This window comes from Notamacropus eugenii, chromosome 4 (assembly GCF_028372415.1).
Source record: "Notamacropus eugenii isolate mMacEug1 chromosome 4, mMacEug1.pri_v2, whole genome shotgun sequence".
Classification (NCBI taxonomy): Eukaryota; Metazoa; Chordata; class Mammalia; order Diprotodontia; family Macropodidae; genus Notamacropus; species Notamacropus eugenii.
Window position 1 is genome coordinate 131,659,530 of NC_092875.1, and position 144,179 is coordinate 131,803,708.

Here is a 144,179-nt window from a genome sequence, read left to right on the forward strand (position 1 = left end):
TAGAGGCACATGACAGATATTTTGGAATTCATAGGTATTAGAATCCTTTTATACAGAGCTTTTAGGGATTGACATATGCAAGAAGGTAACAATGGAATTAATATGTTAGCTTAGGCTGCAGAAGAATGAAGTGAGCAATATCCTACTGATTCTGTGTGGCCTATTGGAGATACACCCTGGCATTTGCTTAAAGATTGTATGAGAAAGTTAAAGGAAGAGTCAATGAAAACTGCCATAATGGTCAGAAATGCAGATACTTGTCATAGTATTCCCTTAATGGTTCCTTACAGAAATATAATATGAAGACGACTCCTCTCACCTATAAGAACCTAATTCTGATTCTACTAGTTGGAGAAAATAGGACATCCTCTTTTGGAGGTGCTGGTTAAGATTTTACAGTTAAGTGACTTAGGAGAATGGGGAAAAATAAATTTCTTCAAGAGAAGAGCAAATAACCAGTGGATTCAAAGTCAGTAGATTAACAAGGAAAGAATTATTCACTGCTCTATTTTTTAAATTATTTTTATTTGTTTTAAGTTTTCTACAATCACTTCCATGTATCTTAGATTTTTTTCCCCTCTCCCCTCCTTCCCCCTTCCCTCCCCATTCCTCCCAGAGACTGCATGCAATCTTATATATGTTCTACACATACATTCCTATTAAATACATTTTCACCTTAGTCACGTTGCATAGAAGAATTAAAATGAATGAGAGAAGCCATAAAACAAAACAAAACATAACATAAGAGAAAATGGTCTGCTTCATTCTGTGATCCAATTTTATAGCTATTTTTCTGGATGTGGAAGATGTTTTGCCTCAAGAGTTCACTGAGAATTTCTTTAGGTCCTTGCATTGCTGTGAAGAACTAAGTATACCAGAAAAATTCCTCACACACTGTGGTTGTTGCTGTGTACAAAGATCTCCTGGTTCTGCTCCTTTCATTCAGCATCAGTTCAAGATCAAGAGCTGCTATAAATATTTTTGTACATGTGGGTCCTATTCCCATTTGTATGATCTCTTTGGGATATAGTCTTAGAAACGGTATTGCTGGCAATATAGAGACTCACTTCAAAATGGTTGGACAATATAAGCCAAATTATTTAGGCAGTAGAAAATTATAGAGTATGTTTAAAATAGAAGGGAGGGACTAAGATATTTGACAGTATATACTGATGAAACTAGTTATCAATTTGAAGAATTTAAGAAATCACAATGCACACAGTGGGCAAGCAATAAAACCAACTAAGGTGTTACAGCAGAGAGAGACATGGATTTGGATTCAGGAAGGCCTAAGTTCAAATCCTATCACAGACAGTAGGAAAAGTAGCATAAAAGCACTATGGTCCTAGACAAGTTCCTAAATTTCTCTCAGTCTCAGGTTTCTTATAAGAGCATCTACCTCACAGAATTTTTGTGAGACTCATTGAGATAACATGTAAAGTTCTGTACAAACCTTAAGGCTTTATATGAATACTATTATTAATAGGCATTTAAAGATGTTTATGATGGTTTCAGAAAAACCTTAAAAGACTCACAGTAACTGATATAGAAATGAGCAGAACCAGGAAAACATTGTACATAGTAACAGCAACATTGCACTATGATCAACTGTGAATGACTTAGCTATTCTCAGCAAAATGATCAAAGACAATTCTGAAGAACATATGATGAAAAGTACTGTCTACCTCCAGAGAAACTGATGGAGATTGAGTGCAGATCAAACCCTGTTTTTAAAAATTTTCTTTATTTTGCTTGTTTTGTTTTTTTGGTTGATGTTTTCTTTTGCAACATGGCTAATATGGAAATGCATTTTGCACAGCTACAAATATATAATTTATATCAAATTTCTTGCCTTATAAAAATGAGAGAAGGGAGAGAGGAAAAGCATTTCAAACTCAAAATTTAAAAAAAATGTCATTTTTTTACATGTAATTGAAAAAAATCATTTAAAAAAGAAGCACATCACAAATTTAGGAGGAATATAATTGGGTTTTCTTCCTCCCCTAGGAGACACTTAAATTGTTCTCTATTTATTAAATAAGCATTGCAGTATTTCTAATGTAGCCAAGATTTATGTAAGCACTGCTCTTAAAGTCAGAACTTACATGTACTGTGGATCATAGAGCTGAAAGCTATCTCAAGAGTTCAGCTTCTCTTTCCTTGCCTCAGGGCACAACTCCATTTAAACCAACATAGGGGAATAGGTTTCTGTTCTATTCCTAAAGATCTTCAGCAAAAATGATTATATAACCTCCCTCTGCAAACCATTTTTGGCTTTTTAAGCAATGAATATTTTAAATCAGACTTCTGTATCCCTGTAGCAGGAGCAATAGAGAAACATTCACCACTTGAATATTTCCTGAGATGCTCCAAACCAAGTATATGAAAAAGTTTACAAATATGAAATGAAAAAGATAAACCACACCAAAGTTACCTATTTCATTTTTTACATTAAAGCTAATCCTATTATTTTGTTTGGTATAAATCCAGTTTTCCAAAACAAATATTCCTGCCTTAAGTTTCTAGGTAAGGAAAAAGATACATCTAGGGATACACACATACACACACACACACACACACACACACACACACACATATATATATATATATGTATATACACTTATGATACCATATTATATATATGTATTAATAGTATATAGTTAATACCAAAAAAGATTAAAGATAATCCTTCAAACTCTAAAGAAATAAAGAAAACTACATATAGACTATCAAACATTTTTATTCTCCTACAATTTTTTTTTTACTTTATGAAACAAATCACTTGCGACAAGGAAATAGAAAAATAAGAAAGTAAGAAGAAAAAGAACACAAAAAAAGAAATAACCATTAAAGGCAGAGCTTTCTAATGATTCAAAGTCCTAAACATTTGCAATAATTTGAGTTTGTATAAAGTGTCAGAATTCAATAAAGGTAATCCAATTTGTCAAATCTTTCTTAAGTGCTGACCATATAAGGGGCATTTTGTTAACTACTGGGATGTTAAATATTTCTGACCTCAAGGAACTTTCATGCTGCTTAGAATAAACGTTAGTCAGTCAATTAATATTTATTAATCACCTATTATGCCAGGCACAGAGTTAAATGCTAGGAATACAAAATGAATTTTTAAGAAGAGGAAAATATAATCCAACCTTGGAGGAGCTCATAATCTAATAGGGAAGGTTGGTAGATTTGTCATTTTAAATTCATTGTATTTGTATAAATAAGCTAAATCTAGGATAATGCTAGAAAATGTTTCATTATAATGAGTGTGGACAACACTGAATTCACTTAGAAGTGTATACTAAGTGTGAACAAGACTAAAAAAATCTGCACTAAATAAATCTATTAAAGATATTTCAACTAGATGACACAGGAAGGGTGTGAGAATTTTGGAATTGTGAAAACAAAACTTGGCCATGATATGTATATATTCTGTAAAACTAATAATTCAGTTTGGGTTCTTTTTTGTGTGTCTAGAAGCATGGAAAGATCATAAATACTCAAGGAGGAATCACTTGAGTGAACGTGAAGGGTGGGGAGATGAAGAGCACATGCTAAAAGCATGGACTTTTTCAAGAAAGATTTCATAAAGTCTCCATTTCCTCTGGGCACTTTTTGCCAATCTCTACTTTTTGGGGTCAACCACAGACCTTTGTAGAGAGATGAAATAATTTCTTTGTTCAGGAAAATACGTTTATGGCATTTATCTAGTTTGATTCCATAGCATCCATTTAGAAGTATGTAATTCCCGCTACTGTCCAAATTACAGAGATAAATGGTAGAGTTTCTCTCCTTTACTGCTGTAAAGAATCAAGTGTACTGATCTGCAAAATATGGGGCTAGTCCTGTGACACTCTGGAACCTGAAAAGAGCATTGTACCTGAAGCCATATGGTATGCATTCAAAGCTAAATATTAACTCTTGCTAGATGTATGTTATTTGGCAAATTATTTCACTGCTTTGTACTCCAGTGGAGGATACACCTCATATCACTGTGAGATATGGAGTGACATAATTGATATTTACTATGCTTGTGAAGAATGATGATACTGCTAAAGCTAACCTGTGAGCTTATCATTGGCAAGGTGCCTTCTTGGTCTGTTGCCTTATAAAGTAAGTGGGCACCGGTCAGTGGGAGGGGGAAACCACAGGGGAACCATAGGGGAATCTGCATGTGCTTTGACTGGCACCCATCAACACTTGAGGAGATTCAGGAGAGTGCACAAGCTGTGCCTGTCTTGATTGACCCCATTGAGACATAGGGGTAGTTACCTTCCCCCTTCTTCCCAACCCCTGTAAGAAGGGTGATAAGGGAATGCTGTAGGAGCTGGTTTTTCCATTATCAACAACCTTTTGCAGAAGACTAAACTAGAATAAAATAAGATTATTAACCCCTCAGAAACTGTCTTCCTGTCTAACCAGATCAAGAGTGAACCTGTTAGAGGATGGAATCCAAAACTCCAGTTCCTCCTGTGTGTTACCTGTGACACCTCTGCTTTCCTGAATATGCTATTTTTGATAGTTTTGTGAAACAATGCCTTGGTATTTTGATTAGTATAACACTGAATATATATATGAAATTGTGAGGTATTGGTACTTTTTCCTACATTGGCTCAAACTTAACCAAGTATATGGGATAACCTTCAAATTGTTTCCTTTTATTCCTGTAATAAATCATTTTTCCTTGTTATTATGCAAGTCTCAACAGGTTAAGGTCAAGAATTTGGAGCATTTTATTTCATTATTGTGGAGGATGTTCATTTTTTCACTGTTTCTCTGGAATTTTGTTCTGTTTAAAATCTTAGAAAAGGTTTTGATTACAGGTATGGTGATGGACTGTTTTCTGTGGAAATTTGTCTAGGTTTAGATGGATCCTTATCAATAGTTTGACCTGATTATGTGTATCTGTATATATGTACATTTATTTATATGTATATTTGTCTATATGAATACATGTATATATTATATATATATATATATGCACACATACATATTCCTGCATTGAAAAAATGATTATATACACATATAAACACAATTTTTTTCACTATTTTTGCTATTAACATAATTAAGATTGTGGATATAATTTTCCTAGTTCTCTTTACATCACAGCATCAGTTAATGTTTTTCTCTGATTATTTTTATTTGGTATGCTCTTTATTTTAGCACAGTAGCATTCTATTGCCTTTATGTGCCAATATTTGCATAACTATTCCTTAATTTATGGGCATCATAAATTATGGCAAATCATATTGCCACCATTTCTTCTCTTAAAAAAAGGAATAAGAGTGATACAGTTACTTCAGTTATTTATTTGTTTTTGTATAAAGAGCAATTTTTATTGTCAATAATTTCCTTGGGGTATTTCCCTAACAGTGGAATATCTGAAATGCAGTGACAGTGGATAGATGGTGAAGCCTAGAGTTATGAAGACTATAATTCAAATCTGACATCTGATACCTTCTAGTCGTGTGGCCCTGGGCAAGTCATTGAGCCCTATTTGCGTCTGGTTCTTTATATATAAAGCGAGATGGATAAGGAAATGGCAAACTTCTCTAGTTTCGTGGCCAAAATAACCCAAACGAGATCATGGAAAGTCAGACGGGACTGAAACAACTGAACAACAATAACAAGTAGCTTATCCTCTCTCTGCTGCTTTCCCTTTATGCAAAAGACCCTCCCTTCTATCCAGCCCCTATTATCCCTTAAAACAAAACAAAAATAAGAAAACTCCCATTCCATCAGAAACTTATATACCAATTCACCTACTAAGAATTGCTGTTTGGCAGCTAGGTGGCACAGTGAATAGACTGCTGGGCCTGAAGTCAGGAAGACTTACTTTTCCTGAGTTCAAATGTGACCTAAGATACTTACTAGCTGAGTGACCCTGGGGAAGTTACTTAATCTCTGCCTCAGATCCTCATCTGAACAATGAGTTGGATAAGGAAAAGACAAACTGCTCCAGTATCTTTGCCAAGAAAACCCCAGATGGGATTACAAAGTGTCAGAAATAAATGAAAATAACAGCACACACACACACACACACACACACACACACACACCACACAATCACACTAACACAGAACATCTGAGGGAAAAAGTATGGACATTTAGTAATTTTTTAAATATAGTTCAAAGTCATTTCTGGGACTCGTTCTATCAGTTCATAGCTCTACCAACATGATATTTGTGCGCCACTCTCTCTACAAAGTATCCACTACTGAATATTCATATCCTGTGTCATCTTTGCTACTTTGGTGAATATGAGGTGAAAGCTGAAGGACATTTTGACTTCTAGATCTCTTATTATTAGTGATTTGAAACATTCATTCTCATGGTCATTAATTTCCATCATCTTTCGCAAACCATGTTTTACATATCTTGACTCAGTGCTAAGGACTGAATTTTTTGTTGTATGCACTTCTGTTACCTGTCTACTTCTTTTGTTTGGCAATTCTTTTTCGAAATTTTTTCTTTTCTTTGTTTCTTTCTTTGTTTCTATTTCTTCTTCCTTCCTTCCTTCCTTCCTTCATTTCTTTCTTTCCCCCTTTCTTCCTTCCTTCCTTCCTTCCTTCCTTCCTTCCTTCCTTCCTTCCTTCCTTCCTTCCTTCCTTCCTTCCTTCCTTCCTTCCTTCCTTCCTTCCTTCCTTCCTTGTTTTCAGCATTAATTTCCACAAAATTTTGAGTTCCAGATTTTCTCCCCATCTCTCCCCTCTTCCCCAAAACACCATGCATTCTAATTGCCCCTTCCACCAATGTGCCCTCCTTTCGAATGTCTCTCCCTTTTCTTATCCCCATCTTCTCTCTTGTGCTGTAGGGCAAGATAAATTTCTATACCCCATTACCTGTATTTCTTATTTCCCAGTTGTAAGCAAAAACAATTCTCAACATTTGTTCCTAAAAGTTTGAGTTTCAACTTCCCTTCCTCCCTCTCTCCCCACTCATCCCCACTGAGAGGGCAAGCAATTTGATATGGGCTATATATGTGTAGTTTTGCAAATGATTTCTGTAATAGTAATGTTGTGTAAGACTAACTATATTTCCCTCCATCCGATCTTGCCCCCCTTTTCTTCTATTCTCTCTTTTGACCTTGTCCCTCTGCAAGTGTTTACTTCCAATTGCTCCCTCCTCTCATTTGCCTTCCCTTCTATCATCCCTCCCACCTTGCTTATCCCCTTCTCCCCTACTTTCCTGTAGTGTAAGATAGGTTGTAATACCAAACTGAGTGTGCATGTTATTCCTTCCTTGAGCCAAATGTGATGATAATAAGTTTCACTTTTTCCCTTTTACCTTCCCACTTTTACCCACCATTGCAAAAGCTTTTTCTTGACTCTTTTATGAGAGATAATTTGCCCTCTCTCACCCCTTAATTATATTTTTTGATATGATCCCTTTTTTTTCAACTTACCCTGTGCTCTCTGTCTCTCTCTGTGTGTGTGTGTGTGTGTGTGTGTGTGTGTGTAATCCCTACAGCAACCCAGATACTGAGAAAAGTTTCAATAGTTGCAAATATTATCTTTCCATGTAGGAATGTAAACAGTTCGAATTTACTAAGTCCCTTGTGATTTCTCTTTCCTGTTTACCTTTTCATGCTTCTCTTGATTCTTGTATTTGAAAGTCCAATTTTCTTTTCAGCCCTTGTCTTTTCATTAAGAATGTTTGAAAGTCCTCTATTTCATTGAATGACCATTTTTTTACTCTGAAATATTATACTCAGTTTTGCTGGGTAAATGATTCTTAGTTTTAATCCTACTTCCTTTGATTTTTGTAAAATCTTATTCCATGCCCTTCAATCCCTTAATGTAGAAGATGCTAGATCTTGTATGTATTGTATTTCCACAATACTCGAATTGTTTCTTTCTAGCTGCTTGCAATATTTTCTCCTTTACCTGGGAGCTCTGGAATTTGGCTACAATATTCCTAGGAGTTTCTCTTTTTGTATCTCTTTCAGGAGGTGATCGATGGATTCTTTCAATATTTATTTTGCCCCTTGGTTCTGGAATATCAGGGTAGGTTTCCTTGATAATTTCATGAAGGATGATGTCTAGACTCTTTTTTTAATCAAGGCATCCAGGTAGTCCCATAATTTTTAACTTGTCTCTCCTGAAATTTTTTTTCCAGGTCGGTTGTTTTTCCAATGAGATATTTCACATTATCTTTCATTTTTTTCATTTTTTGGTTTTGTTTTGTAATTTCTTGATTTCTCCTAAAATCATTAGCTTCCATCTGTTCCATACTAATTTTTAAAGAACTATCTTCTTCAGCGTGCTTTTGAACCTCCTTTTCCATTTGGCTAATTCTACTTTTTAAAACATTCTTCTTCTCATTGGCTTTTTGGACCTCTTTTGCCAATTGAGTTAATCTATTTTTAAAAATATTATTTTCTTCAGCATTTTTTTTGGATCTCATTTGAATCTCAAATCTATTGACTTGCTTTTCATGTTTTTCTTGGATCATTCTCATTTCTCTTCCCAATTTTTCCTCCACATCTCTTACTTGATTTTCAAAATCCTCTTTGATCTCTTCTATAATCTGAGACTGTTGCATATTTATTTTGGAGGTTTTAGATGCAGAAGCCTTGACTTTTATGTCTTTCCCTGATGTTAAGCATTTTTCTTCCTCATCCAAAAGGACAGAAGAAAATACCTGTTCACCAAGAAAGCAACCTTCTATAGTCTTATTATTTTTCCCTTCTTTGGTCATTTTTCCAACCAGTTACTTGACTTACTTTTGAGTCCTTTTCCAAGAGTAGGGTATACTCTGGGGACCTGTAAGATCTCAGTTCCTCCAAGGTGCCACAATCAAGGTAGAGGAGTTTGCACTTCATTGGTCTCCAGCTCTGCCCTGCCAGCACTCCTCTTTCCCCCATGATGGTGCTCAGGAATGAAATTCAAGTCTGCTGCTCAATTCCTCCAGGGGCTTTAGGGGGAGGGCAGGGCCACCATTCAGAGTGAGATTAAGATTAGTTGCTCAATTCCCCCAGGGATTTTAGGCAAGGGCAGGGCCGCCACTCAGGGCTGAGTTTTAGATCAGCTCCTCAATTCCCTCCAGGGTTTTAAGCTGAGGGCTCCAAGAATGGAAGCTGACTACTGCCTGTCACACTGCTCCCTTGTCAATGAGGTGAAAAAGCCCTCTCACTAACCTTTGAAGCTGCCTTTGTCACCTGTGGGTTCAGGGATCTGAGAACTGCTGCTACTGCTGGGAATTCCATCCCTGAGGCCTACTCTGCTCCTGCTCCTCCTGGTTTTGCACAACCAAGACTGGGCTGCCTTCTGCTCCAGGCCTGGTATGATTCCTGTCCACCTTCCAGGCTGTCTTGGGCTGAAAATCTCTTTCACTCTGTTGTTTTGTGTCTTCTGCTTCTCTAGAGTTTGTTGAGAGTCATTCTTTACAGGTATTTTATGGGCTATGGTGGAAGAATTGGAGTATGTGTGTCTTTCTACACTGCCATCTTGGCTCCACCCCCTTGTTTGTCAATTCTAATCACAATTATTGGATATTTCCTCATTCTTCCATTTTCTTTACTTCTACATGCATCAATTGTATTTTTTCAAGTTTCCAAATTTCATATTTACTATACGTTATAAGTTATCTTTTAGAATTTTCTCCATCTCTTGTTTGGTTAAGAATTCATCCTCACATAACTTTGAAAGCATATAATTTTATTCTCTTCTTATTTTTAAGCATGATCTTTAATATTTAGTTCATATATCCATTTTGATTTTGTTGTACAAATGTGGTATAGTGTATTTTAAGTTGAATTTCTGTAATTTTTCTGTTTTTGTTGAATACTGAATTTTATTTTAAAGTTTTCAATTTTGATTTATTGAGTTGTATTTCTGTTTCTTCCTTGTCTACTCCATTCTATTAATATGCTTTTATATTTTTAAACTATCAAATAGTTTGTTGATTGTTAATTTATAATATAGCTTAAGGTCTAGAGGTTCTGTTGCAAAGAACTGGGTACTTTCAAATGTGTTATGAGAGAAGCAATGGGAAAAGAAGTTGGTCAAAATCACTGACTCAGATAGAGCTGACTTCTGTTTACATGTGTTACCTCCTTTAGAGATACCAGAGAGTTCCTGGCAGATCTTATTCCCTCAATGTTTGGACTCATATATTCTTCTCTGCTTTTTTGGATCTATAAAAATATTCTTCAATAAAATCCCATTTTTTCTACTTGAGCCTCCCTCTTGACCTAGCTAGGAGTCTAGTGATTAAAGAGAGAAAAGATTTCTGTCTTTCCCTCAGTGTACCTGGCTGGCTGCAGCTTTGCTCACAGCTATATTTAATCTCCCAATGATAAATTGAAATAATGATCAATAACTTAGAAAAATAAGTTTCTTTTCCAAACACATGAAAAATGCACAAACTCTTAAAGAAGTAAACATTGGAGATGTAGTCCATTTCAGAGCCAGCGCAGTACAAGGGGTATAGAAGTATCACTTGGCAGTAAGGGAGCTATGAATATTCTACATCTATTCTATGTGATTTCCACATGGTTCAGAACTTTTGAAAAACCTTAGAAACAAACTTATATAACTTGTTTAAAAATCTCCCAGTTAAAAAGCTGCACTGTGTTTTAAATCATTTAATAAATAAACATGTATGTAGCATATTTGTTTCCTACAAAATAATATTTAGTTATATATAAAGGATGTCATCACTAAAAGTCAAAAAGGTAACTTTAAGTGGAAGGTTTTCAGTGCAATATATATTTATTTTGTAGGAGACAAATTGATATCATCCAGATCAATGTGTTGTTCCTGTCCATGTTGTTTTTTGGACAGTGAAGGGCTCTCATCTCTCAGAAGCCTGCTTCTCTTTTTCAAGTGACAGGAGTGTGAACAGATCTTGTTCAGTGTGGGCACTCAGGATACAGAGGAATGGTAGAGAAGCAAGAGTGGGAAATCTGTTGGCTTCAAGTTATATGGTTCTACTATAGTGCTGCCCTTCTGCCTGGGTTCAGTGCCCAGTTGTGATGGAGGTAATGAAATGCCTTCTGAGAGCTGAGCATAATGAAAACTTTTTCCACTACCTTCCCAGGATTGTATGTCCAAGTTTCTTAGGTTCAGCCCCATGCCTCTTGTTTAGGAATAAGTTTCCATTAATCACCTCCCTTCCTTCTCCTACATCATTATGTGTGTATTTGGTATGACGTGGTCCATGATTCATGCAATTTATGTGATTGTAGAGTACTTCCTTTTGGCTGGAAGCTCTTATGGTTGCCCATTTTTACACCTGACAGATAAGTAGCAAACTCACTAGAGAAGAGCACTGGATAGGCTCTGTCCCTGCCTTGGGGTAATTGTGAGACATGTGCTTCTCTGAACAACCCAGGACTCTTTGCTACTCTGATCTTATTTCCCCTCTGCTGAATCTTGCTGAAATATCTCCTAAGTCTTATGTGGTAGTTGTTAGATATAAGAATATACCTGAGAACCATTATTCTTCTCCTGAAGACCTATTTATCCACATTCACTGTCTGCAGAATGTGAGATGACCCATAAGATTATAGAAGCAACCTCCTTGGCTGCCTTACAAGAAATTTGTACAAAGCTCTATTCTAAGCTGCTGGCCCTGCCAAGGGATAATTGCTGCCCCATTGGTAGGATGAGAGCTCTCCTTGAACTTCATTCTTGGCAGCTGGCTTCTTCCTATAGTCCAATAGATTATTGCATGTATTTACTGGGTACACACATTCAACTTTGATGACAATTGCTCTGTAATTTCACTTTGTGTGTTAGGCATTTTCTGATGATATTATACAGCCTACAGAAATCCAAATCCAGATTTCCTTTCACCTTTTGTCTTTTATCATATCTGTTTTTCTTTAATTTGGGAATGTCATGATAAATGTCACGTAACAGCACAGAAATAATTTTGGTATAAAAGATGTTTGTAGGATATTTGTAAGATTAATCATTTGGGATTCATTATAAGCACTATATTTTGGAATACAATCCATCCAATCTTCTCTTTATTTTTTTCCAGTTAGTAATTGATCAGTAGAGATGCCTAGATGAATCTCCAAATTATTCCAGATGATAAATTTATAAAACATTTCATGTGAAAATATCCTTCTCTATGAATCATGAAATACTGAGTGTCAGACTTGAAAGTACAAAGAACAGAAATCAAGTCATATCTCAGAGAAAGAGGAATGCCCTCTGGTAGGATATTGGGAAAGTTGATCGTTAAATTTTCTTTTTTTTTCTTTTTTTTTCCTCCATAACTAAAAGTTGTTTATTTTTTTAAAATTACAATTACACATTTTATATTTTATCACACATTTGACATTATTTGAATTTAACTATGCTTTCAGACCAAAACCACTCTTCTAATACTATAAGTCCAAGAATTCTGCTAGAATGTGAATTCCTTTGGATGGTGTTTATTTTCACTTCTTTTTTTTTTTTAATTTATTTATTTAACTTTTAACACTCATTTTCACAAAATTTTGGTTTCCAAATTTTCTCCCCATTTTCCCCTCCCCCCACCCCAAAACACCCAGCATTCTAATTGCCTCTATCACCAATCTGGCCTCTCTTCTATCATCCCTCCCTTCCCTCGTCCCCATCTTCTGTTTTGTCCTGTAGGGCCAGATAACTTTCTATACTCCATTACCTATATTTCTTATTTCCTAGTAGAAGAATAGTACTTGACAGTTGTTCCTAAAACTTTGAGTTCCAACTTCTCTTCATCCCTCTTTCCCCACCCATTCCCTTTGGGTAGGCAAGCAATTCAATATAGGCCATATCTGTGTAGTTTTGCAAATGACGTCCATAATAGTCATGTTGTGTAAGACTAACTATATTTCCCTACATCCTATCCTGCTCCCCATTGCTTCTATTCTCTCTTTTGATCCTGTCCCTCCCCAAGATTGTTGACTTCAAATTGCTCCCTCCTCCCATTGCCCTCCCTTCCATCATCCCCCCCCCCTGCTTATCCCCTTCACCCCCACTTCTCTGTGCTGTAAGATAGGTTTTCATACCAAAATGAGTGTGCATTTTATTCCTTCCATTAGTCAAATGTGATGAGAGTAAACTTCATGTTTTTCTCTCACCTCTCCTCTTTTTCCCTCCACTGAAAAGTCTTTTGCTTGCCTCTTTTATGAGAGATGATTTGCCCCATTCCATTTCTCCTTTTCTCCTCCCAATATATTTCTCTCTCACTGCTTATTTTCATTTTTTGAAGATATGGTCCCATCCTATTCAATTCACTCTGTGCTCTCTGTATGTGTGTTTGTGTGTGTGTGTGCGTGTGTGTGTGTGTGTGTGTGTGTGTGTGTGTGTGTGTGTGTAATCCCACCAACTACCCAGATGCTGAAAAGTTTCAAGAGTTACACATATTGTCTTTCCATGTAGGAATGTAAATAGTTCAACTTCAGTAAGTCCCTTATGACTTCTCTTTGCTGTTTACCTTTTCATGCTTCTCTTCATTCTTGTGTTTGAAGGTCAAATTTTCTTTTCAGCTCTGGTCTTTTCATCAAGAATGCTTGAAAGTCCTCTACTTCATTGAAAGACTATTTTTCCCCTGAAGTATTAAACTCAGTTTTGCTGGGTAAGTAATTCTTGGTTTTAGTCCTAGTTCCTTTGACTTCTGGAATATCATATTCCATACCCTTCGATCCCTTAATGTAGAAGCTGCTGGATCTTGTGTTATCCTGATTGTATTTCCACAATACTTGAATTGTTTCTTTCTAGCTACTTGCAATATTTTCTCCTTGAACTGGGAACTCTGGAATTTGGCCACAATGTTCCTAGGAGTTTCTCTTTTTTGGATCTCTTTTAGGAGGGGATCAGTGGATTCTTTCAATATTTATTTTGCCCTCTGGTTCTAGAATCTCAGGGCAGTTTTCCTTGATAATTTCATGAAAGATGATGTCTAGGCTCTTTTTTTTTATCATGGCTTTCATGTAGTCCCATAATTTTTAAATTGTCTCTCCTGAATCTGTTTTCCAGGTCAGTTGTTTTTCCAATGAGATATTTCATATTATCTTCCATTTTTTTATTCTTTTGGTTTTGTTTTGTGATTTCGTGCTTTCTCATTAAGTCATTAGCCTCCATCTGTTCCATTCTAATTTTGAAAGAACTGTTTTCTTCAGTGAGCTTTTGGACATCCTTTTCCATTTGGCTAATTGTGCTTTTTAAAGCATTCTTCTCCTCATTGGCTTTTTGAACCTCTTTTACCAATGGAGTTAGCCTATTTTTCAAGGTGTTATTTTCTTCAGCATTTTTTTGGGTCTCCTTTAGCAAGGTGTTGACTTGCTTTTCATGCTTTTCTTGCATCTCTCTCATTTCTCTTCCCAGTTTTTCCTCCACCTCTCTAACTTGATTTTCAAAATCCTTTTTGAGCTCTTCCATGGCCTGAGCCCATTGGGTGGGCTGGGATACAGAAGCCTTGACTTCTGTGTCTTTGCCTGATGGTAAGCATTGTTCTTCCTCATCAGAAAGGAAGGGAGGAAATATCTGTTCACCAAGAAAGTAACCTTCTATGGTCTTATTTTTTCCCCATTTTTGGGCATTTTCTCAACCAGTTACTTAAATTTTGGGTCCTTTGCCAAGAGTAGGGTATACTCTGGGAATCTGTGAGATCTCAGTTCCTCCAAAGTGGCACAATCAAGCGTGTACTGGTCTGGATGCAGAGAGGGATTTTTGTGCCCAGAATTTTAGCAGATACCTCTCCACAGGCACTTGGCCTCCAGTTCTGATAAAGTCAGCATTACGGGCTGATTTTCAGATAAGCTGGATGTGCAGGACCGCCATTCAGTGTGAGATAAAGACCAGATCCCCTGGGGCCTCCATCCAGGCCTGAGGTAAGAATCAGCTTTTCAATGCCCTCAGGGGTTTTTTACACTCCTACTATGGAGCTTTCATAGGGCTGCTGTGCACCCTCTGTGGCTGCTGCCTGCTGCCTGAGCTATGGGAAGGCCCTTCTCCCTTCCTGGGCAGCTGATATAACCCTGCCACTGACCTTTGACACCTGTGGGCCAAGTGATCTGAGGACTTGCTACTGCAACTGGAGATTTGGCCCCCAAGTTGTCTTCCTCCCAGAGTCTCGTAGCACCTTGCTGCTTGGCCAAGGCTGGGCTTGGCTCCGTGCTCCACATCCAGTGCAACCGACGTTTCCCTGGTCCTTTCAGGTCACCGTGGGCTGGAGATCTCCTCCACTCCGTTGTTCTCCACTTCTGCTGCTCCAAAATTTGTTTAAAGTCCCTCTCTACAGGTATTTTATGGGCTGTGGGGAGGACCCTGCATAAGTGTATCTTTCTAGTCTGCCATCTTGGCTCTGTGCCTGATCATTAAATTTTTAATGTGAGTATTTCTGCTTTGGAAATTTGCAAATTCCATAAGTCAGGGCTTAGTTTATTGTGTGGTTAATTGGCTAGATTTAAGAAAGTCTAAAAAGTCTTAAAAGTATTTAATGTCTTTTCAGAGAACATGAAATTAAACATTTACCAGTACAACCTCTGCCCAGATCTATATAGACTGTATGAACTTGGACAAGTTTCTGAACCTGTCTGTGCTCTAGATAGTTTTCTCAAGATTTAGGCTACAGAGACTATGTTGGCAAGCATTGGTAGAGTGAGTTTCCTGACTTGGAGCTCCCTAAACCATGAAATCATAAGTCTAGTACCTTTCCTAATGCCTAATCCATCTATCAGCATTTTTCATCATTTTACATATACTCCAGGTGTCTTCTTATCTTGTATAAACCCAATCAATATTTTGCTAAGTAATCAACTGGACATTTGTGAGGGAGATTTCAGGAAGGAAATTTGGAATTTTAGAGCATGTTCCTGGATTTTTGCAGCAATGATGCAGCTTAGAACAGTGCTTCCTCACCCAAAAGCGAACAAAGCCCAATACTAACATAAAGTGCAAAATGAAGAAATAGACTGGAAACACGAGAAAAACAATGATAATAATAAAGAACTTGACCATAAAAGACCTAATATGGTGGGACCATAAAAGACCTAATATGGTGGCGGGAAAAACCCAGACAGAAACTCCTAAGACAATAACGTGAAAGACCTTCAAAATAATTCTCAAAGACAAATGCTAATTGAACACAAACCTGCCAAGATAAATGGGAGGTGGTACCTAAGAGTTGTTTTAATTTTCATTTCTCTAATCAATAGGGATTTAGAACATTTTTTCATGTGACTATAGATAGCTTTGATTTCTTAATTTCTTCCTATTTATGTCCTTTGACCATTTATCATCTGGCAAATGACTTGTGTTCTCATAAATTTGACTCAGTTTGCTATATGTTTGAAAAGGTCTCATTTCTCAAATATGTAGGAAATAGAGTTAAAGTTAGGGAGAAAAAAGCCATTCCCCACCTGGTAAATGGTCAAGGATATGAACAGGCTCTTTTCAAAAGAATTAACCAGAGTCAAATTTAATCACTAGTCACATGAAAAAATGCTCTAAATCATTAATTATTAGAACAATGCAAATTAAACAGCTCTGAGGTATCAATTTGTACTTATCAAATGACAAATGCTAGAGGGGATCTGGAAAGATACATATACTAATAAACTTTTGTGGAAGTTTTTAAAGTTATATTAACATGTTATGTGTTTAAAAACTGGTTATTCTCAGATTTATCCCCATCCTTTCACCTCTGGGTGAAGAACCCTATAATACAAAGATGTTATGCATACTCACAGATATACACAGATACACAGACATAAACATATATGTTTTTATATAACAATATCTATATACATACACATACATGCACATATACACACAGATATATTTCATAAATACAAAACACCTCAGTAAAACTTACCAATATGACTGAATCTGAATACAAAATGTTGTTTCTGAAGCCTACAGCCACTCTACCAATGAAGGCACATGTATTTCATTTCATTTTCCCAGGGTAGGGCTAGGATTTTTCCAAAACAGTTAATTAGAGAATGGCAATCTTTCAGTATTGTCTTCATTTCCATTTATTTTAGTTATGGCAAAGACTTTCCTTCATCAGAGTTTACTTAGGTTGCTCTGAAATCTCTGATTATGTCATTTCTGAGCAGACTAAAGTGTACTCTCCAAAATTACCAATGAGGATTTCGAGTCCAATTCATAAGATTTTCTCTCACTTCTTAGCTTTCTTCATCTCTCAACAACTTTTGACACCAGGGATCATTCTTATCTCTTGGATAGACTTTCCTTTCTAGGTTTTATGACACTGCTCCCACCTGAGGCTTTTCCACTTTGTTTTGCCAGTCCGCCTGAGTCTCCTTTTGTTGGATCTAGATTATGCTCCAGTCAACATGAATGGGTCTCCCCCCAAGGTTTTCTCTTCTTCCCTTTTAACTTCTCCCTCCATGCTATCTTTGTTGGTTATCATAATTCCCATGAGTTCAATGAGTCCTCATTCCACATAAACTATCCCTTGCCAGGCTTTCTCATTTCTACCAACACACGATATCGCATATATCCCCTTTTCTCTACCCATTCAGTCATCACATTGGTGCAGGGCCTCTTCACTTCATCTCCAATTGATTGCAAGAGCCTCTCCCTTCCCCACATCTCACTCCAACCCAATCCATTACACCCTCACCTAGTACAATGATCTTTTGAAAACATAGGTCTGAACACAGTTTTGTCTAGTCCATAAAATCTTGGGTCTACTCAATGAAGTCTTTAATACTTTCTGTGACTTTAATAGTCTTTCACCACCTGATTCCTTTTTAACCTTTTCAATTTACTGACACTTTACTCCCCTCCAAGTCCAGAGACAGAGATTTTTTGCTTTTCCTCAAGCACCACCCTCCATATCCCAACACAATGTTTTCTCAGTCTCTTTTTCATTCTGTCTGGAATATTCTGTTTCTTTACCTCCACCTCCTGGCTTTCACAGCTCACAAGACTCTACCTTCTACAAAGAGCTTTTTGACAGTGAGCCTTCCCCATCCATATCCCACCCCTGGCTAATGATTTTCTTCTGAGATTATTTCCCTTTTATGCTCTAGAGATCGACTATGTATAATTCTTAAAGTGTTGTTTTCCAATGTTATGATTGGACTAGATGAGCTCTGAGGTCCTTTGAAGCTCTAGATCTATGATCCTATCATTAATTATCTACGTGAGACCAAAGGATGAAATAAAATTATAAATTTGAAAGATCAGCAAAGACTTGATGAAGGGGTGGTTGTATCATTTGTGCTGATCTTTTAAGGGACAATGTCTGAAAGGGTCCTTCTCCTTAGCCCTAGGAATATCTACTTTCTGAAATGTGTCATGAAATGACACTCTAAATAAATCAATGCATATCAAAATTTTGATCATTCAATGGAGAGCATATAATTCTCTTAAAATAATAATAATATAAGCAATTTATAATTGAATAATAATACATAATTTATATTTGTAAAGGACTTTGAAAACCTTAAAGGGCTACATACATGCTATACAAAACTAGTCTTTTTAATTCTAACTATACACTGCTACTTTTAAGTATTGATATAAATACATGGTTATCATTACTTTAGTAATCCTCATGATTATGTAATAATAGCTATACAACCATTTATAATCATCACTAGTTATAAATAACTAGCATTGATATATCTCTTTACAGTTTATTCATTTTGCTTCACAATGACCCTAAGGAGATAGCTGCTATTATTATCCCTATTTTAGAGATGAGAAACTTGAAGTAGACAGAAATCAAGTGACTTGTCCAATGTAATACAATTACTGTCTAGGGCTGAATTTGAACTTAGAATTTTTCAATCTGGTGTTGTACCCACTGAGCCATCTAGCTAGTAGTAGCTAACATTTTTATATAGTACTCTAAGGATTTATTGCAAAGTGTCTTTCTGAGAAAAATCCTTTTAGGTAAGTGGTATATAATTGTCTCCATTTTATAGATTGGTAAACTGAAGACTGGTGAGCACCTTGTCCTTGAAACAAATGTCTGACATCAGATTTGGGCTGTAGCTGAAACTTGGAAGGTACCCAAAAGTTACTCAAATCTCCACTCTTTTCTAAAGCCACATGAGCAATTAAGTTGGATTCTCTGTGTTAGGGTATAAAAATTGTGCTTCAGTTTTTGTAAGTTGCCTCCCTCCACCAGGTGGAGAGACATCCCAGATGGTATGGTGGTCAGCGCCCCTTACATTTAGCCATGCAGATCTCTCACTTGCTTCTTTGGATTGTATGGTTAGAACAAAAATTTAAGAATAAAATCAATGCAATGAAATAAACATAAAGAGCCTACCTATAAAGAGATCAGAAAGATATATACAGAAAGGGAAAGTGGAAAATTTTCTTACTGTCACATGAAATTGCGTATACAATTAAAAACTATATAATAGAGGTTCATGCTTTCCATATACAGTCTTTTCTGTTCCTTTTACACTGAAATGTTTATGCTGAATTTTAAGTTAATAAAAAAGAAGAAAATTTGAAAAGAAAGCTATTCTATACACTTTTATGCTCAATCAAGAAAATAAAATTCTTCCCTTATCTTTCAATAATAATAAACCTTTATATGACTGTCTTAGATGCCATAAATAGAAAGATAAGAAGTTATTTCACACATTGGAAAGATCATTGATCCTAGAATTATTTAGATATAGATTTTTATCATGCTGCAGGCAGATACCATCTCTCAGTCTTAGTTTCCTCATCTTTAAAATGGGAATAATAATTGCAGCTATTTAACAGAATTGTTTGTTAAAATCAAATGCTCTATATAATATTTGATATTATATAATATACTTTAACTATGCAGTTATAAATTTAATAGTAAAATACAATAAGAAATATTTTATATAAGGCATTTTTTCTGTCTGCAGGTTGGATATTATTCATGTAAAAGCAATACCTTCCCTGAAAAAAAGCTTGCGTTACATTGAGAGGGGGATCTCGGAATGACAGGGATATATGATATTAACACAGATAATTCGAGAACAAATAGAGTACTGATAACAAGAGGAAAAAAAGACTGGAAGTAGAATGACCAGTTTCAGAACCCATTGTATTAGATCATGAATGATAGTGCCAGTGCAGTTTAGTACAAAGGTCCTAAATAATGTGTGTGCACTCTGAGAAATATAAAATCACATATTGCTCTAAGTGTGATTATTATCAACCTACTCCCTTATTCTGAGATTGTTATTCATGTTATTTTTTTTCTTCTGCAAGTTTGTGAAACAGAGAGAAAAATCAAATGGGTAGCCAATGGGGTCTGCTACATAAATTATTTATATAATCTATGATGTGACTGACAAATAAATCTGACCATGTCCACATTTGCATCTTTACAAATCTCCCTCACAGTTAGCCTGCTGTTTTATTTCATTTGTTAATTCATACAAAAGCAGCTGATCTTTGACTGTTTCAGGCTATTAGCATAAATCCTCATGCCCTGTCTCTTAACATCCAAGTTACATGATTTTCTGTCTCCCTTTTCCCCTCTCTCTCTGTCTTTGTTTCTCTTTTCCTCCGTCTCTCTCTGCCTTCTTTTACCTCCTCTCCTTCTCCCCTCTCCTATCCTCCTTTCTCTTTTCTTCCTGGTTCTTTCTCTTTTTCTCATTTGGCTGCTGCCTCATGTGGTAGTGATAATGTGTTTGTCTTAAGACTGCTGTAAAAAAACCAAAAAAACAAAAAAGGAAACAACTGATAAAATAACTCAGCAAAAATCCTTAGATTTTGTTTTAGATTGAATAAAAAATTATTTTTGTGGGATTATTTGCAAACCCACATGACCTTGGTTCTCCACTAATATAATTTGTGTCAACAATATCATCATGAGAGGGCGAGTAACTAGGATTGGAGGTCATGAAGTTAGAATGGGAGGAGGCCTTCTTGTCATCTAATCCATGTACTTAGTTTCATAGGTAAAGGATTTAAAGTCTAGAAAATTTAAAGACTAGGAATAATTGGCCGAAAATCTCAAAAGTAATAAATAATAAGCTAGAATTTGAACTCAGGTTCTCTGACCCCTAATCCAACTGCCCTAAAATAGAATGTGGCATGAATCAGATATAGTCTCAGAAGATCTCCCTTTCCCATAAACGACAATTTGGGGATACAAAATCCCTCCTTAATGTCTCTAATATAAAGATGAGGAAGAAATATAGAATTTATATTTATAGCTGAAAAATTAGGAAATAGAGTTTAGGATCTAGATATTTAGCAGTTTGGAATCTCCACCATGCTTTTCTTTTATTAGATGAGTCCCAGATACCATGCACCTTGTTCAAGGAACATTGGGGAGATACATGGAGCAATAGCTCTGAAATATGGAACTTTGCTACATGCTGCAATCTGGTTACAATATCCAGAGAATTCTGATATGTAAAATATAATTATTATAGGATTTATATCTAGAAAAAAATTTAAGGGATGTCAATTACAGTGTTCTTTTTTAGAGATAAGAAAAGGCAACATTAGCAAATTTGCCCAAAACAAAATTAGTAGAAAATATTGGATCCAGGATTTGAACCTCCATCCTTTGACTCAGATTTAGTGCTCTTTCTATTATATCCTTTATCCTCTGATATTGAGAGATATCAAGAAATAAGGGGAATTGTGGTGTCAAGATGTCAGAGTGAGGAAAGGACCCTTTGAAGCTCTCCCTAATTCCCCTCCAAACAACTAGTATACCTCCTCAGAATTGATCTAGGATCAGCGAAGAGTTTACCAGATTGGTAGGAAAGGTCTGTCTAACTGGAGTGAGAGGTAAGGGAGGTCCAAGAGGAGCAATAGCAGCAGCAGCCTCACAGCAGGGGGCCTCCAAAAGAGCACAGAGCCTGGGCACAATCTCCCAACAAAAAGCCCTCTTGCAAACCAGCAGACTCCTAGGCAAGTGAGCAGTCTGTTTAATACAGCAAGGGCCCACCACAGTGGCCCTATCCGCAGCACAAACCACTAGCAAGTACTTGACCCCATTGCTCACCAGTAGTAAAACTTCACACCATGGCTGGTCATGAACTAGACCCCACCCCTGGGTTCTACTGGCAGAAAGACCCTGTTTCCATAGCAACAAAGAAGCAGGGCCCAACCTGTTGGGAAGATCAGCAATAAAACTACTCTTCCAGGGTCTGATAGCAGATAGATGTTGTCTCCGTAGCAATCCAGCAGCAGGCTCCACCTCTAGAACAGGTCAGCAGCTAAACCCCACATTCAGGAGAGGCCAACAGAGAGAGGTCCCATCCACTTCACCCCTGCAGAGACAAGCCAGAAGGAAAACCTACCTCTCAGAGAATATAAGCAGATAATCCCTGAAGCCCAGCATAAGGCAGTAGTAAGACCCAGAGCTCCAGCACAAAGAACATAAGGTAGTAAAGAACTAGAGCCCAGTTCTCACATTAAAACACCAAGTCCCAAAGAAGGCAGAAAAAATGAGCAAAATTAAAAATAGTTTAACTATGGAAAGTTATGATTGTGATAGGGAGTAGCAAGGCAAAAACTTAGAAGAGGGACAGTAGTGTAAACATGATTACATGTGAAAGTTAAAAAAAAATGGAATTTGGTTTCAGGCCCCCCAAAAAATTCCTAAAAGAGCTTTAAAAAGATTTTTTAAAAGCAGAAGAAAACTTGGGAAAAGAAATGAGAGTAATGCAAGAGAATCATGAGAAAAAGAACCAATAGTATGGAAAAAGATATTTACTGAGGAAAATAACTTCCTAAAAAATAGAATTGGTCAAATGGTAAAGGAAATATAAAAGCTCACTAAGAAGAATAGTTTCTTGAAAATTAGAATTGAAGAACCAGAAGTGAAGGACTCTATGAAATATCAAGATATGATAAAATAAAATTTAAACCATTAAAAAAATAGAAGAAATTGTGAAATTTCTTATTGGAAAAACAAGTGACCTAGAAAATAGATCTACAAGAGATCTTCTATCCTTCCTTCCTTCCTTCCTTCCTTCCTTCCTTCCTTCCTTCCTTCCTTCCTTCCTTCCTTCCTTCCTTCCTTCCTTCCTCCCTTCCTTCCTTCCTTCTTTTCTTTCTTTCTTTTTCTTTCTTTCTTTCTTTCTTTCTTTCTTTCTTTCTTTCTTTCTTTCTTTCTTTCTTTCTTTCTTTCTTTCTTTCTTCCTTTCTTCTTTCCCTCCTTTCTTTCTTCCTTTCTTCCTTCCCTCCTTTCTTTCTTTTTTCTTTCTTTCTTTCTTTCTTTCTTTCTTTCTTTCTTTCTTTCTTTCTTTCTTTCTTTCTTTCTTTCTTTCTTTCTTTCTTTCTTTCTTTCTTCCATCCTTGCTTATTGCCTTCATTTCTATTTCTTTCCCTATCTCTCCCTCCTATTTTCCTCCCTCACTCTCGTGCTTCTTCTTTCCTCCCTCCCTTGTTCTCTTCCTTCCCTCCTTCCAGTCTTAGGTGTACATATACATATAATGTATATACAGATACATGATATATGCTTGCACTTATTAAACATGTGTGAAAATGGAGATACAGATATTCAAACATGCACACTTAATCTATATAAAGAATGTGTTTAAGTATTTGCATATATACACATACATATGCCACATGTTAGTTAAGACATTGATCTATCATTGATCTACTTGTATCTATCTACACGGAAAAAATATATATATACATATGCACACACATATATATGTATACACACACACATATATATGTATATATGTATACACACATACACACACATACATATACACATACAAAGAGAGGGAAAGACAGAGACAGAGAGCACACTGGGATGTAACAAGCAGACTTGAATTAAAATCCTCTCATATTTCCCAGTTTTATGACTCTGGACAAGTCACCTAACCTTTGTTTACTTTGGTTTCCTGACATGTAAAATGGGGATAATAATAGCACCTACCTCCCAGGCTGTTGTAAAGAACAAATGAAGTAGCAAGTTTTTAAGTGCTTCACACAGTTTCCAGCTCACAGTAGATACTATATGAATGTCTGCTATTTAATTACTATGTAAAGTCTAAATGTATGATGTTTATATCCATATCTCAAACATATATGTAAAAATCTATGTATATATGAAACATGTATAAGAATAGATTTATGTATATATGTATGCATATACATATATATATGAAATATATGTACATATATATATTTATATATGAAATTCAGATAGATTGTTAGTTCTTTTCACATTTATTTTCAAATAGAAATTCCAGGGTAAAACCATTCCCAGAATTTTGAACTTAGGTGATAGGAGATTGATATTTCCTAATGTTTATGAAAAATGTATTTTGAATAATTTAATCATTTGCATTATATTAACAGCCTCATTATTAGGCAATAGTTGCTATTAAGGTTGTAATTTTCATTCTAAGTTGAACTTGTATGACTGAATGCCACAAGTGACTGAAACAAGAGATAAAAGTATTCCAATTTGGGGAAGAAATTTACTCTGCCTAATTTCAAACTTTTTGGATATTTAAGTTGTACATTTTGTTATCAAAGATCATTTTAATGACTTCAGAAACTGAAAGATGGAAATTGATTGATTTTGATATCAATCAAGGTAGCTATAAGGTAGAGAATCATAAGCTAGGCATATTCAGGAAAAAGCTGATTCTCTTTAAAATTCTTGCCTTAAGAGCTCTGAAGTCATGTTGAATCATTCTTTTGTATATTCACATTTTCATGTTATCACTTCTTTAGTTCTGAAAACCTTGGCTATTTGTATAATGGCATACATTATTTCTTCTAAGGATATTAGTTTATTAAATTTTGCATCATTTATTGTTAAATATTTGTAGGGAATATTCTTTACCTTGCAATTATTTCCATTATAAATAATCACAAATTTAACCATATCTAAAATGAATAAAATAAAATCATTTATGAGACCAAGCACCAAGAATTACGTCTGCCTAGTTTGAGATTAAACAAACGCCTTTTTCTTCAAATTAGTTTGGGTTGTCCTGCTTCATCAGCCTTAGATGATCCATATCATGGCAAGGGAAGAAGGTTGCCTTCATTTCTGAACAGCAGTACATTGCTTTGTACACCTGTCCTTTTAATATATAACACAATTTATCTCTCTCTCGTTTCCCTTTACCAGATTTCTCTTACTCTGCTTATGTAACAAGGATTCCTTCTGAAAAAGACAAAAATCACCCAAATCATAATTTTTTGGCATACTTATGGGATATACAAGTTGTCAGTCAAGAAGACAGACAGATATACATACATACATACATACATACATACATATATATGTATATGCACATATACCTCTATAAGAGTAACATCTATTTAGATAATTTATATATACACATATACACATACACACATTATATATATGTATTATATATATATATATATATGTCTTATATAATGTGTGTATTCAGATAGAAAGAAAAGAGGAAGCTAAATGAATGAATAAATGAATGAATGATTGAAAAATAATCCTTTCCCTAAAGAATCTGTAAATATTTAACCTATAGAAGAAAATACCCACAGGTTTATTTACATCAGTTATCTGAAACAAGAGGAAGAGAATTATTCTGTTTGGGTCCAGAGAGTAGAAGTAGGAATAATGAATAGAAATAGAAAACAGGCAAATTTGGGTTTAATATGAAGAAAAATAAAACAAAAACAAAAGTTAAAATAAAAATAAAATCTTAATCAGAGATGTCCAAAGGTGGAACGAGCAGCCTTGAGAAGTGTTACATTCCCTCTTTCAATAAATATTAAAGCTGAAGCAGGTTTACAACTCAATTATATGTAACCTATTCTTGATTTTTCCTCTATGGGTTGAATTAGATGACTGTTGACGTCCCTTCCCAATCCCAAATTCTATGATTCTATGATATTATGGCATAAAAATACTGAGTTGAATTGAAGAGAATCATTTGTTCACTAATAGACATTTATAATACTTTAATTTAAAAAATAACATGAGATTTTTCAGCAGTTGTGGCGAGAGTATTGAAGAATTTTGGGGGAAGACACCTTCCATGAATTCACCAAATTATGTCACAGAGCTAGCTAATTGGACTTAATCTTATGTCCTAAAGAGAAGATACATGGGTGTCCATGAGAAAGTTAGCAAAAAGATTCCCAGGGGGTAATGCAGAGTATAGTTTGATGACTTGAAACAATTTGAAATAGTAGACCCTGGAAAGTGTTTACCAAGCAGACCAGCAGGTCAGTGAATACAAATGGAAAGAGTTAAGTTTTCAGGGCATGATTTTTAGTCTGAGTGAGTTCTAAGATATAGACATTGTGAATATATATGTATAAATATGGAGTCATTTAAGTGGGTTTTTTATATTCAGAATATTCAGATCTGCAATGGGCATGGCAAGAGCATCACAAGCGTACTTAGCATAAAGGTAAAGATTTCAAGAAGGATTTTGGGAAGACCTTTGACAAGCCTGTCACTAAGCAAATGGTCTGTTGAACAATTTCTCCTATACATGCAGACATAAATCTAGCAGGGTGCTTAGGAGAGGGTAGCTCATTTTTCATTGTGATTACGAGATACTTTGTTTATACCCCACTAGCATAAGAAATGAGTTGCTGTATTTCATTTATCTCTTTTAAACATTTTTCCTAGAAGTCTGATCAATTCATTTTTTTATTTAAAAATTTGTTATTGATACTTTTTGTTTTTGTTTTACATATATTTGACTCAGTATCTCTGCCCCCACTGAGAAAGCTATTCCTTGTAGCAAATATTTTAAAAAAAGAACAAAATGAAAAGAAACAGTGAAAATATTTACCATATAAAAACCTGATGTTTTTTGGAATGTTTCACATCAGGAGGGACAGAGTCTCTTTGCAAAATGATCGTGGTACCCCATTTCTTCTTTTAAGTCTATACTTTTTTTTTTATAATTTTGCAATGAATTCTTAATTGACGCTTTATGATTCTGAATCTACCTTAAGTGCCTGCTATCTTGTTCACACTCTAATTGCTAGATATATATATTTGTACTCATTTTCTTGGTTGTTTCAAAATCATAGTTTAGTGATTGGTTTGAATTTGTTCAAACGCAGTTGCATAAAACAGCAATTTTATGAAAACTGTAGCATGAAAGCATGAACATGGCAATAAAGTTTCCCCAAAATTGCAATTTGTGGTGGAAGAAGGTAAAAGAATTCTAGGAGCCATCCAATTCAAAAGTCCGATTTGGGTTCTCAACTCTGGAAAAAAGATTCTCTATTTTGATCGTATTTGCCAAAACATTGTCAAGTCTCCATTCCATATTATTTAGAAACAATTTGTGTGTTTATGTGCAAATAAAAATGAAAACTTGAAACAATTATCTGGACAAATCAGATAAAAACTCAGTTTTGCCAAATTTATTTGCATTTTAAATATAATACTTTAAAAATATTCCTTTACTTATTTGAATGAATTCACTTTTTGAGCAACATTATGCCTTCTGTTTTCCTCTTTAAATCAGAAATTCCTTCCAATATTTTATTTTATATATAAGTAGCATTACTAAGAGAAGTAACAAAATGACAATAACAAAAATAATAATTATGGTAATAATAATTTAACTTCTCTTTCATTTTGTTGCCAAGTTTATGTAGTTGTGAAATTATGGGTTCATTCTTTCACTTAGACCAAATGGGCAATTGATTATTCTCAAAAAAGATAATACACTCAAGAAAGTAATTGATTACCTTCTCTGTTCACTATAGACATATTTATTTAACTTTTTTAGACTTGGTATATTGCTCAATTCTTAGTTTTCAAGGATTTAAATTGCTTCTTAGAGAGGTAAGACATTATGACAGAATGTTTGCTTTCCCTTGGAAGCACTATAGACCCTGGTTCAAATTCTATTTCTGACACTGTCTCTAGAAAAGTCTCTTAAATCCAATAAGCCTCAGCTTCCTCACCTGTTAAATAGGGATGAAAATACACTTAGTGCCTCTGTCATTGGACAGCTGTGAGACTAAATATGATGTATATGGGTATGTGCAGGGAGGAATAGTACTGGGCTAGTCATCAACCTTTGTTGTTCAACTTCACTCAACTCTCACCTATGACTCTGAGAAGCTATGGCATGCACAGTAACCATACCTCAGTAAAACAACCTTGGCAGGTGGCTTAAACTAGAGTGAGGATAACCTGTAGGTCTCAAACTTGTCAGGAAGTAAAGGAGATGTCAACCTCAAGTATATGAAGACATTCTCCAGTGGAGTGGATGGATAAGAACAATTTGTTGCAACAGTGTCGCACCAACACAATATTTACAGCACCTACAGCAGTCATCAATATACTGGTGCAATTTTGAATCATAAAATACAACAGACTCTCGAAATAGAAGACAGAACCAAAACATTTGTCCAGACAACAGAGAGCCAAATACCAATACCATAAAACCAAATCCATCATAGTAACAAAGAAATCTACACATGATGACAATGCAGAAGGCAACACCAGCCTTCCCTCTCTTAGGCTTCCCACAAAGCAATTCCCTGAAACAAATCACAAGAAAGTTCTCTCACACTAGTCAGCTGCCTGTTTTCTCTCTTTCCCTCCATTCTGACTGCTTGAACCAAATTTTCTCTCAAGTCTGGTCTAGTGCTGTCTCTTCCTGTTTCATCCTTCTTGTTCCACCCATCCAGCAAGCTCCTCCCACCACATGTGACTTAGGCTTCCATGTGATTTGTACAAGTCACATGGGTCTATCAATGGATGGGAAAGATCTTCAAATTAAACAAAAATTTACATTAACAATAAATGAAAATGCATTATCAACACAAACAGCCATGAACGTGACTGAAGCAGGAGCTCTGGAGCACTCAGAGTTTGGTCAGGGATTGAAGTTACCAAGGTCATCCACTGCATCCTGGGGAAGAGAGAGTGGGGCTGATGACTTTGATTAGCTCTGCATCACTTAAATCAAATTCATGTGCAAGTCAATAAATCACCTGTGATGTCATTAGTCCTCTTTGAAAATGAAAGAGGAACAGCAACAAATATGATAAGGTACATAAAATACTCAATAAACTATCTTGCACCAAAGCAATTTGCCACCTATGACCTGGGACAAGTCACTTTTTCTCTCAGTTCCCCCAGGCCACTCTCTAAAACAGAAATTTGAATATCAGTTGCCAAGATGCTTATAAGAGGAGTTCCTTACATAGACAAAAATACTGGTTCAGGTTATTCTACATATTTCTTTCCAACCATGTAGATGTCTATTATGTAGATGTGTTTTGCTGTTGTGTTAGAGAGAGTATTACACTATTTTCTCACTACTTCGATGTGTTTTGCATTGTATAGTTTCCCAAAAAATATTCTGGAAAAGGGTCTATTTTGAAAATACTTAATATAGTCTAAGCACCACAGGTTATAACAAATTCAGAGAATTAGTGTGTGTTTACAATACTGTTGAATGAGTTTCCTTTGTCTTACAGTTGTTTTTTCAGTCATTTCTATTTCTCTATTTTTCATGTTGATTGTCATCAAATGGAAGAATATAGACTAGCTGATAACATTACTAGGTATTATGATGAGTGTATTGAGCAGTTGTTCTGAACATTGAGTAATGGATGAGTATCAGTTTGTGGGAGGTCACCACTGGTGTACTATGGATAATTATCCTTAGTTCTGATTTATTCAATAATTTTTATTAATTACATAGTCCATATTAATTGTTCGTGTCTTTGGTACAAACAGCATGAAGCTGAAAGTGAGAGTTCATACACCAGTTTACTGAATTAGTATCAAAAATTTTATTAATATACTAGAAAGATAGGGAAAATGATTGAGAAGCAATTCAGTAGGAAAAAGCAAATGTTCACTTAAGTTTAAAAAAAAATATACTACAAAAAGCAGGATATAAGACAATTGGTAACAGTAGCTGTTATTTTAAAAATTGGATACTTTTCTTCATTTTCAATATTTGCCTCAATTAATACAGAACTGTATAAAGAACAAGAGATGGAGTAGTTCCATTTTGCTCTGCACTCGTCAGACTTTTCTTTTTACTATTGTTTTCATTGTTGACTGATAAAATTGGAAGAAATCAGCATATTGAAGGGCAGTAGGGATAAAGAGACGTCTTGAAAACATGTTAAATGAGTAATAATGTTGATAACTGAACATTTTGTGTCCATGGAACAGCGGACTTGATATGAAATGACAGCTATTTTCAAGTATTTGAAAGGCTGCTTGTGTGGGAAAATGTGTAGATTTATTCTTCTCTAGATGTCAGAACTAGGAGCAATGAATGGAACTTGAAGGAAGACTTTGGTTAAATGTAAAGAAATATAGTCCAAAAGTCATAGTTCTCTAATAAACTGGATGGTCTTATGTGGAAGCAAATTCCCTATTATTATAAATCATCAAAGCAGGAACTAAATGGACTTTCATCCACGTTATTTAGGGAATGCACATTTTGGAGGTGGACATAGATGATTTCTCAACTTTCTTCCAAATAGAAGAGAATGTGATATGAATCATTTTTAATAATTATTTTGTTTGATTTCAGTTTTCTACAATCACTTTCATACATCCAAGATTTTTTTCCTTCCTTCCCCTCCTCCCCACTCCCTCCCTACTCCCAAGATGACTTGAAATCTTATATATGTTCTACACAGGCATTCTTATTAATTACAATTTCAACATAGTCATGTTGAATAGAAGAATTAAAATGAATGGGAGAAACCATAAAGCAAAACAAAACAAAACACAAAAGAAAATGATGTGCTTCATTCTGTGAACCAATTCCATAGTTCTTTCTCTGGATATGGAAGACATTTTGACCCAAAGGTCCATTGGGAATTTTTGCATTGCTGTAAAGGACTAAGTCTACCAGAAAAGTTCCTTGCACACTGTTGCTGTGTACAAAGTTCTCCTAGTTCTGCTCCTTTCACTCAGCATCAGTTCATATAAGTTTTTCTGGGCTTCTCTGAAGTCTTCCTGTTCATCATTTCTCATAGCAAAATAGAATTCCATTACATTCATATACCACGACTTGTTAGTCATTCCTCAATTAATGGGCTTCCCCTTGATTTCCAGTTTTTGGCCACCACAAAGAGAGCTGCAATATATACCTTTGTACATGTGGGACCCTTTCCCATATTTATAATCTCTTTGGGAAACAAATCAGATGAAAAAAATCTCAAAAATTGCTCATCTCCTTCCCCTTTTTCCTTCTACTGTAACATATTTTTGTGCCTCTTCCTGTGACATCATTTTCCATTTTTTTGTCTCCTCCTTTTCACATCTTCTGTTACAATACCTTTGCACTCAAATCACATTTTTATCATCAAGTCACTTATTTTATACTTGCTTCCTCTATGCATGTATATCCTTTGTGTATATCATGATAAATCTACAATTCTCAAGATTAACAATTATCATCTTCCCTTATAGGGATGTAAATCTTTGCCCTTTTGAATAACAAGTTTTTTTTTCCCATTGCTTACCTTTTTATGCCTCTCTTGACACCTCTTTTTGAAGATCAACTTTCTTTTGAGTTCTGTCCTTTTTATCAAGACAGCCTGGAAATCCTTTATTTCACTGAATGTCCACCTCCTTGCCTGAAATATTATACTCAACTTTGCTGGTAATTGATTTGTGGTTGTAGACCCAGCTCCTCTCTCTTAGAAAATATCATATTCAAATTCTTTCAGTGTTTTAATGTAGAAGCTGCAAGGTGCTGAGTGACCCAGACTGTAACTACTCAATATTTGAATGGTTTTTTTCTGGTCATCTGCAGTATTTTCTCCTTCACTTGATAGTTCTGAAATTTGGCAAAAGTATTCCTTGGTGTTTTTAGTTTGAAATCCCTGTCAGGAGGTGAACAGTGGATTCCTTTGATGACTATTTTTGTACTCTGGAACTAGGACTTCTGGGCAGTTTTCCTTGATGATTTCTTGGAAGATATTGCCCAGGCTTTTCTTTTCCTCATGGCTTTCTGGTAGACCAACAATTCTTAGATTTTTCTCTCCTGGATCTATTTTCCATGTCAGCTGGGTTTTCCGATTAGATATTTTACATTTTCTTCTATCTTTTCCCTCTTCAGATTCTGTTTGATTGATTCTTGATGTCTCATAGAGTCTTTGACTTCTACTTGCCCGATTTCTAATTTTTATCAATTTGTTTTCTACAGTTACCTTTTGCATCTCTTTTTCCATCTGTCCAATTGTTCTTTTTAAGGAGTTATTTTCTCCAGTTAGGTTTTGTACTTCCTTTTCCATCTGTCCAATTTTCCTTTTAAATTCTTCTGTGATTTCTTTTTCCTCATATTTTTAAAATCATTGGCCAGTTTTTCTCCTATTTCTATAATTTAGCTTTTAAATGCTTTTCTAAGCTCTTCCAAGAATGCTCCACCATCCTGGGCCTAAAGATCTCGTCCCAGTTTGCTAAGGTACAGCCCTTGTCCTGCACTGGTCCCCTTCAGCTACAGCCAGAGAGACTCCCCTTTGTAATTTTTCTAGCCTCTCAGGGTAAGAGACTGTTTTCCCCTTTGGTTGATCCTACTGTTCCAGGATGTTTCCTGGGGAAATATTTTATAGGTCTTTCAAGGTCAACAAGGGAAGAGGTAGAGCATTTACTGATCACTCCACCATCTTGGCTCCCAGAAGTTCAAGTAGTTTATACTAATCATTAGATGTAGATTTTGCTCATATTAATTTTTCATTTGAGAGGATGCATATAATAACACATTTGGTATTATAAAGAATTACCTTACACCTAGATATTTCAAGTATAGATATGAAGGGGTTATTCTATGAGAAATTTTGCTCTGCGTATACAGTTACCTTTCTCTGTAGGAATTTGGAAGGTGGAAAACAATGTTAGTTCTGCATTCTTGAACACACCATTATTATTCTCCAGGATATTCTTATTAACATCAAGATTACTCTGAAAATTGTAAGTGCCAAATTTGTGATCATTATGCCTCTGTTCCTTGTGTCCATGAAGCTGCCACTTAGTTCCTTCAATTTCAAAAGGGAGATGAATACTATTTCTCTCATGAAAATATATGATTACCAGTGTTGGGACATGATGGAGAGTTGAGCAACTTTCATTTTTCTCTCCTTGTTAAGGAGAGTAATTACCATAGGTTGCTTTTCTTTAGTTAATTTTTGTCTTTTTTAAATGACTACAAAACAATTTCATTAGTGTTAGTGAAATATAAATCCAACTTAAGATGAAGGGCAATTTTATTCATATTGATAGAGAGATGTGGTACCACTGTCAAATGATTAAATTACATGCCTGTCAGAGCATATTGAGTAATGTTCTACTCTTCCATTTTCACATCTCTTTTCTTGAATATTAGAATATGTTTAAAACATAAACTGAAAGGCCATGACCATACTGACATAATTGCCAGTAAGTGAAATTCAAAAGTTCACCTTCATCAAGTGGTAGCAGCAGCACATTTTCATATAATTTATAAGCAGGTGTTAGGAATTAAAATAAGCATTCTTTTATTTTAGATAGCTGTTACAAAACTGACAATTAAATTCTTATATATATATATTTGAACATATGTATGTGTATGTATATATGTATGTGTATGTATGTATGTATATGTGTATATACATATATATATATAGATATACATACATACATACATATTATATATACTCATTTGGGGCAGATTGTAGAAGTTAAGGACTCTCAATATTCTAGTTACTTCATTCTCTTAAAATAACTTATTTATTCCCTAGAGTGTTTTCTAAGTCTATCTTATAAAGTTCTTTAATTATCTGCCAAATCCTAGGAGGAAAAAATAGTCTTCTCTCAAGGCTTACATTTCATTCTAAGATCATTTATTCGATTTGACTTGAAATACAGTAATCAGAGAAATCCAAAACAGAATGACCTAATCATCCATGATGGGAAAACAAAGTTGATCAAAAATCTACATTGATCAGACTATAATATTAATTGAATGGGCAACTAACTGAATAAATGAAACATTATGTAGATCTTTGGTAGATGGATAATAAAGCAGTATTGCATTGAATTGGGTTGAATATCATTTGTGAAACTGTAATGTTCACAACAATTAAAAAAACCCTTGCTATCATAAAAGCATATGTAAATAATGATACATCCTTTGTGATATTTTGGATCATAGAACATCATAATCTCTAAAACAAAATGTCAAAATAAAACAAAAGATAATAAGAAAACTTAATGGCTATTATAAACCACAACAACTAATCTTTAGCAAGTGACTGCTATGTAGAGAGAATTATGTAATGCACTAGAAGACATATGTGGTTTACGTAAAATACCATCTTTACCCTTAATGAACTTTATCCAATAGAAAGAGCTGGCTGATAAGCACTGATTCAATACATAATCTAAATCCCTATATTCATAGAAGATTAAAAAAGAGAACAACAATGTATTGTGTAGGGTTTAAGGAGTAAACTCATTACAGTGTATGACATTATAGAAAGTTATATTGTTTTTTTTTCCCCATGTCATTTCTGTTGAGCTTTCAAGATTCAAAGAAACAGAGAATTCGAATTATAAGAAACCTCTGTAATTCTTTAGTCCAACCTATATTGAAAAAATCATGATCCAGACTCTACTTGAGTCTCTACATTCAAAATGAGGGGAAAATCACTATCTCTTGAATCATGCCATGCCATTTTTGAGAGTTTTAAGTACAAGAGTTTTTTTTTTTTAATTCTTCTTTTGTTTCTGAAACCTAGTGGAAATTAGCCTCTTTATAACTTCAATCCACTGTTTTTGGTTCTGTCCTATGGTGACAAATCCTTCATTCACATGATAGCTCTTAAAGGACTTGAACTTGACCATTAGTGTATGAAAGCAGAAATTCAAAAGGTTAAGTGTGTGTGTGTGGGGGGGGAGGGGAAGTGAGGAGTATGACACTCTAGCCCTAGAAACAACACCAACAAAGATATATCTATAGTTTGTGTTTCAAGGACAGAGAATCATTCAGTTGCAAGGCCTGTTAAATGCATAAAGGAGACCAGCGTGAGATATGAATTCGAAAGAAGGGGGTTACAAAATTGTGGGCCAAGAATTCAAGGCAAAGGAAATTGAATTTATTTCATAAGTAGTAGTTGGTCATTATCGAAAATATTTTAGCAGCGGAACAAAATGATTGCATCTTTAGGAAAGAAAAGTTGTCTTCCAGTGGGCTGAAAGATTTGGAGTTATAATGAAGAGGAAAACTACATGCAGGCTTTTTCAGTAACTCACATGATAAAGGCCTATAATGAGGTGATATCAGTGAAAATAGGGAAAAGATACAGATGTGATAGATGTTACAAAGTAGATCTGATAGGACCTAGTAGCTGTCCAGTGAGTGATGAGGGATGCCAACTCCTTGTACTTGTACCCTTTCTTTCAATACCTTCCATCTCCTCTGGATATTTCCCCCTTTGTTCAGATTCAGTCTATCCCCTTTGAGTAACTCTTTCTCTGCTGACTAAGGCTATGTCTCCATTCTTAAGAAACTTTTACTTGATCTGGATAAACACTAAAAGTAATTGACTTACAGTAAATCTCTTTTTGCTTTCAGTCAAAGTGCCATACAAGTTTTCTATAATTTGTTTCTTTGATTTCTTCACTTTCCAATCATTTCTCAATTGCTAGCTATCTGGTATCCAAATTTCTACTTTAGCTATCCTTTTTGAAGTTTCCTGTTATCCCTTAATTACTTAATCCAAAGTCTTTTCAACCCTCACCTAATCTGAAATTTTATCATTGAGATATTCTTTCCTTCTTTATCTGTCTGTCTCTCTCTCTCTCTCATTTGGTATTTCTATTGGTGTCTCTGTTGCTCTCTCTCTATCTGTCTATCTCTCTTTCTGTCTCTGTCTCTCCTAGTATCATTTGCTAAATTTGTAGAGATAGCCTTTTTAGAGATAGTGACCAGCTCCTCTGGTCAATATTCCCTTAAAACTCATCCTAAGGTATGGTTTCTTCCACCACTTCAAAAATATGTCAGAGTTCAAACATCACTGAAAAACTTTGGAACAATAACTTTATGCACTCTGTGCTCTGCAAACTGCATCTGGAATGCTGATGATTTTGACCTTGTCTTTGGATACAGACCAAGGCCCTGTCTATCTCTTACTCAGGGTCCTGCTTATTCTGGTAAAATGACTGTCTCTACCTTTGATACTGGACTTCCTGGGCTCTTGACTTAAGACTTTCCCAGTAGTGGAGCTCATCCCTATCCCCACCAACTTAGTATTTTAAATAATGTAGTGACCATGCCTTATCCTTTGTTTGGTCTAAAGAAGCTTAATCTACTCATTCTCTGGCACTCCCCTACTTTGATTCTTTTATTGTAGTCAGCTACATAGCCCTTCCTGACTCCTGGCTACTGAAGAGAGTCCGGTGGCCTCTTGCAGCCTAGAAAGACTATGACTTGCCTTTATGTATCATGGGAACAAGGTGCCTAGAACCCACATAAACATAGCCAGTTAGAGATGAGGTTACATAACACATATGTTCATAAACGATCCAGACACGCACACAAACATATGTTTACACTCATGTACATATATGTACAAATATATTAGAACATACATAGGAATATTTATATCTGCATATATACTTGGCAAAAATGGCTATATTAAAAATGAGTAGACAACTCCTAACAAACATTACTTACTCTTAAAGAGTTAGTAATTGATAAGAATAGAAACTTAGACACTGAGTTGATGACACAGCAACAGTGAAACTCGTGTAAATTGTGATAGTCATAAGGATGAAGATCTTTTTCTCTGAACTTATTATTTCATATTACATGGAGCTCACTAGTGAGGGACTCACGATAGATTTAAACTGAAGTAATCCTGAGTCCAGGAACTGTTCTCTATTACATTTTTCATGAAGATGCTATTGATAATAATGATGATGATGATGATGATGATGATGATGATGATGATGAAGAAGCATTAACCTGTGATTTCATTGATAGAAAGAACTCTTACTTGAGGATATTCTATTGAGGCCAGTTGGCATCTACTCAGATTTATGAACTTATATTATTGCTTACCAATGAGCACTTATGTACCTTCCCAGGATCACACAACTAGTATATTTAAGAGATAGGATTTTAATTCATTCTTCCTGGCTCTGAAGCTAGCTCACTAGCCACTTATAAATATCTCTGAAACCTTGAAGTCCCCCCCCCTTCACAGTATCCCCACGAAGTCAGTTTATGGATTAGGTAGCCAGTGTATGACCTGGTCAAGTTACTTGCAGGTTGTGATGTCTCAGTTGCTGCGCTAATCAATCAGTGATAATTTACTAAATGCCAAGCACGGTGAAAAGAGTAGGGGTCCTCTGCTAAGTTTGGTACTATTCAGCATTGCTTTTGGTCAAGCAAATCAGTATTTATGGTGGGCTCCTCAGTGACTACAGTTACTAGAACTGCCAACTCTGATTGCTGAAGGGATTTCTCATGGTACTTCTAATCATCCAGGCTGCACAAATTCAGGACACAGGCAATTTTATCATCTGACATTTAGCAGCTTATAGTCAGGAAAGAATAAACGTAAATGAGAAAAACAGAACAAAGGTGTCACAAATTCAAAGACACGTGACTACCAGGTGGAAGATAGAGTTTGGTGTTCCTACCCTATTGGATGGCTTACAGAAATTCTTCTCATTTATAACCTCTGTGAAGAGAGGTAAAAGCGGGCAAATGATAGCAATTATCACAATAATAATAATGAAAATAACTTCCATTTATTTAGTATTTTGGTGTTTGAAAAATATTTTATATGTATTACCTAATTTGAATGCATAATGAAGCATTTGTAGAAAGGCATGTCTTATATCATATTAAGGGTTATATTGATATCTTCATTTGCTTATGCAATAGAAATAGATCAGTATTCTAACATTTTAAATGCCCCTACGCTGTCCAATTCTTCATCCACTGCTCCAAAAGTTCAAACTCTCATTGGTATATTTACCAGAGAGTTATGGTATTAATTTGTTTCTGATTATGAAAGACAGAACAGATTTAATTCTATAATACTGTCATTTTTCCAGAAATTACACAAGACCACCCATTCAGAGGGTTCCTACAGTCTGAAATAAAGAAAAATGAATTATTATCTCTTTTGTGAACATAAAATTTAATAATTCCATTCACCAATGAACAAGACCAGTGACCAAGGACAGAAAAATTGAATAACTCATGCCACTAATGCATTTTGATCACTTTACAGGAAACTTTTTCCTCTAATGATATTCTTTGCTAACAAGGCAGTTGCTGAAAAAATTACTGTTATCTCCTTACTCTTTTTTATTTAGTATCTTATTTATTTGGTAATTTAATAAGCTATCCTTTATAACTGTCTCCTTTCTCTAGCCCTGTATATTTTCCATGAAAGCCTGAAAAGCAAAACTTTCTTCAGAGACATATTGGGTGGGGCAGTATTTGACATTTTCATCTAGAAATTTGGAGCCAAGAATATAAAATTGTCAGACAACTAGGGGGAAAAGCCATTTCTGGCCCTGTGTGCAAAGAAAGATAAATGATACTAAAGGGTAACCAAGTTAACAAGCAAGAAAACCTTGTTTTTCAAGTTGTAAATAGCTTCATTACTAAACTAATATTGCATACTAAAAACTTAAAAGACAATTAACCAAAATTTTGGTTTCCAAATTTATTTGTAAAGAGACTATTATAATGTAGCTAGTTGTAGAGTGATGACAGTGTACTTGGCAAAATGTGAGCCACTGGAGACAGCAGAGTTCCTGCACTAATGATTTACTATTGAAATTGCGCAGACACAGGAATTAAGATGTAAACTTCTCCACGTGAGAATTCAGTGGAATCTCAGAGGTGTGACATTCCTCTGCTAATTTTCCTCCTTTTCACAGGAGATGATTTATGTTCTATCAAACCCTTGGAGATGAAATGAGTAACTCTTGGGAGGAAGCCAATGTTACAGCTAAGGAAGTTGAATTTTTTAGTGGTAATAATAATACTAGAAATAATAATAGAAAATGCCAAGTGAAGGATAAATGCCTCTTTAATGAGCATCCTTCTTTGTATTTCTATCCTTTATTTCACTAAGAAATCAACCATCTTCTAGGAAAAGCCAAAGTGTCTTGGATCAAAACCCCTAAGCAAAAAACAAAACAAGAAACAAAAACCTAAAACTAAAACACTACACAAATAGTAGTACTTTATAAGCATTTGTTTAACTGAATTGATGGAGCAAAATTAACAGGACACATACCTTGGCTTTTAAGTAAGAGTTTTAGTTTTCATTATTATAACAGATATTTGTACAGTGCTTTAAGATTTAAAAAATATTTTACATGAACTATCTCATTTGATTCTCACAACAAAATGTAAGAAGTGATAAAGTTATAATAATTGTCAGTCTACTAATCAGGAAACTGAGATTGAATGTGGTTATGTGACAGGGATGATCACAGATAGTAAAAAGTCAAATGCAAAATTTGGATTTAGATAAACTCTCAGCATGATATATTGAATACAATGTGCTAAATAGTATTGAGAAAGTGTGTTATTTGATATCTTTGCATCAGGCAGCTTTCTTGAACTTCATCTATTAAATGTTATATATTCAGTTTTAAAAGCTTTTCAAGCTTTGTCTGGTTTATTTCACTTCAGCCTGGAACTTTATGAATTAAATACTATAGGTGTTATTATTCTTATTTTACAGATGTCGTCAAGTCAACAGTTCCTCTGCTTATCCAGGGACAGGATTTGAATCCAGATGTACCTGATGCAAAATTGAACACTGTATTATTACCCTTAGGAAGGACATTTACCCCACAATAAACTTCTTAGACAGATAGTACAAGTAATTAGCTCCATTTCATAAATTAGTAAAAAGAGAATCCATGTGACTTGGCCAAGGTAGCATAGTCATGAGGTCTGTGGGTCAGGATTTTAATTATGTACACAGTAGTCAGTTATTAGTAATTGATTAATACATGCTACAACAATGAATTCTTCTCATTCCAAGTTCAATATTCTTTTCATTCTACCAGCCATCTTTGAACTCACTATAAAGTGGGCTGTACTATGTATTGAGTCTAATTACAGGTGTTTAAATTACTTTTCACTGTGACTTTTTGTGTTGAAAAAAATTAAATTTTTTTTGTCTTCCTGCCTAAATAAGGGCCTAATGAATGACTTTTTATGTTTTTGTTCTTTTTCCTTTGAAAACTGGAATAAATACATTGAAAGTGATAATAAAGTTGTCTCCAATTAGCATTTTATTCTAGGCACTTGAGATAAGCTGTCTTCAGTGTTGTCACAGGGTAAACATGAATGGTTCCCAAAGCACAGCTGGGAGATACATCTAGAAAAGACAGCTTCAATAGTTTCTCCAGGATACTTGCTCCAAGAATGTTTGAATATTACTGTTCCTTGTTTACAGTTATGTTTTCAGAATTTAAGATCAGAAAACTATGTTTATTTCATAATATTTCTACCTGATTACCTGCCTTTTTTTTTCAATCATAGAGAATAGAAGGAGGATAAGAACAGAAATCTTTGAATAAAATATGCTCCATTCACTTAAGGTTAGGTCACTCTTGTGTACTATAGGCATTTCACAGTATGTCAGTCCTCCAAACCTATAGTTTCCAGGGGAGTAGGGAAAAGCCCATTTCAATGAAATAATCTATTAAATTTTATTAAAGTCATTTACAGGGGTTAATAAAAAAGAGAATTAAAAAAACAAGAAAATTTACATCACTTATGGTCAAAATGGATAAGCATTTTTCTTAATCAAAAAAAAAATGCCTGGTTTTGGTTCCAGGAGCCAAGATGGTGGAGTGATTGGTAACTGCTACCTCCCTCCCCTTGTTGACCTTGAGTAGCCCAGAGATTATTTCCCAGGAAAAAAAAATCTGGAACAATGGGAACAGCAGAAGGGGTAAACAGACTCTCAGCACAGGAGGCTAGAAAGATTGCTAAGGATGGTTCCTCTTGCTGTGGCCAAAGGTGAAAAGTGCAGGTTCAGACCTGTCTCAGCCAGTCCCACCTGAACAAACCAGGTGAAGATCCTGAACCCCAGAGGGTTGAAGCCAGTAATTGCCCACACAAGGACTGCAGATGTGCCTCAGCACCCCAGTGCAATCTGGAAGACACTAGCACAGAAAGCTGAGATTGCCTATGTTCTAACTCAGCAGAGGAGCTTCCAGTATCCAGACCAGCCCCCCTCCACACTTAATGAGCTACCTCCAGGTTAACTGTGGGGAAACCCAAGAAGACCTAACCTGCCACTGCTTTCAAACACCAGCCAGCTCAGCACCAAGTAAGCTGCATCATTTAAATTCTGGCTGAAAGAACCAGAGGTCACAACACCAAAAGCCTCAATGTTTAGGCACAAGAACTGTGGGACAGAGCTCCCTTTGCCACAGACACAGAGATCTATCTTGAAAACCAGGAAAAGGGTCATTGTCATGAGGAAAAAGCAAAGCAGGAAAGAAAAGATCAGAGAGACTTTCTATGGAGACAAGGACCAAAACAGAAATAACAAAGAGATTAGCATTGAGACTGTACTCCCATCTGAAACTTCAGAAGGGAATATGAACTGGTAAGAAGAACAAAGAGCCTTCTTGGAAGAGCTTGGAAGGATTTTAAAACCCAAATTAGAGAAATAGAAAAAAAATTGACTAATAATTTTAAAAATATGAAAAAAGAATTCACTGAAGAGGACAGCTCCTTAAAAAGGAAAACTGGACAAATGTAAAAGGAAATACAAAACCTAACTGGTGAAAATAACTCCTTAAAAGAAACAATTGGACAGATGGTAAAGGAGATGTAAAAGTTAACTGAAGAAAACAATTTGATAAAGAATAGAATCGGGCAAGTACACGCCAATGAATCTATGAGACGTCAAGAATCAATCAAACAGAATCTAAAGAATGAAAAGAAAGAAGAAAATTCAAAACATCTAATTGGAAAAACAACTGACCTAGAAAATAGATCCAGGAGAGAAAATCTAAGGATCATTGGGTTATCAGAAAACCATGATAAAAAAAGAACCTGAACAATATCATCCAAGAAATCATCAAGGAAAATTGCCCAGAAGTCCTAGATGCAGAGGGGAAAATAGTCATCAAAAGAATCTACCATTTACCTCCTGAAAGGGACTTCAAACTAAAAACACCAAAGAATATAGTTGAAAAAGTCCAGAACTATCAAGTGAAGGAGAAAACACTGCAGGCAGCCAGAAAGAAACAATTCAAATATCGAGGAGCTAGAGTCGGGATCACACACGACCTTGCAGCTTCCACATTTAAAGATCAAAACAATTGGAATACGATATTGCATAAGGCAAAAGAATTGTGACTACAACCAAGGACTAATTACCTAGCAAAGCTGAGCCTAATATTCAGGCAAGGAGATGGACATTCAATGAAATAAGGGATTCCCAGACCTTCCTGATGAAAAAGCTAGAACTCACCAGAAAATCTGATGTTCAAACACAGGTGTCAAGAGAGGCATAAAAAGGTAAACAGGGGAAAAAAAACTTGTTATACAATATGGGCAAATTGTTTACATCCCTGTAAGGGACAAAGATACTTGTTAATCTTGAGAATTGTATATATATTATCAAATGTAAAAGGGGTATACATAGATAAAGGGAGTGGGTATAAATCAAATAATGTGATGATAACAAATGTGATTGAAGGGTGTGAAGGGATTGTAATGGGAGATGGGAAGAGGAGGAGGCAGAAATAATAAATTCCATTACAGGTAGAGGCACAAAAATATATTACAGTAGAGAGAAAGAGGGGAGGGAGCTAAGTATTGTTTGAGAGGTACTCTCATCTGATTGGATTCAAAGAGGGTACAACTATGTCTGTAGGCAATAGGATGGGAAGAGAGAAAGAAAAGGGAGGGGAGGTTAAAAGAGAGGGAAGAAGTAGTAAGGGAAAAGGGGATTAAAAGGAAGGGAGGCTGAAAGAAGGGAGGGAAGACTGAGGGAGGTAGTGGTCAAAAAGTAAAATTCTATTGGGGAGGTGAAGGGAGAAGGGAGAACTAAAAGCATAAACAAGGAGAAAGGGATGGAGGGAAAGACATAGAGAGTAATCATAACTGTGAAGATGAATCGGATGAACTTTCCCATAAAATGGAGACAGATAACAGCATGGATTATAAACCATAATCCAACAATATGTTGTTTACAAGAAACACATTTGAATTGGGCAGATACACATAGGGTAAAGGTAAAAGGTAGGAGTCAAATTTGTTATGCTTCATCTGATGTAAAAAAAGCAGTGGTAGCAATCCTAATCTCAAACAAAGCAAAAACAGAAATAGATATAATCAAAAGAGATAAGGAAGGAAACTATATCCTGGCAAAAGGCACCATAGACAACGAATCAATTTCACTACTAAACATATATACTTCAAGTGGTATAGCATCCACATTCTGAGAGGAGAAGTTATGGGAGTTACAGGAAGAAATAGACAGCAAAGCTATTCCAGTACGGGATCTCAAGCTCCCGCTCTCTGAACTTGATAAACCTAACCTCAAAATAAATGAGAAAGAAGTTAAAGAGGTAAATGGAACTCTAGATAAGGTACATATATTAGATCTTTGGAGAAAATTGAATGGGGATAGAAAGGAATATAACTTCTACTCAGCGGTGCATGGCATATATACAAAAATTCACTATGTACTAGTACATACAAACCTCACAATACAACGCAGAAAGGCAGAGGTAGTCAATGCATCCTCCTCAGATCATAATACACTAAAATGTATATGTAATTAAAGGCCATGGAAACATAAACCAAAAACTAATTGCTAACTGAAAAATCTAATCCTAAAGAATGAATGGGTTAAACAACAAATTAGAGAAACAATCAACAACTTCATTCAAGAAAATAACAAGGACACAACCTACCAAATTTTTGGGGATAGTGCAAAAGCAGTTCTTAGGGGAAGTTTTATATCTTTGAGTGCCTACATGAATAAAATAGATAAAGAGGAGATCAATAAATTGGGCAAGCAGATGAAAAAATGTGAAAAAAAAAACAAGTTGAAAATCCCCAAGTAAACACCACATTAGAAATATGGAAACCCAAAGGAGAGATTAATAAAATGAAATTAAGAAAACTATTGAAGTAATAAATAAAAGGAGTTAGTTTTATTAAAAAAACAATAAAATTATTAAAAATTTGGTCAATTTGATTAAAATAAATGAAAAAAGAAAACCAAATCACCAATATCAAAAATGAAAAGAGTGAACTCACCTCCAATGAGGAGAAAATTAAAACAATAATAAGAAATTTCTTTGTCCAACTGTATGCCCATGAACTCAACAATCTAAATGAGATGGATGATTATTTTAAAAGATACAAATTGCCCAGACTAACAGAAGAGGAAGCTGAATACTTAAATGATCCCATTTCAGAAAAAGAAAATTGAACATGCCATGAATGAACTTCCTAGGAAAAAATCTCCAGGGCCAGATGGATTCACAAGTGAATTCTAGCAAATATTTAAAGAACAGTTAATTCCTATACTAGAGTATTTGGGAAAATTGGGGAAGAAGGAATCCTCTGAAATTCTTTTTATGATAAAAATATGGTTTTGATACCTAAACCAGGAAGAGTCAAAACAGAGAAAGAAAATTATGGATCAATTTCTCTAATGAATATAAATGCAAATATTTTAAATAAGATTTTAGCAAAAAAAAAATATAGCAATTAATCACGAGAATAATACATATTGATCAGGTGGGATTTATACCAGGAATGCAGGGATGGTTCAATACTAGGAAAACTATTGACATTATCAATCATATCAACAACAAACCTAACAGAAACCACATGCTTATCTCAACAGATGCAGAAAAAGATTTTGACAAAATACAACACGCATTCCTTTTGAAAACACTGGAGAACATAGGAATAAATGAAACTTTCCATAAAATAATAAGCAGTATCTATGTAAAAACCTCAGCAAGCATTATATACAATGGAGATAAGCTAGATGCATTTCCAATAAGATCAGAGGTTGAAACAAGGATGTACGTTGTCACCACTATTTTTCAATATGGCACTAGAAATGTTAACTGTAGCAATAAGAGAAGAAAAAGAAACTGAAGGAAGTAGAATAGGCAAAGAAGAAACTAAATTATCATCCTTTACAGATGATATGATGATATACTTAGAGAATCCCAGAGAATCAAGCAAAAAACTACTTGAAGCAATACATAACTTTGGCAAAGTTGCAGGTTACAAAATAAACTCACACAAATCTTCTGCATTTCTGTATTACTACTAACAAAGCACAACATCAAGAGACAGAAAGAGAAATTCCATTTAAAGCTACAGTAGACACTATAAAATATCTGATAGTATACCTGCCAAAACAAACCCAGGCACTATATGAATACAATTACAAAACACTTTTGACACAAATAAAGTCAGATCTAAGCAAGTGGAAAAATATTAGTTGCTTGTGGGGAGGCTGAGCTAATACAATAAAAATGACAATTCTACCTAAATTAATTAACTTTTTCAGTGCCATATCAATCAAACTATCAGATAATTGTTTTGTAGACCTAAAAAAAAGAATACCAAAATTCATCTGGAAAGATAAAAAGTCCAGAATATCAAGGGCACTAATGAAAAGAAATGCTAAGGCAGGTGGCTTAGCTCTATCAAATTTCAAATTTTATTTTAAAGTAGCAATTATCAAAAGCACTTGGTACTGGCTAAGAAACTGAAGAGTAGACTAGTGTAATAGGTTAGGTACCCAAGACATAGTAGTCAATGAATATAGCAATCTACTGTCTGATAAACCCATGAACCCCAGCTTCTAGGATAAGAACTCAGTGTTGGACAAAAATGCTGGGAAAACTGGATAACGATATGGCAGAAACTAGGCATAGACCAATGCCTGAGGCCGAACATAAAAATAAAGTCCGAATGGTACATGATCTAAGTATAAAGACTGATATTATAAACAAATTAGTGGAGCAAGGAATAATGTTTTTATCAGATTTATGGAGATGTGAAGAATTTTTGACTAAGCAGGAGATAGAAAACATTATGAAGTGCAAAATGAATAATTTTTATTACATGAAATTGAAAAGTTTTTGCCCAACCAAATCCAGTGCTAGCAAGATTAGGAGGGAAACAGAAAACTGAAAAGAATTTTTGGAACTAGTGTCTGTGATAAAGTCCTCATTTCTAAAATATATAGAGAACTGAGTCAAATGTGCAAGAATACAAGTTATTCCCCAACTGATAAATGGCAAAGGATATGAACAGGCAGTTTTCAGAGAAAGAAATCAAAACTACCCATAGTCATGTGAAAAATTGCCCTAAATTACTATTGATTAGAGAGATGGAAATCAAAACAACTCCGAGATGCCACATCACATCTATCAGATTGGCTAACATGACAAAGCAGGAAGATGATAAATGCTGGAGAAGATGTGGGAGAATTGGAATACTAATTCATTGTTGGTGGAGTTGTAAGCTGATCCAATCATTCTGGAGAGCAATTTGGAACTATGCCCAAAGGGCTACAAAAGTGTCCATACTCTGTGACCCAGCAATACCACTTCTAGGACTGTATCCCCAAGAAATCATAAAAATTGTACCCCCCATATGTACAGAACTATTTATAGCAGCACTCTTTGTGGTGACCAAAAAGTGAAAATCAAGGGGATGCCCATTTATTAGGGAATGGCTGAATAAAGAATGGTATGTGAATATAATGGAATACTATTGTGCTTTAAGAAATGATGAACAGGAAGACTTCGCAGAGGCCTGGAAGGACTTATATGAACTGATGCTGAGTGAAAGGAGCAGAACCAGGAGATCTTTATAAACAGCAACAACCACAGTGTGCAAGGATTTTTTCTGGTAGATTTAGAACTTCATTGCAATGGAAGGACTTAAAATATTCCCAATGGTTTCTTAAGGCAAAATGCCTTCTACATTCAGAGAAAGAACTATGGAATTTGATCTCAGAGTATAGCAGATCATTTTCTTTTGTATTACGTTTTATCTTGATTTGTGATTTCTTCCATTCATTTTAATTCTTCTATGCAACATGACCAAGGTGAAAATGGAATTAATAGGAATGTATATGTAGAAACTATATAAAACTGAATGATCTCTCAAGGAGGGAGGGGGAGGAAAGGGGAAAGGAGGGAGAAAAAATCTAAATTATATGGAAGTAGCAGAACTCTGAAAACAAATAAAATAATAATATAAAAAGAAGGGAAAATATTTCTAGTTTTAACACTGTTTTATTATTTTATGTTTGAAGAGAATCAGAAAAGAAGGTTTAGAAAAATATTGTGTTTTTTTCTTTAAGGATAAAAATGAATGTAAAAATGATTAGTCATTAACAACAGTGCCTTAAAATAATTCAAAAAATGATCCAGAAAAGTAAATTTTACAGAATATTAGTAATTTATGTACAAATATCCAAAATGAGATAAATCTAGGTAAAATATAAATTGTTACTTGAAAAATTGTCTTGATTTATATCCATACCTGTATCTCTATGCTTATCTCTACCTGTATTCATATCTGTTTAGATATGATATAAGTATATTTCAGTTTTTCCTTTCATTTTCATGCATTTAAAATAACACATTTGCATATATTCTTTGCAATTTTACTTTCCTGTTTGATTTTTCTCCATGAGTATATATTTCATCAGCCAGATAAAACATGGGTGTTTTTATAAATAATTTATTTATGTCATTTAATCACATCCAAGAAAAAAGAAGTAAAAAGAAGAAGAAAAGTAAGAGGAAGAGGAGAAGGAAGAGGAATAAGAACAATAAGAATGTGGTCGAGGAAGGGGAGAGAGAAGAATCACAGGAGGAGAAAGAGATGGAAGAAAGGGAAGAAAAAATGGAAGATGGAAGGGAGGAAGAGAGGGAGGAAGGATGAAATGCAACTTTCAAAAGTTGTTCCAGGGATCTCTAGACCTCCTAGAAACTTTAACTGTTCTAACTTATTTAAAAAACAAAATGACTACAATCATATCCATAAAATGAAAACAAATACAAAATACTTAAAAATGAATGCTAGGAGATTCTAAAAATAAAACAAAGATTATCCCCCAAAAAGTTATATGAGTAAACCTTTTTGTCCACATTCACGCCCAACACTACATTAGAGAGGTAGGATGTTGATGGATATCAAGCATTTCATATCCCTTCATACATTTCATATGCATGGCTCAATTTTACATGCTTTTTAAGATTTTTTTGTCATTTTACTTTCCTTTCTTTTAAAAAAAAACATTATTTGTTATACAGGACGAATTTTTGAGGGGCAGGAACAGACATGATGCAGGGGAAACTTTATGTGTTATACAAGCAAAAGAGCCTTATTAACATTTGCTTTTAAAAAGAACAGAGATTGAGATGTTGACTAACTTTAGTTACCTTTGATTCTCTCTGTATTTATCTTACATTAATTTTTACTTCAGGGCATATTAATTAATTTTCTTTGAATGAATGTTCTCAGTTTTGTTTTTGTTTCATTAATTATACTCTCCATTTGAATCACTTCAGCAATCAAGATGGCCTAATTAAAATGCATTACACATGAATTAAGAATACACAAGAGACCAACAGAATCTACAGTGGATTAAATAGACTCAAAAATAGAATTAAAATGCTAACTCTCATTTGCTGCCACTTTACAATGGACAGAACAGAGCAAATACCTTTGAGTCTAAAATGTTTTATTATCACAATTGGACTTGTGGACGTACCTTTCCAGGAAACATATAGGGAAAGAAAAAAAAATGTATTTTGTGCCTCAGCTTTTAAGATCCCTGATCTGTACCAAACATATATTTACCCTATTTTCTAACTGGCACACATTAATTGGTCTGGGGTGGTTAAATCGTTTTTCACTCTTTTTTTGCAAGCATTTTAAACTTGATTTTTAAATTTTATTTTTGTTTTAATTACAATTTCTTAACAGATTTGTACTGAAATGACTAAGTTTTGGCATGGATGTGATGCTGGGGCACTGAGGTGATGTTAATGATGTGCAAGTTTTAGCATATGTTATCATGTATACATGATTCACTTAAGGATCTAGAGAGAGCAGGTCATCCAATGACAGCATAAGTTTGGAGTGGTTCATCAGCAGGCTGGCCACGAGGTAATGAACATTTAGAGTCAGAGAAATAAATCATCTCCTAAGGTATAGAGTAGAGATGATCTCCTTCAATGGAAGGGGATATTTGTATCAAATAAATCATTAGCATTTTGAATTATTGAATTATATATAATAGTATCAAAGGCAGGATGTAGTTTAACTTATGGGTTAATGAATGCGACCTAGATAAGGCAACTTTGTAGCATGCAAAAAGTCCGGCAAAATCAAAAGCAATAATGAGAACACATCAACAAGCAAGAAAACCCCCTATTATTCTGTCTCAGTGATAATGAGTAGCATTTATATAGCTCTTAGGGTTTGCACAAAACATTATATATTTCATTTGATCTTCACAATCACCCTGTAATATAGGTGCTATTACTATTCCCAATTTAGAGACGAGAAAATTGAGACTGAGAGAAATCATCTGACTTGCTCAAGGCATTGCTAGTATGTATCTGAGGTCAAATTTGAATTTAGAATTTTCTGACTCCAAATGAATATTTCCTTTAAATAATGGAAGAAAAAAATAATGAGGAAATAAGCAGGAAAAAAAGTCTAAAGAGGAAGAGACAGATCCATAAAGTGTTAAAGATTAAACTACCTAGAGACCTGGAATGAATTACACCTGGTCAAAGACTGACTTAGGTTTGGTAAAAAAAAAAAAAAAAAAATCTTTATTTTTATCTTTGTTAAATTAATTTTAAGAGTACAGCATTCTAATAGTATTATCTCAAGAAAAATAATAATAGGAATTGAGGGATGAATCAGAGACTTGGGTCCGTGTGAGTAACACATGAAAATTTTCCTGACAAAAACAATTGGAGGAGAGATAGCATCAAGATGAATGAAGAATGTAGAATCAATGAGATAACATCAAGGTATCTAGGAGTTTAATGAAATTACCAATAAGCACAATAGAACTGTGGAAATTGAATGGAAAAGGAAGATATAGTGAACCTTGAACTTGGGTCTATTGAGTTTTCTTTCATGGAGGACAGAACCAGGATCTCAGAAAAGCAAATGGTTTCTTATATTGTATAGGGATGATGAGAATTTAGAGATGTAATCAGGAAACAGGGCATGCAATACTGCTGAAAAGACAACCCAATTATAAGTATTGGTATTTCCCTTCTAAGGGGAGATATGTAGATATTAACCTAATGTGGACAATGTCCATGCTCGTTTTCTAGACAGGGTGGTAAAAGACACCAATTTATGGCAATTCACATGGAAGAAAACGAAAGCTACTAAAAAGAAACAAAAAAGTATCTATAATGTTTAAGAAATTCTTTTCAAGAAACTGAAGATGTTCTGTGTGATATTTTCAGAATGTCAAATGAAAGCAAGTGGAAGCAAGAGATTTATAAAGCACATTTGCGAATAGGGCACCTCATTATACATATGATTTTGGAGTCATATTTGTGTTTAGGATTCATCCTTAAAGAAACAGGGGTAATAGACCCTTGGCCAAGAATTTAGTGAATAGAATGAAGGCTGTCAATAATGTTTGCTTGTTACCCCCTTTGTATCCACTCACCCAACTTTTAGGCTTAGTCCTCTCAGGGCAGCTCCTGCTTCTATTTAGAGTACAAAGGGGTAACCCTGAGAAAATGACATTCATAGGTAGCCAAAAGGGTGATGTCCATTGATAATCAGCTAAATTAAATTAGCTTTCTAAATCATGATTATTACATTCTTCCAAGGTGCATGAAAGGTCCCTAGGGAAGAATGTCTTCAAACTTAAGGTAAAATGATGTTAAAACACATGGGTAGAGAAGATATATAGACAAAAAAAGATATCTTGAAAGTTCTGACACTGGAAGTACTTTTCCCCTTTTTCAGAGTCCTTATGAAATTCCCCTTAGATGTAGCTCTCTGGGGGGATTCTAGGATTAGTGTATTTCTAGAATTCATAATAATAATTTTCTCTGTCACAGGAAAGTTACACTACCTGAAGGTGCCTCCTTTCTTGAGTAGTTATATTTCTATGTCCGTTTGTCTATATTTATCTTCTGTGTGTCATTCTCTGCTCCCAAGTTGTACATTGTCTACCACTGGTTCATTCTCTCCTATCATATGACATTGGAATGGAGGAGAGGAGCAAGGAAAGACAAACTCTTTCCTTCCCTTAAGCACAGTTCTTTCTCAGGGCATTGGCTTTAAATTGAGTCCTCAGTCTGAACTGAAATCTTCCACTCCTTGACTACTCTAGAAAACAATATAACTGAAATTCCTTCTCTATTTTCTACTCCAAGAGGTTTAATTAACCTGGGTAATTAGATAGTCATGATTTTTTCTCCTTTTGACACAATTCAATAGGTTCACAACACACAGTACTGACAATCTTGTTTATGCATCACATCCTTTGATTGATTGATTATATAATTCAATCAAAGAGCAATTCTCACTTGATAAATACTTCAGGATATAAAGCAATCTGTGTGTGGCGGTGGCAGCGGTGGTGGGTGTATATGAAGTACCAAACTTTCTATTGGCATAGAAACTTCCAAAAATGATATATAAAATTTAAATTGTAAATGGAGAAGAAGGGAGAAAATGATCTACAAATAGCCACTTAACTATATACCACAGAGAACAGCAAGAATGAATAAAAGGAAAATCATTGTCAGTGGAGAGACTCAATATTTAACAGACAATGGTATTCAAGACAATAATAGTACTCATTATCTCAGATATTCAAACAGAAAACCTCTGTGTATGGGAAATAAACTGAATGAACTGGAAATCTTAATGTACATATCTCTGTGTGTGTGCATATGATATATATGTATATGTATATACACATACATGTGTTTGATGTCATGTGTGTCATTGAAACATGATGGGATTTAATTAGTGTCTGGAATATCATACTAAAAGATGAAGAAAAAATTAAATGGGAAGCAGAACTGCACTGAATAACAGCAACATTAATTGCTATGTTGAAATCTTTGAAATGATAAGGGGAACCACACTGGAAGAAAGAAAGCAAGGACACAAGCATTTATTAAGAGCCTACTGTGTCCTAGGCATTGCAGTCCTCACAACAACCTTGCAAGATAGCTGCTGTTATTATCCTCATTTACAGTTTTTGAAACTGAGACAGAAAGAGTTCACAATTCAGTAAATGTCTGGAGCTGAATTTAAATTCATATCTCCCTGACTCCAGATCCAACAATCTATCCACCATGTGACTTAGTATATTGGAGATCGTTTGGGCAAAGAAATATTGAGTATGAAACAATTGTGATATTGTGTGGAGAGTGTACTATAGACAATTCATAAAGGAGAAACATTATTACGAGTTTTAAGCACAAATATCATGTATGATATATTAATGGTACTGTTCTTTAAATTCCCAGATATCTGTTCTATTTTTCTCAATTGTCAAGTTGAAGTATTTTATCCTAAAATCCATTTGTATTGACTATTTGTATCTTTGGAGACCTGGTTAATTACATCCAACCTGTCCAGAGGTACCCCTGAAGTAAGTACAGTGGCTTTTAAAATGATATTGCTTTGTATCTCTGTTCCAGAAAACTCTACCAAATACCAATCACTGGTTACAGTTAACAGCTCTCATATAATTTATTGACTCAGCTATTAGCAGTTTTAACAATATAGATAATTTAGCTTTTACAAAGGAATATTTGTTGAGAAAATATCTCAAGAACAGAAGTTACAAAGTTCCTCCTCACAACATTCTCTGCTATATTAGGTCAGTCCCTGTGTAAAGTGAAAATATTGAAAACATTTATCACTACGCTTTGTATGGCATGACCACTGGGTCAGTTACTCCCTTCTTTGATCAGGATAGAGACTCAAAGTTGGTCCAGTGCTGGGACTGGGAAAATCAAGTTACTCCAGAGCACTGCATTAGCACAAGATCTTGCTGAAGTGCTTGCAAAATCTGACGTGAAATTCTGAGACTCACACCAAACACACACACCAGCACCACAAACACTACACCTGAGTCTCATAGGAGATCACCTTCCTGACTCACCAATAGGAAAAGAGCTTAAATTATCGTCATGGGAATCTTTTGTAAACATCCTCAGTTTTGGCTCTTTAGCCAGTCTAAAAAAAGAAAAAAAAAGATTTTCCTCATTACATATCAAATGGACACCAAAATGTCATATAACACATACACATGCTCTAAATTAGAGAGCAAGGCCCTCTAATTCATCCATGAATTCCCAAGACCATTTCCCCTATAAAAGTTCCATTTCAATGAAAATCAGGACTAAAAAATTCTAACTTCATACTTCATCCTAATCACTGCCACCATCACCACCACCACCACCACTACCACCATAATCAGCATGAACATCACCACCATCATTATCATCATCAACAACATTCTTCAAAAATGTGAATAAAATAAGATGAAACATACCATTCTGCACCTGTTAGTAATAAATATTAGGGGACTTATTGTAGAAGATGAAATAACAAGAATCATAGGATGTGAAGGTTTGTGACAGAGAAGAGAAAGGTCGTACAAGAGTCTGACAGATGTTGATAGAGCATAATTCAAAGAGTGAAAACAAATGGACACATGAGATTCTATTATTTAAATTCTGTAGTGGGATTTAAAACAAATTGAATGAGAGGATCTTAAGAATTAAATCATCCTGAAACAAATGCAAATTATTATAAAAAGGGATAAATATTATTATTCTCTAAAAAAATCCAGATGTTCAGAAAATCCCAAGACCAATTTAGATTTTTAAAATGTTTATGCAAATGATATGTCAAAGAATGCAAATGAAAAGAGAGGGCCATTGTCATACAAGGATAATTTTAGGAATTCTATAACCTAAGATTATTGGAAGCTTTCAGTGAATGTTAGGTAAAATACAAAAAAAACCAAAACAAAACAAACTTTGAGCTAAATTGGAGAAAAAGGAAAATAAAATAGGAATGTTAATGCTACTTAAGATGAAAGTAATGATAATAATATATTATATATTGAAGGTGGAAGTACTAAATCCATACTTGTTTCTGTCCTCTCTTTAGCAAAGATAACAATAATCAAAATAATATTGTTAACCACAGGAAAAAATTGAAAGTCAAGGTTAGCAAAGAAATAAACTTAAAACACCAGCTTAGGATAAATGAATTTATATTTATTTTGGACAAAATATTGTAAATGTTTCTTAAAAGTCTTGACAGATAGGAGAATTGCCATACAAATGACAGTAAGTTAATATGTTCACAATTTTCATGATGTGGATAACCAGAGGTAAATTTCACCTTGAGCAAAAGTCCTTAAAAATTATTGAACACATCATTAATGTGATGGTTTTTGAACATATCCAAAAGAAAATAGTAATTGCTGTGTTGTAGGGGAAAAAATTCACAAAGTGGACAATGGATGCTAATAAATTATTTTTCTTGCAGTGGTCCCAGTATAGATCATTAAGATCTAGCAGACATGATAGATCTAGACATCAGGCCATGGAAAGGCCATACTTATACCTCCAAAATGGCAAGATTATGGAAGGAATGATGCATAGAATCAGAAAGAATGGAAACTGATTATTAAACAAAAAGAAGTAGTGAATGGAGGAGTATTAAACTGGCTGAGATATCTGATGGAATAACCTAGGGATAACATTAGGAATAACCTAGTGACTTTCTGCTGTTAAATATTATTTTTAGCAAATTATTTCAATAAAGTGTAACAGATTTATAGAATTCCTATATTAATTCGTAAAGGATAGATAACATGTCTGATGACACAATCCCTAATGAAGAAGTCATAAAAAGACTGAAATGATGTGCTAAATGAAATTTGAATGAAAAATGCAAAGATTTGTACTGTTCTTAAAACAGAATTTTTGTAAATATATCAAAAAATAGTGGGAAGAAAGGGGGCATTTTTTGCATTATTCATAAAATTGTTAGGAAAAATTTCTAACTTTGTCTTTCCAATTATTCTAAGTTTGGAATACATCTGTTTATATACATCTGTTTATATCTAAAGCTAGCTAACTAGATGTATATATGTCTGTGTGTATCTGTGTGTTCGTGTGTATGTGCATGTTTGCATATATATATTGTGTTTTCTCCCTGTCAATTATTTCAAATTTATTCTGGAAATAGCTTGTTTGTACACACTTGTGAACATGTTTTTCTCTTCTGCTAAATGTGAGATTATAAAGAACTGGGACTTTACATTTCTTTATATCTCCAGTGTTTTATAGTGATTGGCCATAGTAAGCATTTAATCAATTTTTATTGACTGACTGAATGACATATAACTCATCCTTGAAAGTATTATATTTTTCTTAAAGTGTGACTATTTTCCATACTTGAATATGAAATGTATAGCATATTTTTAAGAGAAAGAGAAAGCTTAAACAAAATAAATCAATACATTAAAAACACCCTTACATTATATGCAATGCATTTTACATATTTGTGTCTCCTGATGTCTGAAAAATTAAAAAAAAACATGGGAAAGATTATTAATCTCTTCTTCAGGGCAATATTGGTCATTCAAATTCTAGAATGTGAGTGTGTTTATTCTTTTCATAATCACTTTCCTTGGCTCTGTTTTTGTCAGTTTGCATCAATTTTTGTCTCTCCATATTTCTCTGTATTCATCATATTTTTTGTTTCTTATAACACAATAATACTCACCATTTGCACCACAATTTATTAACTTATCTCCCTATCATTGACCATTTATTTTTGTTTTCACTTCACTAATATCTCTGAAAAAGTGCTACTATACTTTGGTTCTCATGAAGAATATATTTTTTGTCAATAGCACTGTCATGTTATATGCCAAATAGTGGAATTTGTGAGTTTAAAGATGTGGATATTTTAATTATTATGCTTGCAAAATTCTAAATTGACTTTCACAGCTCTTCCAATAGTGTCTTAATCTGTTACTTTGGCTAACTGTTGCAATATTTATTAATCCCATCTTTTGTCATTTTTTGCCACTTTGGTGAGCCTGAAATGAGACCTCAGGATTGTTCCACTTGGCATTCTCTTACCAGTGAATTATAGCATTCTTTCAAGAAGTTTTTCAAGCTGGTATGCCTGACAAAAAGAGTAAATGACAGTCTCACGACAATGCCATTGCCACTCTCAGGAAAACACCATGCCACCATCATCAGTGCCTCTGCTCCCACCATGACAAACCCTGATGAAGTCAAAGAAAAATTTTATGAAGACCTAGTGACTCTTATCGTCAATGTGCCAAAAGAGGAGGAGCTTATAATTGTGAGAGACTTTTATGCCAGAGTAGGCTCAGACTACCAGACTGCAGAAAGTCCTAGGGAGGAATGGGGTTGGAAACAGCAACAACAATGGTCACTTACTGCTGAAGACTTGTGCATCACATGACCTTCTCATCACCAACACTGTCTTCTATGTACCTAAATGCAATAAAACTTCATGGATATTTTATATAACACACACACATGTGTATATATATATATGTGTGCATATTTATGGGTGTGTATAAAATCAATTCTACTTGTTTTTGATAATTGCTACTTGACACTATTCTTAAAAATTGATAAATGCTATTCCACTTTATTCCAACTTTTTTCGTGGTTCCTTTCATGTTCTAAATCTTTTATTTTTCCCAAATAAATCATATTTTTTGGAGATCTCTCATATGTCCCTTTAGTAATTTGATTGGTATAGCACTAAATCTGTGAATAAATTTTGGTGGTAATGTGATTTTTATTACATAGACCCAACCCATCCAGGAGAACTACAGTAAGTTATTTGCTGAATTTTGTTATTGTATCTATTAGAAGTTTTGCTTGGATTTTTATGGATTGTTTTCCCAACTATATATTCATTTTATACTTCTTTAAAATGAGACTTCCTTTCTTATTATTGCATCAAAATGTGTTTCCATAAGTATTTTTTTTTCTGACTGAGGGTTTTACATTGTAGTCTTAAACTCTACTGAAGCTAATAATTTTGATTACTGCATTGGAGAATTCTCTGTGATACCCTAAACAAATGATTTTGCATCAGCAATTATATTTTTCCTCCAGTTAGACAATTAGATGTCTTTAATTGCTTATCTTATCTTATTGTTATTATTATTCATAGAATTTTGAGTAGTATATTATTAATAGCTTTGGGTATCTTTGCTGGTCTTCTGTAATTCATTAGGAAATCTTCTAGTGTTTGAATACAGAGCTTACTTTTAAATATAATGTTTGCTTTTGGTTTTATTTTTATAGTAGGATGAATATTGTATTTTGTTAAAGACTTTTTACAAATTAATTGACAATAAAGAGGTTTGAGATTTTTAAATATGAACATGTTAGATAAATATAATTACTTTTAATCTTTTCTTAATGTTGACCTATCACTAGTAAAAATCCAAGGTGTTCATAATGACTGATATTTTCTATATATTGCTACAGATTTTTAAAAGGTTTCTATTATTTTAAATCAAAATTCACTAGTGGAATTGGTATATTGATTTATAATATTCTTTGTTTTAATCTGTTCATTGTTTAGGTATTACAGTATATTTGAAAAATATTAGTATCATAAAAATTACTTTCTATAGTTTTTATCAACTCTGATAATAAACATTCAGCAAGGTATTAATTTTTCTTTAAAGTTTTATAAAAATATCTCCCATTAATCCATTTGCAGATGGAAACCAAGTTATTTTCAGTTTGGTTTATTTTGGTTTGATTTAACTTGGTCTACCACACACCCCCAATAACTTTAAAGAGACTTTTATTTCTTTTCTGAGATTCAGTTACAGATATGATGTTATTAGTGTGGATATTTTATATTTTAAGATGATCCTTCACTTTCTTTAGTGTTTTTCATTTTGTTATATAACTTCACATAGTGTATTCTGATACTGATTTTTATTTTTTTCTAACTTTGTTTTTATTTCACCTTGTTCATACTTTATGTGATATTATCCTCACCTTTAATCATGTTAGATAAAAGTTTGTCAAGTTTGCTGAGAAAATAAGTTCTATTTTTTCCTCACTTCTATAAACCTTTTCCATTTCTAATTGACCTGATACTCCCCAAATTTTCCAGATTTCCTCTTTTGGCTATTTTTCATATTTTGTTTTATTCTGTTTAAAAGGAATATTCACTTAGTGAATCCTCTTTTAAAATTTCTTTTAAAAATATTTATTTAATATTTAATTAATATGTTAATTTTTCCATGAAATATATGTATACTATATATATATTTACCCTGCTGTATTTCCATTGACTAAGGAAAACTGACCAATACAAAAATGGAACTATATTTCAATAAATGTGGATAATAAAGAAAAAAATCCTATTTGTCCTTGCCTGTAGACCAAGTAGTGGTATTTGTAGCATACAGGGTATGCACAAATTCATAACTTTGAAGTTATTCTGAATTACTTTCCAGAATTACTGGATCATCCTACAGTTCCATGAACTGCACATCAATGTGCCTATTTTCTTCAATCTCTACCACTGTTTTTATTCTTCATTTTCGTACATTTTCCCCAAACTGATGGATTTTAGATGGAACCTCAGAGTTACTTTAATATGCATTTTACTATTATTAGTAATTTTGAACTTTTTTACGTTTATTGATAAAAAAGATTTCTTTTTCTCACTGTTATGGTCTCTAAATAATATATTTACTATATCTGCCTTTTAAAATATTGTAATAATATCTGTGGTCCCTAATAATTAGTTTTAGTGAATGTTCCATGTTGTGCTCAGAAATATGTATATTATTTAGTGGTACCATAAATATTTTAACTTTTATCAATCCATTTCATTTAGCAAATTGGCAAAAATGAGAAAAGATGAGAATAATCAGTTTTGGAGGGCCTATAGAAAGATAGGCACACTAATTCATTGTTAATGGAACTGTGAATTGTTTAACCATTATGGAAAGCAATTTAAAAGCAATTTCAGTTATGTGATTATAGTGGTTAAAAGCTCCTTAGTCTTTGACCTCTACTAGGCAAACATTACAAGTTCATTAGTAAAAAGAAATATCTCATATAAACCAAAATATTTATAGGAATAATTATTGTTTTAGAAAAGAATTGGGAACAAAGAAGATGTCCATTGATTTGTGGATGACTAAACAAGTTGTGGTACATAAATATAAAGTAATATTACTGCACTGTATGAAAAAAATGGATAAGTACCCTGAAGCATGGAAAGACTGGTATGAACTGATGCAGAGTAGAATAAGCAAGTCAAGAAAACAATATATATAATAACCACAGTAATTGAATAAGGAATAAAAATTGTAAACATACCTACAACAAAATATTTTCTACATGAATGTTGAAGAATTACAAAGAACAAGTTGGGTCCCAAATAAGAGATTTGAAAAGACACTTCTCGTTCTTTCATAGATGTGAGCAGTCCATAGAGGTAGACTGGTCGTGAGCTATGTTTGAGCTAACAAACAATTCTCTTGATTTTTGTTTCTGTTCCCTTTAAAAAACAAACCAAAAGCAACTTTTTGTTAAATCAGATGTTTTATTTTGGGAGGTAAAAGAGTGAAAAAGGAATTTTGGGTGATATAAAAACAAAACATATGAAGAAAACATTATTTGAAAAAAATTTAAAACCTTGGTATGTTTATATTTTCTTCTACTTGTCTGACTCTCAGTCTGTAGCATTTCTCTGCCTTTGTTTGCATCTGTCTTTCTCTTTTACTATTCTTATATATTTTTTTGGCAATTTTCAATCATTAATCTCTTTTTGTCACCCCTGCCCGCAGTGAAAAAATGAATAAACCTATGGTAATTAAGAATCTATTCCCACATTGTCTTAGTCCAAAAACAAAAAATATGTAACTCATTCAACACATAAGCCATCACTTCTGCCAGATTCTCAAGATAAGGGTTGCACTTTTCCTCATCATTTCTGTGAAATCATGATTGACCATTTTGTTGATCAAAGTTTTTGTCTTTCAAAATTGTTTATTATTACAGTGTACATTTAAGAGTATAATTAATTTTTTTCTCTTGTCTCTATTCACTTTATTCTTCTTTAGTATTTTCACGTTTTCCCATGATTTCTTTGATACCATCTCTTCATTTCTTATACCACTAGTGGTGAGTATTTGATGAGTAACTAGGAAAACATTTGTTTTAGAAAAGTTAGATGTGTTTTCTTGATGTGATAGTCTTTGTGAGTTGAGTCAACAACATGGTGGCCAATAAAAGCTAATATGATGAAGATTATGTTAACAGAAGCACAGTATTTAGTTTGAGTAATACATTAATTGCACTATATCTTAATCAGGACATGTAAAGCATGTAGTATATACTTTTAAGAAGTGCTCAGAAAAAAATTACCCCCCCAAAAGGAGACCCACTTGATGAGATTATATGAAACATTGCAACACAAGGGGAGATTGAAGCAATTGGGAGATTTTTTAACCTGGAGAAGCAAAAGTTTTGATGAGGGGATGAAGTACAGAGTAAAAAGTTATCTTTAAATTTTCAAAATCTATATTGGGTAATATGATTATGATATCTTTCAACATCCATGAAGGCAAAAATAGTTACGATGTGTAGAATTTGCAGAGAAGCATGTTATAATTTAAATATTACAGAATAGCTATGAAAATGTCTTGGAGGAAAATGAATCTTTTATACAGATTAAAGGTTCTAGAAAGGAAGCCTAAAACTTGGAATTAGAAGGCAGTAGTTTAGAAATAAATTTTGAGAAAGTTATTTTTTCTTTCATTTTGGTTTTTAGGATAAAAATACTTCACCATCTATAAAGAAAACAGATGCTGTGAAAACTAATGAATTGAAAAAGGCACAAAATTATGTTGTTTAATATAATCCATTAGTACTCCATTATTATTAATCTTACTCCTTTTGCATGCTTGTTATAATGAAAAAAAATTATAAAATTATACATGGAAATGAATTGCTAAGAGTTCTAAGATACATCAATCACTTCCAGAGAAATGAAGATGGTATACGATATTTTTAAAAAAGTACGTATATGTACATTGCTCGTTATCCATCAGTTCCATAGTACTTTAAGATTCTTTAGCATTTTCTGTTTTATTTTTTTCTGGAGTCAACATCTCTTTAAATCCACATTAAGTCCCAAAAATATGATTTTTTTTGGACCAGGAAAGCCAAATGAAACGTGATATAAGAGCAAAGCAATACTTCATTAAAACAAAATTACAAAGAAAAACCAAAACCAAAACCTAGGAATCATTTCATCTAGTTACTTTGTCCCTAATTATAAGATCTCTCACAGATCAATCAATAGACATTTATTGAATGGCTACTATGTGCCAGGCACTGTGCTAAGCTTTTGAGATAAATAAAAGAGGCAAAAGACAGTCTCTGCCTTCAGGAAGCTTACAATCTGTGCAAACAGTGAAGGAGCATACCATCCTACTCAGATAACTGCTGATACTAGGTCTGTGTTCTCCATCTTAGCAAGTAGTGGTTGTTCATCACTACTGCTCCACTTAATAAGTTACTTTTTTTCTGCTTTTTCACATATGTGCTGCTTTCATCAGCTCCTGGGCTATGTTTAGTTATACCCATCTGTTTTGGGGCTTCTCCACTTTGCTACTTGGATCAGCTGGAGCTGACAATAGCCTATGAAGGTTTCTCCTGTAAAATGAGAGTTACAACTCTAGTCCCAAACTGTGCTAGGGTGATCCTATCTCAAGTGAAATTTCATATTTTTTAACTATCATAAGTTCTAGACAGTCTGGGAAAACTCTTATCATGTCAAAATCTTAATTCTTGACAATTACACTGTCTCTCAACAGGAATAAACCAAGATCTGTTTGATATTTTGGTTAGAATAAATGGTTTATCTTCTATCAGGCTTCTGGCAAGGAGCTTTAAGGTGATGCAAATTACTCTGGCACTCTACTTAGGAACACTTTAAAGAAACATTTAGCTCAATACAAATATGAAAATTCACAAAATGACATTTATTGATTATATAATTTGTGACAGTCATGCTAAATGTTCGTAGAAATTCCTATAATTAGAACAAAATTAGGTTATAAATTGGCCTCTTTGTAAAACTAAGTCTCCTGATTTTTAGTTCAATTTAGCTCAGTTGACCAATCAATCACCCAGAACATCAATAGAAAGCTTAATAACGCTTTATAAAATGACAAAGAACATTGGAATAGTGCAGAATGAATTATGCTTGCTGAAGACCTACTGATCAGAGTTCTCAAATGTCCACAAAAAGGTATGATTGCAAACACAACTGTTCACACCTGCTTCTACTACTTCTGTTACAAAATAGTTAAGAAAGCACATCTAAACATCAGACAAAGCATCATATTTGCCCCCAAGAACAAGGTCCAAAAAAAAAATCACTAAAATTTGAAAGCAGAGACAGACTCTATGAAATTTATCTCCTTAGGCTCTGCTATGACCTTGAGTCTTAAGAGGATTGTTTTTATTTGCCTTGTAGAAAAACAAACAAAAATGGAAAAAAAAAACATTTTAAGAGGTTAAGTTGCAACACTAAAGATATTATTAGCAGAATAATAGAGCAATGCCAAAATGGGTATGTTTCAAATATGTGTATAAAGAAATACACAGAAACCTCAAAATCACAGATATTGATATGCAACCAATGGTATTATAGTTCTGTTTATCCACCCTTCCATTCCAGCATTCTATATACTGTCAAACTGCACAAGACCGTGAACACACTGGCTGTCAGGCAGGATTCACAAAGTTATAGCAAACTTTAGAGCATCATGTTTTGCAAGGAAAGGGAGAGAGCAATCTTCACTATATTCTGCCCTCTTTAGACCAAGACTAGAGCTTTGTATTCCATTCATTCATCCTATGTCTCAATCCTCTGCCTGAGAAAAGGATTATGCATTTTTATTTCTAAGAACAACCTGCCCATCACGTTTCTTAAACTGTGTTATTTAGTGGATTTGATATCTGATCAAGAAAATTTTTTAAGAAGTTCTTCAATTTCCTGAAATTTTTTCTATTAAGTATATTACAGTCAATAAAACAATCAATACATTCTTTAAGCACCTACTAGATGCCAGACATTACATGGAGTGCTGGAAATTAAGTGTCTAAAGTTGCTACTCTCAAGTACGTTACATTTTAATGGTGGATGTAATCTGTACTCATATGACTACACACAAGATTAGTTGGTTGTTTTCATTTTTTCTTGAAGAGAATCAAAATAACATTACTGTGTTGGAGTCAAGGTAGAGTGTGTCTGACTGTGGCTGATCAGATCAATGTGAGCTCAGAAGGCTATACCACAGGTCTAGCACAAATAGTCCACATAAACATTTGGAGTGGAGATATCTCTAAACTTGCACATCTTATGTTTCTTTTGAGCTATGGCAAGGTGGCTTAGTGTGTAGAGTACTGGACTTGAAGTCAGGAAGCTCTGAGTTGAAAATAAGCTTTGGACATTTACCAGCTGTGTGACACAAGGCGAGTCACTTAACCCTCTTTGCTTTGATTTACAAATCTGTAAAATAAACTGGAGAAGGAAATAGAATATGGTACACACTAAATGAATCCAAAAGATTTTTTGGAGGGAGGATCCTAGCAGATTGTATGAAATTATGTTGCTACTTTGGATCTTTATGTGTTTTTAATAACTACCAAATACTAGTGCCTTTTATAAGAGGTAAAATATCATGCTATATCCTTCTCCGGTAAAGAAGTAGACACAAGTTCTCATGGCAGACCATTTATTTCTGTAAAGCTCAATTTTTTGGGAAAGTTTCCTTCTTATAGTTGTTTGTTTATTCTCTCCCCTTCACCACATTGACCTTAGACTTGTCAATTCGTAATTACTCCAATAATTTTCTCTGGGGTACAAATATCTAATATCTGTTTTATCAATTTTTCATCTCCTTGTTCTCAGTCTAAGTTCTGTCTATGGAAAAAAACTTTGAAGAATGATATGAATGCTCAGAAATGAATTTTGTCACATTACAGTGCATGTGGTTTTTGTACCATTGGTTTGGCTTGGTAGTATAAAGCAGAGTTGACTAGACTGAATCATCAAGTAAGAATTCTTGATTCTAGTTCATAAGTAGATCTACTGGGTCATATCAGGTTGTCAGAAACTTAGCTAAGAAAAACACCATGCTCTGCCAAGCATTTGCTAAAGTTCTTAATCATTTGGAAATATATTTTGGTCTTCCCATGGGCTCAGGGGGCTCTTGAATTTCTGTTAAAACTTTTTAGTCCAAAGAATAGTCTGAGTTGCTTTGGGAATGAGAGGCCTATCTGATGTGTGTTAAGGTGTTATTAGAATATGACTTTAGGAAAAATACCAGTAACAAGATTATTTTATGCCATGTACATAACCCTACTAAGCCAGGAATGATTTGCAGATAAGTCTTCATTTAAAATAAAAATAAAATGGAGCTATGATAAGTTTAAGAAACTAATCTGTCAAGTTGAAGTTGGACTCAAGGAATGATAGTACTATTTGATTCAATGTAACTATACCATACTTTTGGAGCAGAACTCCCACATTACCTCAAATCATAGTCTCATTTCTAGTATCAGAAAACATTCTCTGGAAGTTTTAACCCTTTTATTATTCAGAACTTGTGTCCTGGGGTCAAATAAAAAGATGACTGCCTTAACTGGCCCAGTATATCTGGTCCACTTTAGCTATACTTCAGTTCATTCCCAATTTTCATACATTTTCTCACATTATTCCTGGAGAAATATGCCAATCTACTCCTTTAGGGACCTGTTCATAATCATTTTTTACTTTTTGGAATCAAGTGCTATTTCCTGTCCATCAAAACTATAGATAATACATAAAAACATACTGAGACAAATGAAAAACAAAAACCAAAATAAAAGAGAGAGTCTCTGAGTAATTCATAATCAATCTATTAATTAAGCTAGCTAATAAATTAATGATCAGTGGTTTCTCTCAGTAACCAAAGACACTTAATAGATACTGAATGTCTTAAATACTTTTTATAAAGAATTCCCCTGATAGGAGAAATCAACTCTGATTGGGGACATTTAAATGAAGAATTGGGCTAGAAATCTTAGCTGTTGAAAATATGGTATGGTCAATTAGAGTCAGCCACCTCCAGCAATGTAAATGAAGGAATCCATCTCTACCCAGACCTTCATGAGCTGGGTTACCCTGAATGGAGGAATATAAGGACACGAACTTAATTCTTTGAAGTTGGAATTCACCTAGACTAGATTCTGTTAATACTCTAAATAGAAGTAAGGTTTCCTATTTGAGTGGGATTGCTCCCAAGATTTAGGAGCGTGAAGGATTTGGGCAATCTGATCTATCAGCCTTGCCCTTCAGAGTCTAGCTGACTTACTTACAGGGGCTGGTCCCTGAATGAGGAAATAAAAAAGGAAAACTTGAATCCCAATTTAATAACTAGTTATTAATATTATAGAAAATAGTCTCTCAATACACGCAAGTATATGTATACATGTAAGTGTACATGTAAGTGCAACATATAACACAATACTCAGTACCTAGAAAACATTAAATAAATGTATTTCATTCATTCAATCATTCTTGCAGTAGGCCTATCATAATTTGTAAATATACTGAGAGAAGGAAGAAACAATAGGTATCATTTAGTTTAATCCCATGACTTTACAGATTAGAAAACTGAATTCCTGACATTTCAAGTAACTTGCTCAAGGTAGAAGTGAACCTGCTTCTTTTATATGAAGACCCATTGTATTGTCAAAAATCAGTGGATTTATGCTAAGTATAAATAAAGTGTAAAACAGTAATCACCCTGGGTAGTATAGCTTTCCATTCTGGTATCTGCATTTTAGTACAGTTTTCACTTTATGTAAGTGGATCAATCCTTAATCTCTATATAAAGCAATTTTCACATGATGTGAATTTGCTCCTACCTTCCACAAGTTTATAACAAGGAGGCAAACACAAAATAATATCTTCACACAAGTCATAAAATATACTGAAATGCAGACATATTAAATGCTGTACCTTGATCAAAAAAGAATTATGAAATGAAAGCTAAAAAGTTAATGATAAGGTATACACAGCAAAGTTAACATGAATACATAGTATAGTGCCCCTTCCCTATTGACTGCTCCTAGATTTTATCACTGATGTTTGGCTATACAATTTTTTTTATGAAGCTCTTGAGAGATGTTTGGACAGTGACTCTCTTTCCCTGCCACCCCTTATATATCTGATGATAGCAAATAATCCTATCCTCAACTAGTGCTTGAATTCTTAAAAAATTTAAAGTATTTTGATTTATCTTCTCATTACAAGAAAAAAAAATCACTCAAATGATGAAATGCTTCTGCCAGCTGCTTTGTTGCGAACTATTTTGATTCAGCCTCAGGTTCCAAAGCTTCCCTTTTTTTTCTGCAATCTTTACAGCTAGCAGCTCAATCAGATCCTCAGATTTCTTTAAAAATTCTTTACATAAAGCTGAATTAATTTAATACAAATTTATGCAAAGTGAGAACTATTTGTACTCTTTTTTTTAAAATTTTGCCTGGTGAATACATCTTTGACAACATGACTCAGGAGATTGTACGGTGCAGTGGAAAGAGAACTGGGTTTGAAGTTAGAATACCTTTCTGGATTAAAATTCTAGCTCTGACATTTATAATCTGTATGATTTGGATCAAGTCACTTAAACTCTTTGGGTTTCAGATTCTACATGAGTTAGATGATTTTTTTTGATTAGATAAGGTCCTTTTTAGGAGTGAGTCTAAGATCTTATTTTGACTCTTTCATTCTTGGTGCCTACCACATGCTAGGTGCTTAACAATCCTTTCAATTAATAGAATTTATATTTATAAGGCTAGAAGACACAGTGGATAGAGGAGTGGACCTGTAGTCAGAAAGACCAAGGTCAAATCCAGACCAAAACACTTACTAGCAAGGTGACCTTGAGTGTTTTATTTTTTTTACTTTACTTCTATCTACAACAGTTTTCTTATCTGTAAAACAGGCATAATAAGAGAACTTACAAGGTTGTGAAGATTAAATGATAATATTTTTAAAACATTTAGCCAAATTCCTGGCACATATTAGTGCCTAATAAATCCTCTCCCTTTCTCTTTTCTCTTTCTTTTTCTTTCTCTCTTTCTTCTTTCTTTTCTTTCTCTCTCTCTTTTTCTCTTTCTTTCATTTTTCACTAGTGTTCCTCCCTCCCTCTATCCATGTATCCTTTATTTCTTTCCTTTCTCATGCTCCTTCCTTCTTCTTTTCACTTCTTTTCTTCCTCCCTCCCTCCTTTCCTTCTTTCCTTTCTTCCTTCCTTTGTAGCTTTACCCGGGCCATGTTAGACGCTCTGTGAATGCTTACCCCCTTCCTTCTTCCTTTCATAAATAACTTCACTAGATTCTTAGAGCCAGTAAGCAAGTGCTTAAGGCAGAACTTGAACCCAGGTCTTCCTTTCTCTAGGTTTAGAGCTCTATCCAGTTGCCACCCAGCTGTCTCAGTGCCTCAGTTTCTTCATCTAAAAAAATAATAGGTTTGCCTTGATGAACTCTAAATATTATTCTCTCTTTGAGTCTTTGATCCCATATTCTGTCCAGGGACTGGTTTGGGAAGATGGTAGGAAACAGCTGGGGAGCAGTTATGTTCTTATCTCTGCCTATGAAAGGAACATACAATCTGAAGGGAAGAACAGGACAGAATAAAGAACAAAAACTCATTCACAATGGGGAAATTAAGCTATCCCATATGCTGTGGCCAAAGATCCAAATATTTACATCAATATCATTTTTATATATTTTCATGTTTACAAAGAACATTTCAAGAGATTTATCACAGGCTTCATAACCATTCTGTAAAGAGAAGAATCAGTAGGGACTTCCAAAATGTTTTTGGAACAAATTAAATTAATATTGATAAATTTGTCAGCTATCAAAATGGTAGTTGATCATTTTTTTTAAAGAATACTACAAATAGCACCCTGAAACTAGTTTATAGACAAAACCAATCCTTATTGTAGAAATGGCAGGGATATTATACGGCATTTGCCAGAAAAAGTATCTTTATCCCAAGGCATTAGGTAATTTCAATGTTCCCTTTGACTTTTACAAAAATTCATGTCTCTAAGGAAGCAGTAGACACATATCACATAACTATTCCAAAAAAGACCACAATAGAGATGTTTTTCTTTGACTTTCTAACAGTATTGCTCATGTAGTCAGTGTCAGGTACAATTAGATTTTAAAATGATGTTAATATAACTTGTAAATTACAACTGAATAAGTTATTGACCAACTATTTTCATGATGACAATGATGGATGTTCAGAAAACTTTATTGCAACACAGATCTCTTATGAGAGGCAACATGAAAGTTTTTGATAGAGTGCTGGCTTATGAGGCAGAAAACTTCAGTTCAAATTCTTCCTTTGGCACACACTGGCTGTATGAACCTGGGCAAGTCACTTAACAGAGACATTTGCAGTAACCCAGGGAGGATATTAAGTTTATAAATTGTAGAGTAATTGTTGATTTGCACTTGTGGAAAGATTTTCCTCCCTGAAACCCTCTACATCAATGAAATAATAGGACTAAAACAGTACAAATAATAACATAAAAGCTTATGATAAAACAATTAAAATTCATAGATTGTAAAGCTTAAAATATATGCTTATTTACAACAAACTCCAATGAAGCAAACTTTTTTTAAAGCACTTACTTTGCTGAAAGAAACACAGATGGATTCTGGCTATACAACCTGCCATCAGGAAGTTTAAAAATTTATTGTACCAAAAAAGATACTACCAACATTAGCTTAGATAGATACTAGGTAGGATACAGAGATAGGTAATGATGTAAATAAATGAAGAGATAAATGAGTAGATTAGTAGAATACTGAGCATATACCTGACACAAGCAGAATATTAGCCAAAATCTAAGTCAAGAAATATATTCTTTTACATATGGAATTACACTTGATCAAGATTTAGATAGATGGCTGGGGAAAGAGAAAATATTAATTCAGCTGTATGTTTAAATTCACCAAGCAATTTTTGCTAAAGTGTTTTGATAAAGCATTTTATAAAATGGTATTAGTAAAAATACCAAACCTAAATATTCTGTATAAAATGTCATGGTTGGAGGGGGTGATGTAGGCATGATATCATACATTTCATTAGGTTTTATATCATCTAAGGAACAGTACAAAAAACAACATGTAAAAGGTGTGACCTACAGTAGAGATAATCTAATTGCCAGAGTCATAGTAAGATGCTAATTGTTAAAAGTTAGAGGGAATCAAGGGGTTTGGAGTAAGGGATACATTGTCAGACATGGAGATTCTTCTGGAACCACTGAAAATAGAAGCAGAATGACTACAAATCATTCTGAAAGTTATTTGGGAGGAGGAGAGTAAATGGAATTTGAGAGATTGTTTAGGTGGGTCATGATTTTTCAAAGGAAGTACTAAATTCACTCAATGCAATTGCCTCAGACTGGAAATGAAATAAATCAATCATTATATTTGTACAGATTAATCTTATATTGTAGAAAGACAACCAATGATGATATAATCATTTGAATCAGACTTCCACACCAAATAGACTAAATTTGAAGGTATTTTTAAGTGCATGCAAAGCAGTAAACTATAATTTATTAGAGTAATAAACTGTTTTGATTAAAGATTTATGAATCATAAAATTGGTGGCAAAACTGATCTTTTTTTCTTAACAAAAAACTGATCTATCTTGTAAAGTATATGTTAATACACAGTGAGACACCATTTGGATTCTTCTATTGGGAAAACAGTCATCTTCTCCCTATAGTACAGCAGCATTTAGAAGATCTTATCATATCCCCCTGCACATGACCTTCAAGGCATGACAATATTTATAAACTCATTGCTTTATCTATTTAAAGCAATGTTTGATAATTTCTTTAATACTTTGAGCCCATATTATTCAAGGAATTCATTGTGTTTTGCTTTAATATATCAGAATATGCCAAACAATTTTGCCAAAGTGATCATTAAAATCGTAAAAACAATGAGGACTGCATTGCAAGAGAAATAATATTTATTAACTATTTATTATATTTGAATTTGATAAATTGTATATATTTCCTCTACATTAAAGCAAATATCAAAAGACTGTCTTGGCATCAATAGTGCACATTTTTAGAGCTCTTTATGGTTTACAGGTATAAGGATTCAGATTTCTCCATCCACCCTATTTAGTAAAATCTGTCAATTAATGGAGATGAATCAATATCTCAACTAGTTAAACTGGGTATAGGGGACTTTTCCTGCAGCCTCATCACACTGTATGGAGAATTGCTTAGTCAGATTAAAGAAATCATAGTTTGGAGGATATTGGTTGAAGGCATATATCATGGCATACAGGAAATATCTTGTGATTGACTTAAAATATCTTCTTTTTAACTTAGAGTATACAGTCGCATCTGATATCCTATGTAAAATAAAGTCAGTTAATATAATGGAGATTTCAATCCAGCAGCAAACTGATGGTGGAGGATTTTCAATTTTGGAATCTAAGCATTCACATTGGGAATTTTTCTTTTGTATATGAGATCATTTCAACTTTATGGGAATCCTGTGTCATTAGGTTAAGCAGATATTAATATTATTAAATTATACAATGAATGAAGAAGATAAAAGTCAGTAAGTACTATATAAGCAATTAATTACCCAAGCATAATTGTGTTACTCTTTTCAATTCTCCATAGTGTCCCAGGCTAAAATATTAACAAGAAGGCAGAAAACAGTTTACTTTGTACTTTTATAATTTCCTTCACTTTTGTTGGTTTTAAAAATACTTCCTAATTTCAAATAAATTTTGTCAAATAAAAATTTGATAGCTCTAGTGACAATATCATTGTCCAAGAATCAGATTACTAGAAAAATATATTAAATATTTGACATAAAAATTCTTTATATCTTTTATTATTAAGATCAGGATTAAAGATTTCAGTGATGACCATATAATTTGGGGCTTTAATTGATAAAATAGCAAAAAAAAGACGAATTATCTGGTAGAATCTCTGATACATTATAGATTATAAAAATAAAGTATAACAATGAATAACAACAAAGTAATCCAAGATTTTTAAAATGATTCCATGTATTCTATTATATTTCATGTGACATAGGTTCATAGATCTGTGTTTGGAAGGTTCCTAGACATTATCAATTCCACTCCTCTCAATTTACAGAGGATGATACTGAGGCTAAGGGAGAAGAAATCCTTTACCCAGGGTCACATAATAAACCAAATCTGAATAAAGATCTGAAGTCAAATCTTGGATCCAGAATCATTATAAATATTCCTTCTATCCATGTCTACAAACCTTTCTTTAAGTTAATTACATAATTTTTGAAAGTTTATTTGTTTGGAAAAAAATAAACCTCCTTGGCTAACTTGGTAATGAACCTCTATGAATTTAGTTAGAGTGATACTTAGATTTTTAGATAAATTTTTTAATAGGCCCATTGCACAAAACCTCTCCAGCTTGAGATGTATGATTTGTCAGTCATTATACTCTGACCTTACCTTTTGTGAACCTGTGGTTTTCTAAAAAGGCAGGAAATGGAATCAGAGCAGAGTGTGGTTGGGGGTTTGGGGCACAAAAATGCCTGAGGGAGAGATGAATTGAGCTATTAGAAGACATGATTGTTGTGGAGTTATTCAGGTTCCATCTGATTCTACATGGCTCCATTTGGGGTTTTCTTGGCAAAGATATTGGAGTGGTTTGCCCTTTCATCTCCAACTAATTTTACAGATGCAGAAATGAGGTAAACATGTTGAAATGACTTGCCCAGAGTCACACAGCTAGTACCTGTCTCAGGTAAGATTTTAATTCAGGTCCTCCTGATTCCAGGGTTGCTGCTCTATCTTCTGTGTCACCCATCTGCACAGAACACATAATTAGAATTAGTTATTTTGGACAGTGATCTCTGTTCTATTGAGAAAGGGTTTATATTTTATTCTAATTGTTTAAAAAAAACACCTTTGCCAATAAGCAACATTTAATTATTCATTTTACTTAAGTAAAATTTGTCGTGTCTTGTGTTTATACATATTGGTTATTTCTGAATATTTTCCTAGATTTCACTCCAATTAAGTAAAACTGATCAATATAATGACTGAATTTGATAATATATGAAACAATCTGCTCTCATCATCCTCTGTCTCTCTGAAAAGAGGAGACAGTAATTTTCACCATCTGTTTTCCAGATCCATTTAAAAGAGAGAGAGCGAGCTCAGGTTCTTTCTAGTTATCTTTTCATTTATGTCACAATTATCTTATATATTATTTACCAGTTAATTATTTTCAAGGAAAGGCAGAATAAAATAATGAAAAGAATGCTTTTATCTCCAAATGGCTAGTATAGTTACTGGTTTACAAATTAACAAAATAATAACTCAAAGTTTCTGAAACACATTTAAAAGAAACTGAAGGCCACCACTGAATAATCTTAAGAATATGAAGTTGGCTCTGCCTTCAATATTTCATCTGATTAAAAACATTTTACTCCTTTCAAAATGTGAAGAAGAAATAGCTTACACAGAGATAGCCTATCTCTGAAAGAAACCACTCACATAAGAAAAAGATTAAGTCATTGGAGTTATTAAGGTAATTCATAACTTTTAATGTTGAATGATCAAAGGAAAACTTGAAATTTAATTTTCTTCCAAGAAAAAAGAGAAAAAAAGGCAAAGGAAATTATTTTCCTTAATAGCTCTTAAATGTCTCAGATTTTTAAAATAATCTCCAGGAGAAAGTCCCTGGAGCTTTTATGGAGTTAAATACTTACACCACAAAACCTCATAATCAGAATCAAAATGGAAAGAAAAGATTAAAATATTTCCATGATTAAGGGAGAGAAAGCTAAATATTTGAAAGTCAAACTAACTGTGATTACCTTCAAATCCTTAGATAGCTTCCTTAATTGGAATTCTGTTCACTCTAAAATAGATCTACTTTAAACTAGATGGAAGGAAAAGCCATTGAGTAGAAGACAAATGTGATTCACCTACTCACAGATTCCTCCAGGTTGAAGCTGAATTTGAATATCCTCCTTCTTTCATTGGGGCAAATAAGTGATGCAGTGGATAGAGGGCTGGGGCTGGAGTCAGGAAGAGTTATCTTCCTGCGTTCAAATATAACTTCAGACACAAGCTGTGTAACCTAGGCAAGTCACTTAACCCTCTTGGACTCAGTTTACTCATCTGCAAACGTAGCTGAAGAAGGAAGTGAAAAACCCCTCTAGGACCTCTGCCTAGAAAATCCTAAATATGGTCACAGACATGACTGAAAAATAACTCTTTCATTGTGACTATGAAAGAAACTTTGATGAGATTATAGTAGAATGTAAAACCAGGAGAAGAAACACAAGAACTCTTACAGAACTATTCCATTTTGTAGCAATTGGAAACTATGTGAATATAGGAAAGTCCCACACTGATAATCCAGATGTTAATGAAGTAATGAAGTAAAATTCTATATTGTCTATGAAATAATGTTCTAATTTGTACTTAGCATTAAAGGCTGTCTAAAATCTGGCACACCTTTACTTTTTAGAATTAAATCATATTTCCCTTTTTCATTAGTTATTAAAGGGAATAGAGCCTAGAGTCAGGAAGACATCAGTTCAAATCCCTCTCATATGTTTCCTTGAGCAAATAACCTCCATTTGCCTCAGGTTCCTTATCTTCAAAATGAAAATAATGAAAACACCTACCACTCAGGGTTATTGTGAGGATGCAATGAGATGATATTTAGCAAAACTCTTAGCATAGTATCTGACACAAAGCAGGTACCATATAAGTGCTATTATACTGTATAAGTGCTGTTATTACTATTACTTGTTCACCCATAGTATTCTCCAGCTAAATCAGATTACTTTCTGATATTGTATCATGTGTTAGAGTCCCTGGCCTCCATGCTTAAGTTGCACTCTTCCCTATCTTTTCCATTTTTTTACTTTCGGGTTCCAACCTATCCTTCCTTTTGCTGTCAGTTTCCAAGCTACCTACCCTAACACAAATGCCACATAATCCATGGTCCTTAGGGTAAACACATGAAGATACAAGCATACACAACATCAAATCAACTCCTGCATTTGAATGATTTTCTTGAGCACTACTTTTAACATATTTGTTATACAATACATTCATTGCAGCTAATGGTATTTAATGGTATCTGTATCTTATCCCTCATTAGAATTAAAGTTTCATGAAGGCAGTAACTATGTTCCCCCTCCCCATCCCCCTGCCTCCTCAACATCCTGCATGTGACTTTGAATCTACTCAATAGGTACCTTAAATAGTTTAATTAAAGTTTGTTAAATCAGTGGGATTTGGACCCTGGCTAGCTACTTAAATTTGTTATTATGACCATGGGACTAGGACTGATTTAGAGACTGCCACCTTTGGTGGCAATAAGAAAGGCATTTTGTCTAGAAATACTGAGTTGTTGATATTCTTCTGTTCTCCCTTTGTCAGAACACATTTGTTGTATTATAATACGAACCAAGAACTATAATGGGAGGTCTGGCTTGGGAAGTAATTGTCTCTTTGATAATACTGATCATTGTAAAGATTAACTTCAGATGACAGACATTCCTGTCTTCTCTTAGCAGAGAGGTGATGGATTATAGTTTCAGAATGTGACATACGTTGTCAGACATGGCCAATATGTTGATTCACTTTGTTTAAATGGATTATTGACTTGATGTGTAAAACATATTATTCCTTGACTTTTACTTCATTTCTAGGCACACATATCCGTCCAGACACCTAGCTACCTACATTTGCCTATTTACAATTCTTTTAATGGCAGTCTATCACCTGTCTCTGGATTTTTACAGAATTATTTGCCATATCACATAGTCCTCTTAGTTTCCCTCCATTCTTTTAAGATTTTTCTTCAAGTCTACATTCCATAGGAGGCTCTTTCCTGTTTTGTTAATGCCTTTCCCTTTCAGATTATGGTTCATGCAATGTGTCTCTGTGTGCGTATATGTATAATATATACATGTAAAACTTTACACCCAAAACATGTATGCATGTATGTGTATATACATACATGCATACACATATGTGCATTGTGTATGCATTTTGTGTGTGTGTATATACATATATATATATATATTGGATAGAAGGTAATCTGAAGGAGGAAGATTTATACACATGTACATATGCATACATATGTATATACATATCCATATTGCATAGCAGTGTCAAACACAGCTGACTGAATCTGACCTAATCCTTATTCCCAGACCCATGAATTGCCTAAGACTTACCAGACACCATTACTCCAAGCTTCTAATTTTGTATATGTTTGAAACCCTCCCCAACAGAGATTCCCAAGCTTTTTCTAAGGACTTTTTCTTGTTATACAAAACAACTTACCTTGTGAAACTCTGAGATGCCCTTAATCCTTTCCACCTTAAGACTAACTCGTCTCACTGCCTAAACCTCTCCCACCTTCAACTTGTCCATTGACACTGCCTAACCCCTCCTTCCTGCAGCTTGGCCATTCCCCTTGCCCTTAGTTTCCCATATAAACCCTGTTCCCATTCCCCTCCTTAGATACCCCAGCGTTTGCTGCGTGGCACCTTGAACTGCAACTCATTTTAGTTCATTAAAGACCTCAGTTTTGCAATATTGGCTATTTTCTCTTGAATTCAGGTTAACAGTAGATATTTAGCTATACACATGTACAATATTTGTACATATATACATGTATGTGTTAATACAACCTCCTTGAGCACAAGATCTTTTTTTTTTTTAATCTTTCTTTGTATCTCTAGTAGCACAGTGCTTGGTCCATAATATATACTTATTAAATACTTCTCGTTTGACTGACTGACAAGATGGAGAAGACAAGGTTAGGCATTTATTGGGAGAAAAAAAAAGATTTGGAGGAGGCAGAAGTGAACTTCAAGCTTAATATGTGTTGAATGAGATTTTGGGCTACATTATCTGTCCATGATTTCTTATAATGAGGTTGTCATTATTATGTATTCTGCCCTGGTTAAAATACATCTGAAATGAGGTCTTTAGTCAAAGGTGTCACAGCACAAGAAAGGCACTGATAAGATAGCTCTTAGAGAGGAAGGCAGCCTTTAAGATGAAAGGTCCTGAGGTCATACAATAAGGGTGTTATTTGAGGGAGTGAGAGAACAGAACAGCTATCATGATCGATGTGTTCAAATACTTGAAGGTCTGTCTTGTGGAAGCATTGAATTTTATTCATATAGCTTCAGAAGGAGGCATGGGATAGATGCTGCAAAAAAGGGAATATAAAACTAAATGTAAGGAAAATGAGTTTTCTACAAACCTAGCGATAAGTTGAATATTTTGTCTTGGAGATAAATGAACACTTTTGTAATCAAAAGGAGTTTTTTTTTTTCTATTACTGATATTAAATGTATATGCATTAAGTACACAAAACATAATCTTTACTTGCTTATACACGATGTCCAAAATTCTTAGCAGTTTTAAGTTTTAATAATTTAAAATTTCACTAAGATAATTGGGAGAGATGGCATATAGTTTCTTATGAATAAAAAGTAATGTCTATCTGCTGAGAGGTAGGTTAGCAGCAAAATGATTTGAGAATTGAATCTGGACTCAGGAAAATGTGAGTTCAAGTGTGGCCTCAGACACTTAAGAACTGTGTGATTCTGGGCAAATCTGTTAATTCTGTTGGGGGAATTTCTCTACCCGGGGGTCCAAGAATCCTCCTGAAGAATAATTCCTCCTAGCTTGGTTGGTTTGACTGGAGATCATAAATTATGAGGCAAAGCTAGAAGATTAAAAAGCTTAATTAACATCAGCTGTTAGGTAGTTTCTTGGTGGTCAAGAAGTTGGTAGAACAAAAGCCTGTACTTACACACACACAACACAGACACACACACACACACCCCTACACCTCCCCCCACACACAAACACACACAGAATCTAGAAGTAGAGAAGAGGCATATTTTCCTTTTAGTCCATTTAGTCCCCACTCTTAGGCATCCATGTGACCTTAAGAGGAGGCCAATGAAAGAAAGCAAAAACAAAACAAAACAAAAACAAAAACATTCCAGGTACAGTCAAGGCCAGTGCTCCTGAAGAAAAGAATCAAATGAAAATAGTCCCATATGCATATTCCATACCTAACTAGAGGCTAAAACACATTTCCTAATTAATAGAACAGTGCATGTTAGAGAAATCTATCCAAACCCTCTGAGTAGTTGACAAGTTGTTAGGTGGCATGATAATTCATGGAAACAATTCATGGAACCAACAGAAGTGGAAAATTTTAAAAAAATACTGAAAACACACATACATACACTATACATATACATGTAGATAATATACATGTGTATATGTGTGTATCTGTATGACAGGGAAGAGAAAGTCTTTACTAAGATACTATCAAAGAACAGTTAAATAGATTTTATTTATTAGTGTTTTTTGGGGCTGTTAGAAAATCAAAGAAGGAAAAAGATTTTGTTGTACATATATATATGTGTGTGTGTGTGTGTGTGTGTGTGTGTGTGTGTGTGTGTGTGTGTGTGTGTATGTGTTTGTCCTTCGCTGCCTAAGAAGACAATGCTGTCAGAGAAATGATGACATGACTTGTACTTGACTTTGTTTTGAGTGAGGGAGGACTGTGCAGATCACCAGCCTCACTTCTCCTCCAGAGCCATCTGAATCCAGTGACCAGATATTCATCAGAATGACTGGAGGCAATTGGGGTTAAGTGACTTGCCTAAGGTCACACAGCTAGTGAGTGTCAAGTGTCTGAGGTGAAATTTGAACTCAAGTCCTCCTCCTGACTTCTGCCGTGGTGCTCTATTCACTGCACCATGTGTTTATATATATATGTATATACACACACACACATATGTATGTATATACACACACACACACACACAAATATTAGCTAACCAAGCAGTTCTCCAATTTACTTTTATATCACTAGACTGGTCAGTAGACAGTACATTAATCTATTGAAAAACACTAATGTGCAAAAATGTTATGTTTCATTAAACAACCATAACCAAGTTGATTTTGCCTACTTATAATTCTTTTCAAAGTTAATATTTTGCAAAGTATAAAAAATTAATATATTTTATATACTTTTTAGTCAGAAAGGAAAGGAGAGTAAAGCAGTTTCCACACCATTTTGGGGAGGGGGGTGGAATATAAATTGACATCTTGAAACCATGAGATAAATACTATCTCTAAAAAGAGAAAAAATAGATATTTCTACCTCAAAAGTTTTGCTAGGAATCCTTTTTCTAAAATGTAATTTTCTGACAATCTACTGGTATTGTTAACAGAATCAGATATATTCTTACAAAGTGATTTGTATTTCTTTTAAAAAATGAATGTCATGCTTATGTAATCTTCTGGAAGAACATTTTCTATTTTTTCCCTAAATGCAGCAACATCATAAAAATCTCACCAACTTTTCCCATTTTTCATCTTACTAATTTAAAAGAAAAAAAAGACAAATCTCATTTTAGTCTCATCATCTTCAGTGAAGTTTACCAAGGAGCAGACTTGCCAACTCAATTCATTGTGGTCACCATGATGCTTAGCTTAGTTCAAACTGAGAATTAAAAACAGTCAAAATTTAACTACCTTTTACATTTCATTTTGTTAAACTCCCAAAATACACTATGGCCTCTACCAAACACATCTATTATGGAGTCTGTGCCCAGGACCTATTCTTAGTACATATGCGAAATCTCTTATACAAAGTACCAGTCTTTTCTGAACCAGATAAGGATTTTCAAGGAGACTATTTACTTATCGACTGTATGAAATCCACTTGATAAGTTTAAATGTACTTGTGCCAGTATCAGTCATTGAGTGAAATCCACAGAGTGACACAGTTCATGAGAATTTATTGTACAGTTGATAATTCATGTTCATATGCTACCATTAACACTTAAGCATCAAACTTAGACATAGTAAAATGAGAACTAGAAAAGAAAAAAAAGTGAAATACAAGAAAGACAGGCAGAGGAGCAAGATGTTGTATAGGAAGGGTAAATTTAGGTAACCAGTATTGGTATGGAACCTGCAACCTTATTCACTACTCTAATTTCTGCAGATTCTGTTGTCTCCCAATAATGGCAGCAGTGAAAAAACAGTGGCAGTATACAGTTTCTGGATTATGTGGAGTTCCCATACCAAAAACAAAACCTCCAAATAAAAAAGAAAACAGGGAGGAAAAGACTTTCTATGTTTCTATGAGCAAACATAAATATTGTCCTTTATTGATGTTACATGAGTTATAGAGATCTGATATGTTCTAGGGAAGAGAGTGAGCATGATATATTGAATATCAATCAAGTCAAAAAACTAATATTCCTAGGGAAAACATTAACCAAACATAGATTTACATGAAAAGTCCCTAATTTTGAACCTATTCAATGAAAATTTAAAGTGGGCCACGGGTAGTATATAAAAACTAGTCAATGGAGTCTTGGAGAATATATGCAAAATGACCAAAAAAATAAATATGATATTTTATTTGTGATTAGGGTGAAAAGAACTTTTCCAGGTCAAGAAAAGTATAATGTGGTATGATTTCGGGGTAACCTAAAAGTCTCTGACTAACTGTATCACCATTTTGTCACAGTGCCTAAAGTTCCCGGAACACTAAAGCTTACAATAAGCTAAGGATGGTAAGGAAAATTAAGGCTAACAAGAGATGATTAAAAAAAAAATTTACTGGGAGAAAAAAATATGATCAAAGAAAGGATTATATATTTGTTTGAGGTCTATGGGTTGTTGATAATTGATGGTAGATCTGCTAAGATTTATTTTGTTTTAGTTTACTTTTCAAAGAAAAAAAAGGAAAAGAATGGAGTGCATTCTATAGGTCTGTGAACTTCATGTCAATTCCTAGGAAATTTCTGGTAAAGGATCATTAAAAAGTTGCTTAGAAAATATCTAGAAAGCAAAGTGATTATAAAGACCCATCATAATTTCTTCAGCAACATGATTCATCAGACTAATCTAATTTTCCTACTTTCCCTCTTACTATAGAAGGAAACACCATCCGCCCATTCCCTTAGTCTCCAGGACCTTGTCATGGGTGACCCTTCACTGTCTATTACTCTCCATACACAAGTTGTTGCCAAAGACTGTTGATTTCAGCTTTGCTACATCTCTCAATTACTCTCCTTTTTCACCTCTGTCACTATCACCACCAGTGAAGGCCCTTATCATCTCATGCATAGAGTACAGTGATATCTTGCTGGTGGGTCTCTCTGCCTCATGTCTCTTCTCACTACAAGCTATCCTTTTTCAGCCACTAAAGTGATTTTCCTATAGTGAAAGTCAGATCATATTATCCCTCTACTCACTGAACTCCATTGTTTTCCTATTGCCTCTAAGATTATATACAAAACATTCTTTTAAAAAAAATCAAAGTCCTTTATAACCTATCTCCCACATAATCTTTCCAGCCTTATACTTTTCCTCCTGCCACATACTCTTTGACAGAAATACATTCCTCTCCTGGCTGTTCCTTGAACAAGACACTCCTTGCCTTGGCTCTGAGAGTTGTCCTTTGCCATCTCTTTTTCCTCATCTCCAACTACTGACACCATAACTAATTAGTAATAACAATCACAACATTTATTAAGTGCTTACTGTCTGCCAGGCACTCTGCTAAACACTTTTCAAATATAATCTCATTTGATCTTCAAAACTACTATGGGAGGTAGGAGCTATTATTATTCTCATTTCACTGATGAGGAAACTGAGGCAAACAGAAGTTAAATGACTTCCCCAGGATCACACAGACAGTAAGTTTCTAAGGTTGCATTTGAATTTAGGTCTTCCTGAATCAAAGTATGTCATTCTATCCACTTTGCTATTTAGTTGCTCAGAAATCTTTCTTAAATTGGCAGAAGAGACGAATGTTGGGAAAATAGTTTACCTATACTTTAGCAGGTTTTTAAAAACAAAATTATTTATACTATTCTTGCTGAGAAGATGAAGTGATATGAACTTATATCTGAAGATAAAAGAAAGCTTGAAAGGAGAGCATGCATATTAGCTAACAGAGTCAGAATCCAAAATTACTTTGACAGGTTATAGAACTGGGATGAATCTAAAATAAAATTCAATAGGGATACATTTAAAGTCTTGCAGTTAGTTATGCAAAATCACCTTCAAAACCATAAGATGAGGGAATAATGACTAAAAAGCAGATGTTCTAGAAAGGATTTGGGAGTTTTAGTCAACTTCAAGTCCAGTATGGATCAGCAGTGTGATGTGTTATTCAAAAATATTACTGTGATCTCAGACTATAATAGAAGGAGGAGAATATTCAGGACCAGAGAGATAATAATCTTAATGTACTCTGTCTTTGTCAGACATTATCTGGAATAGTTTGTTTATTGTAGGCCACATGGTTTAAGAATGATGTTGATAATTTGGCTGAAGTGCAAATGAGAGCACCCAAGATCCAAGTGTCTTTAGAATATGACATGAAGATCATCTTCAACCTGGAGGAAAATAAAAGAAATAAGGTGGGGACTAACAAAAGATAGCTGCATCCCACTATTTAAAGGGCTGCATTGTGGAGGATCAAGGTGGCACAGTAGATAGAGCACCTGGTCTGAAGTCAGGAAGACTCGTCTTCCTCTCTTCAAATCTGGTCTCAGATGCTTACTAGCTTTGTGTCCCTGGGCAAGTCAGTTAATTCTGTTTGCCTCAATTTCCTCATCTGTAAAATGAAATGGAGAAGGAAACAGCAAACCACTCCAGTTTCTTTGCCAAGAAAACCTCAAAATGGCATCACAAAATGAAGTCATTGAACTGCAACAACATTTTGGAGGAGAAATTCGACTTGTTCTGAATAGTCTGAGAGGACAGAATTAAGAGATGTGGATGGGAGTTTTAATGTGATCAATTTAAACTTGCTGTATGAAATAGCTTCCTGATAATTAAAGTTATTCACAAAAGGAATGGGCTGCTTCAGAAAGTTGTGCACTTCTTTTCCTTTGATCTCTATTTTACGTTAGAAAATAGGAATAAAAAGGAAAAGAAAAATAGATGCAGATTGTAGATCACTGGTTCTCAGGTGTGATATAGTTGGAATTCCTCCATGTGTGGCTTGGCCTAGATTGCTGCTGAGATCCCTTCCAAATCACAAATTCTTTGATTCTGTAAGATTACCAAACCATTAACTTTGACCTCTTATAGAGTCGGGGAGAAAGAGAAAACTGAAGAAGTCATTAAGAAAGATATAGAACATAAAGATTGCAGGGAGAAAAACATAATGAAGGACCCAAAAGGCAAGAGAAAGTCCCTAGGTGCCTGTAATAAGGGGCACAGGGTAGTCTATTGGAACAGACTGGATGATGACCCCTCCCTCTACAGATTGTTTCATATTTATTTTTATATGTATATATACAGACATGATATGTATATGAGATGTAAAGTTCTTAAAGCCAGGATCTATTTTTCTTTTCCTTTTTCTTCCCATTTTCTAACACAGAGAAAGCACTTAATAAATGCCTGTCAACTTTTTGTTTCATTGACTAGAACATTTTATAAATGTTTTGATTATTGAATGACTTTATCTGCATATTAAAGTTGATATTTATATTTCTAAAATATGTCTAACTTGTGAATTTAAATGATATGGCTGCAGCAAGTTCTGTGGTAAGGGGGCTCACCACTCATATTTCTCCAAAAAGCTCAGGAGTGGAGAATAAATGCTTCTAGGGAGTGGTCTACTCATGTTTTCTCAGAATAATAGTTTGAGAATGAGAAGTTTTCTAATGAGATGAGCAATTGCAAGCATGCGGGCATACACTGATCATTAAACTCTTTATTGTTATTTTAGAATAAGGGAATTTATGAAAGTACACATTGACGCACAATCAACATGCTCGCTCAAAATAACCATGTTCAATTTCTCATTAAGATTATGATAAAGGAGAAAGGAAAATATTAACTAGCATACTAAGAAAACATCCATTTTATTATACAAATTTTAGTTACAAAAGGCTGTGTTTCATGGTCCCAGAGGAATCTTGGACACCCTTCAATATGGAAATAATTTTAAGATTAATTTAATTCTTTATAACTCAAAACAGAGTATGAAAAAAAATTCAAGCTGACCATTTAATTAAGGATAGGAAGAAAACTTTTGAAATTATTAGAAAAGGCTCATGAACACCAAGTGAAACAAAATCTTTGTGGCTAATCTTTAAAAAATATTTTTTTTCTTAAAGACCCAGTCCTATTATACACAATACGTTCTAGTTGCTACATACAACATAATAAGCAATCGTTTTTATAATTTTTTTTTAAAGTAAATGCTCCTGGGTGAAGAGACAATAGAACATTTGGCAAAATTAATACATGCTTTTTTTTATAACAAATATGTATTTTTTACTTTAATAATTAACACACACACTCACATTGTGCAACAACAGAAAGAACAATGTGTAAGAAGTCAAAAGATGTGAATGTGAACTCTGGTTCAGGTACTTAGAAGATCTGTGAGCTAAGGGTCAGATTGGATAATCTAGGTGATTCTTTCATGTTCTAAATCCATAGTCATACGTCTTCCATTCTCTTATCCTAATATTAGATTATGCATCATATAAGACTTTATATGAGAGATTATATGAGACTTACAAAGTGCTTATACTATCTCATTTATGAAGCACTAAAATTATGATTATTTTGCAAGTAACCTACATATACTTCTGATATCTAAAAAGAAGCCTCCTTTCACAAGAAAATTTGTGATAGTTTCTCAAAATTACTTCTTCTGAAACAATGGTCCTTTTATCAAGCTAACCAGAGGATAAAGTAAAATATATTTAATTAAATAGCAAAGCAAAATAAGTGACAAGAAATATCTCTCCATATACACCCCCATATACACGGGAATACATTGTCCCATGGCTTGCCACATCACCAGTGGGACCTAAAATACATATAGGGAACGAATACACTTGGCTAGAGAACATATGTAACCAGGAATAGAAATATTTCTTTATATCCTATGCTATACTTCATAGAATAACCACTGATATTGTATGGTAGACTGGCTATGCTGTTGTCCTTTTCTGAGTTGTCTTTTTCCATCGGCTAATTCTCCACTGAATTATAACTGCTGTATATTTTTTCCCTCATTGTGGGCTGGAGAAGAATTATCAGTCCTTTTTTATCAATCATCTTTTTATCAATCAATTAACAATATCTTTTATGCCATAAACCCAGTGGTTATCTTAGTTTTTCAGTGCTCCAGACCTACATTCAGTCAATCATAGACATAAGCCATTAGGAATTATACATGTCAATTGCTAAGGTAATGGCATAGCACACCGAGAGGAACAAGTCTTATGCCTGACTAGCAGGCTGCTCAATCTCCTGTGGAGCTCGCGAGTAAAAGAATGAGGCGGGAGAGCAGGTCAGTAAGCAACTCCGATTTATTCAAGCAAGCCCTCTGATTATATAGTCTCTGCCAGCCAGCCCAATGAAACATGGTAACACACACAAACAAACCCAAAACTATAGTAACGAACACAAGCTGGAACTATAGTAACAAACAAAACCAGGGGTGGGGGCCGTCCCTTCCAACACCATCTTGTTCACCCTTCCCTGCACTGGACTCAGTTTACCTGATGTCCATCAGAGTGGTGTCCCAGGTGGTGTGGCGGTCAGTGCCCCTTACAGTCAGTCACCTCCTTTTCTTCTGTTTCAGCTGCCACTCTTGGAGTTCAATTGTTTTTGTTTGTTTGTTTGTTTTGTTTTGTTTTTTAAGGGGATATTTCAGATCCTTTCAATATCTAACATACATTTAGACCCTTTAAGTGAATCACTTGTTGGCAGTATCATTTAGCATGACAAAGGGGCAGGGTGGAACTTTGACTTAAGGTTGTTTTCTGTCCAACATCAAAGTGGGATTTGAATTCTAAGAAATAATGCCAAATTAGATCTACCATGCCAAGAAAGAGATATGTGTAGAATCAGAAAAATTTCCCTAAAGAATGGTGGAGAGTCATTTTAGGAATTCAAACAATTCATTTCTATTGCTGGAGGGAACTGAAGGGACCAGGGTTAAGGGGGCAAAAAGAACTATAACTCAATGCTCTACTTTTAATATTTTATCTACTATTATATTGAAAACAAAATCCAACTTTCATACCACCACATTTTAAAAGAGTTATTCTGAAAATAATTCAGAAGTTAGTGGCTTTATTTCATATACGTCTTTCAAATTCATGAGCTCTGTAATGACAAGGGTTGCATATATCTCACACTGTTTAGCAAAGTGCTCTGCACATAGTAGGAGTTTATATATATTGCTTGAAGTTGTTCTAGAGAGTGCTGATATTGACTTGACACTTAGGTGAAAGAACCTTTAAATACTTTAAATCTAATTCTTGTTGACATTTACCTATAATGAGATTGGAAAGGTAATGAATAATAATAATAATGATAAATATATAATTCCACCTTGGTAGTCAATCAAGAGATCATAGATCAGAAAATAGTTGTATCTTTTAAGATAGTAGCAGATGATTTGAAGCAAAGGTTTTACAAAGATATGTGGCCAAGGAAGTAAAGATTTTGGGAAAGGAGAAATATCAGGGGTGGTGAACCTGCAGCCTACAAGTCACATGCGGTCCTCTAGGTCCTTAAATGATGCCCTTTGACTGACTTTAAACTTTGTATAGCAAATATTTTGTTTGGGTCTCACTTGAAGACTTAGAGGGTCGCAGGTGGCCTTCATGCCACAGGTTCCCCATTCCTGATAAGTGTTCAAGGTTACAGAGGAGACCAAGTGTTTTTTTTTTTTTTTCCTGGATCCATTTCAGGGATTCAGGACTAGACTCCAGAACAGGTGTTTACAGGACAACAGAATTTGAGAATTGGAAGGTACCTCAACAGTTATTTAATTTATCACATAACCAAAAAAGTCATTCATGCTACACAAAGTCCTAGAGGATTCTCAGAAGATGACAGAGTAAATCATAAAATTCCAAGCTCTCAAGATTTTCCCACACAAAAGAGATAAAATAGCACCTCAGGGCAAACATAGAGTGATTAAAAATATGTAAGAGCAGGAGCAGAACAAAGAATCCTTCTGGAACAATCAGAGATCAGCAGAAAAATCCCAGGACAAGGTTTGGTCTCTGTGAAGAGTAAACATCTCCAATCCAGGTCCACTTAAACCATAAGCAACAAGCCCTGGGGTTGACTGGACTGAGAGGCTGTCTCAGCTCCAGCCACAGGAACTTTTGCCTACTGGACAGTGAGGGGAGTTGGGCATCTGATCAGGAGAAGACTGAGGGAACCTTTGTGAAACAACCAGCTGTGTTGTGGAGACACACTCAGGGATGTGATGGAACCAGCCCATGCCCAGTGAGTGCAGAAGAAGTGGGATGTGATGTTGCTAACTGTGAGCACTTACAGGAGACTGGAAGTCTTGGTTTAGGTTCAGGACAAAAAAAAGAATTGAAGGAGGATCTGAGGCCAGAGACACCACTGCTCCATACACCAAGACAATAAGTGATTGCAAAAACTAAACTATTGCAACTTTTTTTAATGCACACAAAGGAGAAAGAATACAACCAAAGACAGTTACTATGGGAATGGAGAAGACAAGGGTTTATTTTCAGAGGAGAATATTGAAGCAAAGAAACCCTCTTCCACCTCAGAGTAATATCAAATGGTTGCCCACTCAAAAAGAATTTATAGAAAAACTTAAAAAAGTCTTTAAAAATAAAATGAGACTGAGGAGAACCTTTAAAAAAAATAAGACTATTCCAATAAAAACAAGAAGATTATGAAAATAAAATCAACCAATTAGAAAAGGAGATGCAGAATCTGGAGAAAGAAAATGACTCCTTGAAAATCAGACCCCAGCAAGAAATAATAAAACAAAACATAAAGAGTGAAAACAGTAGAAGAGAACTCATAGATGAGAACATCTCATAAGAAAAAACAAACTTACCTGGAGAACAGATCAAGAAGAGAAAACATAAGAATAATCAGACTAACTGAAAACTATGATAAAAAAATATTGACACAATAATACAAGAAATAATAAAAGAAAATTGTATTGAAGCATTAGAACAAAAGGGGAAAGCAGAAATAGAAAAAAATCTACCAATCACCACCTGAAAAAGATACCACTAGGAAAATACTTAAGAATATTCTAGTCAAATTCTGAAACCCCCAGCTCAAGGATAAAATATTAAGATGAACAAGAAAAAAACAATTTAAATATGGTGATAGGAAGCTTAGATTCACACAATACCTAGAAGTGGTGACAGCAAAAGACAGTAAGTCTTGGAACAGTATATAACAAGGAGCAAACGAACTGGGGTTTTGGTTGAAAATATCATTTCCAGGAAAAGTAAGCGTAATCCTGGTTGGGGAAAAAAAAGATATATAATGAATTGTCAGACTTTCTGGACTTTGTTAAAAAAAAAACAAAACAAAGTTGAATTTAATAGATGATTTCACGTACAAGAGCTAAGAGAACTATGAGGTACATACCAAAAACTAATCATAATGGACTCAGTAAGAACAGACTATTTATCTTTTATGTATGTGAAATGTAGAGTTAAGACTACTATTAGTAATTGGGTAGTTCATAAGAAAGATTGGGCTAGACTTGAGTATGATACTAATTTTAAAAGTGAAACTCTTTAGGAACAGCTAAAATGAGTAATTATCTTATACAAATGAGTTATAAGAGGAAGAACTAACACAGAGGAATTAGATGAGTGAGGAAAGTTGCTAGTTCTGGCACCGTACTTTCATCACGAATGAGTTCAAAAGGGAACAATACATACATATCGAGAAGAATATAAAAGTCTTCTAAACTCAGAAAGAAATAAAATGCTAGGGGTATAGAGAGGGGGAGAGGATAAGGGGAGGATTTTTTGGAGGGGAGGGTGAGAGAATAGATTAAAGTGGGATATAGAAGTGTGTTTAGATTAAAATGTATGGGAAGATAAGTGAGGGATGGGGGGTTAATTAAATAATAAGAGGGCAAGGTAGCAGGTAGAAGTAAAGTAGAGGAGTCAGAAAGGATAGGAAATCACAGATACACACACATAAAAATGATCAGGAGTAGGATTTTTTTAGGGGAAGTATGTGTTTATATATGTATGTATGTATGTATACATATATGTATGTATATATCTGTTTATCTGTATGTGTATATCTATAGCTCTATGTAAAGATATACAATCTTAACTGTAGCCATTTAGGGGAGGGTGAAATAAGGGAGGAAAATAAAGTAAAATATACACAGCAGAGAACAAAAGAAAACTTACAAAGAGTAAAGAAAAGATGGACAGCTTTTCATACCATTTAGCATTTATTACATAGGCTTTCTTGAAACATGAACTTATTGCTATGTAATTTGAATCTTCTCTTACATTCTGCTATGCACATGACATTTTTTCTTTTCTTTTTTGAATTTAAACTTTATTATTTTAACTAAATTTTTATATTTTTTATTTTTTTTTCTTTTTGTGAATTTAAGTTTTAGTATTTAAGTCTGAAATTAAAAACAAAGTTTAAAAAAATCCAAGAAGTTGCCCTTTAGCCTTTACTTAAACACCTCCAGAGAGGAAGAACCTTCCAAGTCCAAGACAATCTGTTATTCTTTTCGATAGTTCTGTTTACTACTGTTTCCTGAAATCAAATCTATATTTGTGTTTTTGCAACTTTCATCAATTGTTTTTGTTTCTATATTTGCTGGTCCATATAGAACAAACACTTTAGGGCCCTTGAGTATTCTCTTCTCTAGGCTAAATATTTGTCATATGATGATTATAATATTACATGAATTAAAGGCCCTGTACTATCCTGAATGCTCTCCTCTGAACTTTCTCCTTTCTCCTGTTGATATAACTCTTTAACTCTAGTTCTTGTATTTGAAATGGTTCAGAATGTGGCAGAAAGTAGGAGATTTGTATATGGACCTGAGAAAAGACTTCATATTATCCCTTTTAAATTTAATCATATTCTTTTTCATCTAATTTTATGGCCAGTCATGTGGTGTCATGGATGTAAGTGAGAATGATGTGGTTTTGAAAGGGGAGAGGGACAGTTTCTGAGTTGCCATGGAAAAGAAGTAGCAATTCACAAGTTATAGAGTCTGTGTCCTATGGTTTTAGTGTTACTTTTTCTACTCCCTCCCCAGTCTCCACAGAAGGAAACACACATTGTAGATAGCTATGATTAGAGTCTAATAAAGAAGTTTGTTTTCATGCTACTTAGCTGAACTAGGTCTTTTTCTGGATTTAATAAAGATTATTTAGAGAAGAGACCTCTGTAGATATATAGAGATGCGAGGAGCACTGCTCTTATATCTCTGACACTAAAAGTATCATTGAGAAAATAAGTAGTTTCTATGTTAAGAATCGAATTTTCACAGTCATAATCATGTTTGAATTTTTTCCTTAAATATTTTCTGGAAACATGAAAGGGAGGTTGATGTTTCAAGGAGCCATTACAAAGGATGTGTCATTTAAATTTAGCCTTGCAAGATTAATATGATTTTGACTGGTGGATAATAAGGAGGGGAGTATTTCAGGCAAAAAGTCTGGACTTCAACAGAAATCAGAAAGTTCAAAACAAATTTGAAGCAAAGCAAATAATTCAGTTTTTCTGGAAGAAAGGAAATTCAATTAATGTCCACCTCTTAATGTGTCTCAATTACCAAATAAAGCAGTTTAATAATTCAGTAAAAACTATAAACTTGTTGCAGTTTGTTATTTTACTTTTTTAAAAACTGTTTTGATTTTAGAAAAGGAATAAAATAACTATCTACAACATGTTAAATCTGGTCTATTCTAGATGAAAACAATTAAAAGTGCATAAACTCAAAAGTTGCTTTCATTTGATACATCCAAGAAATTACAGTGGAAAGATCATTCTCAATTAGAGAAGGGCCCCAGGCCCTTAGTTTAGTTATATGTGAATCTCAATTTTTTACAATTAATATATTTAAGTTTTCAACATTCATTTCCACAAAATTTTGAGTTCCAAATTTTCTCCCCATTTCTCCCTTTCCCCCCACCCCAAAATGCTGAGCATTCTAATTACCCCTATCACCAATCTGCGCTCCCTTCTAACATCCCTCCCTTCCCTTATCCCCATCTTCTCTTCTGTCCTGTAGGGGAAGATAAATTTCTATACCCCATTACTTGTATTCTTATCTCCTAGTTGTATGCAAGAACAATACTCAACAGTTGTTCCTAAAACTTTCAGTTCCAACTTCTCTTCCTCTCTCTCTCCCCACCCATCCCCATTGGGAAGGCAAGCAATTCAATATAGGCCATATCTGTGTAGTTTTGTAAATGACTTCCATAATAGTCGTGTTGTGTAAGACTAACTATATTTCCCTCCATCCGATCTTGCTTCCCATTTCTTCTATTCTCTCTTTTGACCCTATCCCTCCTCAAGAGTGTTGACTTCAAATTGCTCCCTCTTCCCATTGCCCTACCTTCCATCATCCCTCCCAACCTGCTTATCCCCTTCTCCCCTACTTTCCTGTATTGTAAGATAGGTTTTCATACCAAAATGAGTGTGCATTTTATTCCTTCCTTTAGTCCAATGTGATGAGAGTAAGATTCATATTTTTTCTCTCACCTCCTCCCTTTTTCCCTCCACTGAAAAGTCTTCTACTTGCTTCTTTTATGAGTGAAAATTTGCCCCATTCCATTTCTCCCTTTCTCCTCCCAATATATTTCTCTCTTACCCCTTAATTTCATTTTTTCAAGATATGATCCCATCCTATTAAACTTGCCCTGTGCTCTGTTTCTCTGTCTCTCTCTCTCTCTCTATGTGTGTGTGTGTGTGTGTGTGTGTGTGTGTGTGTGTGTGTGTGTGTGTATGTTTAATCCCACCAACTACCCAGATACTGAAAAAAGTTTCAAGAGTTACAAATATTGTCTTTCCATGTAGGAATGTAAACAGTTCAACTTTAGTAAGTCCCTTATGATTTCTCTTTGCTGTTTATCTTTACATGCTTCTCTTGATTCTTATGTTTGAAAGTCAAATATTCTTTTCAGCTCTGGTCTTTTCACCAAGAATGCTTGAAAGTCCTCTATTTCATTGAAATACCATTTCCCCCCCTGAAATACTATACTCAGTTTTACTGGGTAGGTGATTTTTAGTTTTAGTCCTAGTTCCTTTGACTTCTGTAATATCATATTCTATGCCCTTTGATCCCTTAATGTAGAAGCAGCTAGATCTTGGGTTATTCTGATTGTATTTCCACAATACTTGAATTGTTTCTTTCTAGTTGTTTGCAATATTTTCTCCTTGATCTGGCCACAATGTTCCTAGGAGTTTCTTTTATTGGTTCTCTTTCAGGAGGTGATCAGTGGAGTCTTTCAATATTTATTTTGCCCCCTGGTTCTAGAATATCAGGACAGTTTTCCTTGATACTTTCATGAAAGATGATATCTAGGCTCTTTTTTTGATCATGGCTTTCAGGTAGTCCGATAATTTAAAAAGTTTCTCTCCTGGATCTATTTTCCAGGTCAGTTGTTTTTCCAATAAAATATTTCACATTATCTACCATTTTTTCATTCTTTTGGTTTTGTTTTGTGATTTCTTGGTTTCTCATAAAGACATTAGCCTCCATCTGTTCCATTCTAATTTTGAAAGAACTATTTTCTTCAGTGAGCTTTGGAACCTCCTTTTTCATTTGGTTAATTCTGCTTTTTAAAGCGTTCTTCTCCTCATTGGCTTTTTGAACCTATTTTGCCAATTGAGTTAGCATATTTTTAAAGGTGCTATTTTCTTCTGCATTTTTTTGAATCTCCTTTAGCAAGGTGTTCATCTGCTTTTCATGATTTTCTTGCATCTCTCTCATTTCTCTTCCCAGTTTTTCCCCCTCTCTTACTTGATTTTCAAAATCTTTTTTTGAGGTCTCCCATGGCCTGAGCCCATTGAGTATTTATTTTGGATGCTTGGGATACAGAAGCCTTGACTTTTATGTCTTTCCCTGATGGTAAGCATTATTCTTCCTCATCTGAAAGGATGGGAGAAGATATCTGTTCACCAAGAAAGTAAGTGTCTATAGTCTTTTTTTTCCCCTTTCTTGGGCAATTTTCCAACCAGTTACTTGACTTTTGGGCCCTTTGTCAAAAGTATAGTATACTCTGGGGATCTGTAAGATCTCAGTTCCTCCAAGGTGGCACAATCAAGTGTGTACACTCTTCTGGGAGCAAGAAGAGATTTTTGTGCCCAGAATCTTAGCAGACTTTCCTCTTCACAATCACCTTGCCTCCAGTCCTGCCAAGTCAGCACTGGGGGCTAAGATTCAGATAAACTGTGGGAGCAGAGCCGCCATTCAGTGTGAGATAAAGATCAACTGCTGCAGGGCCTCTACACAGGGATGAGGTAAGAATCAGCTGCTCAGTGCCCCCAAGGGTTTTATGATCCAACAATGGATGCAGGCTGCTGTGGGAACTGCTGCTGCCTGCCTGATGTGGCCTCTGAGGCCTGAAGCCTGAGGCTGGTCTGGGAAGGCCCTTCTCCCATCTCTGCCAGCTGAAAAAACCCTGTCACTGACTTTTGGTGCCTGTGGGTTGAGGGATCTGCAAACCACTGCTACTGTGACTAGAGATTCTGCCCAAGGACTGCTTGTGTCCCCTTCCCTTGTGAGGTGCAGCCAAGGCTGGGCTGGACTCCCCTCCAGGTTGGGTGCGACAGATGTTCCCTGTCGCCCTTTCTGGTCACCCTGGCCTGGAAATCTCCTCCACTCTGTTGTTCTCTACTTCTGCTGCTCTAGAATTTGTTGAGAATCTTTCTTTACAGGTATTTTATGAGCTGTGGGGAGAGAGCTAGTATATGTGTGTCTTTCTACTCTGCCATCTTGGCTCTGCCCCTGTTAATCTCAATTTTTAAGTATAGCGAAATAGTACTCTATCCTACTAGTATCCTTTTCTCCTGATTTCTTATCTAATGTCCAGCATATTCAGTATTTGGCCTCCTAATAATAATTACTTAAAGGAAAATTCCTTGTTCTTACTTTTGCCCTGATCAATGAGGCAAAACTTAAGACAAAGGGAATTAAAAAGATTTTATAAAAACTTTGTCAAGGCACCAACACACTGACAAGCTCATCACTGGTGATCAACGGCCTCAAACTGCAGCAGGCTTTTTATTGATAACCTCCCTAATGTGATAAAGATAATTCAGATAAGTAGGAGTCAATAAAAGGAGATGGGTTTTTACATTCCAGTTCCTCCCCAAGATAGCTTACTATATATGAAAATTTATCAAGTACAAAGAGGCAGGAGATGACTTGCTACATGACAAATAGCAGGTAAATTTGCAGCCTGGGTGCAGCCCCAATAGTGATTTATGAGCAGGACTGGGAAAATTGGGTCACTGAGTCAGCATAACTGTATATAATTAATAGAAATATTCATCACAATTGAGAGGGAATGACATTAACCATGGAATTCCATATGAATCTATAGAGTATCATATAAAAGGGGACAAAATGTAAAAAAAAGGATCTTTTTTTATACAAATGAAAAATAATATAAACCACAGCTGTAGAACAAATAGAAATAATATGTTAGATCTGATAATGAGTTGTATAGTTATATTTCTTAAATATTCTGCGAAAACTCAGAATGCAACAACAATGCCATATTTGCTAAGGTATACATCTTTTCATGTAAACAAAATCATGTAATCAAAAAGCTAAATGACAATAAATTCTGTAAGTGTAATACAGATTATTTCTCTCTCCCCTAATTTTCTCCACTGTGCTCCCCATTCTCTCTGCCACTAAAGCCACCAGATCTCTAAAACTCCTCATCCTTTCTTCACAACTCTGACATTCAATGCCATTAGCTCCAGAGCTCTTATCCAGGCCACCATAATTCTCTTATGGAAATAGATGTCCAATTTCCAAGCTCTTAACTTCTAGACTTTTTTTCTCCAAGATAATATTTGCATAGCAAAATTTCATCTCAAAATATAATTTACATTGAATTCTATTGACTCCATTCCAAATGGCTCTAAATCTGCTAGAACATTTGAGAAGGATACATTCATTCCAGCATTTGCTTTGGTGACTGGGTATTACATTGTAAGAGGTAATCTTGTAGTAGGATAACATGGATTTAAATACTATTTCTTCCACATACTCATTTGTGATTTACAGTTAGTCACTTAACTAATCTGGGCCTCAGTTTACATAAGTACAAATTGAAAAGCCTGAATTAGATGAGTTCTTCTATTCCTTTCAGAGCAGACACGTGAATTTATGACCTTCTTTATGCAGGCATAACCTTAGGGATATGCAGAGTTGTTAGCTAGCTAGGTAAATGGATTTCTCTATGATAGGTAAGTTCTCCATTTATATAAATTAGATAGAGAAATATAAATGGATATGAACATACGTACAAGCATACATATATATTATGTATGTATGTGTGTACATACTCCCAAACTCCCTATGAAGGTGCCTAAAATCCCCATGAATTAGAGACCCATTTATTCAGGTCTAGAATATTTAAGGCTTTCAAGATGCCTTTCTAAACATCAATGGAAGATATATCTTATGATTATCGTAGTAGCTTTATAGAACAAGGAGAGTTTACGGATCATTTGGTCCAACCTCCTCATTTTAAAGGATAAATATCCAAGGTCTGGAGATGTTAAATGGATTGGATAAGTCTATACAGTTAGTTAGAAACAGAGTCAATGATCAAATAGAGGTGGTCTGACTCCATATCTAGTGTTTTTTCATGTTATACACCTTAATTTTGCTTGGGGTAAGAATTTTTGCCCTCAGTGTCTCTCAGTATGAAGGATCTAAATTTTCAAGGTAAAATATACTGCCATCAGCATTAATACTCTTTCTTTCCCAGTATTCCTTCATTGAACTTCTATGAATTCTCTGGATCTTTGAGATGCATAGCTTGTGGTTGTTTTGCTTTTGAAATATTATGAGTAACCACTTGTAATATTGATTTCATACTAAACCACAATTAAAAATGAAAGCTTTTGCCACAGAGATTAACTTTAATATTTGAATCACGTTTCCCTTAAACCAAAAAGTGGAAAGGGTTTTTGTTGTTGTAGTTGTTACTGTTGTTTTGTTTGTTTAAAAGTCATAGATTAGATTATTATTCAGGAAGGGGAAATGTATACATTCATTTATTAGATTTGCCCTCTTAATATCTTTTCTCATTTTTTTCAGTTTTTTAGTATTGCTTTTGTTATGAACCATTTAGTAGATAATCCATAAACCTAGTTATTCAATCCAAAGACAGAACTCTAAGGAATCTCACTCCTTCTTAACACTGTCAAAAGCCTTTCCATTCCCAAAAGAAGGGAACATGTTTGGTGGATGGGGGTAAGCATGGAGGCTTGAAAGTGGAATTTAGGTTCAGTTGTTTATCTGGGAGGAAGGAGAGGCAAGTTCACAGTATTCTACTTCAAATAATGAGAATATTCTACTTCAAGTAATGGAAAGAATCATATTCAGGTTGTTCCTCTGCCAAGCACTCCCGATGTGACCTTGGGCAAGTCATTTGACATTTCAAATAATTTCTCTAAGGTTGTAAATCACAGAGGAGTTTCAAATCCCAAACTGGAGGAGGACTTTTCTACAGAAGGAGTTGCTGGCAGAGATGAAAGCAAAGTCAGGATATCTGATACCACACTCATAGGTTCTCACATACACATAATACATATATACATTCATACATATGTATACATATACTCATATACATATACTCACATATACATATATGTGTGTGCATGTGTGTATGTGTATGTGTGTATACATGTAATTTGAGGTGGGGAAAGAGAAAAGGAGGGGAAAGAAGAAAAATAAAAAGTAAATAGTTATAAGCTTTTTGTAGAACCATAAATACTCAAGAGAAGTTACTCAAAATATTCATTCCAACTTTCCCTATCTCAAATCCTTAAAGAAAGTCTGAACAGGTTTGGGGAGATAGGTGACACAGTGAATAGAGTGCTGAGCCTGAAGTCAGCAAGACTCATCTTTCTCCATTCAAATCGGTTCTCAGACACTTTTATTAGTGGTATGATTCTGGGAAAGTCACCTAACCCCTTTTGCCTCAGTTTCCTCATCTGTAAAATGAACTGGAGAAGGAAATGGCAAACCACTCTAGTATCTTCATGAAGAAATCTTCAAATGGGATCACAAAGAGTAGGATATGATTGAAATGACTTAACAACAACTAAAAAAGTTTGAGTAAATTTAAATTAGTCACTACATTTAAGTCAATAAAAGCTTAAACAACTATTGTTTGCCCAGAGTGCCTAGAGGTGATGCAAGTAAGTCTGGAATCAAGCTCAGGTCAAAGACACTAAGAGGAAGAACACATGCAAACATACAATTTAGTTGGGCAAGTACTTTTTATACCCATGAAACAACTAGAGGATAATATGAGATTAGAGAGGTGAATAGTCATGAACTGAAAGAAGGAATGTTCTCAAATCTTCATGAAGACAGATTTAAGCCTGGGGTATCACTATGGCCCCCAAAATTAAGACTGTCATACAAAGAACAGTGAAGACATGTATAGTAGCCATGAATATCTTGCAGTATATTACTTTAAAATGACTTGTGTGAAAGTTGCAGCATAAGTGATATTGTTCAGGAAATATATGAACGAAAAAGAAGTAGGATAGAAAGAGCAAAGCACAATAGATAAGACAACTCATATGTTGCTTTGGTACCCACTGAATAATAAAGACCTACTGAAAAGCATCCAGAGCACTGGAGAGATCCTTGATGCATGATTTATGGAAAAATATGAATAAACACAAATGGGTTTCCATTTGAATAATAGAAGGAATTAATTCCCATACAGGAAGTACATTCCTTGAAATAGAGAAAAAGACATAAGTAATGTGGTGTAACAAAAAGATACCGTGGAAAGAGCGTTAGATATATAGTCAAAGATTCTGATTTCAAAGCTATCTTCTGGTACTAGCTGCATGATTTTAGGCAAGTCATTTTACTTTTATGACTTCCATTTCCTCCACTATAAAATGAGTGGGTGAATTAGATGGCTTCTAATGTGTCTCCCTGTTGTAAATACATGATCTATGATACTGTAACATGGGAAGTCTTCATGAAGGTAGTGGTATTGAGATGTGTATTAAACAAAGGATAGTTGTGAGATTGCTATGAACTTTCTGGGTGACACACTAAATGAAATTGAATGCACTTAGCACTTCATTGAAAAAGAAATACCCACATGCCATTAGCGTATCTCTTACTCTCCTCATCCCTATCTATAGGGTTGACCTTCATTTGAGATCCACTCATAATTCTGTACTTTACCAAGCACTACTTGAAATCAAATTTGTTAATCAGTTATATATTTAAATGGATTGTCTGTTTGGCATGAACTGCCTTATCACAGACTTGCTTTCCAAAGTGGAATTAGAAAATCTCTAGGACGTGATTGAATACCCTATGTATTCATTTGGAGGCAGATCAGTAATAAATGTGCAAAGATAATAAAACTTGTTTATAGAAACCTCTGTAGTTCTGGAAAATAAATTTAAGTAGTTCTTCAAACAGAGGTACATCATATTTTATGTTCTACAACTGCAATTCAAGTCAATAGAAACATATGGTATTTTAAATATGGATCAACATGAGTACTTTGAATCTGGTTCATACTTTTCTTGAGCTGAGGCCCTCAAAGGACACCCTGCTTTTCAGAAATAGACATTATAAAAACAGAATCATATAAGCATAGTTTTTGGCCTGCTGATCATCTAAAACAGCAACTTTTATGGCTGCTTCCATTTACTAAGCACTAACAATGAACCTCAAGTTCTTCTCTTTATTTTCACAATTTAAGAAGGAATGGACAGACTCCCAAGGGAGCAATTCTTCAGAAGACGAGGTGAATGCTACTAACCTTTGCATCCATTTAGATCCTCTCCATTGTTTCCAGAATCCATATTCCATCCATTATGGATACTTTATTTTGCACAGGAAGATCCCACCTTCTTTCTTGTCTCAAAGGTATATATAGTAATTCCTGTCCTACTATATTTCTAGTCGTATATCAATAAAATTATCAATAGTATAAGCATATCTAAGCACATTCACACAGATCCATGATTTACATTTTCTGTCTCTCTAACTGTCTCTCTTGGTCTCTTTATCTCTCTTTGTCTCCTTATCTATGTCTGTCTCTGTCTCTATCTCTGTCTCTCTGTCTCTGTCTCTCTCTCTCTGTTTCTGAACCTGACCCTCCATGGCTATATTGCTTTTTTCTCTCTCTGACTCCTTCCCTCATTACTATAATATGTTCATCGTTACGTATATTAAAATTTGGGAGATAAAGAGTTATAACTGTGGAAAGCTATAATCTTGACAAGTACTTGCTTTCTCCTGTCATTAGGATGAAGTGAAAATTTAGATGAGCATCTTAGGATGTTAAGAAGAGTCTCAGGACAGACAGAGAAGAATATTGTTCTAAGGTAAAGACAAGGGAGTTTGGGGAATAACAGTTCAACAGATAGAATTGCTAACCACAATGGCTCTTAGCATAACCTAAATATTGGAGAACATGGAGGTCCTTGAAGGAAAGATAAAGGCTTTTGTCTTCATCTTTTATTTAAGGGGATTGGGCACCAAAGAAATATCTGAGAGAGAAAAAAATGGATAAATTAGATATATAGGTACTACCTGTCTATAGGGAAGCAATAGTGTAGTAGACACAGTGTCTGGTGTGGAGTCAGGAAGATTCGTCTTTCTGTGTTCAAATCTGGATTCATACACTTAGTTGTGAGACCATGGGGAAGTCACTTAACCCTCCTTGCCTTAGTTCCTTATCTCTAAAATGAGCTGGATAAGAAAATGACAAGCAACTCTAGGATCTCTGCCAAGAAAACCCCAAATGGGTTCATAAAGAGTCAGATATGACTGAAAACAAAACAAAACAAAAAAAAATTAAAACTGAACAAGAATATCTAACTACTGTAAAATTAAAAATTAACATGGGGCATAGCTTTTTTAATCCTGGAGCCACATGATAATGTGGAACAAAGTGATCTGGTCCTGTCATAAAAAAATATCAGGGTTCAAATTCCAAGTCTTACCATTGACCCTCTATGAACCTTACTTTATTTGTAAAATAGAGGCAAAAATATCTATATAGTCTAATTTGTAGGGTTTGGGAAGATTCACTGAAATAAGTTACGCACATTGTTAATTGTTATTGTTAATTGTTAACTGATATAACTATTGTGGAGAGTAATTTGAAACTTTGCCCAAAGTGCCATAAAACTGGGCATAACTTTTGATTAAGCAATACCATTACTAGATCTGCATCCCAAAAAGATCATAAAAAAATGAGAGAGGACCCACATGTACAAAAGTATTTATAGCAGCTCTTTTTCTGGTGGCAAAGAACCGGAAATTGTGGATATGCTCAGCAATCGAGAAATGGCTAAATAAGTGGCATGTGACTGTAACAGAATATTATTATTTTTTTAAGAAGTGATGAGCAGGCAGATTTCAGAAAAACCTGGAAAGACTTACATGAACTGATGCTGAGTGAAGTGAGCAGAACCAGGAAAACATTGTACATAGAAACAGCAACATTGTGCAATGATTAACTATGATAGATTTAGCTTTTCTCAATGACGCAATGATCCAAGAAAATTCCAAAAGACTTTTAATGAAAAATGCTAACGGCATTCAGTGAAAGAACAATGGAGTCTGAATGAAGTTTGCATCATATTATTTTAACATTTTTTGTTTTTTTTCTCATTTTTTTTTCTTTTGTTTCTGATTCCTCTTTCACAACATGACTGATGTGGAAATATGTTTAACATGAGATTGCTTGGTGTCTTGGGGAGAAAAAAGGTAAAAGAGGGAAGAAGAAGCATTTGGAATTAAAATTTTACAAAAATGAATGTTAAAACAATTTTATATGTAATTGAAAAAATAAAATGATATTAAAGCAAAAAAGAAACAATCTATGGAAAACACTTTATGGATTTGTTACATCCTAAAAATTGTAGCAGTGATTAATAATGTTAGATAATCAGCAATAGAATAAAATTCTACAAATTAAAAGTCTTCTAAAAGTGATTAATTTTGACTATAGAATATTTAAAAATATATGTAACATGTAAATATTAAAGATTGCAAATACTGTCTCATTTGATCATCACAAAAATCTTAGAAGTTAGGTGCTATTATCTTCATTTTACAGATGAGGAAACTGAAGAAGAGGTTAACCAACTTGCCCAGGGTGACACAGTAATGTCTCTGGTGGGATTTAAATGTGTGCCTTCCTGACTTTAGGCCCAGAGCTTTTCTTGATTGAATAATAATAACAATAATGATAATAAATAATAACAACTAAGTGATACAGTGGATAGAACACCGGATCTGGAGTCAGGAAGATCTGAGTTCAATTCCAACCCTAGATTCTTCCTAAGTTGTGTGATCTTGGGCAAGTCACTTAACCTTCTTTGCCTCAGTTTCCTTATTAGTAAAAATGATCTGGAGAAGTCATTGGTAAACAATTCCAATATCTTTGCCAAGGAAACCTCAAATGGGGCGAAAAAGAATTGGGCATGAGTGAAATGACTGAACAACAATGAACAAAAAAATAATAGCAACATAATAGAATTTACATAGTGCTTTACAAATGTCTCATTTTTATCTTCACAACAATTTTGGGAGGTTGCTGCTATTATTACACCCATTTTAATTATGAGGAAATTGATTGAGGCAAAAAGAGGTTATAAGACTTGCCTAGGTCACACAATTAGTGAGTGTCGGAAGCTGCTTTTGAACTCAGTTCTTCCAAATTCTGGATTCAGAACTCCATTCAATGTTCTAGAATAATAAAATTTGGAACAGGTTTACAGACATTTTGAAATTCATTTGATAAACACATCGACTTTTAGAAAATTCTTTCAACATTAAGAAGAAAAAATAAATATATGACTGATTTTTCATGCTATTTCCCACCACTAAAGGAATTATAAATCTCATGTTATAATTCCCTCCCCTCCATAAATCCATAAATTCTATTGTTTATAAGAACAATTTGCTTGGACATTTATGATTGGCATGCTGAGAAAGTTAGGTTGGAGAGTGGTTAAACATGTATTTTCAACACTGGCAAAGATATATACTGTTGTTATTATTGCTATTATTATTTGTCATTGTTGTGGAGTCATTTCAGTCATGTCCAACTCTTTGTGACCTCATTTGGAGTTTTCTTGCCAAAATGCTGGAATGATTTGCCAGTGCTTTCTCTGGCTACTTTTAAAGAGAAGAAAACTTGAGGGAAATAGGACTAATTTTGGAATATGTACTATATCAATATAGAAAGGAGAGGAAAGGAGAAGGATGGCGGGGGAGGGAGGGAGGAAAGGAGAGAAAGAGAGAAAGAAAGAGAGAGAAAGAGAGAGAGAGAGAGAGAGAGAGAGAGAGAGAGAGAGAGAGAGAGAGAGAGAGAGAGAGAGAGAGTCATGTTTGAATAGGTAGAAGCAGATGAAGACTGGAGGACCATTTGCAAGAGAAGTTGGGGAGGGAATTACTAATTCCTTCCCAGGTCATTCCATGAGGTCCCTATCTACTCATTAAGTCTATTATTAGATGATATTAGAAAGAAAACAAACAAAATTGCTGTAAAGAAAAGGAAATAGCCTCTTTAAGACTTCTCAAAGGCATTCCTTAGAACCCTTAGGACAGGGTAGTAAAAACAGAATCAGACACCTAGTTTCCAGTTAACATAACACTTCTGCCATGTGATATGTGTTGACTTGCAAATGCCTTTAGATTGCTCTATGGCACAACACCATCATCTATTAAAAAAAAAAAGAGGGGGTTTATATTTGATGATATTAATATTCCCATTCAATCTTAGTAGTCAAATTCTACAACAGTGATAAAATATCCAGGGAAGAATAATATTAATGAGTAGTAATATTATTACAGTGATTTTTACATATTTTTTTGAAGTGAAGAGCAGGGTTGCATAGTGGATGAATTAACTATAAAGTGAAGATCTTGGTTCAATTTTTGACTGAGAGATATGCTAACCGTATGACCTCAGCCAAGTTACTTAACCTCTTTGTGCCTTATTATCTTCAATCGTAAAATGAGAGGTGAGAACTATTAATCTCCATCATCTCATCCAAGTCTATATGATTCTCTGATCTTATTAAATAAAAGAATTCCTACTCCTTTTGAACAACATTATATATGGATATTTATTTTCTAGTCATACACATACATATGTATATACATTCAAGACATGTGTGTGTGCATGTGTATATATATATATATATATATATATATATATATATATATATATACACACATATAGTAGGAAAGATGGGGAGAAAACCTAAGAGAAATTATTAATTCCATAATAATGAATGAGTAAATGTAGTGCATGTCTATGAACAGTAGAGGGAAATCTGGTAAGGAGATAAGCATAAGGCACTATGACTATGACCACACTATATTCAAGTTGAATATAGGATCCACTGTGAATAAATTTTCTTAACAGCATGATTACTTCAGGGGAAATATAAGAAAGCATGGGATGCTAAAAGCCATAATGTCAAACTATATTGAAATAATTGTTTCTCAGCATGGAACAAGAGCTATCAGATGCCCACATTCAGACTCAAGAATCATCACCATATGCTTCAGTAAAATTCATGATATTTCATAGAATAGTTAAAACATTAAAAAAAGGATAGAAATGGTATTTCGTGGCAGGACATATGTGATAAACAATTCCAGTGACAGAAACAACCTATCAAACCATCATCAACTTTGAACTCCAGGGCAAGATGGATTCCTTAGTTGAACACTTGACAAGATGCAATTTTTCCCCTCTAAAAGAATGAGTTCTAAATCCCTTGTAAAACCTTTGTCACAGCCTATAGTTTTAGTCCCCTCAAACAGTAGATGCTCAGTGTAGCAGAGAAGGCATTGGACTGTAAGAGAGGAAAGTTAGAAGCTTCCCACAGCTATGCTATTCCCTTATCTAACACCATTATTTCCCATCCTGGGAAAGTCACCCTTTGCATGACCTAATTTCCTCTGAGGAAAAATGAAGATAATGCTTCTTAGAATCACAATTCTCTTGTCCATTTGGGTGTTTTTTAAAGCCATGATAATATTCCTTTTAGAGAAGTTTACCATCAATAATTAATCGATAATGACAAATGTCCAGTAAGTACCTAATTTATGTAATGATACTTGATACTTAAGACATTTAGACATGATATTTTAGAAAAGAATCAAACAAATATTCTATATGGTCCTTGTTCTCAAAGGGCTTATCATCTAGTTGGGAAGATAAGACAAATACACTCTAAAAGTAAACTCAATACAAGGCAGTATAAAAAGAAAATACACACAGACAGCAAACCCATAACATAGGAGCTGAGGGCAGGACTAACTCATATCTTTCTAAGGTGTTGAAAGAAGACATCATGATCATGGTTTGAAGGCATTAGTTCTAACTTCAGCAGTAATTAAAAACTAACATATGACAGTAAGGTTTACAAAGCGTCTTTCATGCATTACTTCATATAATTATCTTAAGAAGCTTGTGAATTGGATTTATTATTGTCCTTTTATCTAATAGATCAGAGAACTAAGAGTGAGAGAGGTTAAATGATTTTCCTCATGTCACACAGCTAGCTATAAAGTCTCTGATGTGCAATTTGAGTCCAGTGTCCTATCAAAGATGCTATCTTGCTATCTCTAGTAAAATAATAATCAAGCAATTAACTTATCAGCAAGCATTTATTATCTACTCTGCACAAGTATTGTACTGGGCACTGGGGAAACAATGACAAAAATGAATAATCACTTCCCTAAGGGAGCTTTTATAAGACAGTGTGCCCATATAAAAATATCACCTACAAATATATATATGTATGCATACATATATATGTATAAACACACTATCTATCTATCTATATACACGTATATTCTATTTTCTTGATTTCTGATTTCCCAGACATAGGGAAGGAAAAGTGTGGTGGGAATATTCTATTCCCAATTTAGATTGCTGACAACTGTTCTGCAACTTATAGTCTTAGAAAGTTGCTTGAGGCACTAAAATATTGAATGACTTGCCAAGGATCACACAAATTGTATGTGTTAGAAAAATGACTTAGATCCCTATTTCCCTGACTTTCCAGTCTAGTCTTTGTCTCTCCACTGAGTCATTGATTTCCATATATATATATATATATAAAATAACAATTAGGATTTTTTTTTGAGGGGGCAGAGAAAAAAGAGAAGAAACTAATAGATGAGAGTATCAGAATGGCTTAAAAAGTAGGTCACTAAGTAAACTTGGGATTCTAAGAGGTGACAAAATATTACAGATAAGATAGACCATTGTATAAAGATGTGGAGATGGCAGACAGAATATTGTGAGGGAATATTAGTGAGAAGGCCAATTGGGCTGGATAGATCATATGAAGGGAACTAACGTGTAATAAGATAAAAAAATAGGCTTTGAAACCAGATTATGAAAGGCTTTAGGTACCATAAAGAAGAGACGACATCATATGTTATACAGTAGAAAAGAGAAGGGATCTTAAATTTGGAAGGAATACCTGAGGCCATCTAGTTCAACCGCTTTATTTTGTAGATGAATATGCTAAGGCTCAGTGATGTTAACTAAGCATCTTTACAAATATCATACAGTTCAAGCTGGGATTTGAACCTATGACTTCAAATCCATTGCCCTCTTTCCTTGTATCATTCTGAATCTTAGTTATATATATCCTATGGCCTAAGCCTAACCCAAGCTGTGTTTGAAACCAAGCAAAGGACTCCATTAATGTTGCAGGTCACCAGCTCATTATGGTAACTCTCACATTCCCCTGGAGAAGTTTTCTCTTTTTTTTCTTTTTCTTTTAGCTAGGGTAGGCAATTTGTAGTTGAAAAGTGCTTCATTGTTCTCAAAATAACTAAGAAATTGGGGCATCTCCTTTGTACAGTCTTAAAAGGCCCAGCACATATATTATTAACACAAGCACTTTAAAATTAATTACCTTATAAAAGAAAACACTAAGGCACTGTAGAAATATGCAGTCAACTGTTGCTATAACCTCAGTTTAGTTCATTAAAAAATATGCAGAAATCCTAAGGGAAATAAATTGTATATAAAATAACTAAGTTGATTGTAAAATATATATTTTTGGTTTAACTTTACAGTTAAAATAATGATGTGATAAGAATATCCCCAAGAGTTAAATTTATTGAACCAGTGTGCAGGAGATTGCTTGAAGTAACTTTGTAAATCAAATGTGATGACAATAAATATCATTTTATTAGGTTAGAAGGAAAATTGAGTTTCTTTGACCTTCAAAAATAAAATTCAAGATAATTTTTGTAAGCACATATGTTTCTAATATCTATTTTTTAGTAGTATGATGTTTTCTTCATTACTAATCAGAGCTAAAAGCAGAAGGAAATGAAATTTAGCAAAAATACACAGGAAGATTTAATCAATTTATTTTCTACTACAGGAAAAGCTATGTCACTTAGCATTTTTCAGGAAGATAAGATGCAGGCTAGTGTCAAATATTTTGTCTATCTTAGAATTTATACGTGATTTTCCTTCAGAATGAACTAGATGATTGAAGCATCTAGAGGAGAGAGACAACGCTATCGTTTAAGTTACTGTGAGTTGCTTCTTCAGTAATGCGAGACCAGGCTTTAGGACCACCATCACTTTGCCATATATATGTGAGAAGAGATGAAGACGCTCCCAGCTCTTTACATTCTTTCCCTAAAATTATCCTTCATTGCCTCACCATAACCAAGTGGTTATTCCTTAAAGCAACCATAAGTCAGTTAAACATAAATGATTGACTGGTTCAAAAAGAAAATAAGAGAAAAGTTTAAGGTATAAAAAATGAGGATTATCCCAGTTTATATTTGAGAATTTCATCTCCAGTTGTTGCTGTTGTTATCATTATAGACACAAAAAGTGTCAAAGACTATCTCCTAAGAGACACAGGTGTTTGTGTCTGCAGGACACTATATCTCTTGCCTGAACAATTGGAATAGCCATGTGACTGAGCATCCTGAATCCTGTCTCTTCCTTGTCTATTACATTCTCTTCCCAGCTGAGAAACTGACAATCCTAAAGAATAGGGCCTAACCATTCCACTTCTGTGCTCAAGAAATTTAGTAGCTCCAATTGTGTTTAGGTGAATATGCAAACTACTCTGTGGGGAATTAAAAGCCCTTTTACAGCATGACTCCAGAAGATCATTCCCAGCCAATTACACATTTCTTCTCTAACATTATACATCCTAATCAAATTACTCAGCCTGTGAATCTCTGTAACATGACATTTATTTTTTTCTTGCATTAGACCACCTTTTCTGATCTTCCCAACTTTCAATGCCCCCACATCATCCTGCATTTGTTTTGTTCATACCTTGTTGTAAAGGGAAGGCAGAAGAGCATGCACAAAGTGCTCATATGTTGCATCCTATGATGAATTTTGAGGAACTTGCTTCTGTATAGGCATGAGAAAACATGATGTTAGGTCTTGCTTCCCAATTTGAAATCTGCCTAGTTATTCTGTAGCTAGATCCAATCTGCAAACCATGTGATGAAGGGAAGAATGATTAACTATGGAACCAGATCTACAGTTCATTCAAGAGGCACTAGTCAGAGAAAGCAGTTCTATAGCTGTGACTTTTCTCCACTGTGATTGCTTTTAGGAAAGATAAAATCTGCAAACCTCTGGGTAGGGAAAAAGCTTAGGTCCTTTACATGTGATCCATGAAACAGGAACCTTTCTTCCTTGTGCATGTGTGTGATTTGTGCTTTCTTTTTCTTTATTTAGGTAAAGGAGATGGCTATGACCTTTTGAGCTTTGAAAGAACAAAGTCAAAATTCTGAGCTACTAAAGGTCTGTGAGTTGAAGTCTCAACTGAGATTTTTCTGGAAAGAGGATGGTCTGAAATTAAATCCAAAGTATCTTTTCTTACCTCGTCTTGCAATAGAATACATGTGGATTCATTGATTATTCTGTAAAGAAATTGCTTTAAATTTAAGTCAACTCTTCTGAGGGACTGAGAGGGGAGTGTGATCACAGGTGTTAGGGGAAATTTGTCCATATGTTCTTGCTATTTGTTCATTGCAAATATCCCATTTAAATAGTTAATTGAAACCATTTGATTATATAAAGCTGAGATTGTAATCACTGATGGTTAGCAGTGTGTATATTTGGGAGTAGGGAGACACAATAAAATGGAAGCTCCAACTAACAGTATCAGAAAAAGAAGCAACCTGACCCCTCAGAGGTAGTCTTAGATGTCTGTGGGAAGATTTAGTCAGCCTTGCACTTAGAATAGATGTACACAGCCTGGCAGTGGGTAGGGACCAAAATTAAATCATGCCAAACTTCCTTGAGGGGCAACTAGGTTTTTAGCTGCTCACTTTCCGAGTAAAGTTATACTTAATGACTAAACTATTTTGTAAATAAATGATATTTAAAAAGGGAAATTTTTTTAATATCAATTAATTACACTTATTACTTAAGATTTTTATTTGTCATGAAATTACATTAGTGTTAAAAATTACTTTTCTAAGCAGTACGGCATTTAATAGTTCTCAGGATTTTTTTTACTGTTTGCATTTAGTTAATGGGATGCATCACATTTCTTGTCAGGAGTCAGTTTATCACATCCTAGAATCATGTTTGAAATTGATTTCTTTGGAAATCTGAAAACTAACCTTAGTAGCTGCCTCATTTTCTGAGTTTTCTTTCTTGAAAAGACATTGTTCCCCACTGAGATTTTTTTAACAATTTGGACGCTTTAATTTGGTTTTCATTAATGTTCAATTTGCTTGTCAGAATGTTTTGAATTGAAAAGGTGATGAAGATTGTATTCCTTCAGAACGGCTATTACTTCTGGGCAAACAAAGCCAAATATTTTGTCTCTCATGTAAGTAAACAAGGATCTATTTATCCACTCTGGATTAGATATTCTATGTTCTTATTCAATCTTCCATTTTTTTATCACCTATTTTACAAAGTTACCCCCAAAACTTTAATGCTAGAACCAAAAAATTTATACAGCAGATGTTCACCTACAAAGAAATACTGAACTGTGTCTGACCTTGGAGAGAGAAGGAGACACCCATGTAACTTGGAGGGCAATCCATGTAGTGGGGGAGAAGAAGTCCTTGGGTTGTCACTGCTTGTCTCATAGAAGGCGTTAGCTGTATTGGTATATGGGTGCTGTCACTTTGCGCCTGTTCAAATCCAGTAATGACTGAAAACATAGCAAAAAGATATGACTCTCACCCATAGGTTGCATTGCAAATAGTAGGGAGTGTGTAGTGGCAACCCACCAGACAAGGTATGTGATGGGCACAACAGTGACTAGTTGAAGATGGGTTAAACCAAGCACAGACAAAGCACTTGTTCCGTCTTTCATTTTCTTTTACATCCTCTATCTTTTTCATGGGCCATCCGAAATCATTTGGATGACTGCAAACAGCACACAGGCTGTACAATGTGCAGGCCTGTCTTAGAGTGTTCTATCAAGGAACTTTCTATTGGGGAAACAGAAAGCATACATCTATGAAAATACATATTGTTTGTTTCCACTCAAGTATAATTTAGATGTGTGTATACATGTGCATATTTATAATAAAGAAAATCTGAATAGAGGGTGAAGAACAGATAACTTGTATTCCCAGGCACACATGACAATTGAGTATGTGTAACAGGATTAGTAATTAGATCATTTCTTTAAGTCACCATGCTGCCTAGTGGCCTAGCTAAGGTATCCACAAGAACCTCATTTAGGAGATGGCACTTAAATTCAGCTTTTCAGGATGCTAGAGCATCTTAGAGGAAATATTTACTTATCTGTGAATATATTATATTATTCTAAGATAGGGACTCAACCTAATATCCATGAATTTGTTCTTTGGCTTTAATTTTTTTTTCTAACTGTATTTCAACATGATAGACTTTTCTTTTTAATCCTATGTGATTAATTTTATGCATTTCTAAACATTCTGATGAGTTTCTAGACAACACAAGACTGATAAAGGAGCTCACACCATAAGAAAGGTTAAAAAAGATCATGTTTTATGAAACTTTAAGTACATTTTTGAGAAAAAATATAGACTCTGCCCTAAATATCTTCAAAGCCTGCCTAGTGCCTTTTCATTTTGGGACAAGTACTTATTTTTTTTTTTACTTACTTGTTTGATTGAACAGTAGAGGAAATATTCACAGGAATAAAATCTGTGATCTTGGAATTACTGAAATACTAAAAAAAAATTGAATAGAATTAAGACCACAAAGAAATTTTTGCATCATGTAATCAGGCAAAGTAAAAAAGCAAAAACAAAAACAAACCAACTTGGGTTCTAGGCTTACCTTAGATACATATTAGCTATGTGACTCAAAGCAGGAATCATAGATCTATTCCCTATGTCTGTGCTAAGATTGGAAAGGGAATACTTCTTAAAAGGACAAACTCTTTTCAACTATTTTAAAACATATGTAATGAATGAACTCATTATAAATGAATCATCTGTTCATTCAAAGAGGCCTCCAGGACCTCTTCTTGACAACACCTTGTTAGCAGTTGCTGATATAGTTAAGTGAAGTCTAACTTCAGAATTTTCACTAAATAAGAGAGGTTTCTCCTGAAGTTAAGCTGATTTAATTGTTTTATTTAGGATTTAGAATTCAATGTTTTTGTATTTAGAAATTCTGTTCATGACTATATTTATCTATTTGTGTCCAAGAATGGATAAATGTAGGGAATAAAATGAAGTAGACAACTTTTAACTGGATCATTTAGAACTTTTCATTTACCCTTTCAGTAAAATATCACTTTTTTTTGTACATGGAATTGTCTCAATGATGTTCAGTTTCATCTTGTTCTTCTCTGGATTCTCACTACCTTTAACTGTGGAAAGAGAAACAGATCTGTCCTCTCTCAAAATTTTTTATTCTTCAGTCTCATTACTTGACATCATCATTCTTCCTTACATGCCTGTGGAATATAGCATGGGACCATTTCCATAGCTAATAACTTCAGATCGGAAAACAACTCTACAACAAACTACACAAAAATGTGAATGTGTTATAAATAATGAACATATTAACTTACAGACTGTCTTTAAAAGGAAAGTCATAGGGGCAGCTAGGTGACACAGTAAATAGAGCACTAGCCCTGAAGTTAGGAGGACTTGAGTTCAAATTCAGTGACAGATACTTGGTACTTACTAGTTTTATGACTGTGGGCAAATCACTTAGTCCTAATTGTCCTATTTCTCCCCCTCCAAAGGAATAAAAAAGAAAGTCATAGAGCAGCAACAGTGGATCTCCCATGATAGAATTCAGACTATTTGGCAGGATGGTAGGAATGAGATATAGGGGCAAGAAACCATTTCTAGAATTCTTCCAATTAAACTATGTAGGTTCCCACCTACTCTGCCTATAAAACTGTCTATAGATCCAAATAGTTTGTGAAACTTTTTATATTTTGTTTCTTTATTTGATGGTATAAGGCTACTTTTTAGCTGAAATTGAACTTCTCACTAATGAAGGGACCACAAAGTTGATCTATTTTTGTCATCTACCAGCAATAAGTGGAGATACTTCTTCACTACCAGATGCAGTTTTATGCTTTTTGCAGTTTTTCTATTATAACTTGATATGAAGATAATCTATTTTCACTCATCAGACAATAAGTGATTTCTGGTCACAAAGCAATCTTTGAAGGCCACAGTTTCTTCGTTTCTAATGATAGAATTGTATTAAACTATATTGTATTATTGTATTAAATTCCTTTCTATCTCTAGCTTTCAGTGATCTTGCAATACTGTGGGTTATTTTATGTTTTACATTTGCTTATTTATTTTTAGTTTTCAACATTCATTCCCACAAAATTTTGAGTTCCAAATTTTCTCCCCATCCTTCCCCTCCCACTACCCCATAACACCTTGCATTTTGATTACCCCTTCTCTGAATATGCCTTCCCTTCTATCACACCTCTCCTTTCTCTTATCCCCATCTTCTCTCTTTTCTTGTAGGGCAATATAGATTTCTATGCCCCACTACCTGTATTTCTTATTTACCAGTTGTATGCAGAAACAATTCTCAACATTTATTCCTAAAACTTTGAGATCTAATTTATCTCCCTCTCCTTCCTCCCCACCCATCCACACTGAGAAGGGCAGCATTTCAACATAGGCTATACGTGCATAGTTTTGCAAAATTTACATAATAGTCATGTTGAGTAAAACTAACTACATTTCCCTCCATCCTATCCTGCCCCCATTTATTCTGTTCTCTCTTTTGACCTCATTCCCTCCGCAACAGTGTTTACTTCTAATTACTCCCTCCTATCATCCCCCAACCCCACTTGCCCCCTTCTCCCCTACTTTCCTGTAGTGTAAGATAGATTTTCATACCAAATTGAATGAGCATGTTATTCCTTCCTTAAGTCAAATGTGAAGAGAGTAAGCTTCACTTTTTCCCTCTCACCTCCTCCTTTTCCTCCATTGGAAAAGCTTTTTTTGCCTCTTTTTTTAGACATAATTTGCCCCATTCCACTTCTCCCTTTCTCCTCCCAATATATTCCTCTCTTACCTCTTAATTTTATTTTTTTAGATATCCCTTCTTATTCACCTCACCCTGTGCTCTCTGTCTATGTGTGTTTGTGTGTGTGTGTGTGTGTAATCTCTCCAACTACCCAAATATTGAGAAATGTCTCCAGAATTACAATTATCTTTCCATGTAAAAATGTAAACAGTTCAACTTATTAAGTCTCTTGTGATTTTTCTTTCCTGTTTATACCTTGTCATGCTTCCCTTTATTCTTGTGTTTGAAAGTCAAATTTTTCTATTCAGCTCTTATCTTTTCATAAAGAATGCTTGAATATTCTCTATTTCATTGAATGATCATTCACCTGAAGCATTATTCTCAGTTTTGCTGGGTAGGTGATTCTTGGTTATAATCCTAGTTCCTTTGACTTCTGGAATATCATATTCTAAGCCCATTGATCCCTTAATTTAGAAGCTGCTAGATCTTATGTTGTCCTGATTACATTTTCACAATACTTGAAGTGTTTGTTTTATAGCAGCTTGCAATATGTTCTCCTTGACCTGAGAACTCTGAAATTTAGCCACAATATTCCTAGGAGTTTCTCTCTTTGGGTCTTTTTCAGGAGGTGAATGTTTGAATTCTTTCAAAATTTATTTTGCTCTCTAGTTCTAGAATATCAGGATAGTTTTCCTTGATAATTTCATGAAAGATGATGTGTAGGCTCCTTTTTTGATCATGGTTTTCAGGTAGTCCCATAATTTTTAAATTGTATCTCCTGGATCTACTTTCCAGGTCTGTTGTTTTTCCAATGAGATATTTCACATGATCTTCCATTTTTTCATCCTTTTGGTTTTGTTTTGTAAATTCTTGGTTTCTCATAACGTCATTAGCTTCCATCTGCTCCATTCTCATTTTTAAGGAACTATTTTCATCATTGAGCTTTTGAACCTCCTTTTCCATTTGGCTAATTCTGCTTTTTAAAGCTTTCTTCTTCTCATGAGCTTTTTGGACCTCTTTTGCTAATTGAGTTAGCCTATTTTTAAAGGTGCTATTTTATTTGGTAATTTTCTGGTCTCCTTTAGCAAGCTGTTGACTCACTTTTCAAGCTCTTCCATGGCCTGAGACCACTGCATATTTATTTTGGAGGTACTGGATTCAGAAGCCTTGACTTCCTCTGACAATATGGATTGTTCTTCCTCATCTGAAAGGATGGAAGAAAATGCCCGTTCACCAAGAAGTAACCTTGCATAGTCCTATTTTTTTTCCCCTTTTTAAAGCATGTTCCCAGTCAGTTACTTGACTTTTGAATCCTTTGTCAAGAGGAGGGTATACTCTAAGGACTTGAAATTTCTCAGTTATTTCAAGGTGGCACAATCAAGGTAGAAGAGTACACTTCCTGTCCAGGCTCATGGCTGAGATTCAGATCAGCCACTCCATTCTCCCAGAGGCTTTAGGCTCAGGGCAGGGCCACCACTCAGGGGTGAGTTTCACATCAGCTACTCAATTCCCCCACAGACTTTAGGCTGAGGGCTCTACAAATGGACACTGCTGCTGCCTCTGATGCCACCATTGCCTGTGGCCAGGGCTAGGGGAGGACTCTGCTCCCTTATCACCAAAGTGAAAAAGTTTCTCACTGACCTTTGAAGCTGTCTTTGGTGCTTGTGGGATCCAAGAACCACGACTGCTGCTGGGGATTCCACCCCTGAGACCTGCTCTGGCCCTTCTTCCCCCTGCACTGTGTGGCCAAGGCTAGGGTGCACTCTGCACCATGCCCTGTTACATAGACCTTTCTTGTTGGCCTTCCAGGCTGCCTTGGGCTGGCAATCTCTTTCACTCTGTCTCTCAGTGGCTTCTGCTGCTTCAGAATTTGTTGAGAGTCATTTTTCACAGGTATTTTATGGACTGTGGGGGAAGAGGTAGAGTCTTTCTACTTCTCCATCTTGGCTTTGCCCCTGGTAATATTGTGTTTTGACAATATAATTAATACTCTTCAAATCTGTATTTTTATTAGTAGTACTAACTTGGATGACAAAGTATGACTTATAGAACCATGGCTTCATATTATCTGGCTTTTATTCAGGCTTTTCTTCTATGTGTGATATCATGAATTAAACTGATACAGAAAAAAAGAAGAGTGATTGTCTAAGATTCCAGTTTTGAGCTTAGTGTGGCATTGTCACACTAAATCCATATTTAGGATTTGCCCCCATTATTTCTCCAGATATAATTTTCCCTGTCTGTTACTATATTTTAGACATTACAATGTCACTAGAGAACTCTTCACTGATAGCTGTCAGAACTGGATTTCCAGTTAAAAATTGTCATTGTGGGTTGTGTTTCTCAGGTGTCATTTATTTTAAGTATAAGTTTGATCTTATATATTCTGATTAGGTGAGAAGGTGGCATTGCCTTGAGAGCTATGAAATTATCTCTTCTTATGAAATCATTTTTATGGAGGTATAAGAAGGAGAATATAAGCTGGTGTTGGAATATGTGTCTAGTCCTTTAGGAAAATCTTCCACCTTAACAGACTGCCAGCAGAACTCAAAAGTCCTTGAAACAGGCATGTGAGAGCAGATGTGTGTGCTAGTTGTACTATTGTCCTGCTTCAAGCTGTTTTACTCACCTTTGGGGATCTGACCCAGAAATTCTAAAATGAAGAAGTGGTGGTTAATGCAACCTGCCTACCCTGTATATGACTTAAATGTGCTGGCAGAAAAAAAAATCATCTTACCTTGCCAGAAGCAAGTATAGAACTATTCTTCATTTTTTTCCCCATTTTGGCATCAAGGACAAGTTAATGATTAAACCACACTTTGACCACAATGGGGGCCTTCATTGCACAACTTGAGCACAGGAGAAACTTTTCCCTTGAGTCTTTTTTCTGGACTGCTCTATTGTCTGTTGGCTTCAGTTCAAATTCAACAACTTCACATGCAGTAACATTCAGCATTATGCACTTAACTCTTGGGGCTGAATATACCATAGATCTCTTGTCAAAAGGAACAAAGATTCATTTTTGCTGATAATAAACATATCCTTTGGAAATAACAGTCAGTAGACATCCCTAAAGAATACTACCATAGATCTTTCTATTTATATATTTGTTAATTCATTTAAGCTTTACTTATGCCTCATTTTTGTATGGTCAAGGGACTTTCCAACATACCCCCTGTAAAAGTCTCTCTTTTTTCTCTTCTTTTATTGTTTTTATATATTTTTTGCATTATCTAAGTATGGAGGCAGAGATGCTGGGTGAATTTTAGGTTCTGTAAAGACAAAAAATGTCAATAAAATTTTATTTTAAAATGAAATTCTCTTCTGTTGGGCTCATTTTATGTAATGATTGGAGACAAATTTAGAGTAAGGATTTCTAAAATGAAAGAAATAGGTTAATTCCAAGGAATTGTGTGGACAAGTTCTAAGAAGAAAGTCTGTCGTGTAATTCTTTCCCATGTTTTTCTGTCTCACCAAGCATTCCATTCTATTATGTAACAGTAATAGATATCAACTATATTAGATAATAGCTATGCTATAAAAATGAAAGATAGGGCATTGGAAAAACTTAAATAAATACACAGGCATGTGACTTGAAAGATATTATTGGAAGGGTTTCCTAAACACACACACACACACACACACTCACATACAAATACACACAGACAAAAAAATGTTTCAAATATGTTTACCCAAATAAAAAGTTACTAAGCTTATGCTCTTTGTCAGTCACTGTGTTAGATACTAGGAATACAAAACAAAGATAAAATAAAAAAATTCCATATCCTTGAGGAACATATAGAGAAATATAGTATTATGTGTGAAATAAATTCAAATTAATTTTTTTGAGAGGGAGAACACTATAACATCTGTGGAATTCAGTAAAGGTCTCATGTGGAACCAAAATTTGGCTTTGAATGAAACTTAGTATTGCAAGAGATGAAAATGAGGGCTTTTAAAGTTTTAGATCCCCTCTTCCACAGTGAAGGAACACTATGAATCTTCATGATTGAAAAAGTGGTGGTAACCTCAGCAAAAATGAAGAGAGAAGGATGGAGTGTTGGAGATGGGATAGATAATATATTCTAATTTAGTCATGTTAAGAATATTTGTAAACCACACACATGCACATATGGTTTATGCACACACACATATGTATGTATCTATATAGATGCAACATACATATATATGTGTGTCTGTGTGTGTGTAAACCATATGTGTTTCTGTGTGTTATATAAATTTCAAATATCTGGATAATTGTCTATATTTTTTTCATTTAGATTTTTTAGCCATGTGAAGGTAGAGCCAAAGGATGCTTAGTGATCTGAGATAAAAATCTCTTATAATTAAGTATACCTGGATATTGAATTGTCATTTATGCTTCATTTCCTAGCAACAAAACAATATATTTAAATCTGCTTGTGAAAGATCCTTATTTTCCATTCATATAATGTCACCATTTTCAAATGAAGGAAGAAGTGGGTGGAATAATATGTACCAAGAAAAGCAAGTGAACAAATTTGCTTAGAACTTATAGTGTATAAAAGGAGGGAACATAAAATTACTCTGGAAATATGTGTTGGAAATTGTACTTGCAATTAAAAATAGAGGATTTTCTATTTTATCCTAGAGGATATAGTTAGTCACAGATATTTTGTTAGAGGAAGGATTGGCATGTTCAAAGTTGTGCTTTAACAATAATATTTTGGCAGCTGTGTGGTATATTGAAGTGAACAGAGACTGGAGGCTAGGAAAGAAATTAGGCAATTACAGAAATATAAGTAATAAGCACTTGAGAACACTGAAGACCAGAAGTATGAAAGGCTGTGGTTGTAAAATTAAAAAAAAAAAAGACTTGGAAACTCATTAGGAATTGGGGAAGAGATAAAAGAGAGGTGATGGATTATGAATCTAGATGATTGAAAGAATGGTGGTAACCTCAACATATAAGTAGGAAGAGGGAGATATTATTGGGGACAGTATAGAAAAGTTCCAGTTTAGTCATGTTAAGAGTATTCATAAACCATGTGTGTGTGTGTGTGTGTGTGTGTGTGTGTGTGTGTGTGTGTGTGTAATATCTGGATGCCTATTTATATTTTTCACCTAGATTCTTTGATCATGTGAAGATAGAGTCAAAGAATGCTTAGTGATGCAAGATTAAATTCCTTATAATTACATTTACCTGGATATTTAACTATCATTTATGCTTTTTTCTATCATATCAATATTTTTAAAATCTGCCTGTGAAAGATATTTATTTTCCATTCAATATAATTTTGTCATTTTGAGATGGTAAATAAAATCACTTTCACAACTATATAGTCAATATTGAAAAAATCCAAAATGTTTAATTGAGTGCTTTTATACTTTGGAGATTATACAAGGTTCAATAGGAAATTTTCCCATAACATTGACCAAATTTTCTAGGACCAGATGTCTTATGTACCACAGCCAAAGAAAAAAAAACTATAAGCTTCCTACTTTTAATTATTTCTAATGATCTGCAGCTGTCCTGGCTCAATAGACTAGTTCTACCAAGAGAGGAGGCATTTTTCCAGTGAATCCTCTATGTTTACTGAGAAAGAGGGAAGGCTTTTAACACTCTGGAATATGGTAGTCTTCTGTGGACATTAAATTTAGAGTTGCCAGGTCACCATGGATGACTGAAAAAATTTGGTCTCATTATTTGGAGAAAATCAAATTGTAGTTAAAGAATTTGTGGCTGTAGTTCACTATCAATGCAGTGCTTGGCCTGTTCACATTATTTTGTACTTCAAGACTTCTGTTATGCTTACTTTCTACCAGTTAGAAAAATTGCCCACGTAATCAGGAAGAAGAGCATTAAGTATAATGAGAAAGGTGATAATAACGGGAACAGAGAGTTCATCCCCAGTGTCAATGCAGTGAGGAAGCTAAAGCCAACAGATATTTGATCTCCAGAAACACATGACAAACTAAGAGGCATAGGAGTTATTTATTATCTGAGGTTAATGCGTTCTGGCAAAAGACCATTTAAAGTAGACATATGTAAAACAGGTACCAACATTTGATGATGAATACAGAAAATTTTGAAATGTCACTTTATTTTGAAAAAACTGAAACAAAATTAGGGACGTTAATCCATTTAAATTTCTCTTTAACAAAATGAAAGTTATAATTGAAATTATGCTCTTGGTCTTAAAGTGAACCAAAATTAATCAAACTTTATAATTGATAAAATTGTGATTACACAGTATAACACCCTTTCTACATATTTGTTTGTCATGGCATGACCTGAAAGAGTCTTTTTTGAAAAATAAGTAAAAGAAAATGGCACTTAAAAATTATTGCTAAAGTATCTCCCATGAACACATATGGCATATGAAAGATTTGATGCTATGAGTAAGAGGATATTTTTCTTCAAAGACTAGTGTGTACAACCATCAGAGGAGTTTTAAAGCATTTCCTCATCTAAGATGTTTGCTGATTTGATGAAAAGGGTCTTAACACATGGCAGCACTGAAGAAGGATTCTCTATGACTTATGAAAACCCCCAATGTTGATTATTGCGGATGGTAGTGCAGGACTAACCTTGACTCATAGAGCACTATTAAACATCCCAGAGAAGTTGATATTTATTTGAAAGACAACAGATTTTTTTCTTCAAGAGATGAAAAATAATATCTCATAGGCATATATCACAATGTTTGGAGTATTTTAATGTTAGCAGATACTTTTCTCAAGGATCATGATTTTTAATGAAATTAAATAATTCTTAGATTGCTTATCATCTCTTCCTAAGAAAGTTGAAATTAAATAATTCATAGGACCCAGTCTTTTTATTTCTGTAAATCAGTGTATGTGAATTCATTTTGCTGAATATTCGTCCCTAGAATAATTGAAAATTACAAGTAGTATCATGCAGAATTAAGAGACTAAAATATGGAAGCTGATTTCTTCTCATCCTAGATTTCTATAACCAAAATATTACATTATTCTATAACCCAAATATTACATGATACTTTTAATTTCAGATCTAACCAGTAGCCTCTACCTCAGAAGGGAGTGTGAAACAATCAACTCCAAAACTTCACTTAGCATATGTGATCTTTATCATTATTTTATAATTTCTCCTATTTTTGATGTCTTGAACATTTTTCCTTGAATATTTAAAAGTGTCTTCCCAACTTCACAGTATGGTACTTTTAGCTTGTCTTTTAACTTAATTTTCTTATTTCCTCACATAATACATTTAATTCTGAGGCCAGTAAGTTTAACTATTTTAGGACCACTCTTGTGACAGATAAAAATCAATCACCAGAGAAATGCTATAGAATCAGTTCCATTTTCTGTATTTTTAACTCTGTTCCTATCCACTTTATGTACAGAGTTTATACATCTTAATTGCATCTCATTTCAAGTTTCAAAATCTCATTTTTGTCTTGCCTGCTTTTGCTGCTTTGTGAAATGAAATGGAATGTTTATAATTTTACTGTATTCTCCTCCATAATATTTGGCTGCCATGTTTTCCTACTAGCAGGATATTAATTCTCTCTTGGTTTCAGTTTCTTTTTGTGGTTATGATTATGTGATCAATTAGCTTTACTACAAAACAGTATTAAAGATAACATCTTTATTTTTATTTTTTTAAAATGTATAGATTTTTAAATATATAGATTCTTATTAAAATGTCAATTTAGAGGAATTGCAATCATGTCTTCTAATTTATCATTGCTTTTTAACTTTGGTGTGAACAGTTGGTAATCTGGCTGTACACAGAGAGTTAATTCTGAAATAACACACTTCCATGAATGTTATTGAATGAAATATTTTCATTCTGTTAAGACAAAATCAAAATTTTAAGAAATGGTGGGAGCATTAACTGGGAGAACTGATTTTTTTGTTCTAATTTGTTATGTCTCACCCATGTAATATGGAGATTACTTCATTACTCTATCATCATGAAATTGGAAAAATTAACAAAGGAAAACATATTATTTATTCTTTTAAGAGTATCTCTAATTTTTTTTTTATCCTCCATCTTCTCTGTTTGGCTTTTCCTCCTAGATCTCAATGTTACGTATTTATTCTTTTGAATGGATTCTTCTCATGCCCTTGATGAGCTCTATCTGTTAAATTACTTTGTGTCCCTTTGTTGTAATTAAAAGTAAACTTTTTCTAATCCTATGTTCTATTTTCAGATTTTTATGAAATTCATCTTTTGGTTAGGTTAGTAAAGCGTCTCTTATTGATGCTAAACATTCAATGATACAGTAGTGGTAAACCTATTAATTTCATTTTAAACTATCCTATTGCTAGTCCAAGTCTGACAAATTCATTTCATTTTAGATTTTGGAGAGTTGTTAACTGTCACCTTTGCGCTACATATTGGCTTATCATTGTGGCTAAATAAGCAACATTTAATAGTAAAGAGATCATAACAATAATTCAAATAAAGACCTTGGGTATGAAAGCTAAATAATTTTTTGAACTTGATTTATTTTAATTGGCTTCCACTTTGTGTACTGTATATAAAATGCATGCTCGATTATCTATATTATAGAAGTTTATCAAAGGAAAACCTGATACATCCTTGGTTGAATTAGTGTTTCATTGAAACCTGAATTCTAGTTCATAGCAGCCTTGCTTACAATAGATATATAAAGGAATTTCAATAATTCAGCTTACATGTTTTTCCTCTTCAACTATCTACATATAGGTGGAAAGAAGTTTTGTTTTCTTATTTATTCAGGTTTTCTACAACTAAATTTCCCAAAACAGTAGCTCTATACACATAGAGTCAATTCTGTTAGAGCAAATCTTGAAATTATCTTGAATGAATCTTAAAGTTATATTATTTTATATCCATATGGTGTAAATGAAATACTAGGAGAGAGGAAGTTGATAGATTTCATATGTCTTTTTTCCTCATTGCCTAAGGGAATGATCACTATTTTTGGGTGGAGCACATGCTACTTATTGATAACTCTAATCATTAAGATTTTCCTTACTCCAAGCCTAAATTTTCCTATTTTTAATTTCTATTCATTGCTCATTTCTTGTTATAAGCCAAATGCAAGTATAATCCATATTTTATGTAATTCTTACTTGAAGACAACCATTATTACTGCACTTCTTTTTCAGCTGCTTAGGTCTGTGTGTGTGTGTGTGTGTGTGTGTGCATATGAGTGTGTGTGTTTCTATTTCTGACTAAACATATTCAATTTTTTCACACATTCTTCATGTGGCATGACCTCATGGTACTTGATCATTCTGGTTACATTTCTGTGGCTACTCTCTAGTTTATCATTTTTTTTCAGAATTCCATTACTTCCACAAACAACATAGGGGCAGTATTTTACATAATGCTATTTTGTGTATGGACATGGGGATATACATATATGTGGTTATGAATGAGTGTCCTCAAGTAGTATCTAATTTCAGAACTTGGACATTTATATAAGCTTTGACTTAAATATGATTTGTTCAAAGATAATAAAAGTCTTTCAAAAATATTTCACATATATATAGGTGGATAGTCTACTATATGTGTGTACATAAACATGCACACATATATATTACTGTATGCTAGGTGGATGGACTGATGAAGTCAAATTTAAGTGAGGTAGAAAAATTGTGTAAAATAAGTATGCTTTAAAAAATGCCTATAAGTCATGTGAATAATCACTGCCAGAAAAAGACCTATGTTGCAAAGCCAAAGGGTAGACAAATTGTCAATGAACTTTTCTGACAATAATGAGTTAGTTAATGATTTTTAGAAAATTTTTTTGGAGTTGCATTTTGAAATGCATCAACCGCTTTCCCCTAGCTGCTTTTCTGTTCCTACCAGTTCAACCTTTTTATTTCATGCACATTCATAATAAATTTATTCAAATTTCTCTCTAAACATTTTTACTTGCTTAGGGAAATGTATGCATACATGCATGCACAGTCATATTTATACCTATGTACATTGAAATGTACATATGTGTACAAATGATTACACATTTCTTTGAATTTGTACAATGTAAGCTATTAAAATGTAGATTGGTATAAAGAAGGAAGACTTTGTACTTAACATGATTACTATTAATAAAACATCCACTACTACATAGCATGTGACTAACTCTTAAAAATGAACATATCACAAAGTGAAGAAAACTTAAATTGTCTTAAAAAAATACTTGTATAAACCTGAAGAAGGTGTGACAATGAGAACAAAACTTTTGGAAACCTACAGTCACATATCATAAATTATGTGGAGAAAAATTTAACCAAACAAGCAAACAGAAAAGACTGTCCAAACTGAATCTTTTTGATTAACATTGAATTTCTTTTACCACACTGTCATTTTGTCCTGGCTATGATTTCAAGTGTATTTATATATATATGATTTCAAGTGTATTTATATAAATATATATATATATATATATATATATATATATATATATATATATATATATATATATATATATATATATATGACATTCTCAGTAAGTTTCAGTAGAAGATGAACTTGAGGACTGTGTGTGCTTTTATTTCCAGCATATAGCACAGTACCTGACACAAGTTAGGTGCTTAATAAATGTTTGTTGGTTGACTGGATTCAAGCCTAAATGATTATGTTGTATGAATTCATGCCAAAGGACACAAATCTTAAGGAAGAGCTCATTAAGAGAAATCAACCCATGTGAATCACCTCAAAAACCAAAATAATATCATAATTCTACTATAATTAGGGTTATTATATTGACAACAAAATCAAGCTCATTTTGGCATATGTCAAAAATATAGGCTGATTCTACATTGCCTCTTGTATCACAGTAAAATGAACGTGCAGAGCCAGCATTACTTAATTTTTTGTCTGGGCAACTTGATCATTCTCTAAGTTATAAATTGCCTCAGAGGAGGAAGATTCCTTCACTTCTTCCAAGTATGATAAGGCATCTTAAGTCTAAATCAAAAATAATACGGTCAATGGCACACTTTGTTTTTTTTCTAAATTTATTGTTCGTGTACATCAGGAGAATGAGTTTGCTCTTTTAGAAAGTTCTGTGCCTGTTTTAGGTTATTGCAAGCACAAAGAGTTGAATATTTGTGACCCTAAATCATCCCTCAAAAAAAAAAAAAAACTCCCAAAGAGAAGAAAAATACGTAGAGAAGCAAGAAGATAAGACAGCTTACAAAAAGATGATTTGTTATTATCAATGGCTACTTTGCTGTGATTTTTTCCCCTGGCACAAGTTTCAGGTGGAATTTAAGTAAGATATTTTATCTTCTCTTTCCTTCTTCCCACATATTGTATAGTCTGGATGTGCTGACTGTCTTGATATTCCACTTAAATGACATTCCACCTCCAGTCTCTGTGACTTTGCATTGGATATCCCCAAAAACTGAAATATTGTCTTTGCCTTCTGGAATCCAAGATTTCCTGCAAAACCCGTCTCAAGATCTATGTAAATGAAACTCATCCCAAGCTCTTATCAATTCAACTTCTCATCCCCTACCTTCTAATACACTTTCAGAAATTTATTTTATATATATACACAAGTGTGTGTGTGTGTGTATATATACAAATATTTATATATACATATATATGCAGATAAATATATTTAGAGAGAAATCTGAATAAATTTATTATGAATGTGCATTAAATAAATAAACAAACACATGCACATATACATTTGTAATCAGAAACTGACCATGCAAGGAAAGCTTTAAGGATTAGATAAAGGAGCGGTACCCACCCTATAAAAATGAGATCAATTTCTTTCAAGAAGGGACCTTCTCTCATTTAGTGACCTAGAATGGGGCTTCTTAAACTTTTCCCACAGTTTCGGCAGCCTTTTTTGGTATTGCATGGCCTGAGGGCATGTGCAGTGCAAAGTGGGCTTCCTTTGTATTTAGAAGCAAGGCTGCTGTGAAGCTGCAAGATGGTGTATAAGTGCTGCCAGAAGGACCTCGAATTCATTACACAACTGATTTTAAATTAATTTTTGGTCGTTGCATGTTTAGAAATCTTTTACTGTTGCCAAATTTTGCAGGATGCCATATGAGGCTGCCACCCAAAGTTTAAGAAGAGCTAGGTCCTAGAAGACAACTTTCTTTCCATATTTGTTTCTACTCTGCCTGCTAATCTACTTTTGTACGTGCAAACAGATCAGGGCAAGAAAATTAGGGTTCTAGAAAACAAAGGCATGCTCTGCTACTACTAGAACTACTAGATAATCCAATTCAATTATTATTATTCTTCTATATTTAACATTAATGCTAATAATAGAGATATTCTAAGTCTTGAAAAGGAATTTGTCTCCATTGTTTGAAGTGATGAGGCAGTTGGTAAAAGTTTCTTTTTCTTAAATGTAATTTTTATACATTTTTTTTTTATTTTCAATGTTCTGCAATCACTGCCACGTAACTTAGATATTTTTCTGCCGCTCCCCTTCTTTCCCCCTCCCTCCTCCCTTCCTCAGGGAGACGGCATGCAATTTTATATAGGTTCTATACAAGCATTCCTATTAAATACATTTTCACCACAGTAATGTTGCACAGAAGAATTAAAATGAATGGGAAAAATCATATAAAAAACCAAATCATAATACAAAAGAAGATGATGTGCTTCATTCTGTGATTGAATTCCATGGTTCTTTTTCTGGATGTGGAAGGCATTTTGGAACCACTGGAAATTTTTTAAGTCCTTACATTCCAATGAAATTCTAATTCTACCAGAAAAAAAATCTTTCCACACTGTGGTTGTTGCTGTGTACAAAGTTCTCCTGGTTCTACTTCTTTCACTCAGTATGAGATCATATAAGTCTTTCCAGGCCTCTCTGATGTCTTCCTGTTCATCATTTATTATAGCACAATAGTATTCCATTACATTCATATACCATGATTTATTCAGCCATTCCCCAATTGATGGACATTCCCTTGATTTCCTGTTTTTGATCACCACAAAGAGTGCTGTTACAAATATTTTTTGCATGTGGGGGACCTTTTCCCATTTTTGTGATGTCTTTGGGATACAGTTTTAGAAGCAATATTGCTGGGTCGAAGGGTATGGACACTTTTGTAGCCCTTTGGGCGTAGTTCCAAATTGCTCTCCAGAATGGTTGGATCAGCTCACAGCTCCACCAACAATTAATTAGTGTTCTCATTTTCTCACATCATCTCCAACATTTAACATTTCCCTTTTCTGTCATGTTAGCCAATCTGATAGGTGGGATGTGGAATCTCAGAATTGTTTTCATTTGCATCTCTCTAATCAACAATGATTTAGAGCATTTTTCCATATGACTATAGTTAGCTTTAATTTCTTTTTCTGAAAACTGCCTGTTCATATCCTTTGACCATTTATCAATTGGGGAATGACTTGTATTCTTGTACATTTGACTCATTTCTCTATATATTTTAGAAATGAGACCTTTATCACAGACACTATTCGCAAAAATTCTTTCCCAGTTTTCTGTTTCCCTCCTAATCTTGCTTGCGGTGGGGTTGGTTGTGCAAAAACTTTTCAGTTTAATGTAATCAAAATTATCCATGTTACACTTCATAATGCTGTCTATCTCTTCTTTAGTCAAAAATTCTTCCCTTTTCCATAAATCTGATAAATACGCTCTTCCTTGCTCCAATAATTTGTTTATAGTATCAATCTTTATACCTAGATCATGTATTCATTTGGACTTTATTCTTGTGTATGCTGTCAGGCAGTGGTTTATGCCTAGTTTCCACCACATGGTTATCCAATTTTCCCAACAATCTTTTTTTCAAACAGAGAGTTCTTATCCCAGAAGGTCCTTGGGCTTATCACACAGCAGATTGCAATATTCATTGAGTACTGTGTCTTGAGTACATAGCATATTCCACTGGTCTTCCCTTCAGTTTCTTAGCCAGTACCAAGTGGTTTTGATAATTGCTTCTTTATAATACAATTTGAGATCTGGTAGAGCTAGGCCACCTTTCCTAACATTTCTTTACATTAGTTCCCTTGATAATCTGGACATTTTGTTCTTCCAGATGAATTTTGATATTTTTTTCCAGCTCTAAAAAATGATTATCTGATAGTTTGATTCGTATGGCACTAAATAAGCAAATTAATTTAGGTAGAATTGTCATTTTTATTATTATTGGCTCAGCTGACTCATGAGAAACTGATGCTTTTCCACTTAGATATGACTGTATTTATGTGAAAAGTATCTTGTAGTTGTGTTCATATAGTTCCTGGATCTATTTTGGCAAGTAGACTCCCAAATATTTCATAGTGTCTACCCTAGCTTTAAATGGAATTTTTCTTTCTATCTCTTGCTGTTAGACTTTGTTACTAACATATTGAAATGCAGAAGATTTGTGTGGGTTTATTTTGTAACCTAAAACTTTGCCAAATTGTTTATTATTCCAAGTAGTTTTTAACTTGAATCTCTGGTATTCTCTAAGTATATCATCATATTATTGGCAAAGAGTGATAATTTAGTTTCTTCTTTGACTATTCTAATTCCTTCAACTTTTTTGTCTTCTCTTATTGCTACAGCTAACATTTCTAGTACCGTATTGAATAACAGTGGTGATAATGAACATCCTTGTTTCATCCCTGATCTTACTAGAAATGCATCTAGCTTATCTCCATTGCATATAATGCTTGCTGAAGGTTTTAGGTAGCTACTGCTTATTAATTTATAGAAAGTTCCATTTACTCCTGTGCTCTCCAGTGTTTTTAATAGGAATGAGTGTTGTATTTTGTCAAAAACTTTTTCTGCATCTATTGAGATAATCATGTGGTTTCTGTTAGGTTTATTGTTGATATGGTCAATCATGCTAATAGTTTCCCTAATACTGAACCAGTATTGCATTCCTGGTATGAATCCTACCTGATCATAATGTATTTTTCTTGTGATAAGTTGCTGTATTCTTTTTGCTAAAATCTTATTTAAAATTTTTGCATCTATATTCATTAGATAAATTGGCCTATAACTTTTTGTCTGTTTTGTCTCTTCCTGGTTTAGTTATCAAAACCATATTTGTATCATAAAAATAATTTTGGAGGATTCCTTCTTCCCCAGTTATCCCAAATACTCTGTATAGTATAAGAATTGACTACTCTTTGAATGTTTGATAAAATTCACTTGTAAATCCATCTGGCCCTGGAGATTTTTTCCTAGGGATTGCATTGATGGTTTCTTCAATTTTTTTTCTGAGATGGGGTTATTTAAGTATTCAACTTCCTCTTCTATTAATCTGGATACTTTATATCTTTTAAAATAATATTCTATCTCATTTTGATTGTTGAATTTATGGACATAAAGTTAGGCAAGATAATTTTTAATTATTGTTTTAATTGTCTCCTCATTGTAGGTGAATTCACCACTTTCATTTTTGTTATTGGTAATTTGTTTGTTGATTGTTTCTATGATTTTTTGTTTGACCCACTCATTCTTTAGGATTACATTATTTAGTTTCCAATTAATTTTTGGTCCATATTTTCATGACATTTTGTTACATATAATTTTTATTGCAATATGATCTGAGAAGGATACATTGACTATCATTGCCTTTCTACACTGTACTGTGACACTTACATACCCTAGTACATGATCAGTTTTTGTGTATGTGCAATGTACCACTCAGAAAAAGTACATTCATTTTGATCCCCATTCAGTTTCCCACAGAGACTGATCATATCTACCTTATCCAGACTTTTATTCATCACCTTAACTTCTTTCTTGTTTATTTTGAGGTTAGATTTATCAAGTTCAGAGAGGGGGAGGTTTAGATCCCCCACAAGTATAGTTTTGCTTTCTATTTCTTCCTGTAACTCCCTTACCTTCTCCTTTAAGAATTTGGAAGCTATGCCACTTGGGGCATATATATTTAGTAATGAAATTGCTTCGTTGTCTATGGTGCCTTTCAGCAAGATATAGTTTCCTTCCTTATCTCTTTAGATTATATCTATTTCTGCTTTTGCTTTGTCTGAGATTAGGATTGCTCCCCCTGCTTCTCTTACATCAGCTGAAGCACAATATATTCTGCTCCAACCTTTTATCTTTACCCAGTGTGTATCCCCCTGTTTCAAATATGTTTCCCGTAAAGAACATATTGTGGGATTATGGCTTTTAATCTCTTCTGCTATTCACCTCTGTTTCATGGGAGAGTTCATCCCATTCACATTCACAGTTATGATTATTGTCTGTGTCTTTCCCTCCATCCTATTTCCCACCATTTTTGCTTTTAATTTTTCCTTCTCCCTTCCCTTCCACAATAGAGTTTTAGTTTTTGACCACCACCTCCCTCAGTCTTCCCTTCCTTCTTTCAATCCCCCTCCCTTTTACTCCCCTTTATCCTTACTACTTCTTCCCTTCCTTTTAGCCTCCCTTTCCCTTTCTTTCCCCTTCCCCTCCTACTATCTATAGAGGTAGTTAGATTTGTATGCTTACTTAATTTTGTTATTCTGACCTTGAACCAAATATGATGAGAGTACTTCTCAAACAATGCTCATCTACCTCCCCTCTCTCCCTCTATTGTAATATAATTTTGTACTTCTACCTGTGATGTAATTTACCCCTTTCTGTTTCCTCCTTTTCACATCTCCTGATACAATCCCTTCACATGCTTCAATCACATCTTTATCATCACATCATTTAATTTATACCTACTCCCTCCATCTACATATATCCCTTTTATATTTCATGATGGGTATCCAATTCTCACGAGTAACTAGTATCTTCTTCCCTTATAGGGAGGTAAACAGTTTGCCCAAATTGAGCAATAAGTTTTTCTTTTTCCCTGGTTATCTTTTTATGCCTCTCTTGAGACCTATGTTTGAAGATCAAATTTTCTACTGAGTTCTGGCCTTTTTATCAGGAAGGTCTGGAAATCCCTTATTTCATTAAATTTCCATCTTTCTTGAAGTATTATGCTGAACTTTGCTGGGTAATTGATCCTTGGTTGTAGTCCCAGATCATTTGCCTTATGGAATATCATATTCCAATTCCTTGATCTTTTAATGTAGAAGCTGTGTGATCCTGACTGTAGCTCCTTGATATTTGAATGGTTTCTTTCTAGCTTCCTGCAGTATTTTCCCTTTCATTTGATAGTTCTGGAATTTGGCAACGACATTTTTGGTGTTTTTAGTTTGAGGTCCCTTTGAGGAGGTGAACAGTGGATTCTTTTGATGACTTATTTGCCCTCTGCATCTAGCACTTCTGGGCAGTTTCTCTTGATTATTTCATGGAAGATACTATCAAAGCTCATTTTCATCATGACTTTCTGGTAGGCAAACAATTCTTAAATTTTCTCTCCTGGATCTATTTTCCAGGTCAGTTGTTTTTCCATTTAGATATTTTATGTTTTCTTCTCTCTTTCCATTCTTTAGATTTTGTTTGACTGATTCTTGATGTCTCAAAGATTCATTGGCTTCTACTTGCCCAATTCTATTTTTTATCATAAGTTTTCTTCAGTTAACTTTTACATCTCCTTTGCCATCTGTCCAATTATTCCCTGTAAGGGATTATTTTCTGCAGTTAGTTTTTGTACTTCCTTTTCTGTTCATCCAATTTTCCCTGTTAGGTTCTTTGCTTCCTTTTCCATTTGTTCAATTTTCCTTTTTAAAGAGCTGTTCTCTTCAGTTCATTCTTTTTTCATACTTTTAAAGTCATTAGCCATGTTTTCTTCTATTTCCTTCTTCAGCTGTTCCAATAGTGCCCTTTTTGCAGGTGAGCAGTTCATAGCCCCTTCTGAAGGTTTAATACTGACCTCTTTCATGTTCGTGTTTTGGTCCTTGTCCCCATAGAAAGATTCTTTGATCTTTTCCTTCCTCTTTTGCTTCTTACTCATGATGGTGAAGCTTTGTGTGTTGTGGCCTCTGATTCTTTCAGCTAGAAGTTAAAGTACCTGGTGCTGAGTTGGCTGGTGTGAGAAAGCAGAGACTGGCTGGGTTCTTTTTTGTTCATTCATTTGTTTGTTTTTCCACAAATTAGCCCTGGAGCTAGCTTGTTAAGTGTGGGGGAGGGATGGTCTGGTCTCAGGAGCTCTCCTCAGCTGAGTTAGAACAAAGGAAGCACATCATTTGGTGGTCCTGGCTGCTGTAGTGTCTTCTCAGTTCCCCTGGAGTTTTGAGGCACCTGGGTCCTGGTGCTGGTTGCAAGGCTCCATCCCCCTGGTGCTCAGATCCTCTGCCATGGTGTCTGGAACACTCCTTAGAGATTTTCCTAGCTTCAGGTGCTATGAGACTGTTTGCCTCTTTTGCTGATCTCACTCATCCAGAATTTTTCTAGGGAAATATTTTATGTCTTTCAAGATCAGCAAGGGGAGGGGGAGAGAGCATTTACTGATCACTCTGCCATTTTAGCTCCTGGAAGTTCAAGTAGGTGACTTACAGATATTTAATCAGTTGTCTGAAAATCTCAGGTGCAGCTTTTGCTGATACCTGCGGCTGCTTCTGCGGCTCTCACTTACTTGACTCTGCTGAACTCCAACCCTGAGCTACTATACTGCTGTGCTACTTCTTCCTCAGACTGCTCCGGTGCTTTCCTGCTCAACGCTGCTGCTCCTGCTCAGGATGCTTTGCGCTGTGTGCTGTGTGTTTCTCCACCCCTGTGGAACAGATCCTTCCTGTAGACTTTCCGGTCTGTCCCGGGTTGTGAATCTGCCACAGTCTGTCTCCTATTGGATTCTTCACCTCCACAATTTGGTCAGATTCTCTTTTTAGAGGTATCTGAAGGCATTTGCCTTGCTCTCACTCCTCCATCTTGTCTCCACCCTGATAAAAGTTTCTAACATTAAGTGGCCTTTGACATCCTTCCTTTAATCCCCACATGTTTCAGTTGCCTTTCATGCATTGTCTTTCATTATTATAATGTGATCTCATTGAAAGCAAAGACTGTCATTTTTTTTTCCTATTTGCATCAGTATCCCCAGTTCTCAAAATACTGTCTTTCTCCTAGTAAGCAAATGCTTATTCCCCTATTTACTATCACAGATGAGACTACTTCAACAATCTTTACTACATTAAATAGTATGTCCTCATACACTCAAAAAAGATTTTCCCCAACTTGTCCTGAATACACACACACACACACACACACACACACACACACACACACACTATGTGCTTTTGATTTTTATTACCAAACTTATGGACAATTTTATTGAGTTTGTCCTCAAATCTTATATAGTTAATGCTTTCTGGGAAAACCACCAAAAAAATTCAACATCTTACAGCTTCCTTGGAGTTTAGCTTAGCTACCAGTTAGGGATGAAGTTTCTGTTTACTTGTACAATGATCATTTAAGGTATCTCCATTTTAGAGGACATATAAACCTGAAATATGTATGTTGATTTTAGCTTCATATACTATAGTTTCTTTAATAATAAGAAAGAATTTATTTTGGTATATTCCATGTTGCATGTATGCTTTGAAAGAAAGACTTCTTACATCAATAATAAAATCACTACAGTAACTCAAAAAAGAAGAGGAGGAGCTGAGAAATATGAAATCCTCATTCATATTAATGTTAATGAACATTAACTCAGGGTAATGCATATGTGAAATGCTCATCATGCTTCAGTGATTGCTGCAGCAAATGAATTACCAGGAAACATTGCAATAATACCCCCCAACACATATGATAGCAACATGACATGTTAATTCCCATTAGATAAATGGAAGCTTATACACACAAATGCATATAGAAACACATGTAGGTGTACACACATGTAAATATAAAATTTTCAACAATATATTAACATATAATATATGTAGAGACATATATTTATGTATGCATTAATGTATATAAATGAATGAGAGAGACAGAGACAGAGACAGAGACAGAGAGAGTTTTTTTCACTTCACTACCAGTGCAGTTCTTTATGACTTATCAGCGTCTTTGGGTAGGGGGGAATTAGAGGCAATAAAATGACCTCCAATTATGCAATATTTATCATATCCAATAATAAACTTGTGTAAGCTTATATTGGTTTTTCCTCACCATAATTCAAATACAAGTATAGATAGATAGATAGATATAACATTTTTTCTTATTTTAAAATGGTATAGCTTCTTAAAATATTACGACAGTTGTTTTCTTGACCATTGGATTGACACAGAATCCCAAAATGAAACCTTCTTGTGAAAGGAATTGGACAAACATATTGAAGAGAGGTTATGGTAACTATCTGCAAATATTTAAAGGGCTTCCATAAAATAATTTAGGCTCAGCATACCTAGGTCCAGAAGACAGAACACCAAGACCAAGAAGTGACAATTACTAGGACACACTTTTTAGGTTAATTTAAGGAAAACATTTATAAAAACTACAACTATTAAAAATGGAGCTCACTTTTGTGGTCATTAGTTTTCTATCAATGGAGTTTGCAAAGACTATTTTACCACTTAAAAAAAGAGATTCCTGCCTGAAAAGAAACATTGGTCTTGAGGACTGCTAAAATCTTTTCTATGATTCTATGAAAAGCTGATTAAGTCTACTGCTTTTATATTTTGTTTTCAAAACTGTTTCTTGATTTCATACTATCATTGTAGTCCCATGTAACAGCAAACACCCTGGCACACCCAGGATGATCTGCTAGCACAAATTCTTGGATATACTTTTCTTAAAGAAAGCAACTTTAAAGGACTTGACAATCACTTTAATTAAATATATGTATGTATGTATGTGTATATATATATATATATATATAATCATTCACTTAGTTCAGGGGAAAAGTCAGCATCCTGAACTTCAGAGAAAATACAAACAGAAATTACAAGCAAAAACCACAAGTAGAGAAAGTAGCATGAAGACCAACAGACAGGGCTTCTAACTGCCTGATCATAAATAATACATACATCACAGATCAACCGAGAGCTCCAACTGTCCGACCATTACACACATACATAGTTACCAGAGAGAGAAGCACCAATATCGGTGCCCTGAAAGCCAGGGGGCTCTTTAACCACTACCCAGAGTGTCGTCTGGCCAAATCACATTGAGCTCATTCCAATGAGTGAGCCCCAAAACAAAATGTTAGCATCAGAATATATATATATATATATATGTATGTATGTATGTATGTATGTATGTATGTATGTATGTATTTAGTCAGGAGGCATTACAACTCACATGATTCAGTGCCTAATTACCAAAAGGTGAGAAAGTCTTCAAGCAAGCAAACCTGACGTAACCAAGCTTCCCTTAATGGACTCCACTTGAGGCTTATTAATGGATAGGGAAGATATTCGTCTCCTATTAACATTATACCCCACAGAAATCCAGAATAATCATCTGCAAATATTAACTGTCTAAAAAAGTTAATTTAAATCTATAGAGATATTTAAAAAAAGCTCTTCCTTAAATAATGATTATGATACTGAAGTATTGAGTTTGATTACCAAACATATTGATATTTTCATTATAATTTAAGGGCCTTTGAGATATAATGTTTAGAAATATATAGATTATTAAAATATAAGTAGCAGTATAGAAATAAAGTGATTCCATTTATGCTACCTTTTTGAAATATAATTAGAAGTGTTATCTGCTATAAAGAAATATTTATAATTACCCCTGTTTCAGGTGACAGAAAAGGAATGATAAATTCCTTTTACATTGTGGTTGAAAACCAGGCAAACAGAACAGGCCACTTGAAACTCATTCTGTTTTTAACCACCTGTGTTTATTTCAACCTAAGATTCTATTAATCTTAAAAAAAATTGCTTTTGGTTTGAGTCAAAGGATTAAGGATAGAAGTTAATTTAACCAGATTTGTTAGTATGTCCATTATTAATGCATCTTTCCTGTTTTAATTAAGCCACATTTTTATGATTAATTAAAATACTCTTTATAAATTGCTTGAAGCATGGATTTGGCCGGCTTCTAAAATATCTTCAGTTAATAGTGTGGATTTTCTGTGAAATAGACATGAACAGATACTATTGATGGGTCCTGTTTGGTTATCCTGCATATATTAATTTGAAAATCAGAAACCTCCTAGTGTAAATAATCATCAGATTTATTTATTTGTTCATTTATATGTGAATGCACATATATACACACACATATGTTCAAAACATATATAACTATTCAATTAATTTTACAATGTACTTTCATCATGTCAATTTGTTTTTCTTTTGGATGTTAGGAATAATTAATCATCTTTAAATCATTATATTGTAAAAAACAAAACAAAACAAAACTGATGTGCTGCTTGTTTAAAAGTGTATGATTTTCTTGAATTGACAAAAGATTGCTCACCAATATATCCTTATGGAAGTCAGTTTTATAATAAGAATTCATCTGTAGAGAGATCACCCATACCTAAATCCCTCAAGACAAAGTCAATTTTGTATGCTGGTCATATTTTCCAAAGTAAACATCTATTCACTTTAAGAAAGAATCTTCCTACCATACCACATTATTAAAGTGTTATATCATGTTAAAATGTTATTGAAATCATTCAACTAATCAAACAGAAAGCATTTATTAAATACTCCTTTTTGTGTCAGGGAAGCTAGGTGATACAGTGGATAATTTTCCTGAGTTCAAAATCTAGCCTTAGATACTTACTAGCTGTGTGACTCTAGGAAGATCACCAAGCCCTGTTGACCTCAATTTCCTCATCAGTAAAATGAGTGGGAAGGGGAAATGGCAAATCACTTCCATATCATTGCCCAGAAAACCCCAAATGAGGTCATGAGAAGTGAGAAATAACTGAAAAATGACTTAATAGCAACAGCATCATGTGTCAAGTATCAGGAATAGAAATAAAAGAAAAAGAACCACCCACTATTCTCAAGGGCTCTCATTATATCAGAAGATACATGTGGAATCCTACTGGAAAATTCTTATCAGTCAACATATGTAGTTGAACCATAAAGGAGGACAAAACTTAAAACAGGTGAGGTAACAATAATGCAGTATTACTCTGACATTTCTCTTATCTATAATGTCTAGTATAAATATGAAATCCCACAGAGCACAAAGACTCTATGTCCTTTCTCTATAACTTTACATTGGCTGTCCTCCATTCCTGGAAACTATCTTCCTACTCTACCTCTGGGATTACTAATTTTCATTCAAGATTGAGCTGATGTGCCATCTTCTACATAAATTCTTTCATAATTGGTCTAGTCATTTACACACATATACACACGCACAAACAATGAGATAAAAAAATTCAATTATTCTCTCTTTGTACATATTAGGTATATCCTTAGGTATGTTTAATAGTAGGACAGGTCAATGAGGAAACATTCCTTGGAACATGGGAAGATATTACTTGCTTAATTCCGAGGCAACACATTGAACTTTGGAAGTGATATTTTGTCATGATGAATCAGAATAAATAATTTGTGATGATGAATAGCCTTCTGATGGGCTCAGGAGCCAGTGTATAGTGGCTGAGAATGAGTATAAAAATATCAAGCAGATGATTTCTTAAGTTTTTGTCTAGTAGTTTACAAGATAAGAGGACTATTGTGAGACCAGAGGTGGAGGAAGGGCAGCAGTATGATATTCTTGAATCCTTAGAACCTCAGTTTTTTGTGTTATTCTTTCTTAGTCTTAAGTGAATTAATATCTTCAGATGGTGTACCATCTGGTAAGATAAGCAGATCCATAAAAGATATCACAGGATAGTCTTTTAAGCACAAGAGTTGGTGTTCACAAGTGCTAAGACAAATTAGGAAAAAAAAAACAAAACAGCTGAGTAATCTACATGAATCTGCCCAGAAGAGGATTTGTATGTCAGCTATGATAACATACCTTGTAAAGGGCTAGCCCAGCTGAATAAGTGTGTACCTTATCTTGAAATCAACTTGATGGTGACTGCACAAAGAGAGAAAAGGATTCTCTGGATTAGAAGTTGAAAGATATTTCTCATATAAACATGTTTCCTACATTTATGCTCTAAGTTTATTTCCATTTTCCCAGAAAACAAATGATTGCACTTTACCACCTGATTTAGGAATGTTCATAACTTCTTGCCTGTGTCAGTAAATGTAATATTGAAAAAGTCAGTTAATGACAATGGATTCAACAACTTACTGATGAGTACAACTAGTGGGAGCTCATGAGTAACAGAAAAAAGCAAACATAACTTCAATCATTCAGGATTTTTACTAGAATCCTGAGGGGGCAATAGCCATTGTCCTTTGGAAAACCTAAACTTCTACTCCAGAATAACTTGGGATGACAAGGACAGAGAAAATGAGATATGGGTACATGTTGCCTACCGCATTATAGTATAATTTCATTCTGGCTAGGAATAAGGTATGTGTTTCCCTATTCACTTATCCATTTCACATCACACCTTTCCCCACTATGGTTTTGATATATCTCAGGTCAGCATAAGAAATTAAAAGGAAATTTTTGGAGTTATGTGGAAACATAGGTCAGCCAAGAGGGCCAAAAATGTTTTTGCATATTTTCTAGATTGTGGGGGCTCTGTGCTCCTAACCTCTGTGATGTGAAAGGGATGACTGTGTTCCTTCAAGTCTCAAATAAAGTCCCACCTTCTAAAAGCAAATTTTCCTAATCCCCTTTTAGGCTAGTGAATATTCTGTTGATGAAGTCTAATTTATTTGCCACATATATTTTTCATTGTTGTTTACATATTGTGCTTCCTATTGCAGCTTCCTTAAAAGTAGGGATTGACTTTTTCTTTTCTTTATAACCCCAGCGTTTAATGCAGTGCCTAGTTCATAGAAAGTACTTAATAAATACTAGATGGAGTAAATAAAAAAAATCATTGAAATTATAGCAATAAACACACAATACAGATTAAGTGTATATATTCTTTTGGTTCCTATTTATTATTATATGTTCATCAATTCCTGATAAATTAAGTATTCTGTGAAACTAAATCACACCTGATTAAATTGAAACATAGAAATTCATGTATAATGATCATTTGAGCAGAAGTCTTTCTACCATATTATTTATGAGTGTCAAGCCCTAAAGTTAGTGGTTACTAATGAACCATGTCAGTTAGACTTTCTGAAATACATTAAGAAGCAAATATGGGATCGAGTTAAAACGCAGTGGAAGTCAGGACTTTGAGTTACTTAAGCATCTGATAAATACTTGCTATTGAATTGCTAAATCACATTTTCTCTAACACAATACATGAGAAGTTCAATTTGTGTAGGAGATTTGTTCTGTTAGTTGGCTTTTATTTTTGCTAAATGTAATGATTCCAGCATTAAGCATTATAATGTAGGGAGAGAAAAAGAAAGAGAGAGAGAGAGAGAGAGAGAGAGAGAGAGAGAGAGAGAGAGAGAGAGAGAGAGAGAGAAGAAGAAGAAGAAGAAGAAGAAGAAGAAGAAGAAGAAGAAGAAGAAGAAGAAGAAGAAGAAGAAGAAGAAGAAGAAGAAGAAGAAGAAGAAGAAGAAGAAGAAGAAGAAGAAGAAGAAGAAGAAGAAGAAGAAGAAGAAGAAGAAGAAAAATAGAGAAGAAGAAGAAAGGGAGGGAAGGAGAGAGGAAGGAAAGAAGAAAGGACATTGTCCTTTACATTTTTGGCAACAGAATAAGAAGAAAAGGAGAGCATTATATGCAAATCATCTCAATAAAGTGAAATAATTAGATGTACAAACATAAATATTACTTTTACAAATATTTATAGCAAAGTTTTAAGCAAAAACATATCCTGCATTTGTTGTAATCATTTTTTCCTCACTGTATATTTAGTTTCTAAGATTTTGACACATGGTTCTTAATTCATCATGACACCACACATTCATTTCAATGAATATTAAGTGATAGTCCTTTATTCCAAGTCTGTCCTTGATTACAACTCATTTGTTTCCAATGAATTAAGTTAACATGTTCCCAAGATACTGACAAATTTTTGTTTCTATCTATTGGACATAAACCTTTTATGTCATAGGGCATGGTGCAAGCTTGTGTTGCTGTATTGTGGTTTCATTTGGGAACTTCTATAATCAAAGAATAATTCTACTTCTCAGAATATTAATGTATGAATTAGCGCTTATCATTCCCTTAATGTTTAAAAATTTCAAAACCAGTGAAAAACTAAAAGGTGGGGAAGTTCGATGAAATTACCCAGATTTTACAAGCCTATCAGGGCAACATCTGACAACAGTTTAGGTGTAGTATTAAATGAAAAAAAGTCAATTTCCATTGAAAGCTAAATTTTTGAATCTTTATTACTGTAAACTTTCAGTTTCATTACCCATGGCAAGTTTTTTTTTTCCTTCCTCATAGCAGTGGTTAGCAGAGTTGATTTTTTTTTTTATCTTTGTTTTTTAATTTGCTTTACTGGCTCTCTCAGTGCTCATCCAAGGTCAAGGAGCTTGTACCTCACAGAAGAGAAATCAACAATGACCTCTTAAAATGCCAAGTCCTTCTAAAAGTCTTTCTTTATTTTGCATAGATTAATTATGTCCTTTTACATTAACAATATGCCAGTTTTGGATTTTTTGTTTCTTGGATTTTTTGTTTCACTTCTTTCATTTTTTTTTTCATTTTGGAGATTATACTATATGGTACTGTCATCTAAATAATATTCTTTCATTGAGGGTATTGAACAATCCTTGAAATATTTTACTTAATATATAATAGGTTTTGCCGTATTTCTAAGAGTTGTTGAAATATACTCTTTAAGACTTGTTTTATATTTCCATGATAAAACATTCATTTCTAAAACAATAGAATTTAAATTGCAAGAGCAATTGAACATGTACAAAATAGCACAAAATCTCACATTAAACTAACAAAATTAACTAAAGGTAGGGCAATATTTTGAGTTAAACTGTCGGAAGAGTGAACTTGCACACACACAAATATACATAAACACTCACATGTTGTTTTCAGTCAAAAATATGAAACCATTAAGACCATTTCTCTACACAGATGATTCATAAATTAATTAAAATTTATTTGACATAACCACATAAAATTATGGAATTGAATAATTAACTTTGATCAGATGAAGCTAAACAATGATAATTTTAATAAGGATAAATGCAAAGTCTTTTATTTTGCTACAAATAAATAATTTCAGACTAGTTGGTGAGGTGGTCTGGATAGCTGCTGTTTTGAAAAAGATCTGGAATTTTTATTTACCCGAATGATCAATATGAATCAGAAGTGTGATGCAGCAACTGTAAATGTCCATAACATATCCTTACACTAAGACATGACCCTTTTAAGAAAATGCATAGTTGAGCAAAATAAATTGATCAGGATTTTTATGCCTTTTGACATTTTTGAGGGGTATTGTAATTGTTATTTTCAAAGTATTATTCTGGTTAAGTTCACTTCTTTTTGGATCAGTTTGCACAAGTCTTCCCAAGTTTCCTTGAAATTTCCCTTTCATTTTTTTTTATTGCACAAGAATATTTAATTCCATTCATATGACATAATTTTTTCAACCTTTCTCCAATTTAAGAATACCCCTTAATATTGTAGTTATTTGTCATTTCCAACAGAAGAAGAAAGAAATTAATTACAATGTCATATAGATATTTGGGGAAAACTGGTGAAGTCTTACCAAATTCTTTTTATGATACAAATATGCTGTGATACCTACACCCGGAAGAACCAAGAAAGAGAAATAGAATTATGCACCAGTTTAACTAAAGAATATAGAGCCAAAATTTTTAAAGGAAATATTGGCAAAAAGATTATAGCTAGTTACCATAAGAATAATACACTGTCACCAGGTAGGATTCATATCAGTAATGGAAGGCTGGTTCCATGGCAAGTAAACTACCACTTAATTAAATTAATAAAAGCAATGAAGCTTGCAGAAACCATAAGATTATCTCAGTAGAGGTAGACAAAACTTCTGACAAAAAACAAAATCCATTCCTATCAAAAAACACTAGAACGCATAGGAATGGATGGGGTTTTCTTTAAAATGATGAGTAGCATCTACCTAAAACCACCCACAAGCATTATATATAATAAGGATAATCTAGAAGTATTCCCAGTAAGATCAGGGATGAAACAAGGATGTCCATCATCATCACTGTAATTCAATATTGAACTAGAAATTTTAGTTTTAGCAATAAGCAAAGAAAATTGGAATTAGAACAGGCAAAGAAGAAACAAAGCTATCACTCTTTGCAAATAATATGATGGTATACTTAGAGAATCCTTGAGAATAAATTAAAAAACTGCTTGAATTAATAAATGTCTTTTGAAGGATATAAAATAAACCCACACACATCATTAGCATTTCTATAAAGTACCAGCAAAGCCCAACAGCAAGAGATAGAAAGAGAAATTCCACTGAAAGTTACTAGGTACACCATAAAATATTTTGGATTCTACCTGCCAAAACAAACCCTGGAACTATATGAAAACAATTATAAAATACTTTTCACAGCAGTAAAGTCAAATTTAAATAACTGGGAAAACATATCATTTGCTCATGGGTAGGCTGAGCTAATATAATAAAAATTATAATTCTACCTAGTGGTATATCAATCAAACTATCAAAAATTATTTTATAGAGCTAGAAAAAGTAACAGCAAAATTCTTCTGGAAGAACAACAGTTCAGAATATCAAAAGAATTAATGAAAAAAGTACAAGGGAAGATTGCTATGCCAGATCTTAATTTGTATTATAAAGTAGCAATCATCAAAACTACTTAGCATTGGCTAAGAAATGGATCAGTGGAATAGGTTAGGTACATAAGACACAGTAGTTAATGACTATAGTAATCTGCTATTTGATAATCCCCCAAACTCCAGTTTCTGTGATAAGAACTTACTATTTTTTAAAAAAAAAGAACTACTGGGAAAACTAGAAATTAGTATGTCGGAAACTAGGCATAAATAAACGTCTTACACTGTATACTAAAATAAAGTCAAAATGGGTACACAATTTAAATATAAAGGCTGATACTATAAGCAAACTGAGAGAGCAAGAAATAACTCACTTGTGAGATTTATGGAGAACAGAAGAATTTATGACCAAACAAGAGACAGAGAGCATTATGGAATGCAAAATGGATAATTCTGATTACATTAAATTGAAAAGTTCTTGCACAAAGCCAATGCATCCAAGATTAGGAGGGAAACAGAAAACTGGGAAAGAATTTTTACAGCTAGTGTCCTGATAAAGGCCTCATTTCTAAAATATATAGAGAATGGAGTAATATTTATAAGAATACAAGCCATTCCCCGTTAAATAAATGATCAAATGGTATGAATAGGCAGTTTTCAGTTGAAAAAGTTAAAACTATCTATAGAGTCATATGAAAAATGCTATAAATCATTATTGGTTAGAGAAATGCAGATTAAAACAACTCTGAGGTACCACATCACAGCTATCAGATTGTCTAAATTGGCTAAAATAAAATTGGAAAATTATGAATGTTGGAGAACATGTGGGGAAAATGGAATATTAATGCATGGTTGGTAGAGTTGTGAACTGATTCAACCATCCTGAAGAGCAACTTGGAACTATGCCCAAAGGGCTATAAAATGTTCATTTCCTTTGACCCAGAAATACCACTTCTAGGTCTGTATCCCAAAGAGATAATACAATGAGAAAAGGACCTACATGTACAAACATATTTATAGCAGCTCTTTTTGTGGTGGCCGAGGACTGGAAATTGAGGAAATTGCCATCAATTGGGGAGTGACTGAACAAGTTGTGGTATGTGAATGTAATGGACTACTATTGTAGTATAAAAAGTGATGAACTGTTCCACTTTGGAAAAACCTGGAAAGACTTGAATGAACTGATGCTGAGTGAAGTGAGCAGAACTAGGCAAACAATGTATACAGTAACAGTCACAATATGCAATGACTAACTTTTATAGACTTGTTTCTTAGCAATGTAAGGATCCAAGAAAACTCCAAAGGGCTCATGATGGAAAATGTTGTCCACATCCAGCAGAAAGAACTATGGAGCCTTAATGCAGATTGAAGCATATTATTTGCTCTCTCTCTCTCTTTCTCTTTCTCTCTTTGTCTTTTTTTGTTTATTTCTTCTTTCTTTGTTTATTTCTTCTTTCATTTCTCCCATTGGTTCTAATTCTTTTTTACAGTATGACTATTGTGAAAATAGGTTCAATATAAATGTATATGTAGAGCCTATATCAAATTACACAAGACATTGTCTTGGAGTGGGTGGTGAGAAGAGATTGGGAGAAAATTTGGAATTCAAAATCTTCTGGAAGTGAATGTTAAAGACTAAAACAAATAAATAAAATATTAAAAAAATTAAGAACAACAGAAGGAAGAAGGTAAGAAACAAATGAAAGAAACAAACATTTATTGTGTGCTAGGGACTGTGCTAACTACTTTACAAATATTATTTGGAAACACTATTCTCCCAGTTCCTCAGGCTTACAGTCTGGGAGTCATCTTGGATTCTTAATTATCTCTCATTCTGTATATCCAAGGTGCTGCCAAGGCCTGTTGAACTCATCTTTTCAATATCTCTAAGAATATACCCCATTCTCTCCTCTGACACTGCTGCCATTCTTGTACAGGCTTTCATCACCTGACATTTGAATCATGGTGATAGCCTCCTGATGCACCTGCCTGCCTCAGATCTAACACCACTCCAATCCCCCTTCATTTAACTGCTAATGTGATTTTTTTTTTTAACACAGGGGTCTGATCATGTCAGTTTCCTATTATAGAAACATCAGCTACTTGCTATGGTTTCCAGCAGCAAATACAAAGTGCCTTGTTTGGCATTCAAGCTTTTGGTGTTTTGTTTTTTTTTTCCAACTCTATAACAATACTTTTCTGTATCTTGGCTAATTTCATCAAAGTATCATCCTGTTAGTTTCTTTTTTTGAACAAATTTCATGTTGGAGAGGACTTCAGTAAACAACTCAATTGCCTGATTGCATCCATTTTCACACCCATAGGAGATATCAACTAATTTTAAACTTTAAATTGCATTGGCTGGTCAAACATGGCAGATTGACTTAGTTCAGTTTTGAAGTAAGCTGATCCAGTTAAAACAAGACCAACCACATTCACTTTGTCTATACAAGTTTCTGCTACCTTCCTTAGGTAGTTGTGTCATTTTTCCATACATAAAGGGGCAAAATGCAAGGCTGACTGACCTCCCCAACCATATTTCTTTGAGAGAATCACAACGTACAAGACTTCTCTTGTGTTTCTTTGCAGAGGGCCAAATAGTTCACTACTACCATCTGTTATAATAAAGCCAAACTTGCTGTCATCTGACAGAAGTGTTGTTAGAGCCCAGCTAACATTTTTAGCACTCAAGAAATCTGGTCTTTGGGAGGAATGATCGATGATATCATACTCGTGCCATTGCCAAGGGGTGCTTTCAGGCTCTTGATGAGCTTCAAAATCTTCCAGATTTCTACATTTCTGTTGGAAGCACTGGGATTGTCATTCATTTTGTCATCTCCTCCTCCCTTAGAGCCCAGTCTTAGGGGACAATGGCTCCCCCTCAGCAGCAGTGGCTGCATCACTAGAGATCTTTAAGTAGTGTTGATATCACTGCTTGTAAAAGAGATTCATCTGCAATTTGTTATGTTTTGTTTTTCAATTCTGCTATTCTATGTTTATCTGAACACTTATTCATTATCTGTTTATTACAAGGCACTATGAAATGAAGAAAGAGCAGTTTGTTTTCCCTCAAGAAGTTTCCAATCTATAGCACATATACATGTGTACACATGTGCGCACACACACACACACAAGCACAATGAAATAGATAGAATGTTATAAATTCACAAGAGACGGTCAGCAGAAAAAGGTTAGGAATTTTTTTTTTTGTAAAGAACAGTTTTATTAACAGTGAAACATCTTTGTAAAGAAATAAAATCTCTGCTTTTGTTGACACTTGACATATATCTTATTACATAACCTTAAGGAAGATGTCTTAGGAGAGGGTATGAGGTGGGAGATTAGCTGTAGAGCTTGTGGAAGAATCCCTATAATTATTTTGTCTTAAAACAATTAGGTTATCCCTAATAATTATCATTACCTTCCCCAATAGTCTTTGAGTTATTAAATTGCCCTACTTACTTAGAGTCTTCACATTTTTCCTGTGAAAAAATTTAAGATATAAATGTCAATCTCATTCCTCTGTGTGTGTGCATTTGTGTGTGTGTGTGTGTTTGAAGAGGTAGAGAAAATTTGAAACTACTAATCCCCAAACTCTGGCTGATGCTTTGTGAATATGTGTAACAAAATATTTCACTCATTAGACATGGTTTTCTGTATGTGACATGAACTCTACTCTGCCTACTATTTATCTTCTTGTTAATGATCTACTATTTTCTTCTGTTAAAGTATATTTCACTTCATTAGACACCTGTAATGTATTCAGATATTAGTGGTGACACCTTACTTTTACCATGGAAGATTTAAATCATCTAAGTATACACTCAAAAGGAAAGAGCTGAGAGTGATAACACTTTCAGTCTCTTATTCCACCTCAATTAAGAAAGAATACCATGTGGGATTTATCCCTACTGCTATATAACTGCTGAAGCTCTATTGCACTTAACCTTCCCAATTACCTTCCCAATTAAAATAGTGTATTTGTATTTAATAACT